Here is a 144,179-nt window from a genome sequence, read left to right on the forward strand (position 1 = left end):
TAACAGGGCGTTCCCACATCATTCTCACTATTTAAAAGAAATCCCCGGCAACCAGGAGAGCTGGAGACTAATACACTGACACAGCCACTTCAGACAAAGAACCTTTCTTTCATCTCTTGTTCTCCGAGTTGACTCTCTTGTCCATAAAGGAAGTATGTGACAGCTGGATGACATTTCCTTCATCCTTCAGTTGTGAGATTTGTCTCTCTTGTTTCGTTTGTCTGCCCTGTGTGGAATGTGTTCTTGTTTGGAAGTGAATGAGATTTCGGTTGCATTAGCAGAAAGACTCTAGACTTCCAAAGTCAAACACCAATTTGACCCCTGCCAGTTTGTGGCGATACTCCTATGAGAGCAAAGTTCAGAGGTCAACGTGTAGGACAGACGAAAATTTGAGTGCGTCAGCCTTAAGCTTCATTCATTAAATGTGACATGAGTCAGCAGGGGAAGTTGAAGTATAGTTCATCCAAAAATGAAAACAAAAATCCTCTCACCCTGATGTCATCCAAACCTGCATGACTTACTTACTTCTGTTGAACATGAAAGAGATCATTTGAAGAGTATTGACATTGCCATTGACTTCCATTTATATTTTTTGTCTATACAATGGAAATCAATGGGAACTAAAACTCTGTAATGATTCAATATTCAAATTCCAACCCATTCTCATCCTAGGGCGTCATATAGTGACACTTTTGAAATTTCATCTAAATCCAACGCACATGGCACCCTTTAGTGTCAATATAACACAACCCGATCTCACGAGAATTTGTACGAATTTTACGAGGTGGCTAATTCGTAACAATTCGTACGACCTCACTCGTACGAATTAGTACGCTTTTGCTAAATCGTACACATTTTACCAATTGGCCAATTCGTATGAATTCGTACGAATGACCTACCCCTGATCCCGCCCCTAAACTTACCCATCACGTGGGTTTGGACAAATCGTACGAATTCGTACGAGTGAGGTCGAATTAGCCACTTTTTAATCACTTGTACGAATTGGTCGTGAGATAGTGTAGTATAATACGCATAGAGCTTTGTTCGGTTATGGTAGGTTTAGTTCTGGGGTTAGACCACTAGGAGGCGCCTTCTGGCCCATATAGATATGTGTCTCATTTTGACGCTAAAGGGTGCCATGTGCATTGGATGTAGACGAAATGTCAAAAGCGTCAGTATATGATGCCTTGGGATGAGAACGGGCACCAAATTCCTATAAGATTGTTCTATAAAAGAATATAGGCTACTTATAGTCATACAGGTTTGGAATGACGTCCCTTGTCAAGGCATGCTTGTCTGTTTTTGTCAATGGAGAGACACCAGATGTCTTCACACATCTGGCTGCCATCTTATCTTGAGTGCTTGACAGTCACTGGTTGCTGTCTACTTTCATTGTACAGAAAAAAATGAGCTTGGACATCCTATCATCTCCTTTTATGTTCCACGGAAAGAAAAAGAAAAGAAAGATGAGTTCAAATTAACATGAGTGTGAGTGAATGAATTTCCATTTTGACCAAAATCTGACCCTAGACTTTTGACCTTAGCAGTTTATTGTTCTGCAGCAAATACAGATTGCTGGACTGAATGTGTGTGTGAATAACTGTGTGTGCGTTTTATGACTAGTCAGAAGGGCGCCTCTTTGCTGGCTGCGTTTCAGGTGGTCAAAATGATGGGCGAAGAAACACCTGCCCCTCTCCGCCCTCTGTCCCCTCTCTCTCGCTTTGTTCTCTGGAGCGCTGCCATTTAATTAAACCTCAGGTTCTGTAGACTGGAAAATGAAAGCCTGACGCTACACGAGGTGTGGAGGAATGTGAACGAGCTCTGGTGGGAAATCTCACCGTGTTGGAGGGTGTAATGCACGGTCTGATGGGTTCCTGCTCGCTGTTGCAAATGTTTCTTTTCTTTTGTGACATTTGATTTGTACTGACTGGAAACATTTTAACCTTCAGAGCAATTGAAATGACGAGCATGTATTGTGTTGCAGTAAAGTAACAACAGATGTGTAAACCATACTTGAGTAAAAGTACAGATACCTTAGAGAATCTGATTTTAATAGTACTTAAAGGAGTAGTTCACTTAAAAAAAAAAAAAAAAAAAAAATTTGCTGATAATTTACTCAACACCCATGTCATCCAAGATGTCCATGTCATTCTTTCTTCAGTCGAAAAGAAATTAAGGTTTTTAATGAAAACATTCCATGATTTTTCAACATATAATGGACTTCAATGGGAACCAAACGGTTCAAGGTCCAAAAGACAGTTTCTGTGCAAACTGTTCAAAGGGCTTTAAACGACACCAAGTGATGAATAAGGGTCTTATATAACGAAACGATCAGTCATTTCAAAAATAAATAAAAACTTTGTTTTATAAGCACAAATGGTCGCCTTGCTCTGTTCTGTGATGTGCATTTGTGACTCTTCTGTTCGAAATCGTTCATCAAAATGAATGAATCTTTTTTCGAGTCATTTGGTTGATTCAATGTACGAAATGACTCGAAAAAAGATTTGTTCATTTTGATGAACGAGTTCAAACAGAAGAGTCACAAACGCGCATCACAGTACAGAGCAAGGCGAACATTTGAGCTTATAAAACTTAAACTTTTTTTATTTATTCTTGAAATGACTGGTCGTTTCACTTGATAAGACCCTTATTCATCGTCTGGTGTCATTTAAAGCTGCACTGAAACTCTTATTTGGACCTTGAACCGTTTGGTTACCAGTAAAGTCCTGGAATGTTTTCATCAAAAACCTTAATTTGATGACCTTTTTGACTGAAGAAAGAAAGACATGGACATCTTGGGTGACATGGGGGTGAGTAAATTATCAGCAAGATATCAGAGTAGGCTAAAGAGGTTAGGGAAACGTTAGAATAACGTTAGAGAAATGTTTTACAAACTAAAAACTATTTCTATTTCCGTACATAAAACGTATAGCCTATCTAAAAAAAATAAATAAAAAAAAAAATAAAAAAAAAACCATTAAAAAAAGAATGTTCTAGGAAACAAAATATTTTTGCTGGGTCATACCTTAATAGCTTAATTTGATAATCTGACCTGAAGGGAGAAGGAATCAGTTTTTTTAATATGCTCAAAAGATTATTCACGAATCCGACATTACTTAAATTTGCTCATGAGCGCTCATTTGAGAGCGAGGATGACGTGAAGATAAGCCTAAGTCTTTTAATCAACTAAAGTTATCTAATATGCTTAAAAGACTTATTTAGCCTAAGCTAATAGTCGGAGCCTAGTCTATAAGCTATTATAGAAGCTACTTTTATATGGTTAGGCCTAAATTACTGCATCATTTTTATTCTCATTGCATGGAGGAGAAGACATTGTTAAATGTCAAAATGTTAAACAGAAGAAAGCAGTCATATTGAACAAAATGAATGAGGCAATGACAGAATTTACATTTTATATTTTCCAGATCGATTTTAACACAAAAATATGCGATCTGATTTGGCAGGAATGAGGTCTTTCCAGCAATAACACATATCACATTCATTAGGGTCTCGCAGCGTGAGAGAGAGACGGGACTACACACGCACTGCACTGCCCTCTCTCTACTCAACAGCGCGCGCGCACACTGCACTGCCCACACAGAGGCAGAGCCCGAGAGAGAGAAGGTGCCCCCTGAACTGCACCTCTGCCAAGTATTATTGTAGGTTATATCACACACAGAAAGAAACCGCGACGACTTTCAGTTTATTCGGTCTCCCCAAATGTCCGTCACCAACACCGCAGCAAGCTCTCAGTGGACATTTTGACCAGTTGTAATAGCCTAGTTGAGCGCGCGGCACAGGTGAATATGGCGAGGGGAACATCGCGCGCACCGGTGTTGGTGTTTCTATCGATGCTGTTCATTGAAACCTTAACTGCGCAGGAATTGCCCACCGGCGGCGTGAACGGATACAGTTTGCACCCACCGTATTTTAATCTGGCGGAGGGAACGAAAATCACGGCCACGGCAACCTGCGGAGTGGACGAGAACGAGCAGCCGATTCAAGACTTGTACTGCAAGCTGGTTGGGGGGCCCGTGTCAGGGGACCCGAGTCAGACTATTCAGGTAAAGATGTGGAAAATGCTCACTTTTCTGCAGTTTACATTACTTAAACAAAGATAAAGTCGTATTTTTATGTTAGTTGTAGTAGTTATTACTATAATGGATTGCATTTGGCTTTGTGAAATGCACTTTTAATCGTTTTTGTACCATACTGAGTAATTCCCATATTAATTTAGACCTACTTGGTATTCAAAGTTGGAACTGTCATGGAAGCCTGCACTTTATATTTTCTAAATTAGACTTATTACCATTAACATGGGTCTTTTTTAGTCTATAAACAAGTCAGTGCTTTTGGTCTCTCTTGAGGAACTGCAAAAATGTAATCTTTTTCTGAGAGCACCTGCTCAAGGTGAAAATGCCAAAGACCCGTATAAAGGTCTATACTGACTCCTAAGAGACCCCCACTGAGGCTTCAAAAGCAGGAGGCTCAGGAGGCACGACTCAGCTTGTTGGCGAGTGATTGAAAAGTTTAAACATTGTAAAGAGTAAAACGCAACCCCCGTGTAGCACTGCTACTGGGATTTTCCCGGAGGAATGTGTGGCATTCCTGTAAGAGACCTTGAGGGAGACATACGCACACATTTGTACCACACTTCAAAGAATATGTTGCGACCTCATCGATTGTCGCAGGGGCGTCCTGTGGCCTTGTTCACATCACACATTTGCATTTAGGGCTTATTCGTTTAGCAGAAATTTTTATCCAAAGTGACTTACAAATGATGGATATAATAAGCTGAAAGAGGCAATAAACACATGTAATTCAGAATAGTAGGCCTACCACCATTATTATTTATCATAACAGCAACTGGTATTTTGGCAGAAACTATGGTTACTGTGCAATTGGCAGCAGGTCGAACCTTTTTATGAAAGATTAATCAAAAGAAAATCTTATCTACTCAATCTCAGTAACCTTCATACATGGGTGGTCTCAACATAATTTGTGAATTTCTGATTGAGTCTTCTCCTGTTTGTGTATTTATACTGTTATGAATTAATATATTTTCATAGCCAACTGCACAAATAGTTCCAAATATTAGGAATTAAAAGAGGTTTGAGTTACCAGAAGTTGGAAAATAATGGGAGTGAATTCCTCAGTTCCTTCCAATGTTTTCACTGAAAAGTCTGCACACTAAACCCCTACAAATCCTCAGTTTTCACAAGCAACAAGTGTCTAAAGATATTCGCTGGTCACGGATCAAGGATTTCTACATCAAAAATGAAGTTACTTTACATCTTTTTCAGTCACAGTTTCTATAACTCAGATTATTATGTAAAATAAGTTTTCACATTAGCCTTTAGTACTATCAGATATAAACAGATAAAATGTGAAGAAAACTGAGGGGAAATTTTCCGAGAAGGTATTGCATCTGCAAAACAGTTGTTTATTTGCACCCACTCTCTATATTGGTTGAAAAAATTATGCAAATCAGGTGTTTTGCAAACCCTCGCAAAAAGTTAATTTCAGTTTGTATGCCACAATTCCTTTCCAGGTCACTTAGCATCTGAATCGGCTCTTTAAATTCTTGAATTTTAGTTCTCTCTTCTTTATCTTTTGATCGACTTTATTGCTTCTGCATATCTTAATTATGCCAGGAACTTCATTTTTAAAGCATTTAGCAGCACAGCTCACAAAAAGTGGAACAACTGTAGTGAATTCACCTCAGACAGAGGAGTTTGTTTGCTCTTTCATCTTTAAACTACAAGTAGATCGCAGTTAGAAACCCAAGACTTCCTTTACCTAGTTTTATCTAGTGGCCGAGGCGTCTCGAGGCCAGGATTAAAGGAGCAGAGTTAAGTTTACAGGTCAACTTGAATGTTTAGCCATTACCCGATCATGTGACTTACTAAAGCGTTGTGCATTCAATCATTATTTATGTGACAGACTGATACATTAAACTGCTCAATCAACAGTTTTGTTTTGCAAAGTACTTAAACGGAAACCTAAAACCTAAACTTTGTGTCTCCCTGTGTTATCAGGGCCAGTACTGTGATGTCTGCACCTCAGAAGACACTAACAGAGCGCATCCCATCAGCAATGCCATAGATGGAACCGAAAGATGGTGGCAAAGCCCTCCCCTCTCCCGCAATACAAAATACAACGAGGTCAACGTCACTCTGGACCTAGGACAGGTATGTTGCCGATGCATTCCTTACAATTTGTCTAACTCTCTATCACACCCACACGCTCATATCGTGTTCAGATTATTCAGCGTACAGTAGAGTCATCCGATACTCGGCTACAGCAGGCGCTTTTGTGGATTGCACATGGGTGTTGAATTTCAAGGGTGGATCCTAAGTTGAATATCATCCATTCATACTCAAGTTTGGAGTATCTAGAGGTGTTTTTTTATTGTTGCTCTGAAATCTCCATGTTTTGGTCCTTTGTATCGAGGGTTATTATTCGTTGTGAATAGCAGAAAAGCCAGGTGGCATTTAAGACAATTACTTTCTAATCTGTAATTGTAAATAAACATTACATACACTCTCCCACACTTATTCTCCTCCTAAAGTCCTCCAGCATTCCCAGGGGCTTCAACATAAACAGTCAGCGCTGCTTCATATAGCTTCAATCAATCAATCAATCTTTATTTATAAAGCACCTTAAAAAAACAACACTGTTGACCAAAGTGTTGAACACAATCTATAAACAATAACATACAACAGAGGCACAACAAAGAAATAATAAAACAATAACAGTAAACAGTAATACAGAACTGAAAAGTCAAACCTCAAACTGTATTAAAAGCCAAAGAAAATAAATGAGTTTTAACCTTTTAACTGTCACCCCCCTTTTTTGAATAGACATGGAAATGCCCATTTCAAACTTAAATGGTTGTAATTCAAGAATGCTTTGGAATATAGACGTAAGATTGGTCTCGTTTTAAAGAAGACATTTGGCAGATTTTTCTTGAAGTGAAATAAATTAAGAAAGTGAAACAGAAAAAAAAGTTGAAATGTACAATGTAAAAAAAAATCATTATTCATATTTTATATAAAATATATATTTTTAAAACCTGGGCTACTCTAAAACTGCAGAAAAATCAAAGCCAAAAATCTGAACAAGTTGTGTTTCAAATTTTAGGTTGATATCTCAAAAAATGAACTTTCAGTGAGATTTAGTTTGGGCGCAGTACCAAACTTTTTCACTAGGGCACAACCAGACTCCATTACAGCCCATATAAGGGCGCCTCCATTTCCATATGTGTTTTGAGTGATCTGAACCATTATTTTCACAAATTTCACACAATTTATAAAGTAGAAATCCTATTCAGAAGTAGTATGGGAAGTTTGGCAGATTTTGATATGAATTCAACCTCTAGGAATCACATACAATGAACACGCATGCGCGTTATAGCTTATTGCCATAACACAAATGATGAGTTTATTATTTTTTGTTGTAATATTTAAAACATTTTCAGACCTTTTTTCTAAAATAATTGAATGGATGCTATCGTTTGAACTCTTGGCATGAAATCAAACTGAGGTTTCGAACTTTTTTTCATGATTTTTCATGTTCATTGCTATTTTAAAATAAAGGTCTGAACAAGCTTTATGAGTATGAAAATATTATTGTTGCAAACTGATAAATTACGGCTCCTGTGTAAATTATTTTGAAAATCAGTCACCAAATATGGAAACTAGAGATTGTAAGCTTTCAAATGATATATAGTTTGTCAATATAACTTAAGGTCTTTTCTAAAATATTATTGTTTTAAAAAATATAATGGCAAGCGTCCCACCTGTGGGACGGTGACAGTTAAGTGGTTTAAAAGGCGAACTAGCTGTAATCGTGCCATAAGTGATTTGCCAAGACCGCTATAAAGTGCAAATTACAATAATCTAGACGAGTGGTGATAAAAGCATGGATTAATATTTCAAAATCATGTTGAGATAAAATCGGTTTTACCTTAGCTGGAAGAAACTGTTCTTCACCACTGGATTAATCTGGGCATCAAGCTTTAAACTACCCTCCAACTTGACTCCCAGATTTGTAACCACAGGGCTACTGTGACGGGTTAGGCAACCCAGATCAACAGGAACTATAGCAGCAACTAGGAGCAAAAATTCATCCATCCATGCTTTCACTTCATTCAGACACTCTAAAATAATTTTTGACTGACTTAGCGGCACATATATTTGGCAGTCATAAAAGCATAAAAATGGAACGAGACATTGTAACTTCTAAGGATTGACCCAAGAGGCAGCATGTAAATTGAAAAAAGTAGCGGCCCAAGGACAGACCCTTGGGGAACTCCGCACAACAAAGGAGCCGAAGAGGACATAGCATCACTAACCTGAACTGAAAAACGTCTGCCTTCCAAACAGGACATAATCCAGGCTAAGGCTGACCCCTTAATGCCCACGTAGTTCTCCAGCCGAGACAATAAAATTCTGTGGTTGACCGTATCAAAGGCAGCCGTAAGGTCCAGTAGCAGCAGAGCAACAGTATCACCAGAGTCTGTCAGTCAGGCCAGAAGAATGTCATTAAAAACCCTCAGCAGAGCTGTCTCAGTGCTGTGGGCTGACCTAAATCGAGACTGGAAAATTTCAGTAATACCATTGTTGTTCAAAAATGTGCTTAACTGCAAATAAACAACTTTCTCCAGAATTTTGGAAAGCAAAGGGAGTTTAGAGATAGGTCGATAATTTTTAGGCCGAGATTCTTTAACAAGGTTTGAACAACCGCATGTTTAAAACTCATAGGTACGACTCCAGTAGTTAAACTGACATTAACAATATCAAGAATACAGTGCGCCACTGTAGGAAAAACCTTTTTAAAAAGATGAGGAGGAATCACATCACTGTGGGAGCCAGTGATCTTCATTTTACCAATAATTTAAGCTTCACGCTTCCCAAATGAGACTTATCGTCAACAAAAGTTTCTCATTGGCCTCCACTGAGTTTCAGACTTTTCAGTTGTGATTGAATGGGAGCCAATCAGTGATCAGGCTGCAGGATGTTATTATGAGAAGCTTGGATCACATCATGTTATGACTGTATTTAAAATGAGATTTTGGTGAGTGACTTATTACCAGGCCCACGCAATCTGCACACACAGCTCTGGCTGTCATTCACAAAAGTTTGATATTTCCAAATTCCCATTCAATAATCAATGAAAACGTTATGCAAATTCTTTCAGCTACCAATGATTATGTACTCTCAGATGCATTTTACATGTTTTCCATTCAAATCAGTGTAGAAATTAGGGAAAAGTCTGGACATTCTATATTGGCCTACTTACTTTTATAAGCAAAAATTTAAATGAGCAACGACCCAAACTCAGATTAAAGGGATACTTCACCTCTGGAAATATGAATGTGTATTTAAAATGGGTCATTTATGTAGAAGAAATATGAAATTACTTTTGAATTTGGAGCTTTCTAGACTGAGAAAAGCCAGAAGATGTATTTTTGACTTATGTGGATGAAAGACAACAACTCCCAGAATGCACTTGCTTCGCTGCCCTAGGAGGCCACGCCTACCGGGCGGTAACAGAGCGCAGGAGTTAAACAACAAGCCTAGGCTACTAGCGAGTCTCCGTAATGAGTCTGCCCGGGATTTCGAGGTCGCCCAAAATGTCCGGGATTCGGCTTTTGGGTTCTACAGTCGCCATTCATTATGTTTACAGTGGCGAGCAAGACGAGTGAGGGCCGGTGGCGTAATTACCGATGAGCGACACCTGTGAGACGCACCGGTTTCATATCTTTCATGGAGGAGCGGGAATTTTCTCAGCACTGATAAAACGCTAAACCGATCACTTTTTTAGCGTTCATGTAAACACTACATTCAGATTCACCAATCAGAATGAATTCAGTTAGATTGAAACAAAAGCTGTACATGTAAACAGTGAATGGCAACTGGAGAAAGCTAAAGCTGAATCCAGGACATTTTGTGCGATCTCAATGGGCGGACATGTTTAGGAAAAAGAGGACGGTAACCCCGCCTTAGCTTTCTCCACAGAACAAGAGCCTGCTAGCTTAGCTTTCAAAAAAAAAGATGGCTGACACTATTTGTTCATTCTGTGAGTGAGATCCCACCCTCTATGGGTGGGTTGAAAACATGCGGGACAGCTCCTTCTACTGGCTGTAGTCTTTAGCCTCTGGCCAAAAAATCCTCCGATGATGCAAAATGAGGATTTTTGCGTCATCTGAGGATTTTTTCCAGACAAAAAATACATAAATCTCTCGTCTCGGGGGGATATGAGGGTGGAAAGCATGGTGATTCAAAAATACTACAGGTTTTCTAATACAAAGCTTAATGCTAAATCCTGAAGTATCCCTTTAAATAAAACACACAAGTTATAGTGTTATAGTCATTTGGTTACTTTGAGAAGTTCTGTGAGATGAAAAAAGTTCGCAAATTGATACGAGAAACTAGCATTTTTTTATATAGGAAATCGGTTGCCTGGAACAAAAAGATCAGTCGCTTTTAGCAGTATTGTGTTTATGTGTGATGTTGCTATCTAGTTTTAGCTGAACATGGCTGTAATATGTGACAGACTAAGCCCTGTGCAGCATACTTTCCTTTCTCTCTCAATCTCTCTCTTTTTCTACCTCCCTCCCCCCTCTCTGTCTGAATGGAGGCAGAGAGCAGTGATTGGCTTTGTATTGAATTCCTTTATGTGGCTGGTATTTTTTCAGTTCCACTTAAACCAGATTGCTAAAGCTATCATACCTACATTGCTAAGCAGAGAGAGTGAGGGAGAGATGTACTATACGGTATATATTAATGCCATCATCACATACATTACACTTAATCAGAGGAAAAGTCACACAGAACTGCCACCACAGGGTTTTTTTAAATGGTTGCCAATGTGTTGCTATACGGTTACCAATGTCCTCTGAGTGGTTTTTAGCATGTTGCTATGTGGTTTATCAATAATTAGTGGATTCTACTTACATACAAAGTAAAAAATGATGTAATATTTACAGTATTAATTTGATTATGTATTTGGTTAGTGCCCGCACGTTCTTCTGATTGTCTGTGATTTTTGATTGATTCTGTCACGTCTTGTGTTGATCTGGTGTGGAATTGCATTGCATCACGTCTGGTTAGGTTTCAGAGCCCTAAACGTAAGAATGAGAAGCACTAATAGTGATGCAGGAGTGAGGTGCATTCTGACCCCTTGGAGCAGATGAATTAGACTGGAATGTTAGTTACTCAATATCTGCCTCAACCTGTTCAGGGACAAAACGACCCTCCCCGTCACAATCAAAGTTCACGGCTCTCTTTTTCTAAACTAAATGCTGACATACATTTATTCATTCTCTAGATGTAATGGATTATTAACCAGTGTTTATGCAGGGTTTTTTTTCCCCAACTCATTTGTCACGTTAACAAGTTAATACTTTAATGACACCAGTAATTCCCAAACAGTTTGGTGCCAATTAATGAAATGATTTGAACAAATACTTTTTTTTTTTCTCATAATGAGCTTTGAATCGATGAGTGAGCTGCTGATATTTGTATGAAAAGATATTTGTTCTACATCTGGCTTTATTGGAACATTAGGGGAATTATGTCCCAGAATGTCGAGTAAAATGTTATGGCGTATGTAAACATTTTTTTTTTTATTAACCAGGATATTCCACTGAACTGTTTGAAAGAATCAAGGTTGTCCTTGAGTCAGATATTAGTAATTACTAACAGTCTTAAGGGCCGTTCACACCAAGAATGATAACTAAAGACAACTACCAGTATATTAGCGTCCTCACCAGCGGATAATATAGTTGTGTTTATTCTAAGCGCTGCAGTTTTGTTGTCTGCCGCGTTACAGCAGGATGGATTCTGATTGGCTGTCAATGTTTTTATCATTCATCAGCTGGACAAAATCTGAAAACTTGGCCAATGAGTAAAATCCCTCTGCCTTTAGCGTATTCAGGTTTGATGACATAGCCAGGGCAAGGTTTGGTGAAAAGGTGTGTGGTTGAATGCATGGCGGCAGTCTAATTCAGTCTAATGGAAAAAAGCAAAAGCTAAGCTAAAAACACCTTTAAGCTGAAAATTGTTTTTCATTTTACTGTCTGACTTCTCTCAGACAAATTCTCACGGTTAATGTAACCTCATTTTTGTGTGTGTGTGTGTGTGTGATCCCCCAGGGCACATTAGTTTAATATCTCTGAGAGTTTAGGATTAGAGACAAAGAAAATCTGTCTTGCTGCTAATAGCACATAAGTGCTAGGGAAATAAAAACGAATGCACTTACCTGAGCTAAAACGAGATGATTCATTACTTAAACTACTTTCTGAAGTATTCAGTCATCAACGTGTAATCTTTGAAGGAAGATCATGGATGGATCCCGTCCCATACGGAAACAGGTCTAAATTATACTCCACACACTGCATCAAAACAATAATCAAGTCTGTCAGGGAGACTTAAATCACTCTGTTAAAGATACACAGTTGTTTATGTCTTAAAGGGATAGTTTTACTTTTTTAGTTTGAGCTTACCTCAAGGGCATCCAAGATGTAGGTGTCTTTGTTTCCGCATTATTTTCAATTTTGACATTTTTCAGTCAAACCGTTGTTGTCTATCAGTCATACACTGGAGGCTAAGGGGGTCCACCAAAGAGCATGCACAGAGAAGTCCAAATTAAACATGATTTAATGACTCGTAAATGTAAGTTCACATTGATGGCCTAAGACACGAAACGGTTTTGTGTTAGAAAACGAACAGTATTTATATCGTTTTTACCTCGCGTAATCACAGTGACGTCCAAGTGATCTGAATCAGTTGTGCAATGTCCAACTGAACCAAACTGAATCAGTTCAATGTTACGCCGGAAGTGATCGCTTGCGTGTGACGTCACTCAATATTTACACAAAGATTTCGGATGTTTTACCTTTTTACTAAACATATTTAGATATACCGAAATCGTCTTCCATTGCGGTTTCCCGTATATCTAAATATGTTTAGTGAAGGGTAAAACTTCCGAAATCTCTGTATAAACAAAGAGTGACGTAGGCGCGCAAGCGATCACTTCCGGCGCATGCGCAGACCGAAGCGCCCGTGCCGTCAGATCATTTTGTCATAGCTATGATTACAAGAAGTAAAAACGATATAAATACTGTTCGTTTTCTCACACAAACCGCTCGTTTCATGTCTTAGGCCATCAATGTGTACTTACATTTACGAGTCATTAAATCATGTTTAATTTAGACTTCTCTGTGCATGCTCTTTGAGGTGGTGACCATAGACCTCCATTCTATGACTGATAGACAACAACGGTTTGACTGAAAATTGTCAAAATTGAAAATAATGTGGAAAAAAAGACATCTACATCTTGGATGCCCTTGAGGTGAGCTAAAACATATCAAAAATTAATTTCAAAGTGAACTATCCCTTTAATTCTCCCTCTAATACTTAAACATGCATTACTCGTCTACAAGTTTGCACTCGTTGGCGCAAAATATTGTGAGTTTTCAGTACCATTTAAATACCTAAAAATACTCTTCTTCCAAACCTGAGCAGAAATCCTGTGCCCTTTTCTGGGGCAGCTTTGTTGTGAAACAATCCTTAAAAATAGACAATGTCTAATCCAGAGTTGCACCAAACGCTGTGTGAGTGTGTTCGAGTGTATTTTGGCGGGGTGGGGTTGAGTAGGACTCAGTGGGGACTAAAGTGCCCCATTGTGTGCCATGCGCAGAGACGGGCATGATGCCAGTCATGAGAGCCGCACAGAACTACAGTTTCCTGGCATTTAGAAAGGACTGAGTTTATCCAATGTCAAGGCAGCTAAACTGGATGTATTGATCTCTCAATCAACTTAAAACAGTCAATTGTTCACCTTATCCTTACATGAGATTAGCTTTCCTGCCATTATGTATAGATCATGTGATCAGGAGCTTGCTTAAAGCAACAGTTCACCAAAAAATAAAAAATAACTCAAGAACACAAAAGAAGATATTTTAATGTTCTTGTCTTGGATGTTTCAAATGTGTTTCAAAATATCTTCTTCTGTGCTTTTGTTCCTCTCTTGGGTGTCGCTTTGGTTCAAAGAAGAAAGAAAATCATACAGATTTGGAATGAGATGAAGATTTTTGTAATACATTTTTTACATACAATGACTTTTTCACAGAGAGTGTGTTATGCCTCAGGTACAAGATCTACCATGTCAAAATCTGTGAATGTGTTTTCCATAATCTCAGGTTTGGGACGTCCCAGTGTGTGTGGCCTGCATACCTTGGCAAACAAAGTTCCCATTGTGCAGTTCTCAGCATCTTACCTTGCTATTCCCTCACTTTTTCCATTGGAAAGGATGGCACTTTTTTTTAATCTGTCAGACCCGTTGATCTGTCTTGCTGATATGCTTAGTAAATGTCTCTTCTGAGATACTCTTGCTCCGTAAACAGCTCATCATCTGCATTCATTTTTAAGACTTCCAATATAAACACGCAAGCGATTTTAAGCCGTTAATGAAATTTAGATGCGTCAATAAATTAGATCTATGCATTAGGTCTTAAAGGTCACATACACACTGTTAAGTTTCAGGTGTGACAACCACATGTAAATACGGAGTAAGTCCCCTAAATTATTGTTCCATGTGTGTACAGAACACAACTCACCTCCAAAACTGCGATGATTGACACTGTGGTAACCCTAGAGATGTTTTGGCTGTCTCGCGTGGTATCTGGTATCTGCTATTCTGAACAGAGTAATATTACAGTGACAAAAGACATGAAGTACTGAACTACATGTGTATAGAACAGGAGTAAGCACTATAATGGTAAATCGACAACCAAAATTATCTGCAGTGTGTATGGCCAAAGTGACAGCAGCCTAAAATACCTGTTGCTGTCTGTGTCCCTAATGTTACTCAAAAAATGGTCCCACTTTATATTAAGTAGCTTTAAGTACTGCTTACATTGAACAATAAGTACAATGCATTATTGTGTTCCTGTTGTATTGTAAAACACTTTTGTTGCTATTGAGGTGTGATACGGGTAAGGTTAGGGACAGGTGTGCTGGTATGAGTCGGTTTAAGGGTAGGTTAAGGTGTGAGGGGAGGGTCAACTGTGTAATTACGAATGTAATTACATAAATTAATTATGGCTGTAATTACATGCTGGAATTTTAAAATATAAGTACAATGTAAAAACATGTATGTACACAATAAGTCCATTGTATCAAATTATTAATTTCAATGTAAGTACATAGTACTTAAAGTCACTTTACATAGGTCCCACTTATAAAAGTGGGACCCAAAAACTTGACTGAATAACTTATATAGCTTTAATAAGGATTAATTTGATTATTGAATTTCTGTATTACTTCTTACCTGAATAGACCTTTCTGAACATCTTAAAGTTCTATTGAATTTATTTGTGCTATCGCTTGTTATTTGTTCGTATTTTATGACTGACTGTTTACTTGTCTTTACTAATGTTTGAAGTTTATATTAGTTAGATTACACTGTAAAAAATAATATTGGTTTAACTTAAAAAAGTAAGTAACCTGGTTGCCTTAAAATTTTAAGTTCATTGAACTGGAAAAAGTGAGTTAATACAATGAAGGAGAATGATTTAATCACCAGAAACTCAAAATTATATGTTATCTGAACTAATTTAAGTTGATTTGACAAAAGAAAAAATGTTGTGATAACAAATCTTAAAAATATTTGTTTTTACAGTGTGTGGTATCAAAACTGGAATCGAGAATTGTATAATATCCCAAAATGTTGTTGTCGTAACAATCTTAGTTATTAGAATACAAAGTTACATGGGTCAAAAACTGTGAAAACAAACTATTTTTTACTGGTGGGCCACTGAAAATTTTGGTAGGGCAAGTAAAAATCTGAAGCACCATGCCCAGTTGGCATTTCTTGGCATTGAGCACTGTAAGTCTTATGATTCACTTTTGTCTCTTTTACATAGGCCTGTCTGTCCAGTAATACACACACTAACAGAAGCCCAAGCTCTCTGGCTTGTGCGCACACACACACACACACACACTTTTTTTCATGGTGTTTACCGAGCATGAAAATGGGCCTGTTAATGGGAGAGAGAGAAAAAACACTGTCGCGCAATCCTTAATAGGATGGGACCATGGAGACAAGGCGGGCAAAGAAAAACTTTATATGATCCAATCTTTCCTGCATGACAGAGCACTGAGTCTTTCCGTTTAATATGAGCAGGCTTGTACATAATGGACATTCATGAGAGTGTCTCGTGCATGAGTGTGAACCATCATTCCAGCTTGAGATGGCTGTTAATGGGGTGATTCAGAAACAGCAGGGATCTGAACTCCTGGCCTCTACCTCGACTTTAGCCATCGATCATGTCTGCTGCTTTCCCCCAGCATCCCTGGTGGCAACAGCCCCATTTAAACCCCAGATCCATATATCTTCAGTGACACAGAACACTGCTTCCTATTATTTATTAAAGGGGCCATTTTCTACACTTTTGCATCATTCAAGGGTTCAGGTGGCAAAAACTTAATTTTGACCTGGATGTAAACCCTCTTGCTGAACCACAGAATTCAGCAAGACTGCTTTTGGTACTGTTACCAAAAATCCTGTAAGTAAAATTATTTACTGTATACAGTATATATGAAGAGTTCAGATGCAAAAGCCTCTAAATGCCATTTGAAATTTTCTTCTTTAATGATGATTTTTATCAAACTTGTATATTTAAGTTCAGTAATTTCACTTAAATGGCAATAAGTGAAATTACTGAACTTAAATATACAACTTTGATAAAAATCATCATTAAAAAAGAAAATTTCAAATGGCATTTAGAGGCTTTTGCATCTGAACTCTTCATATGTAAATGAACTCTGTTATGCTGCTGAATACTGAATAGGCAGTGTTGGGTAAGTTACTCTAAAAAAGTAATTAATTACTAGTTACTAATTACCTCTAACACTTTAATTAGATTACTGTACTAATTACTCTCTCTAAAAGTATTTAATTCATTTTAATTACTAATTACTTTCAAAATCCCATATCAATCTAAACCAGCTGATTAATACAAGGATAGACATGAATCTTTCAAATAAATACTATAAAATTGCATGAATTATCCTTAAACTGAATTATCCTGTTAAACCCACTATTGTTTTATGTCTGATCTCATGACATTTCACACTTTTTTCATACATATTTTACAAGAATTCATCCTCATAAAATGCATACGAATCGCTGTGAGATCGGATTGATCTATTCACAGTATTTACCTCAATTACATCAGAAGTAACTGTAATTAAATTACAGATAAATGAAGAGTAATCCCTTACTTTACATTTTCAAGGGAAAAGTAATTAAATTACAGTAACTAATTACTTAGTAATTAGTTACACCCAACACTGCATCTATAAACCATATCTCATATGTTAATGTGCATATGGTTGTAAAGACAGATCTCACAGGCCCCAAATTAAAATAAATAAATAAATAAAATAATGACATTAATAATTTCTTTAAAAATAAACACTTATCTGACAGGCTTATCTGTTCATCTGAACATTTTGGAGAACATTGCACATCTCCCTGTGTGGCAGACATGTTTGATTTTAAGGCTGTCTTCACTTAATTTCTCCTGAATAAGGGCTTTCTGTAAAGTACATAAACAAGATCAACAGATTAGACACTTCCAGACTAACTGTTGTTTACGTATCCTCTTTAGGCTTAATCTCCATTGCATTGGGTGGCGAGCATGTGCACAAGTGTGTGTGTGCAGAGTCTTATAGTGTTTAGATGCCGTTTTACTGCCTGTTTTGAGGTATTTAAACATATTATACAGTTATTTCCTTCTGAAATCACAAATAATCCAGTATCAACTTTAGTATTCTTCCTTTAAAATCCCCCAAATTGCTGGTTTTGCTCTTCTTGGGATGGATGTTGCTTGAAAAGACTCTTGAGAGATCTGGAAGAGCATTCCTGCTGGAAGGATCAGCTACAAACTCCGTAAACATTCCTGCTTTGAAGATAATTGACCATTTTGAGTTTCTTATTGACATCTTCCGGTCATTCCTTCAGTTCAGTTCACTTTCTTCAGTCATGTGTTCCGGTTTGGCTCGCAGTGGATCTACAGGTCACTACGGTCGACACAGCCTTCATCTCACCATGCACCATGCAACTAGCAGCTTTGATTTGACCCACCTATCTCTTCGCTTCCTGACTTCAGTATTAAACATGCTGCTCTTATCTCTTTTATTGGCTGTAAGCGTCATAGGCCAGTTTAGAGTTTCCTCCACTCCCTTCTCAAATATTATCAGAGCATTTCAACAGCATTTTTGAGACATTGAGGGAGAACGTTAGGATAAGGAGTAGATTGTGATGAAGCAGTAAACTTTGAGTTCAAGGAGAGGATTTTGAGAAATAATTGAGGTTAATGTGAAATAGTGCAACTGAAGATATTGGCTGATTTTTCAATGAATTTCATGATTGAGTTTCTTTCATTTTCATTTATCTAAAAAAATCACAAGCATTGGTATACATTTTACTAGATGTTGTTATTGCTTAAAGCTACACTGTGTAACTCTTTTAGTTTATTCTTAACTAAAAACACTTAGTTCTTTCAAAAATATATGTGCTCATTAATGTATATTTACTTCGTTCAAGTAATAAAGTATTCTTGTGAGTGTATAATATGCATTGAAAATACATACGGGTAAGGGGTTCTAATGTCGGTCGCCATGTTGCTCCTCCATCTTGAAAGTACATTAGCCAAAGAGAGACATACCCGTTAATTCGCGTTTACGTTTGAGTTAACACTCATGGACGAGGTCGAACTGGAAGCCATGTTAATCTTGGACTACATTGGCCACCGTAGGAGTTAAAACGAAATCGTAATTGAGAGGAACAGAAACTAATATACACTGGATGGTTATATACCTTTTCACCACTAGATGGGGGCAAAAATCACACAGTGTAGCTTTAATGCTACAACTGTAAATTGATAAAAAAAAAAATTAATCAGAAATTAATCACAATTAAACGCATATACAATATATACTATAAAAATTCCCAAAATGAAGACATTTCAAGGACTTGATTCTAGCAAAGGAAAAAAAAACAACTTATTTTTTATATCATTGTTTTTATTATTTAAACATATTAAATCAACAAGTTAATTTTACAGAATACAATTCGACTGGTCGTAGATCTGCTGGACATAAAAGCTCAGGGATCCTCATGTTCCCCAAAACTTATGGCCAGAAGGTAGCCTTCAAGAAAATATTTCAAACCCAAATGAACAATTGACCCCCCAAAATGAGGCGGGAGAATTTGAGATGGTGTGTGGGGGCTGTCTTGTGCTTTTTAAGCAGAAATGTGGCAGAGTTCAGCAACGCCCCCCGATTCGTGTCGAAACCTGTTCCGTTATGCATTAGAGAAAGAAACCCACCTCCATGTCTCCAAGGCCTCTCTCACGGCTCAGTCTGGGAGCTGAAACAATAGGGTGATCCTGGTATATCTACACGACCCTGCAGTGTGACCTTGCTTATCTGAGCCCTGCATGCAAGATAGGTGTCTTTCACAGGCGACATGTCTACATATTAGGTGTTAAGACCTATCGCTGATTCACTAGTCTGCTGATTAACTATCAGTGACAAACCAAAATTGGCTGAAGGAACTGAAAGGTCAATCAAAGGTGAAATAATATGTAGATCTAAAATGTGCCTGGGCTTCTTCAGATTTGATTTCCTAGAAATGCAGGACAAGCTTATGAATGAATGGACTGTAGATATGTATGTAGCTGTGGCCGCTCACCCTTATTCTGTAAATAAGTGTGACCCAATAAACTCTTAAATATAAATATAAATATGTCTAAATTTTATTTCATTAGATAGAAAATATATGTTGTTTGACTTTGGAAAGACTTTTGCGAGATCTGGAGTAGCTTTTCTGTTGGAAGGAGGATCAGCTGATATAAACTCCATATACATTCTTGAAGATAATCGACCCACTAAACATTTAAAACACTTAAATATGTCTAATTTTATTTCATTTGATAGAAAATATAAAGTGGCATCATCAGACAACTTATGCTAGAGCTTTTTCCAGTTTTTTTTCAATTATTTTTAATTAAAAAATAATTAAAGTCAGTTCCCCTCAGGTTCACACAGATGTCCCAGCGGAATAACCACTGATGCAGTTCATTATATTAATGTACCACAAATACATTTTGTCTTCATTTTGAACTATATTTGTGTCATATTAAGCCTAACACTCTTCAATTTGCGAAATGTTTTGGTTGAAAAGTGTGATATTTTGATATGAAAATTCATTTTTACATTTTTAAATGTGTCCAAATTGTTTTTGGGGCCGCTGTAGTTTTTTTTTTTTTAATGGCCAGTGCCGATATTGAGCAAGCAGGGTTGCAGATATTCAGCTTGTTTTAAACATCATTTAAGGCCTGTTTACAACAAGGCCAATAACAATAATAACAATAACTATAATAGTTTTAATAATTCTAATTTTATGAGAATAGTCTAGACTCTAAACCAAAACTACAATGATAACGACACAGAGCCAACCAGAATCCACCCAACTTTATATTGTTATCGATATCTTTATATGTTTCTTGGTTTGTTACTGACCAAAAATGATGTAAATCCACCTGTCATGGTTTTCCAGTAAAATAAGATAGAATGAGTAGAATATATATATATATTTTGTTAGTAAAACTGGATAACTAAGGGCGTAAACAAAACTCGTTCCCTTTTAGACTTTATATCACCAGCATTGCACTTGATCGGAATTTTATCCGAATTTTCCATATTTCATTTCTCAGCAGCTCTGAGTCATTTGAATGAACTGACATTATGAAGTCAGACTATTAATAGTCCAATGCTAATGTGATCGGTCCACACACAAAAGTTTCTTTCTACATTTTGGGCACATTGGTGTAAAGTTCAGACTGTGGTTTAGGCCCCGATGTCTCATAATCTTTTCTCTAACGTGCTCTGATGAACAGATGCGAATTCACACTCAGCTGAACTGGCAGATTTACCCATCGCTGATGGCAGCAACAAGTACACAGTGATTCCTTACATAGAAATAGAATTATTCCGTACTCGCCTGAATGCGCTAAATACTTAGTTCCTCGTGAGAGATCTTTCCCTTTCATCTCTCTCTCTCTCATTCTTTCCCTTTTGTTCTTTAATCCTCCTTCGGCACACTGTTAGATGATAGGTTTTTTTTTGGGAGTTTAAAGTACTTGCTACTAAAAAGATGGGAAGGGATGGAGTGAATGTGAGGCCTTGTTAATGAGATGGTAAATGTTTGTTTTTGCCGGGTCAACAAGAGCTGTTGTTGGAGTCTTTCATCCATTCAATGGCTCATTGGTTGGGTTGGGCCTGAGAGGGGAGGGGAAGTGCGTTTGTTGCGGAGACGGAGAGGGAGTCACTTTGGTTAAGGGGGCAAATAGAGGGATATAAATACCTTTCCCCCCTCCCTTTGCCCTGAAGGGGGCTGTTTTCACTGGCCTTTCCCCTCCTCTAGGCCCCACTTTTAATCAAGACACAGAGAAGGGCATTCAGGAAAATAGAAAAGGATGCACTTTAAAAGTGGATTCTAGCCTGCCATTGCTTGTGGAAGTGAAAATATTCTGTATGTATTCTGCACAGTAGATGCATTAAACGTGGTGCTACGGTTCTGATATACAGTTCCAAAGTGTCCTTTTGGGAGATTTCTAAACTTTGCCCCCAAGCATGAGAACCCAGGAGAGGAATGACAAAAAGAGTGATAAATCCATCCCTCCTCTCCATCTGAGATAAACAGGGCAGATAAACAAGCCTAAAAAGACCTCCATTTGAAAGGCCATAAACGTTTCAATGAGTGAGGAGGGCTCCGAATACAGATGCCGTGAGGTAACTATTCCTGAATTTGACTTGGGGGTACATGCTTGTGAAATCCCATCACTCGTCAAACACTGCATTTTGAGTATTTTTACTTTAGTTTCCACTAAAGTTCCCCTTTAGTGCTTTTTTGAAGATAGCTAATTTCGTACTCTTAACTAAGCTGTTCCTGTCCTATTCTAAGAGTTTAATTTCTCATCAGGCTATGCATTCACATCATACTGTATCATAAAGTTTTCCATAAATATGTAGTGATGATCAGTGTGGTGTCTAGAAAAGTCTATTAGATGATGCAAAACTCGTGAGACAATTTTTTTTGTTTTCTATTTTTCATTTGTAACTTTATTCTGTTGTATTTATTTGTGCTACTGCTTTTAATTCATTTGTTCTTATTTTCCTGGCTGTTAGTCAATTCAATTCAAAATACCCATTGTAAATGCACAAATCCATAGAGTGATGCTGTAGAGAAAACAAATAGCAAGAAACAAATAGCATTTAAAGTCATTCATTTTATTTAAGATAAAAATAAAATATAAAGGTAAATTTAAGTAAAAAGTTAAGAAAAAGATCAATTTAAGATTTTTATTCTTATTTTACATGTATACATTGTTTTCCATGGAGCATTAGGTCATGAATATTTGCCTCAAAAGTCTTTTTATTCACACATACGATGACCTAAATGCTTTGCTATGATGGTCATTTTTTAATATCAAAAGTTTGGCATAATATTCTATTATAATCAATTATGTATATTATGTTATTATTTATTAGGTGATAATAATACAAATTGCTACAAAAATGTGGCCACACACACAAAATAACTTACTGGATAACCCCAATCATTTTTTTAGAGCATTGACAGCTGTAAAGAATTTGTTGTTTTTTAAACGGATTCCTTTTTCTGGTTCCACTGATGACATCACAGTAGCATTCTAAGCAAAAGCTTCACTATAACTGAAGCACTTCAGAGGCTCATTACAGCAGTAGTTGAGAAAGATTATCAGTGTTTCCTGGGTACTACTGATCAAATACCAGTTTGTAGCTCAGCAGATAACTGAACAGTTGAGATGGCTCGACGTGAAGATTTTGATGGCAACTACATCGGTGAAGAGGTCGTTCAGCTTGACGATGCCGATCAGTTACGTTTTATCGAAGTGAGGCCTGACTATGTGATTCGAGTTATAGTCGTAGAAGATGATGTCCGGAGGACTCTTCCAGAGATACACATACCACGTCGTTTGATTGCTACCATGCCACGTTTCTATATTGAGTTGGTTCGAAGGTCTGTGAGGGAACTTGTTCAGTATTTCTTGAGACCTAGTACTGAATACAACCCATTGCTCTCCATGCTGGCCTGGAATGCAGATTACTGGTCTGCCACTTTCCACGCATCAGGTGATTCCTTGACAGCTGCATTTTATCCAGTGTATATTAATCCCCGACCGGCAGAACGTGTAGAGACACCAAGGAGGGAGTCCAGCACTGATGATGAAGAGCCTGGACCATCTCACCAGGTCAACAGCAGCTCTGGAGGATCACATATGGATGAGTCCAGCTCTGATGATGAAGAGCCTGGACCATCTCACCAGGCCAACAACAGCTCTGGAGGAGTACATATGGATGAGTCCAGCTCTGATGATGAACAGCCTGGACCGTCTCGCCGGGCCAACAGCAGTGAGATCAGATCTGGAGGCTCCAGAACACCTGCTGACCAAAGCCTTGGCAGTCATGATGAGATGAGACAGGGCGTTAAAAGAAAAAGAGAGGCGTCTGGCAGTTCAAGGAGTAGAGAGTGGAAAAGGAAGAGATCAGACCACAGCTCCGATTCTGATTCTTCAAGTGACTGACATGCAGAAACACCCTAGATGATGACCTGCCTGGACCTTCTCACCGAGGCAACAACATTGAGCTCAGAGCATCTTCTGACCCGAGCAGCCAAGATGAGTCGAGACTGGGAAGAAAAAGAAAAACAAAAGCAGGAGATCTGACCATTAGTCTGATTCTTCAAATGATTCTTTCATATCTGGATTTTATTCTCCTGCATTGCTTGTAGAGACCTCTGTTTGACCATCTAGAGCCTCCAAGATGAGTCGAGACAGGGAGGGAAAAAATAAAAAAACTTATTTTACGACTTATCTTGCGTCATGTTTCACATTACTCATAATCTACAGTACACGCGGTTAATAATTAATCCTGGGTATTCATAATGAATCACACTGTACATTCCTTTGGGTTATCATCCTTATTTGCATATCTCTGGTGGTATTGGTTGGACAGACTCAGCATGTAACCTGTTAAAGGCTCTAGCATTGTGCATCCACATATTATATACTGGCTACTGCACTATCAAGTTTAGAATGGACGTTTCGGATTTCTTCTCTCCAGTTGTCGCATTTTCTGTCACCATTTGAAAATTTTCCCCTCAAAAGCTGATGTTAGTGGCTGACTGTAATTCTAGCATTTAGCCATAGTAGTGGTCACGGTACCAACATTTCAGTATTCGGTACCAATACCAGTAAAAATTCATGGTTCTCGGTACCAATTTCCGTTTCCGTGTTTATCACGGTTACAAATATGGATCTGTATTATGACCTAACAATAAACAATAGTAGTATGTACAAACACATTTTTAAAATCAAAAGTTGTAATTCGTTAACATTTATTTAATGCACAATGAATGAAGTGAACAAACATAAACAATCAAGTGTTTGTAGTTAATAACATTCACAAACATGAACTAATGTTGTAAAAATATATTTTTCGCTCAATGTGTTGATGTTAGATAATGCATTAAGTAATGTTAATGAATGGTATCTATCTTATTGTAGTGTTACCAAACTATACAGGAGATAAAACATGTTTTATTTGACTTGACTGTACTTTTATTTCATCCAAAACTGCATTCATATTTAATTTTAAAAGGGTTTTTTAAACCTGCTAAGAGTTATCCAGGCAAGAATAAGCCTAGTACTGGGACTGATATTAATGACATAAATAGGGATGCACTGATACTAATACCAGTACTCTGGTGTCGGTTGGATACCATGGTCATGTACTCGTAAAACTACCCCGAAACCACTTTAGAGGCCGTTATGGCCACTTATGGCAACGTGACATTAGCCTAATCCAAGATATTTCCATATCTGGCTCTTTACTCATTTCATGTCAACAAGTGGATTCAGAGCCATTTCAGCGTTTTAAAGAGGACGCAACTGTGCACCTTTCAGACAGCGCGTCAAGAACCGGATTAACCCGGTACCTCGAAAAGCTGGTACCGTAACAGTTTAATTTTTTTAGTAACGACTTGGTACCAAAGTACTGAGTTTTTTGACAACACGACGCCATAGCATTCTAACACTTTGTTTCATGCTGTACATGTTTGGCACCGCAATGTGGGGTTAACAGTGCAAAATCAGGGAAAATCCTGGAGCAGGGTTTCATAATCCAGGGTAAAATGCAGTACTAACCCACTTCTAAATTACATGTCTGAAACGTTCCTTTATCCGGGGTTAAAAGTAGGGTTTTTTGAATGACGAAACACATGAATGAATCTGGGGTTAAGTGTGAAAAGCTAAAGGAGCAAAAGGAAATCAGACCAGTAGTCGGATTATTCAAGAATTTACAAAATAATCATTTGAATTCCAAAAATAAACAGATTTATTGGTTCTTCTTTGTTTGTAATCGTAGTTTTTTCTCAAATAAAGAAACTTTTTTTTAGAAGTTATGCTGTAACTTAGTCACCACACATTTTTTTTTAAATTTTCCTTTTGATAACTCACCTCTGATTGGCAATTGCGTTCACGTGCTCATGCTCGTACAATGCTCAACACTTTGAAATCATATTGTAAATAGAAACATCTTCATAAAACATGCACACAAATACACACCGGAACTCTTGAAAGCAGCGTTTATCAGCTGAACTGACCTGGTATTCGGTACTTCATTTAAATATTCAATTGGTACTTATTGAACTAATGATGAATTGACATGGAACTTGCAGTTCATTTAACGAGTCATGTCTTGATTCAGTAAGTTCACTCAGTGAAGGATTTGTCAAACCAGGAATAGGAACCAGGAGTCTTAAAGAATTCATTAAAAAAGACTCATAAGAGTGATTGATTTGTTTGTAAATCAGACTGTTCTGGTGGCAATAATGTAGAGTATTATCTTGTGTTTGAATTAAATAAATATGTATGTAAATTCATATGAAATATGAATATGGAAATAGGCTATATACAACATAATAATCACTCGTATATAAGATATACCGCTCCATGACAGTCATATATAAAAGTAACAGTTGCAATAACGTACTTTGTAATAATAAAAAACAAAAAAACTTCAGAGATCAAAGTTAAATGAAATACTCATATGAATATCCCCATAATGATGTCCACCCAAAAATTAAAACTCTATCATGATTCACTTCCCTTCATGAACACAGGATAGTATGAGGAATGGTTTTCCCCCATCTATACAATGGAAGTATGTGCTCTCCGATGTTGTGTGGTTCTCGTACAAAAGTCGTACAAATTGTGAACATAAGCGTGAGAACATTTTGATAGATATTTCCTTTTTGCGTGGACTATAACTTTAAACAGGGGACACAGGATGTGCCATACAAATCCACAACATGCCAAGAAGATGCTTCTCAAATCTTCGCTCAAGATCTTCTCTTTATCGTTTCACTGGCCATTTAAAACTGGTCGCAGTTGAGAGAGTGAACCATGTCTAATGAAGCGCTAGTGGTAATTCATGGTGCTGAATAAGAGGGCACCTGCCTTCACCACATCTAACCTCTCAGCGAGTTCCCAGAGGAGCACAAAAGGATTTCCGACTGTGCTGGGCAGGATTGTTTCCTGCTTCCTCTTTCAGGACTTTTCAATGGCAGAGGAGATGGGGGTTCACCAATGATTCAAGACTCAATGCTTGATCAAGGCTATACACAGAGCCCATACATTCACTTTTATTTAAACACTTCACTTAGCAGGGCGGAGAGGGAGACTTGAGTTACATTCATCAATCTTGGCTTTACGTTTTTGGTCTATTTCTGTGTGTAATTAGGTTGCACTTAAGTATAACAGGCTCTTCGTGGAGACATTGACACAATTCTTGAAGTCGACTGCTTAGTATATTGCAGAGAAGATCATTATAAAATATGTTTTGGTATGTTTCAGTCCTTGGGTTGGTTTGGCTGATTGTCGTTGTAAGAGCGTTGATGGACAGTCCAATGATGGTGCTGGGGTTTGTATCGCCTGTCTGTGTTTGCACGTTCCAGAAAGATTCAGTCAGTGTATTAGTAGAATTAGAGGATTTTTTCTTTCTGCAGGTTACATCAATACGCCAGTATGTGGCATCATGGGCCTGTCTTTGAATGATTAATTTTACTGATTTGTTCAAAAACACTGATTCATTCTGGAACGAGACAAGCAACACATTTGAGTGAGTCATTGAATCATTCATTCTACTGATTTGTAAAAAAAAAGAAAGATTAATTCTAGAATGAAACAAGTGACTGTCTCTGAGTGGGTCATAGAATCATTTGTTCAGAAAACAATTATTCATTCTGGAACGAGACAAGCAACACATTTGAGTGAGTCATTGAATCATTCATTCAATGGATTTGTAAAAAAAAAGAAAGATTAATTCTAGAATGAAACAAGTGACTGTCTCTGAGTGGGTCATAGAATCATTTGTTCAGAAAACACTGAATCAGTGAGTCATTGAATCATTAATTCATCTGGTTTGTTCAAAAACAGGTTAATTCTGGAACAAATCAAGTGAATTGTCTTTGAATGAATCATTGAATCATTCATTCTACTTATTTGTTAAAAATACTGATCCATTCAGAAACAATCAGTCTCTCAGAATGTTTAGCATTCCATCTCCTTTTTCTTTGTGATCTTCAAATACTAAACCTATTGTAAGTGAAAAGCCACACATGAAGTCCCTAAAAGATGAAGCATGTTTGACTTTGTTTCATTTATTCTGGAGAGCCATGGGAACTCCCCTGGAGTCGTGTGTGTGTGTGTGTGTGTGTGTGTGTGTGTGCGTGTGTGTGGGTGTGTGTGTGTGCGTGTGTGTGTGTGTGTTCTAGAGCAGATGGGAGAAACACAGATAGGACACTCTGACTATACTCTGGGATATCTAATTAGAGTCTGGAAAGCATCTGGGAGACAGAAATCACCCATCACTCTTTCCCAAAGACTCACAGGACTAGCCAAGATCAGAACCAGAAGGTTAAACACTGAACTACCAACAATTAGCCACTTGACCTCCCAGTTCAGGAAAGAAAAGCACAGAGAGCCCACTCCCTCTGATCTTCCCATGTCGTTCCAAAGGGGCTATAATTATAAAAATGCCTGGTCAGGATAATGATGCTGATGATGGAAGCAAGATAATTACTGAAGCAATTAAGTTAAATAGACACATGGAACATGGAAAAGTCAGATTAAGTCCAAAGGAAAGCTAAGACGTAACATTTAATTACGCTTGGAATTCACAAATCCCACCACTTCTACTACCCTACCTCACACCCTGCAGCAAGCATTCCCAAATCCAGTCACGGTCCTCAGAGGAAATCATACAGTATATTCCTGTAATGCTCAAATTATCTCAGACTGATAGTAGTGCTTTTGCAGGAGGGGAGGATGGGATTATAGGCATGCAGAGCAGGTGTGAACAGATGACCACCCTTCAAACTCAGCGAACCCCCTCTCTCTTATGCCTTAGGGCTGGTAACACACACACACACACACTCATATCTTAGCTGCCCATCCAGCATTCCCAGGAAATGAACTGTGATTATACATGTCATCGGTGACATCCCTCTGTTTCGAAGCTGAGAACTGATGAACAGCGTGTCTTTCTCAATACATTACTGAAGTCTACAGGAATGAGGTTAGCTCACATGAGCCCAAGAGCTCTCTGGTCTGCGAGGGCTTATGGCAGCATATAGATGCCTTTCAGTGGCGTTGTGCTTTCTGAACATTCCCGCACTGGGTCGGTGAAGCACACCTGTTTGTGAATGTTGCCTTTTTTATGGGGTGTTTTCACCTCTGGACACATTTATAGCATGTGGTTTAACACTTTAAATGTAGTATTTAGGAGCAGACTGTTACATTTGGCTAAGTGTGCTTATGGTAAATTCAGTCATGGGTACGTTTAGGTGCTCATTGCTTGGCACTTGCCTCTTACTCTGTATTTTCATGTATAAAGAGCCATTTACACTACAGCATATATTTGAAATAAAAATGTTTTGCAAGTATTTCCTTTTTAAAAAGTGTTAATAACAGTATTTATTTGTAGAAAAAATCCACTTGCCCCAAACTTTAGAAAGGAAGTGTATACTGTGTGCAGTTGTAAGTGATATTTTGAACACACTTTTTGTAATAAAAATGTATTATGGGAATATTATGTGGAAAATATTTTCGATGTATGCCCAACATTAGAAAATAAGTGAAACATTTTTAGTTCAGTTCAGATATATTTTTATGGCACATTTTATTGATTACTTTTCTTTAGTTTTTTTTTTCTTGTGACCCCCCGAGGGACCCAGTTTGAAAATATTTGGCCTACAGGATGAATAGTTTATCCTAAAATAAAATTTTGACATAAGGGTTTGTATAAAAATGACATAATTAAAAATTTTTGTTTAAATTGACTGATTTGATCTAATTTGCCATGTTTTATTTATTTATTTATTTGTATTATTGTTATTATTTTTCTCTTTTATGTTAATAAAATGTTAAAATCAATTAAAAGACAATTGAAAAAAAATTTGGTTTAACTATACCTTTAATCTCCTGCAGTTCTAAAAGATTCAGGGCTAACACACTTTCCTCTTGTCCTTTTTTTCGGGCTGTCTGCAGAGTTCCCTATTAGCGTGGCGGAAAGCTATGCAGGTTTTTTCTTCAGTGCTGGATGTTTTGTCCTACTGTGGGATTTTGAGTGCAGATTACCGGTCTCTGCTCATGTTCACACTTGCTCAGATGCTAACAGTAGCCAGATTTCAGCTATGAATATGAGTGTTCAACAGAAAAGTGTGTCAGGACACACATTTATGCAGTGAATCTTCAATTTTGCCTTGGCTTGGACACATATTTATCTTTCTTTATTCTTTCTCCGTTGCCTCTATCTGCTCTGCATTACTTGTCCTTTCAGGCTCTTATCCTAACTTAGTATTTTGTCTTCTCTTACTGACATCATTGCCTTGAGGAGCCAAAATTGAGTTTTAAAATACCTTATCTGTACCCACGAGCTTCTTGACTTCAAGTCTTTACTTGTTTTGTTGGGGTCTTCCATAGACAGAAATGCACTGTATGTTCTTTCTTAAAGCTGTTTTTCCTGTGCATAATAAGTGGTGTTTGCTGAGTATCTTCATTACAATTGCTCATACTTGAAAGTAAACAGATTTGCAATTTTTTTGCCTGTGTTGGTCCAAGCAATAAATAAATAAATAAAATATCCCATAGATGGCTGTATCTAAAGATTGGAATATTATAGTAACTTGAGAGCGGGTTCTTTTGACTTGAGCCAGTAAGCAACTCAACTCAGAATACCAAACAAGAAATGCTCTTGTGGTTCATTTTCATGTTTGGAAAGAGATTAAGTATCCAGTGACTCATGTCCTGAGGTTACATGTACTGGTGTTGTAGTGTGTATATGCTTTGAGAGGTGATAAGAAGATTCTTTATGTCTGTGCTGATTTCTGTGACTCTGTAGCTGTGAATTGATTGCAGTCAACACAGCTTTCACAGGCATGTCTGGAATGGACTGTAAGGGTTTGCCCTGATCAGATTCTGTCTCTAGGGGGCAACAGCTGTGTTTGATCTTTGAACTCTGGAATGACCCATCATAGTTTCATTTTACTAAACCATGGCACATACCAGTTAACGATGTAACAGGATTTATGACATGCGCCGGGACTCCAGGTGTGAAGGGATGCGTGCAGCTGTTACGGCATCCCCCGTTGCCGTGGTAATCCCTCCTCCTCCGGCTCTCCTCATAAGCATGCCATTATTCTCAAGCCTGTCTGGCGTTCCCAAGTCGGACCGACTGAGGTTGTGATACGTTCCATTCCTGCAGACTGAGCAACACTGGTGTCTTTACACAGACAGCCGCTTGCATCATGACAGGATGTGGGATGAAGATAAAAAATATGAAGGAAGGAAGAAGAGGATAGGAGGAGGGAGAGAGGGAACAAGTGAAGCTTGAGTTTCTTGCACATATATATAGTCCAACATACAGTTTTTAAAATAAAATAGTTTCTCTCTATTAACTGTAAAATGATGATTTATTGGGTCACACTTTATAGTAGGTGTCTTTAACTTAAAAAATACTTAAAAAATAACTACATTGTATGGATTGTGTTCATGATGTATTGTAAAACACTTTTGCTGCTATCGAGGTGGGATACGGGTAAGGTTAGGGACAGGTTTTATGGTATAGGTAGATTTAAAGGGATAGTTCACTTTGAAATAAATTTTTTATATGTTTTAGCTTACCTCAAGGGCATCCAAGATGTAGGTGTCTTTGTTTCCACAGTATTTTCAATTTTGACATTTTTTACGGTCCAACCGTTCTTGTCTATCAGTCATATAATTCAGGTCTATGGGGTCCACGTCAAAGAGCATGCACAGAGAAGTCCAAATTAAACATGATTTAATTACTCGTAAATGTAAGTACAAACTGATGGCCTAAGACACGAAACGAGCGTTTTGTGTTAGAAAACGAACAGTATTTATATCGTTTTACCTCGCGTAATCACATTCACGTCCAAGTGATTTGAATCAGTTGTGCAATGTCCACCTGAACCGAACTGAATCATGTTCAACATTCCGCCGGAAGTGATCGCTTGCGTGTGACGTCACTCAATATTTGCACAAAGATTTCGGAAGTTTTACCTTTTACTAAACATATTTAGATATACCGAAATCGTCTTCCATTGCGGTTTCCTGTATATCTAAATATGTTTAGTGAAACTTAAAACTTCCGAAATCTCTGTATAAACAAAGAGTGACGCACACACGCAAGCGATCATTTCTGGCGCATGAGCAGACCGAAGCGCCCGTGCCGTCAGATCAGTTTGACATCGTTGTGATAGCACGAGGTAAAAACGATATAAATACTGTTCGTTTTCTCACACAAACCGCTCGTTTCGTGTCTTAGCGAATCAGTGTGTACTTACATTGACGAGTCATTCAATCATGTTTAATTTGGACTTCTCTGTGCATGCTCTTTGAGGTGGACCCCCTAAACCTCCATTATACGACTGTCAGACAACAACGGTTTGACCGAAAAATATCAAAATTGAAAATACTGTGGAAACACCTACATCTTGGATGCCCTTGAGGTGAGCTAAAACATATCAAAAATTAATTTCAAAGTGAACTATCCCTTTAAGAGTGAGTTAAGCACCAAGGGAAGGGTTAGCAGTTCTGACTATAGATGTCCAGAATCCAGAATCCAGAATCGGTCTGTCTTCACCGGCCAAAGGTGGTCAGCGCAGACCACAACGATCTGCCCAGGTCTGTCGGTCCTGGGCGAGTCCCATCCAATTGTGTCCCAGATCTTGTCGTAGCGAGTCGCGCCATCATGTTGCAGGGCGCCTGCGTGGCCGCTTGATGTCGATCGGCAACCAGACGGTGACTTTGCGCGTCCATCTTTCGTCCATCCGGCGCATCAGGTGCCCGGCCCAGCACTTCTTGGCCTTGTTGGCCAGGTCCACCGCCACCCTGGTCATGGCCCGCAGCTGCTCGTTGCAGATGTGGTCGATCCTTTTAACCCCGCTCATGCGGCGCTCGATTGCGCGTTCAGTCGCGGCCAGATTTTGCCGGTCAGGCGCCGTCGTTGCCCAGTTCTCGGCCCCGTAGAGCATGGCCAGCAGGACGGTGCTATTGAATTGGGCGGCCCTGATGTCCGGGTCGATGGCTCTGTTGGTGGCCGTCTCGGCAATTGAGCCAAAGCTGACCCAGGCGGCTCGGCATCGTCGTGCCAGTTCTCAACCAATCTTGTGGTCGGTGGTCAGCTCCTGGCCCAAGTAGATGTAGCTATCGACTTGCTGGTGCTGGCCGACATGAAGGGTAGTGTCGGCCACCTGGTCGTTGTGCATCCACTTGGTTTTGGCCAGATTGATTTTGAGGCCGAAACGAGCGCCAGCCTATATACTACAGATGCCTACTATAGATGTAATTACATAAATTATAATAGTATTATAATAAGTACATTATATATAAAGACTTTAAGTATAGTGTTACCGAAACAATATGTAGGTATAGGTAGGGAAAAGCGTGTACTAGATGAGGGTGTGGGAGAGGAAATGAACACACTTTATCCGGACATACATTCACTTTGAAGCATGTTCAGACATGCACAGAACAGCTCACCATCACCGATGCTGTTCACTTATTCCTTCAACAGGCTTCTATACGGTCAAAACGACTTTAAATCAATTTTGCTCAATATGCCCCACATAACACATGAGCACTTATTCCAGAATGAAACAACTGAATCAGGTAACAACCCTTTGGAAATATCAACCCAAGTTCAGTTTTGTCTTTAGTTCAACAACGTTTCATTTCCATCTCCTTTTTCCCTGTTGACGAAGGTGTTGCTGGTTTCTCGGGTGCTTAATCATTGGCCAAGGATTCACAGTCCCCAATCCTGTTTCCAAACTAATCACTGTGGCAACACAAAGAGGAATTTGTGCAATCATTAAACACAACTGGACTTTTATTGTACATGTCATACACACTTACCTCACTCTGCAGCAAACACAGCCCAACCCAACCAAATAAAGAGCTTTTTCCTGTAAGTAGCCACCTAGAAACTACTCACAACACCCTAGCACAGAGTAGCAAGCACTTAAAACCACTCAGAGCACCATTGCTTCAAGCCAGAGAGATTTTTACTTTTTTTTTTTCCTGTGGCAACCACTATTTTGTTCATCAGAAAGAATAAAAATGTGCATCTAAATCTTTATTGTTCCTACATTTTAATTATCTCTCTAGTTTTTGTTGCTTTTTTATAAAAAAAAATATATATCATTTGAAATGTGGTGACCTCAGAGCTCTGTTTAGTTAACTCTAAAGGCATTACAGCCCATAAGACATTGAAATGGGTCCAAATGGTTAGATATAATCTCATCCTCATATAAAGCTTCCTGCCTCTTGACAGAAGCATGTTGCATCTCTCATCATGGTCCTAGTAAATGTCAAATGCAGGCACACACACACACACACAGTCTAAAGTTCAGGTTCATTCACACCCTTGTGACCAGCGGGCCGTCTGGCAGATGGAAGAAAGAGCATCTGATCCCCATTTCAAAGCGCCCACCTTTCCACCTCGCTAGTCCCGTCAGATATTTCCACAGATGTGTTTTTGTTCTGCGTATCTGTGAGGAGGCTTGCGTTGACAAAGCCCCTGATGTGGCTGAAGTGCTTCTTTGTAGCAGTGGGGCTTTTCGGTTGCATTGCATTGCATTGAGGGCTTGTGGAAGTTAGTGTAGATGGTGGGGGATGGCTGTGTGTGTGTGTGTGTGTGTTGAAGGGGATTCTGTGTTGTCAGAGCTGAGGGGCTTAGAGAGGAAGTAGATGGGTGTTTAAGCATTAAGCCTTTGGCTTTCCTAAGGAAGACACTTTTCCAGTAAGATTGAATGAAGAATGTCTGATATTTATAATAGGATGCCTCATTATGAATTATTCTTATTGTTTAATATTTATTAAACTTATACAGAACAGCCGTTCCCATGAGAATGCGCATGGTGTTTTGGGAATGGTAGAGATAGCAAAAAGAAGACAAATGAATGTCTTGTGGTTATCACATAACACTAAAATGGGCCAAGGAGATTAGAGCTGATCATCTGCGTTTGGGCTTTCATCAGAAATGTTATCTCCCTGTAAACAAATTTGAAAGAAATATTGGTAACACTTTATTTTGATGGTCCCTTTTGAACATTCTGTTGACTATAAGTAACTTTACAACTACATGTCAATTTTTTCTATACCTAACCCTACCAGTCTACTAATACTCTACTAACACTCTGGTGAGAGTTAGAGATGTAGGTGCAACGTTACTTATAGTCAACTGAATGTGTTGGGGACCATCCAAATTAAGTGAAACTGAAATATTTTTATCTTATTATTTTTATTCCATGATCCATGGAAATAATGATTTCCATGGATCATGATCCATTAATATTTTTATTCCATGATCCATGTTTTTCCATGATTCAATGTTCTTTAGACAAGAATGATACAGTTCTTATAAATCTATAATGTATCTGGTATTGCATTCAGAAATTACACCTCGTTTGTCATTTCTGAATTAAAATGTATTTTTAAATACCTTTTTTCTAGTTTGACATGATTTTTAGTTTTAGTATTCATTTTAGTGATGTATACACCAAATGTAAGTCAGCAGTGTAAAAACAACAAGCACAAAATATTTTGTTATGTGACAACCATAAAACCGGAAAATATTTCACAGACGGTGACTAAATGCCCAGATAAGTTGGCCTATGTAAACAAAGAAAAATTATAATAATGATTTGATTTATTTAACACATTTCTTTGTTATGCAAGGCTGTATTTAAAAAAAAAAATGCTTAAATGACTTACAGCCAAATTGGTTATACTTGCAAATGTAGTATATATTAATCTCCACATTACCCCTTAGCATGGCATCATTTAAAAGTCATGAGATCATTTACTTCCTCTCTTTCTTTCTCTCTGGGGCAGAAATACTGTTGATTGAGTCTTATGGAGTGAGTTCAGGGAAAACAGTCCAATTATGTCCATGTCTTTGATCAAGTCTGTGGGAGAACATCTGTGAACCTCAAACACTTTATCAATCTATCAGTCATATAAAAGACAGAAACAGGATTGAAATTGATATTTGATGACTTTATGTGAAAAGGAAGTTTAAGGTGGTGGTGATGTCATTGGCTCCATTAAGGTATAGAAAGAGCTTCAATCTTCATCTCCAGTGGATGCATGTACTGTATAACCAAGGTTAAACTAAAGTATTATACAGTGTTAGGGGTGGTTTATTGTCTCTAAATTTATTGTCACCAATTTGTTTAGTTTTTTGGCCATTGCTGGTACTAATAAAGCAAGATGGCTGATGGCTAATATTCAGTAATGCAGATATAAATTATAGAGTTTATGCAAATAAGACATTATTCATATTGTGAACTTATATTGAATTCTTTTCCTTCTTCACAGCTTTTTCATGTTGCATACGTGCTCATCAAGTTTGCCAACTCGCCCCGGCCGGACCTGTGGGTTCTGGAGCGCTCCGTTGACTTTGGGAAAACATACCAGCCATGGAAGTTCTTCGCCTGTGAGTAACCGAAATTAGCTTTTTTTTCCACTGTTCTTGTGTGTTATGTTCACCTCTGGTTTTCAAGATACCGTAAAACTTCAAATAATAGCCCGGGCTTTTATTTTCCCAAATTGTCGAACTGGAGCGGCTTGTATTTGAGACAGGCATCTATATGAGACCGGCCTTTGTAATTTAGTGTTGAGATGTTGTTCATTGAGTCTATAATCTCTAAAAATCTCCAAATGCTCTACGTGAAACTGCGGTCTTCCAACTTTTTTGTATTGTGTCAATTGATTTGATTAATATGCGTGAAGTTTTACGGTAGTAATGAAAACAGCTTCATGAACATTGTGTGGCCTTCAGTGATTGAAAGGAATGCATTATAGGAATGAAAGTGTGGGTTAAGTGAGAAAGGTCAGGTTTTGGAAAGGTCTTTCTGTTCTCTGGCTCTAGGCTCTGCAAACACACATATTGTGTTCATATTGTGTCCATCAGTAGTGTAGGTGTACAATCCTAGCAACAATAACTACACCCCTTGGCTGGCATTTGGAGGCATTCTGACATTATCAGCATAATCAAATGTAATTTTCAGTTGTTTTGTTAAACTCACAGTCCATCAACCCAATATTTCCTCCATGACTTCGTACAAAACAATGACACTAGAGAAAGATGGAGTGAACATTTGGTGACAGATTGCTGTGTGTCGTATATTTCATAAGTAGCTTATTTTATAGATACTCTAATATTCAGTCTAGAGTCTGCCTTGCATTCAGCAATTGTTTATTTTGTTAGGGAAAATAGCCACATAACTTAAGATGATGTGCTATATTATGAGTAATATCCAGATTTAAATTTAATATTGGTGTAACAAAGGAAACATTAAGCAATATACTTACCTGCTAATACTAGTTGGAAAACTCAATGTTAGTTTAACATTGAACAGCTATACATTGGGACAATTTTAACAAGTACTTCTAGTTAAGTTCAGATTTACGAATGTTACAAAAAATGTTGTGAATAAATAGTGAATATATATAACAATTTATGTAATGTTTCTACCAATGTACTAATTTATATTAAATTTAGTTTTATATATATATACTGTTAATTTATGTTAATTTAAATAATATTAATATTATTATATTGTTTATATTTATTTGTTCATATTAGTTTTAAATGTATTTATATAATGTTTTGATATTAAAATAATTTTTTTTTAGGTAACATTTTGTTAAAAAAGTATAGGTATCATAATATTATTAAAGCACTCGTTTTTTTTTATTTCACTGTGACATTCCTAAATGGAATTAGTTAAAGATACTAATAATCTTAATAAAACTTGATTTTAATAATAAAACTTAAAGAAATCAAGAATCAAACCAAAGTCAACTAATGATCAAAGTTCACAAATTTAAATACTATTTCGGCAAATTGCGTGAGTCTGAAGGCACATTCATTAAAAAAAATGATGTGAATGGATAAATCATTTATAATAAATACTGCAATATTCTATGAACAAATCAAGAATTGTACATTGTTATTTCATGGTGACTTAAAATATTTTTTCAACTGATTTGCACAATGTCTCTGTTTTTGCTCCAGCCTCTAAGAGAGACTGTATTGAGCGGTTTGGCAAGAGGACGATCGAGCGCATCAACCATGATGACGATATCATCTGCACAACAGAGTACTCGCGGATTGTCCCTTTGGAGAATGGAGAGGTACGAACACAGACAAACTCTGTCTCAACACTGCAGATGCACTTAGCACTTTTATAGACACTTCATTGTGAAATCGGACTTTTGCCATTGTTAAATCACTCTCGTTCAGATTGTAGTGTCTCTGGTGAACGGACGACCGGGCGCCATGAACTTCTCCTACTCTCCTGTTCTGAGGGAGTTCACCAAAGCCACCAACATCCGCCTGCGCTTCCTCCGCACCAACACACTGCTGGGTCACCTGATGGGCAAAGCCCTGAGAGACCCCACAGTCACTCGAAGAGTAAGACAGACCCCTCTTCATTGTTTTGAATAGACAAAAATTGCAAACAAACCTCCATTACAAAACCATACATTTTCTGCATTTATTCTTCAGTATTACTACAGTATTAAAGACATCAGTATTGGAGGAAGGTGCGTGTGTAATGGCCACGCCGAGGCCTGTAATGCTCAAGACCCCAATGACCCGTACAAGTAAGTGACCTTTAAGAATATTTTAATTTGCTTTATTTATAGGATTTAAAAGTCACAAGTCAGATTCAAATCAGCATATTAGAATGATTTCTGAAGGATCATGTGACACTGAAGACTGGAATAATGATGCTGAAAATTCAACTTTGATCACAGGAATAAATGAACTTCAAAGTATATGAAAAATAGAAAATAGCTATTTTAAGTTTTAATAGTATTTCATAATATTTCAGACTTATTTCAATAAATCTCCCAAAATCTGTATTTTGTCCTGTTTTTGCCAACTCTATTCAGGATGTGTTTTCCTGCCTTATCCATCAATTTTAATGACATCATCAATAGGCAAATGTTGTTGCTACACTGTTGCAAATATGCAAATATTTCACTGATTTGTCGACACACATTCTTCACATGAGCTGAGAGGTACTTATGTCTGTAAATGTGCACTTTAAACATGCTTGTTCATAATCGTGTCTTTCCTGTGCCTGGAGTGGGTTAAAATTACCTTTAGCTTCCACCTGCACTGGAGACCACTAGCACAGGCACATACATGCTGCCCTGACGCTTTGCTCGGAGGAGTCTTCACTTGCCTGATTCTAAGCTTTCTGTACATATTTTCTCCTCAGAATATTATTTATCCTCAAGCACAATCTTTTAGACCTTTAACGTAATCCAGAGTTTTAGAAAACAGCTGCACTCATATCACAAAACAACCAACGCTGGATCTGCGATATTCGCATAAGGGTTTTTAGCTAGAAAGCTCATAGTCAGAGGATCTTGTCGCGTGTCTCAGGACAGTGAGTGATGGTGGCCGGGGAGGGACATTCTTGAGTTGTGAGGCCCTGCAGGCGTCTGGATTTACTAGCTTGTCAGAAGATCACTCTGTGCTTAGCCTCCCTACTAATTGACCAATGACCAAGGATCCGTTCAGCGTTGGCTCACTTAAGGGTTTCAGTCACTCAGGTCATTGTAGAAGTTTGTGTTGAATGTATCCAGTGGCTTCATTTGTTTTGCTACTTTAATCATGTTCCAAGAGTAATGAAAACATTTAAGCGAAATCCTCAAAAAGCTGGTCCTTTAGTGTAGAAGACCGTTGGACATTAAGCAGATCATGCGGTTTAACCGACAGCGGTTTGTGTAATATTTCAGGAATCTTGAGAGATTTATCCCGACTCTTTGTATGTCGCAATCGAGACGTATCCGCCGGTCATAGTTTTTGTCCCTACTGATAAATAGTCTATTACTCTATTCGCTCATTCCACAGATTCCTGCAGCGTTCAGTGCAAGCAAACATGAATATGAACCACCTGGAAGGTGTCACATATATCAGTTGGAAAAAAAATATATCCTGTGTGGGGATTATCAAAACCCAGAGGGTTAATACGGATCATAGCAACAAGAAACATATGCTAACATTGCGTTTGGAGAGGAAGGAGCGTTCCCATAACCTTCATCGATCACTGTTAAATCTGCTGTTCTTTTTGATTTCCTCTTTATATGATTTTGTGTGTGTGTGTGTGTTACTGATATTGTAGAGATCTTCTGATATACATGTGATATGGATGTAGGAGACCTGAGTCTGTCACACCTGTATATTTAATATATGAACCACACATCTTTTGATCCAAAAACTGCAGCATTTGTGAGGATAATCGAATCTTACCGAACCCAAACTTTTTAATGATGGTGTGTGTGTATGAATATATGCAGAAATGTATGAGGATTATTAATTTAATACTATTCTGAATGAATGAATGCTTACTGAATGAAAACAGACAGTTAGTGAAGGGTGGAGGGCTTTGATTGACAGAGCTATATGAGGATAACCCAGAGAATGAGTCAGACACTGCGGGTCACAGGTTAATCGCTAAAGCGTGCTCCATCTATAAGCTTCCCAGATCCACCTGTTTGCCCCACAGGTACCAGGAGTTAAACAGATGTCAGTGTGCAGTTGATTCATGGGGGAATTTGGGTAGATAGGTAACTTCTTCCATGCTGTAAGCTGAACCCGAAGCGTTAGAGGTTCAGGCATGTGTATTAAAGTCTTAGAGGAGATCTAGAGGGCAGCTGAGGGTTAATAGACTCTGGATGGGGTTGGTTAGTATGGTTGGCTGTAGCTCATTTGAAGTAAGGCTCTGGAACAATTGCTCCCACTGTGGGTGGATGCTAATGAAGGATTAAACCGCTGCTCAAGCTGAACCATCCAAACAGATTCAGGGAAAGTGTGCATCCATATGTGTGTACTTTGTAGTACTTAGCAATGGGTTGTGGGCAATATTGGAAAAAGTAGACCAATCATGTTTCTTTGGAATACTCATTTCAACATACAACGATTTGGGAAACACTTATTCTTATTTCAAATATTATTTAAGACGGATTTTATGCAAATTGGGACGCAGCATAATTATTGCTAAAAACAAACATTGTAGAAACTATACTGCAGTATTGAATTAAGATTCTATTGATTGACCTTGTTAGAAGGTTTTTTTATAAATGTGTAAATTTTGATGTATCTTACATAAGCAATAAGGTACGAGAGAGGCTGTGTTGTATTGTGAATAAGTAATGACTGAAGGGCGTTGTTAGGCACGACGTGAAGCGGAGTGACCCATACTTATTCACGATACAGCACTTGCCTCAAGTACCTTATTGCTTTTATAAAATGGTTACCACACGATAAAAATATTAAAGTAAAAATATATATATATATTAGTGCAACTTTCATGAAGTAAAATCACTAAAAGCCTTCCTTCCGCTAGAAAATAAATAGTCCCTGACCGTGAACAGCAACAACGTTACAATGTGTAATATGCATGAAAGCTAAAAAAAAAAAAACAGGAACTGCAGTGTTGCGCAGTGATACATAGAACCGTTGGGTGAAGCGGTCATAGCCGTGTTTTATCATGAATAAAACACAGCTATTGACCAATCAGAATCAAGGATTGGAACTAACCGTTTTATAGAGTCCATTTAAGGCGTGTTCACGCTTCACACTAAGAGGTATGTTTCGTGTGAAAATTCGGTGTGATAATTCTTTTAATTTGATTGACAAATGTTAATGAGTGTGATCAATCCGACATGAATATTCATGGGACGTCAATGTGACCCTTTTGTTTTTTACTGAGGTGCTCTAATCTGTTTTCCATCACACGGCAAAGAAAACTGGCCAACCAATACGATTTGTGCTTTTGGTCACATGCCCAGAGCCGTCTCTCTGTACTCTTGCATTTGGTGTTGTTTGATAAAGACTTTAAGTCTGTATGGCTTTTGAAATCATGGAAATACTGTATTACGTCCTATTTGCAGTGCTTTCATATGAATTTATACAATTGTTTTGAAATATGGCATATGTGTAGCAGTTTCTTGCTGTCTGCTGTGTAACTTTCTAATGATACGTGTGTAAATGCAGCCACCCGTGAGCAGTCTCGGTTAATTCGATCAGCTTTTCAGATGTCGTAGGAAAATTAAGCAAGCGTGAAGAACTTAACCATTTCAGACTCTCAGGTTTTAAAGGCTCTCTCGCTTTCCCTCTATCTCCCGAATTCACTCTTTTCATTGAAGCACAAGGTCAGTGAGAAGTTTAGACACTTGAATTAAAACACTGTAAGCTCTTGTGTGGCTCATTTGATGCCCGAAGTGCTTTAGTATTTGCATATACTGGCCCCTCGAGATTGAGACAGAAAGAGGATAAGAGTGATTCTCATGAGACTAACCTTCAAACATGGCAGTGAGAATTTACTTAATTATACAGTCGTTATATAGCCTAAATAATATATAGTCTGTAAAATGATTCAGTATTTATTTTGTTTTTATTGCAAAGTACCTAAAAGACATGTAAAGTGCCTAATGAAATCAGTTTTTTATGGAAAAGCATGTGCATGATAGAACGATGGATGGTTTTAAAGGATAACCTGTTTTTTGTCTTTTATGTCTGTGTACCCCAGGCTTCTGTGTGACTGCCAGCACAACACTTGCGGCCCGTCATGTGATCGCTGTTGCCCCGGCTTCAACCAGTTTCCATGGAAACCAGCCACGACTTACAGTGCCAATGAATGTGAACGTGAGTTCTCCACTCTGCGTCCAGCCAGCCCACGATACAAAGATTTAGTACCTGCCGGCACCTCCTTGACACATTGTTCACAAAACATGATTTCTCTCTTTTGGGAGATTTTTTTTCTTCTTTCCTTTCTTAATGGCAGAACAGCATTTCCTTTATTCGTTCCAACAGTGCTCTTCTTTATGTATGAACGGACATGACATCTAAAAGTACGAGTGTGACTTCTACAGAAAGTTCCAAAACTTAATATCTTCACTTCATTTCTGCCGTTTTGTGATCTGTTTCTTTCGTCATTCAGTCAATCACACAACCCTAGTGAAAAATAAATGTAATGTATTTGAAATGCTAAGTATACTACAAATACATTTTCATATTTATGTACTGTAACGTTTTAGGCAGTGTTGGGAAAGTTCACTTTCTACATGAACTAGTTCAAAGTTCAGTTCACACATTTTAAAAATGAACCAGTTCAGTTCATAGTTCATACTTAATAAATAAAATTTATTACTAGTTCATTTATAGTTATTTTTTTCTCTTTGTTGCGAGCTTTTTTTATTATTATTATTGCCACAGCCCATATACAACCACAGACAACAATTATTTTATCAACGGTTTTCACAGAAATGTAAGATTTTTCCCATCCTCACCGACCTCGTCATAAAATCCATTTAAATGATCATACGACGGCTCCTCGCTTGCTGTTTTGTCGACGGCGGCCGTGGTGCGATACTGGTGTCTGGTGTTGCCAGATTGGGTGTTTTTTCACTACATATTAAGGCCTGTTTACGTGTGTTTTAGCCGGGTTTTCGCCTGGAAGGCTCTATAGAAATCTGGCACCCTATTATACAAAGTTAAACTGAGAGCGCGTGCGTTCACAGACACCACCCAGATAGCAAACTGACATTGAATCAACGTGGAAATATGACATCGAAACAACGTTGATCTGACATAGTTTTGCTCATCGAATTAACGTTGAACCAACGTCAGACGCGTCATTCTTTCAAAACTAACGGAAAATCAACTTGAAAACAACGCGTTGTTTCAACGTTATGAAAGCAAACCAATTTTCGATTTTCATTTAGCTTTGAAGAATGCCGCGTCTGACGTTGGTTCAACGTTAATTCGATGAGCAAAATCAACGTTGTTTCAATGTCATGAGAGACGTCGTTTCCACGTTGATTCAATGTCAGTTTGCTGTCTGGGCAGAATGAATGCGTTCACTGTAACGTTCATCAGGCAGTAATACAGTACATTCAGTTCACGTTCGCCCAAAATATGAACGCGTTCAGGCACAACACTGGTTTTAGGTTTCAGTAAAGATGAAGAGGACCCCAAAATCAAAATAAAAGTTACATTTATTAACCTAAATACACTCCAGCACAAACAAAAGCGAGAGTCTATAAAACAGTAAGTCATACAAAACCACTGAATGAACCAAAATGAGGGACTCAAATACACAGTGATAATAAACAGAATTCAAACAGGTGTGATCGTTAAATCAATAATCATGGTGACAAACTATTGGCGGGAAAATGAGAACAAAGAAAAACCATAAGCAAACTTAAGGTACATTTACATGACAAGGATGTGCTAAAAACAGAAAAGATTGTGATGACAACATTATCAAAATGATCACCGTTCACATGGATCTGTGAAAACGACTAATAAAGCTGTATTATTTATGCCAAAAAAGTAGTTGGCGATGTCATTTTGTAAAAAAAGACCATTCTCCTGTGCACATACGCATTCTTTTACTACAGTATTACTTTGTCTTCTAGGTAAAAATGGCCCTCTGATACCTCTATTAATGTGAATACATATCAGCCTTTCAGATCTGGCTTAGTTGTGCGAGGATTTTTAAAGGTTCACTTTAGAATCAGCTTTAGTAAGACATCAGAGACAGTGTGAATAAGAGCGGCTGGCAGTCTATGTGAACAGCCCCAGCCTTCTGTGAGCTCATACAGACGCTAATCCAGTCTGACTTCTCTCACACACTGTAAAAATAGTCCCACAATGCTTTTAAGAGGATCTCAATCTCACTCTTTGGGTGTCTATCTGTGTATTGGGAGCTGTTTCAGTCTGGAAAACATTTCCTCTGAGTATGTTGTTGGATATCCGCTGTTTCCCACCTAATCTAATCTCTGAGTTCCCAAATATTTAACTGTCCCTTTGTGTGTAGAGACCTTGTGAGGTTTTATAGCACATCTGTGAGCAGAGCTGGCTTGAGTTAAGCCAGAGAGACTGTCCCATCTGACAGAACTGTTTCATCTCGCGCCGGGTCACCGTGTCCTCACCCCGTCGTCTGCGGACTGGACCCTTAACAAAACACAGCCATTCCACACCGCACGTCCTGTCAAAGACTCCACTGTGGGGCAGAAAAAACACACATTCTGTAGTTTTGAGAGCTATGCCTGCTGGTGCATATTTAAAACTGATCCTGACAGTGTGAGATTTTTCTCATCACAGCTGATTCAAGTGTTAACAATTGTCATGTCAAGTGTTCTTAGCTGCAACCACTAATTCTGAACCTACAGGCCTGAAATAGGAATTTCATGTCAGAGCGAAAGATTTCCCCACGATTTTGCATCTGGATCATGTTGGTAAAGTTGGTTGATTTCGCCACGTTGACTAGCTTTGGTTAATTGTTTGGTTTGAAAATTCTGTGTGAGCTTTTGGAGCATTTTAACTGGTAAAATATACAGAACATTTAATAAACACTTCATAGTTTTCACTGCATGAATTATAATTTGATTATATATGAATCCTTATTAGAGATACAAACGTTAATCAGTTAAGAGCAGTGAATGATTAACATTAATGACAGACGTCACAGCAGCGAGTTTAATAGGCTGCTGTCACTTTAGGAGCTGATGCACATCCTTTTTTCTCATAACTTTTTAAGTTCATTTAAGACTCTTTAACTCATTTAAGACTCATTGTGTGTTTTTATCTTTTCAAGTGTGGAAAATAACTCAATGTGGCGCTGCCTTGCTGTCTGAAGCAGCTTTTTGTGCGCCTATATCAGGTGTTTGTTTACAGAGAGCTGCTTCACAGACAGCGCACCAGTACAGATTTAAGTTTTTTTTTAATATATCTTATTGCGCTTGAATGGTTTAATAGCACTTGAATGAATTATAGAAAAAATGGATGCTGCGTTAATTGAGTTAAATATTTTAATGCGTTAAATTAAGAAAAAAAAAACATTGCAAAATGAATGCATTATTTTTTTTACAGCCCTAGTATCCAATGTGATTCCATTATTTGAATATGTCACACATAGAGAGCCTAAGTCCCTCCCCTTCCGGTCGACCACCATGGGACCTTATTTCGGAAAAATATTGTATGGTAGTCAATGGCGAGAGACAACAAATATTTTGATCTCGTTTGAATTGTGCCCTGAATTACACATATGATGTTTGTCGATTTAAAAGATACATTTTAAAGTACAGAAGGTCGCAGTTTGATGTAAAACCGTTGAGGTATAAGACTGTGAAAATACGTAATTACAAAGACTACAAACCCCAAAGGCGCACATTTTCTCTCAATAAATGAAGCTAACTTTACTGAGGCTAATGTCTGTCACTGTTTCTACAGTCTTACGTTATAATCGTAACGTTACGCCGTCCTACCTGAGTGTTTTGTACCAGACTGCACACACACGGAGCAGCGGATCTCACTCGTTGTTTCGCTTCCCGGGAGATGTAGTTCATTGAGCGATTTTCACATAAAACTAAATGTTACTCTTCTGTTTTATGACAAACTGCAACGTTTTTGACTTTCAGAATTATCTTTTAAATTGACAAACATCATATGTGTAATTCAGGGCACAGTTCAGACGGACTTAGGCTCTCTACTGTGTTGAATACTTTGTAATTTAATCTTATTGTAAAAAAAAAAGAATGTCAATTTATTTGACCACAAGATGTCATGATGACACATCATACAAACACAACAAAACAATTGCAATCTTTGTTAGTATTGTGAAATCCCTTACTGCCAGGATTCCCTAACGTTTTTTTTTCCCCCTAATTTTCTCCTTGCTAACTTCACTCCTAGCTAATGGCTGTTGTCTTTTCTCTTTCCTTTTCCCTTCTTTGCTGTCATTCATCTTTGGACAGTCTGAACTCTTCAGGTGGACACTGATGTGTATGTCTCTATATGTCCTTCCCTGCTTGTGTATTGTTCACTCTGCACTGGCGGATGAGTTATTAATCTGTGTGTTTCATCTTCAGACTGACTATATGGTGACGTAAGTGTGTTGTGTGTGTGTTTTCAGCATGTAACTGCCACAGACACTCATCAGAGTGCTACTATGATCCAAAAATCGAGCAGCGGAGAGCCAGTCTCAACATGCAGGGAGAATACAGCGGCGGTGGAGTGTGTATCGAATGCCAGGTGGGCTCAGGTGTACAAACACACAATTATAACGCAAAAACAGTACAGCGGCATTTGCTGTGGCTCAAAACTGGGCAACATAGGTGCATATAACATTTGTGGGCATCAAATACATGCTCACTGGGTTTGCAAACACAGCTTTTGATATTTTTGCAAGTACATCCTATGATTTTTATTCTCTTACAGCACCACACAACAGGCATCAACTGTGAGCACTGCATTCCTGGCTACTACAGATCACCTGACCATCCACTGGAGTCCCCAGACGCCTGTTCAAGTGAGTCTTCAATCATACACAGTGTTATTTTAGAATTACTTATATAATATTATAATATTCATTTATATCTTTAAATCACTTTTATTTTCATATGTTATATTTTCGTATTTAAAAGAAAATGAAACTAGAAATAGTCAAAGCATGTTCTTTTCTTTTCTGATACTCACATGTGGTTTTGCAGAGTGTCAGTGTGAGTCTGAGTTTACTGACGGCACATGTGAGGACCTGACCGGACACTGCTACTGTAAACCCAACTACACCGGCGAGAACTGTGACGCATGTGCTGAGGGATACGAACGCTTCCCTGAATGCTACCGTAAGTTTTGTGTGTGTCTTTGAAGCTTTCATGAAGGTTTTAGGAATTCTATTTCAGCTGAATTCATCCAGTTCGGCTAATCTCTAAACAATTGTGTTTATTCTCGTCAGAGGTTTACATCAGCGGAGAGGTCAAACCTGCAGGCGAAATCATCAGTAAGACACTGATTTGTTTCAATTTGACTCTAATTTGATTTGATGAAACTCTAATTCACCTGTTTTATTGAATTCTTGTGTTTGCAGACTGTGAGTGCAGTGCTGCAGGCACAGAAGGGAACTCCTGTAGGACAGACCCTCGCACCAATACATGTGTGTGTAAACCTCAATTCACTGGAGAGTACTGCGACACCTGTGCTTATGGACACTTCGGCCTCAACTGCCAACGTAAGGACACAAACACACACACACTCTGCCCCTTTAATATGTTAATGCTGCTGCTGTGTGGTGACATCACATGGTTATAAGTATTAAAAAATAATAAAGATACATAAAAAGGTGCATATGAGATATAGTTAATTAACAAACATTCATGCCAATTGAAATGTTTAATATGTTAAAGTATATGAATCTAACTATATCTGAATTTACATTCAAATTATTAAATTAAAGCATTTGTTAAATGCTTTTTATGAGTTTTATAATTGTCACTGAGTCAATCTCAGTGATGTTTTAATGTAAGTATATTACTTGTCGTATCTGTGTGTATGTCCATTGCTTATGCTGCGTTCATGTGCTATGGTAATTATGGTAAATACCAAAAGCCGACGTGGAAAATGCACATGAACACCCCCTCATGTGGTATTTACCACTGGGCAACTCGTAGAATATTTTGATGGACGAGTTGCCGAGATGAGGTAACCTTTGAACTTTTCAAAATGGCGGAGAGCACCGCATGAGTCGTGAATGGTAAAAATATATACTATTCATGATCTAGAAAATATATAGCATATTATTTACCTTTTGAGTTTTGATGAATCATTTGCTTGCTGTTGCAGATGACTTAAGCAATCTAAAATAGTTTTCGCTAAATAACAGGTCTGGATCTCCATCTTTTTACCACATTACGACAACGCAACACACTGGTAAATTCCAGTTCACAAGTGGAAAATATCCTATTTTCCATAGCACGTGAACGCAGCATAAGTCTCAGAGCAAATCAGCTGTCCCGTTCTGCCCATTTTTGTCTCTGTAAGCTACAGGAGCAGATGACATCTGAGCAAACACATGCAGATTGTCGCACCAATGTTGTCTGTGTGTTAAACCGCTGTTGTTCTTGTGCATAGTCGGAGTGTTTGCGAGCACAATATACCACCCAAAGACAAAGGCAATGCAAACATGCCCACATTCTCGCTTCCTTCCCCCCAGGCTGTCAGTGTTCAGGCCAGGGATGCCTGGATGGGTCCTGTGACGCGGTAACGGGGCAGTGTGTTTGTCGGAGCGGGTTTCAGGGGTATTCATGCGAGCAGTGTGCGCCCGGCTACTTCAACTACCCACTGTGCCAATGTGAGTCTTGCCACATTGCAACTCACTAATCTCACTGAATTTCAACATTCCCCATGAGCATTGCCAAACCATGAACTTCACAATGCAGCCACAAAGAAACTGTTTCCTGTGCATTCTTTCACTGCTTAGAAGTCTGTTTAAGATTAATTTAAATGTTTACCCTATTTGCTTAACACACATTGTTGGTCTTATTGTGCATGATTCATCAGTGCGCATTTTAAAATATACAATAACTTTCTCCACCTGTGCTTTTTGGCTGATTTTTGAGTGCTGAAATAACAATTTTGTTCTTGCACATTCACAGAAGTGAGTTTGTTTGTCTGTGTATTGGTGGTGGAGTTTTTTAGTGACTTTCTGCAGTTTATATCATTATTCCAGTAGGTGGTGATGAGCGACTGCCTTTATGAATCTGTCATTTGAATCTTTCAGTCAACCGATTCATTCAACAAACTGATTCATTCTGAAACTAAACTGTCTTGATAAGGGAGTCATTGAATCATTCACTCAACCAGACTGATTTGTTCAAAAACATTGATTCACTTAGGTACAAAACAAGTGTGTCTTTATGAATAACTGAATCTTTTATTCAAATGATTTGTTTAAAACACTGAATCATTCAGGCAAATTTGTGTCTACAATGTAAGTTATTCAATCTAGACTGTGTAACTCACACAAACTGACACTCGGTTCTTGCTACATTCTTGTATATAATGCCTACTCATGATCCAGTCAATTCAATTCAAGTCACTTTTCACTCTGATATGTCACAATACAGAAGTAAAATGGGTTGCCAATTCATTTCATGTTGACTTTGATATTATTAACATTCATGTTTTAATTTCTCTCTCTCTCTCTCTCTGTCTGTCTGTCTGTCTGTAGATTGTGGTTGCAGTCGTGTGGGCTCTATGCCTGAGATGTGTGACGTGGCCGGTCAGTGTTTATGCCGGCCGGAGTTCACTGGTCCTCGCTGTGAGCAGTGTCGCTCAGGGTTTCACTCATATCCAAACTGCCAGGGTGAGACACACACTGAGAATATCCATAAAGAAAGTCTCTGATTTACACAAATACACTGTCCGTCTCTATTATCTTTTTCATCCTGTTTCCCAGATTGCACTTGTGACCCTCGCACATCTTTGGACTCCAGCTGTAGTGTGTCTGGTCAGTGTATTTGCAGACCCAACTACAGTGGCCCCAAATGTGACCAGTGTGCACCCGGATCCTTCTCTTATCCCAGCTGCACACGTACGTCACATGACTCTTATCACGGTGGAAACATTACCAAGAAAAGGATTGTCTGCTGTAACACGTGATTTTCTCTGTTTCAGCATGTCGCTGTTCAGTGGAAGGCTCTCGCTTCAGTTCATGTGATCCAGTGTCTGGTCAGTGTGTGTGTCTGCCAAACATTGAGGGTCAGAGGTGTGATAGCTGCATGCCTGGGTCATATGGCTTCCCCCTCTGCCAAGGTGATCTTGCATAGACGTTTGCTCAAACAGAATCCTGGTTATAAAGTAATTTACAGTAGTTCTGATGGTTATCTTTCTCTTTTTATGCTGTAGTTGGGACGTGTAACCCAGCAGGCTCTGTTCATAACGATATCCTGCCCGCTGTGGTGAGCTTTATTGATCTTTTTCTATAATAAGTACTATGATACTGCATATATGTATACTGCATGATATTTTAAATATCACGTATATGTAATAAAATAGTATGTGAAGTATGCAGCAATATTTCAGTAGTAGTATGGCACATTGTTGTCACAACGTGTGACAAAAAAAAAGAAAGATATTCATACTTTTTTCGGCTAGTATGAATTAAATTGTTAAAAATGTATAATGTTAAGACCTTTTTAAAATAAATGCTGTTCTTTTAAACTTTCTATTCATCAAATAATCCAGAAAAAATGTATCACCGTTTTCACAAAAATGTCAAGCGGCACAACTGTTTTCAACATTAATAATAAGTGAATTGAGCATCAAATCATCATATTAGAATGATTTCTGAAGGATCATGTGACACCGAAGACTGGAGTAATGATGCTGAAAATCTAGCTTTGGCATCACAGGAATAAATTACATTTGTAAATGTATTCAAATAGAAAACAGTTATTGTAAATTGTAATAATACTTATGATTTTTTTAAAATATAAAAATCATATTTTACATGGTTACTTTTTAATCAATGCTGTAATTGAGGGTCTTGGACAAACATTTATTCTTAGTCCTGACTCTCAGTGCTTTTTTTTATATCCCAGGGCTCCTGCGAGTGTCGGCCGAATGTAGAAGGGGTGGCGTGCGATCGCTGTAAGCCTCTCTTCTGGAATCTTTCTCCCGATACAGACTATGGATGCTCAAGTAAGAGAAAAGTTTGGACACACAGCACAAAATGCCATTCTGAGGGATTGGGGAGTCTAGAAAACTAGAATGACTGCCATTTGGTTAACTTTGGTGACCAAACAGACTCTGGTGATGGTGTATTATTTGAATCTGTAGCTTGTTAGTTAAAATGTATATAGATTATATATTTCTGCTAATATATATTCTGATTGATTTTGCAGCCTGTGACTGTAATACAGTAGGAACAATGAGCGAGGTTGCAGAGTGCACTCAGGTATGGATTTATTTCCAAAATTACTCCATCATAAAAATGCAATTCCAAGAGAAAAGTTGGTAAACCTCCATCTGTGTGTGTATCAGAGCACCGGCCAGTGCTATTGTAAACCCAATGTGTGCAGTGGCACATGTAGCGGGTGCAAGGATGGGTACTTCAACCTTCAGAAGAACAACTACTTTGGGTGCCAAGGTAAACTATCAATTCCAAGCAGAAATTGTCAATATTTCGATGAAGAGATGGGTTGAACTCTCGCCCCTGTGTGCATGCAGGCTGCCAGTGTGACATTGGAGGCTCCGTTAGGCAGGCATGTGATGAGAGACACGGGCGGTGTCAATGCAGACCCAATGTGGAGGGACCCAAATGCAAGCAGTAAGTGAAAAGCACACACAGATGCGGCTGTGTGCACCAATCACTTTTATGTGTGGCCGGATGTCATCACTCTGTTGTTTGTGTTTAGGCCACGGCCGGATCATTACTTCCCAGACCTGCACCATATGAAGTTTGAGGTGGAGGACGGAACCACAATGGATGGACGTCCGGTGAGGTTTGGTTACAATCCTCTGGAGTTTGAAAGCTTCAGCTGGAGGGGGTACGCCCAGATGTCCCTCATACAGGTGAGACACACACACACACACTTACGGGACTTAATGTTTGTACCTTGAAATCATGTTTTTTTATTATTAATGTTTTAATTTAATTTGAGTTATTATGATGAATTGATAATAATGATAGTATAAAAATATAACTACATTAGTGAATGATAAATAATAACAAATTCCTGTAATAATAATAAAAGCTGTAATATTAGTATTAAAAATTACAATAGCCACAATAATAATAATATTAAAATATATTATTGTTAAATATTGTGTATTATAGCGATTTGTTATAATTATGCATTGATAATAATGATAGTATAAATAAATAACTATATTACTGAATGATAAATAATAACAAATTGCTGTAATAATAATAATAAAAGCTGTAATATTAATATTAAAAATTACAATAGCCACAATAATAATAATATTAAAATATATTGTTATTAAATATTGTGTATTATAGCGATTTGTTGTAATTATGAATTGATAATAATGATAGTATAAATAAATAACTACATTACTGAATGATAAATAATAACAAATTCCTGTAATAATAATTATAAAAGCTGTGAAATTAATATTAAAAATTACAATAGCCACAATAATAATAATATTAAAATATATTGTTATTATAGATTGTGTATTATAGCGATTTGTTATATTTATGACTTGATAATAATGATAGTATAAATAAATAACTACATTACTGAATGATAAATAATAACAAATTGCTGTAATAATAATTATAAAAGCTGTAATATTAATATTAAAAATTACAATAGCCACAATAAAAATAATATTAAAATATATTGTTATTATATATTGTGTATTATAGCGATTTGTTATAATTATGAATTGATAATAATGATAATATAAATAAATAACTACATTACTGAATGATAAATAATAACAAATTGCTGTATTAATATTTATAAAAGCTGTAATATTAATATTAAAAATTACAATAGCCACAATAATAATAATATTGAAATGTATTATTATTAAATATTGTGTATTATAGTGATTTGTGTATTCATTTAACTGTTTGTATAGCACTTAATGTCAACATTAAATTAACTTTTTTTAGTACATTTGTAAATGTCTTTGTAGTCTAAATGTAATCATCAAAATATAACAACCTTCCTCTTTTTGGTGTTGTCACCGAGACAACATAGAGACAACTTTTTGTACAATTTTAATGTGTACAACATCAAATCTAGAGCCCCTTTCACACAGAGATTCCGGAAAATGTTGTACGCATCGAACGATCTCAGCTTCAGCGCGGATAGTAATAAACTCCCTTTTTTTTAAAAGAAAATTTTTCCGTTCTTTCTTTGTTGATGACGAACACAAACTTTCTTCTAAGCGCAACAGATAACAAAGTCATTGCGATGGCAGCTGCGTCATCACTACGACACACCCCTTACGGCATCGGTCCTGGCGTTTGATCACACAGGGCACGTTCCGGGACTGATCCCTGCAATGTTACTAGGTCCCCATCCCGGCATCAATCCCGGGACGTGTTTGCGTTCATACTCTCGTTTTCGTTAATTTCCCGGGATCAAAGCGCCTGTGTGAAAGGGGCTTAAAAAGTATATCACATAACAGATGTAAAATATGTTATGAATGCTTTTCCATTTAGACTTTAAAGATATTGTTAAAGTAATAATATTAAATATAATGTCAATAAATATAAATTGTTGTAAATTTTAAATAAATATTATAATGTCATTATTATGTAAAGACGAATGAGATGTTCATGCATGTGTGTGTAAACTTATAGAATATCAGAATGCAGAATATCACTGTGATGTGTCATTGAACTGTGCTGTGTCTTTGGCTTGGCGGAGGGCTTTGATCAAGGGTTTTGATTGGTGCTGCTTGCGTATATTGGCTGCTGTGTTGGGCTGTAGTGCTGGTTGGTGGTGGCTTTAAGGAACAGCTTTGCAATTGTCTCTGTTGTGGGCCGTTCTTTCTCGCTCTCTAGCCTCGGGTTCTGGTTGAGGTGGTGGTTGGCTCTCCTGACCTGTTTCATGTGGTCTTGCACTATGTGAACCGCGGGGCCGTGGAAGTGAGGGGGCGGGTCTCTGTGATCGAGGATGGCAGACACTTCCTGTGTGGAAATTGTAAGTCTTTGAGCACCTCTCTGTGTTAATAATGTCTTTTCTCCATCTTTCTACCTTCCTTACTACTTGGTGACTTCTTTCGGCCCTCCATCTCCCCATCCTTCATCTCCCCATATTCAAGACACACTCACAGTAAAACCTGCATCTCAGCTCTATCACATGATCACCCCCAGCTTGATCAGGAAGCCACAGATCAGGTCTTTAACTCAGGCCTTGTTATGTGCTGTACACCCTCCCCTCCTCTTTCCCTCTCTCTCCCCTTCTCCTTGTCTTCCTTGTCCTCCATCTCAGAATACGGTTAAAATGATGGTGCACGTACGTGAAGCAGACGTGTATCTCACGCGCTTCATCCTCAGATATGTAAACACGCGGTCGGCCGTGTCGAACGGTAAAATCACAGCCTTTCAGAGCAGCAGAAGAGGTACGTCTGACGGTTCAGTGTCGTAGTTCTGAACTGCCATAGCTTTCTTTCTGTTAACTGAGGTACCGGATAAGAAATATTTGGACTTTTGACTATTATTATTATTATTATTATTGTTATTAAAGGGATAGTTCACTTTGAAATTAATTTTTGATATGTAGCTCACCTCAAGGGCATCCAAGATGTAGGTGTCTTTGTTTCCACAGTATTTTCAATTTTGACATTTTTCAGTCAAACCTTTATTGTCTATCAGTCATACACTGGAGGCAAAGGGGGTCCACCAAAGAGCATGCACAGAGAAGTCCAAATTAAACATGATTTAAGGACTCGTACATGTAAGTACACATTGATGGCCTAAGACACGAAACGAGCGGTTTGTGTGAGAAAACGAACAGTATTTATATCGTTTTTACCTCTTGTAATCATAGCCATGACAAAATGATCTGACGGCACGGGCGCTTCGGTCTGCGCATGCGCCGGAAGTGATCGCTTGTGCGCCTACGTCACTTTTTGTTTATACAGAGATTTCGGAAGTTTTACCCTTCACTAAACATATTTAGATATACGGGAAACCGCAATGGAAGACGATTTCGGTATATCTAAATATGTTAAAAGGTAAAACTTCTGAAATCTCTGTGTAAATATTGAGTGACGTCACACGCAAGCGATCACTTCCGGCGTAACATTGAACTGATTCAGTTCGGTTCAGTTGGACATTGCACAACTGATTCAGATCACTTGGACGTCACTGTGATTACACGAGGTAAAACGATATAAATACTGTTCGTTTTCTCACAAAAAACGCTCGTTTCGTGTCTTAGGCCATCAATGTGTACTTACATTTACGAGTCATTAAATCATGTTTAATTTGGACTTCTCTGTGCATGCTCTTTGGTGGACCCCCTTAGCCTCCAGTGTATGACTGATAGACAACAACGATTTGACTGAAAAATGTCAAAATTGAAAATACTGCGGAAACAAATACACCTACATCTTGGATGCCCTTGAGGTGAGCTAAAACATATAAAATATTCATTTCAAAGTGAACTATCCCTTTAATTACGGTGTTTCCTCTATTTTATTTAAGTAACAAGGTTCACCTGAAAATGAATCTGTAATCATTTACTCATGACGTTCAGAATCATGCAAAATTGCACGACTTTCTTCTATTGATCCCGAAAGGAGAGTTTTAGCATGTCCGAGCTGCTCGTTTCCATACAATGAAAACTATGACAAAAAGGCATTGTAATATTACTATAAAAGGGGTCTATATGAAGCATAATACAAGGTCATCAGTGATGCCACATGTCATTGGTTCTTGCACTTTTCTTGCACTTCTTACACAATTTACTTGAATCATTTTTGTCTTTTAAGCTAATGCATGCTTAACATTTTTAGAAGGCTTGTAAAGCTTGATGTATATTAACTATTTTATTATGTTATTTTATTTTTTAATAAATGATGCAGTATAACTAGATGCTGCTCAATTTAGAGCTCTCTCTCTCTCTATATATATATATATATATATATATATATATATATATATATATGATTCTAGTAAATAGCTTATTTGCAGCAAGTGTCTCTACTTTTACTAAGAACCGAAGTAATCTAAGAACGCTGGCAGCAGAACACAGCGTTTATAGTCGTTTTCTTGGATCCGTGTGAAAAGGGATCATTTTGACAACGTTGACGTCTGTACGAGGAAAAACGCAAAGGAAAAACCTTTCCATTTTTAGTACATCGTTGTCGCGTAAACGTACCCGTTCACCATTTCAAATGTTTTAATTTTGATTTTCCCCTTCCCCTTTTACTCTTTATGTATGGAAAAGAGCAGCTGGGACATTCTGCTAAACTTCTGCGAAACTAAAAAAAAGTCTACATAAGTAAAATTTAAGAGCAGCTTTTTCATTTTACATGAACTATTTTTGGTACAACAATTAATATCTTGATATTAATAATGAATAAACAATATGTAACTTTTTAAACAAATTTTAGAGACATGTAATGTTTTAGTAATTCAATAAATACTGTGACTCCATACCCATAAATTAGATCTCGTTCCATCTCTTTGCAGGCTCTGAGCAGTCGAAACAGATCGTCTTTGCACCCAGTTCAGAACCCACGTTTGTGAACGTGCCTCAGAACAGTTTTGTGGAGCCATTCGTCTTGAACCCGGGAACCTGGACTGTGATCATTGAGGCGGAGGGCATTCTGCTGGTAGGACCACCTCTTAAACATTCCCTCTACATTATATTGAGCAAATGCCGGACACACATTCTGTGTCTCTTTCTCTCTGCAGGACTACCTGGTGCTTTTGCCCAGTGCCTATTATGAGGCTCCTATCCTGCAACTTCAAGTGACTGAACCCTGTTCATACAGCAACACACAGAGCGCAAGCCAGAAGTCAGTAGTACAGTTACTTTTTGTGTGTATATGTCATGTCTATACCTGTTTATGTGCAATGTGACTGAAGTAATTTGTTTTTTGGTGCGTTTAGCTGTCTGCAGTACATGTATCTGTCTCTGGATGAGTTCCCGTCCATCTCCAGTAATGATGCCAGCTGCAGGTTTGATAATCACCTGCCTAGACCCTGTCAAACTGAAAAGATCACACCTCGCCATCCCAGCATGGCCATCTGCAGTGGCAATGATGTAAGCACATAGGTTGAAACAATAGGTGTTTACATCCAAAGCAAATAAAACATAAGCATAAAAATATTTGAATGCTTGAACATTATGAATAAAATCCCATCTGTGTGTTCAGATGAACGTTCAGCTGCGTGGTCGCGTTCCCGTCCCTGGAGAGTACGTGTTGGTGGTCGAGTACGCCAGTGAAGATCAAGCCCCTCAAACACTCACTGTGTCTGTCAGCTCACCGGGTGATCCCAATCACCAAGAGCAAATCACACTGCTCCACTGCAGATACAGGTGTGACGTTGCAACGATTGCCTTTTCTGTTCGACCTGCTCTTTTGTGCTTCAGGTTCACTCTCAACTTGAATGGGTCATATACTATAATTTTGTAGTATTTTAGGATTTTACCCTGAGGTCTATATTTTACACTCTCTCTATGACCCATTGCATTAAACATGCTGTTTTTGATATCACTTCTATATGACCTCTTTTATGATTGAATGGCCATTTTGCATGTGAAATGAGTCATATTTATTGTTTTAATGTAAAATCACTGCCACAACAATTTTTTACGTCCCATTTAATTGTTCAGTAGGTCTTTTTTTCATATTTATTTTCTACATTTGCTGATTGAATTCTGTGTGTCTCTTATTATGTATGTGTGTGTGTGTAGTTTCCTGTGCCGTGCAGTGTCTGTAGATGACATGAAGCGTGTGGCGGTCTTCACTCTGTCCACAGAGGCTGATATCCAGCTTATCGCCACCGATAGAAGAAGCAGTTTCTTCCTTGTGAGAGAGCATGTCTGCTTGAATTCAGCCATAAAAGCTATTTTTGTCCACTGTAATAATGGCATTTACAAGTGTGTGTTGTATCCCCCCCCTCCCCCCAGCACAAAGTGTTCCTCGTCCCTCGTGCTCAGTTCACCATGGAGTACTTGAAGCCCAAAGTTCACTGCATCAGCACACACGGTCTCTTCTCTCCGGACAGGTGACTAACACATACATCTGAATCGTGAAGAGCTTCAATCAAACATTTTGATTGTTTAATTGAAACCATTTTTGACTTTCGATTGATTTTTGATTGTTGCATCACGTGATTTTTAATTTTTATTTGATCATAATTTTTTTTTTTGCACAACCTTTCTAACTCTTGTAGATAATTTCATTTTGGAATTTATTTTATTTTATTATTTTTATTTAAGTTTTTATTTAGGTATAACTTACTAGGCTACTCTATTTTTTTTTTTGATTATTTAATTTAGGATTTATTATTATTTTATCTTAAATGTTCGGGTGTAAACTAAACAATTTCTAACTTTTCTACAATCACACACTTGTTTTATAGATTTATTTGATTTAATTTCTTATCTTATTTTATTTTTATTTTGGTGTTTAAACTTTTTTACACTCAAATTAGTTGTGCAACAAATCACAAAACTCACGGTTTAAGATGAGTGAATAGTTAGTAATAAAATAAGAGCAACTGCACAAATTACAAACAGAAATGTATACAATATAACAAAATTACGAATAAAGTAAGGTCTATCAGTTTTAACAGCTTTCCTGTAGCTAAAACAGTAGAGCGTTGGCAAGGTCATGGGAACTGATAAGAATGTAAATGTGTACCTTGAAATGAAATTTTAGTCGCTTTGGATAAAAGCATCTGCCAAATGCATAAATGTGAATGTAAATGACATTAATGTCATAGACAGCAGCATGTATATTAGGCTGCTGTCACTTTAAGACATAATGCTCGGATCCAATATAATGATACACATTCAATTTCTTTCAACTGTTTATGTTCAATTTAGACATAATTGACTGTGTTTATGAGAATACTTAAATATTTTAAGATATTTTTATGTTTCTTTGTCTGTTAAAACTCACCAAGGAGATGTGAAAGAGCTCGATTTAGTGTTCGCGTCCTGTCTGAGCGTCCTGTGCACACAGATATAGCAGTGTGCAAACACCGAATTGAGTTCTCTTTCACGTCTCCTTGCGTTTGAATGGTTTAAAATCAACTAAATGTTTAAATTGGCAAAACTTAGAAATAAATGCAAATGATAAACTTTCACTCTGTGATGGTTAAACTTCGCAATTAATCTGCGAATCACATGCGTTTCGAACCATGGGACCTGTTTTTTTTATTTTTTTTATTTAATTTTTTGTTTAATTTAATTCAATTTATTTTATTTTAAAAACATAATTTTTTTCACTGCCTTAGCACTGACCTGTCATTAAATACTGCCAGTTTTTGACACATGACATATGAATATGCTACAGTTATAAGTACTAATAATCGTCAAATTTTATATTCTATTTTTCCAGCGGCTCCTGCATCCCGTCTCGTTTCCAGAATCCTCCTCAGTCTCTGGTCCTAAAAGAGGGTCAGGCTTCTTCTGCGCCGGAGCAAGTTCTGGCTTCAGCCCCCGATCCCTCCCTTTATGCAGACAGACCCATGACCTCTAGGCCGCCAACCGCAGCTGATAACAGTGAACACGTGCTTCTGGACCCTAATCAGGTACATCAAGCCCTCTCACATTGCTGTCCAAAATCTGTTCCCGTTTATTGCTTTAAATGAACCTCCATTTATCCATCCTGTGCCTCCTGTCTTCTAGGTCGTCTCTTTCTGATCCTTGAATGTTGACACTAATGTTCATTTGTCTGCATGATTTCCCAGAACGCTGTGGTGTATTCAACACGTGTACATGCACTGGGCCGTTACGTGTTCATCCTGCATTACCATCAGCCCTTGCACCCAACTTACAATGTCCAGGTCTACATCAACGGAGGACGCATATGGCAGGGTGAGCTTTAAACAGATGCACACTATTGAGGTTGTGTTTTAGCAATAGAAATATTTGTTTTAATGGTCACTCTCTGTTTTCCAGGCCACGTCAACGCATCCTTTTGTCCCCATGGTTATGGTTGCCGTAGTGTTGTTATGTCTGAGAACCAGATTATCCTGGATGTGACGGACCACGAGGTCATCCTGACCCTGCGTGTTCCAGACAGGAAGACACTGTGGCTGGTGAGTGTCATTATGAAATTGTATTAAAAGTCCATTCGAATTTTGTTCAAGAATGGTAATAAATAAAATAAATTCTTCAAGAATGGTAAATCTCTTGTGTTTGTGTTTTAGGACTATGTGCTAGTGGTGCCAGAGAGCACTTACAGCTCCAGCTTTTTGTTTGAGGAGCCTCTGGACAAATCCTACGACTTCATCAGCAACTGTGGACAAAACAGCTTTTACATCAAGTATGTGACACTTCTGAATTTGGAAATATAGTATGTATGGATGCACCGATATAAAAGTTTAGGCTAGTAATCATTTTCATGCTATGGACTAAAATAGACAAAAATTAATGACAAATATTTCAATTATAGGCTATTTTTATATATGGATGAAACATATATACATTAAATATAATATGAACATTAAAATAATATGAATTGTTTATTAAAATATTAATTAAAATTGAAACTACTAAGAATTGTATTTGGTGATTACATCTGAAATAGCAAAAATGCACTCGGTTAAAAACTTAAACATAAAAACATTAATGAAAATGAGAATGTTTACTTGGAAACTAACTGAAATAAATATGTTTAAGTACTGAAATTACTAAACATTATAATGTACAGTAGGGCTGTCAAACGATTAATCGTGATTAATCCCATCCAAAATAAAAGTTTGTGTTTACATAATATATATGGGTGCACTGTGTATAATTATTTTATATATTTATAAATACATGCTTGTATATATTTAAGAAATATTTTCATGTATATACTGTATATAGATTTATATATAATTTATATTATATATAAATATCAATATTATATATATATAAATAATATTTTTTTTTCTTAAAATATACATGCATGTGTGTGTATTTATCTATATATATACCGTACAAAAAAATATTATACACAGTGCACCCACATATATTATGTAAACACAAACTTTTATTTTGGATGCGATTAATCGCGATGGATGTATACAAATGGATATATATTTATTTTGAGATTTGTTAAAGGTTATAATTAAAATATAATAGTTAAAATATTAGTGTTTTTAGAGTTTTTAAATTTAGACAATTAAATAATTTAAAAGGAAAAACAGAGAAAATGACACAATTAATTATGCAAAAACAACTGATGCCAATACCTTAAAATAATATCGACCAACATGGTGTGGCTATTTATCGCTCATGCACATTGTCTGCTATTATAACACTATTAGAGTACCCTCATTCCCAACCTTCCCTCTCTCTTCTCAGCCCTTCCACAGCCACTGCATTCTGCCGTAGCTCTGCCGTGTCTCTGTCTGCGTTCTTTAATAATGGCGCTGTGCCCTGCGGATGTCACGAAGTGGGTGCGGAGAGCGACACCTGCGAGACCTTTGGTGGACAGTGCAAGTGCAAACCCAACGTGATTGGCCGAGACTGTTCCCAGTGTGCCACGGGATACTACGGCTTCCCCAACTGCAGACGTGAGTAACACCAGCCACATGGTGGGACAATGCATTGATTGATTGATCCATAGATGATGTTTTTCTTTTCTTTCTAGCATGTAACTGCGGTACACGACTGTGCGAGCCTGTCACGGGTGAGTGCATCTGTCCTCCACGAACCATTCTGCCGGAATGTGTCACCTGTGAACCCCAGACGTTTGGCTGCCATCCTCTGGTGGGGTGTGAGGTGTGCAACTGCTCCAGGCCTGGAGTGACTTCACTGGACATCAGCTGTGACGCACAAAACGGCCAGTGCAGGTACTGCACAGCATGACACACGCACATATACTACGTTATGGTCATGCTACACACGAGGATGACTTTGAGGAACTGATTTGATTTATTTTCAAATGGTTTCATTTGATTTGAATCTCACAAAAATGTTTCCACCTCAAAATCAATTGGATGAAAAATAAGAAATTGTGTTTTGTGTGAACCAGTCTATTTTAAGACCATCAAGACTTTTTGTTTTGTGAGATTATTTTCATCAGAGTTAAGTCAGTAAACCTTTTCCTTATACCTATATTATATGTTAATTACTCATGGTTATTATAGTAATATTTATATACTATTACAGTATTTATAATTTGAATGTTCTTAATTTTAATCTTTTTTTTATTTAAGCTTTAGTTTTAGTACATTTTGTACTTTTACTTAAACTCATTTTATTTCAATTAGAGACCAAGGCAACATTTTTATTTAAGTTTAAGTTTTACCTCTAATATTTATATTTTATTTTATTTCATTTTCTTTCCAGTTGAATGGGAACACTTTTTAATGGTTTTCATTTTTCAGTTTTAGTTCTAGTTCCAGTTTTAGTTATCCAGGACGCATTCAACTTAAGCTTAGATCTTAAGTCGAAAACCGTACTCAATCTCTTCATTTATTGGCAGCTAACCGTTTCATCTCTATGAACTACTGAATGAGTAAAATGAAAATTTGTGCAAATGTGCTTCATTTTATAAATTAAAAATTGTAAAACGAAAAAAGAAGAATTGAAAATAGGACCATTATTGTAATTTGTTCTTTTGATTTCGGGGTGAGATATGCCATGGACAAGTTCATAATATTTGTGAGACTAAGTGTGTCTGGTGTTTGAAGTCGAGTCATTTGGATTGGAATGGAGTCAATGGATTGTTTACAACTGAGCTTTTACGCCTGAGCCAAACTTTTTTTCTGTGAAGCACTGCCTGAAGGACTGATATAATTAACCACTGTCTCTAGTTATAACAATACTGTCTAAATAAGGCTTAAGTGCAGGAATTCCAGAGGTATTTATTTTTAGGAGTTTTTTTTTTCAGTCTATTGGCCGCACCATCTCCTCATTAGGCAGTGTTTAAAATAGGATTTGGGATTTGAGCTCCAGTGACTGTGAGCTTCAGAATTTCACCAGTCATCCCTGTACTTTGAGAGAATGTCATAAACTGTTCATGCGTCATCCATTTAGGTCATGTTCATTAACTATAACTGGATAAATGGAAAATTACTTTGGCCGTTCTCTTTCATCATCTCGTGTTCGAGATCCACCCATGGGAAGGGCATCCACACCTGACCTCTGCAGAAGCATCCAATTTCACCAATTATGGTGCAATTGGATGCTTGGGTGGTGCGAACAAGGTTTTTACTTCCGTTATTTCCTGATTCCAAAGAAGAACTGTTCATTTCGTCCTATTCTGGATCTCAAAGTGTTGGAAACACATTTTCAGAAAGTTAACCCACAACATTCTTTCTCGTACACCACAAAACCTAGCCAAACAGATGCTCACCGATGCCCCAACATTGGCTGATGGCTTAACATCAGTTTGGTGTGTCACGTCCCTTAAGGCAAAGCCAAGATCTTGTTATGTGGACTGGGTCTGGTTGAGTACAATGCCCATATTTTGGGTCTTCACATGCTCACAATAAGTTTGGCAATTAGTTTTGTGGAATTCCACAGGACATTGTCACATTTCATTCAGACGTGAACCAGAGAGTAGGAACTACAGGCCATCCTAGAGAGTCAGCTGGCACTGAAGACACATACCTACATACTTCATGCTATTTGCACCATGCCAAAGCACATTACTCTCTCCACAGGTGCAAGAACAACATTGTTGGCCGTCAGTGTGACAGATGTAGCCCAGGTTTCTATGGATACCCCAACTGCAGACCATGTGACTGCAACGAGGCAGGAACTGAGATAGATGTGTGTGACTCCTTCACCGGACGCTGTTTATGCAAGGTTGACCTTCTCTCCTTCTGCACCTACAGTATATCATTTGTGAATTAATTTATATATCCATTATCAGTGAGCTCGCTCCTCATCTCTGTTATATCAATGATGTGTCATCCCTCTCAGGAAAATGTGGAAGGCGCTCGCTGTGACCAATGCAAACTGGGAACGTTTCATTTGGACCCCACTAACGCTAAAGGCTGCACCAAGTGCTTCTGCTTTGGAGCCACTGACCGCTGCCGCAGCTCTGACAAGCGGAGGAGTGAGGTACTCTCCTAAAGATAAAGACCTAATGAATCCAGTCACCTTTATACATGAACATATACACTACCGTTGAATCTCCAGCCACACTACAGTATCTGTCTGTTGAGTTGTCGTCACCGGCACATGCAAAAACAAACATACAGCGCAACCAGTGTAGTCTGATTTACTTACAGATGACCCTTACAAGCTGGTTCTTTTAATGATTTGTTCAAAAAAGACTCGCATATTCCAAATTTCTCACTGAATGAACTCATTGTATCAGTTATATGAGATGTGATTAGCTTGAACTGCTTGTTAAAACTCCCTTTCAGTAATTCTTTGTGTAATGGAGGTTTGTAAAAAAATAAATCAATGTAATTACTGTGTGGTGTACAATTTCAGTGATCCTTTTGTTTTGATCTACAGATCATGGACATGGCTGGCTGGGTACTATTGAGGAGTGACAGACAGGAAGTGCCTGTGTCCTCGCATCTCGAGCAAGATCTGGTGGAGGCGGATCTGAGTGATGTACCTGACGTCTCTCAGGACCTGCACTGGCACGCTCCTCGCACTTACCTCGGCGATAAAGTGAGTCCACAACAATTCGTGATGTTCTAAGAGCAGGACAAATGCGGTCATGCATTCCTGTGCTCTAATCTTCTATACCTAGATTTTAAAGGTGCTCTCATCCCTATATTGTGGCGTCATGGCAGCTGCAGTAACATATGTTTCAACCAAGCTTATGGGTTAGCTGGCGGTCAGACTGTAAGGGGCCAGAGAGACAGCTGAATCTCCATCAGATAGCTCACATTAAAGCTGCAGGAAACATAAGGGTCAGATAAACAATATAATCTGATAACTCGCGCACACCTTGTTTGGTCTGGTGCTAAATGTTGATGCCGAGATGAAATGCAGGCTGCAGATTTAGGAATTATTGTCTTAAAGAGGCCATATTATGCCATTTTTCAAAGTCTTGATTTAGTTTTCGGGGTCTGTTAGAATAGGTCTTCATGCTTGAATGTTCAAAAAAAACATTATTTTTTTTTACAATTTTACATTATTACAAGCACCTTTCTTCCTAGTGTGTCAGTAATGCTCTGTTTAGTTCCTCCTTCTGAAAAGCACAGTTTGCTCTGATTGGTTGGATGGACCATTGTGTTGTGATTGGATTGAATGTCTCACTAGAGCTTTATTTGTTTGTTCGGTACATTTCACTGTGGATTCTTTGGTAAATCAGGCGCAGTTTCGGCGCAGGCTTTGCAAACACACTTTTACTGTAAGAAATGGACCCGACATTAATACAACAGCCAGTGACTAAATGATCAAATTGACATTGTTTCTCTTAGTACCATGAAATAATCCGTCATTTAAATTGTGATTAAAATATTTACAGATCGCTGCCTTAATAATCGCTTGAGCTGTCGGTCAATCAGCGCGAGTTAATCAGTGACTCAGTTCTGGACTTTTACCAAAACTCCCGTTATAGTCAATGATACTATCTCTTATTTACATCGTGTTTGCACTGTTAGTTATGATAAATGAGAGTGCAGAAATCAAGTTATGACGGGGGTATAATGCTCTACACTTTTCACGATTAGTTACAGTGATGTGAATAAGTTTGGACACCCATGCTAAAGTTGCCTAAAAAGAGGAATAAAAAATCATCTTTTGGATATTGATCTTAATGCCTTAATTAGAAAAATGAGGAAAACTCCAACCTTTAAGGACACAAATTTTCTTTGTGAATGAATAATGTATCATGAATAAATAAATGTTTTCCTTAATATACAGGGTGCATAAGCCAGGACACCCCTATGTTAAATTCCCATAGAGTCAGGCAGATTTTTATTTTTAAAAGCCAGTTATTTCATGGATCCAGGATAATATGCATCCTGATAAAGTTCCCTTGGCCTTTGAAATTAAAATATCCCCACATCATCACACACCTTCCACCACACCTAGAGATTGGCACGGTTTTACTTCAGTTAGCCTAATAGCTGGTTTGATTTGCATTGAAAGATGATCTTATGGAAAGTACCCCATGCCAATCTCTAGGTGTGGTGGAAGGTGTGTGATTATGTGTCTATTTTATACTGATGTGGGTCCATTTTATACTCTATTTTATACATATTATCCTGGATCCATGAAATAACTGGCTTTTAAAAATAAAAATCATTAAAAAATCAAAATCAAAAATCAATAAAAATCAAAGGAATCAAAAGGACACCAAAAGGAATCTTTTGGTGTCCTTAAAGATTGGAGTTTTCCTCATTTTTCTAATTAAGGCATTAAGATCAATATCCAAAAGATGATTTTTTTTGTATTCCTCTTTTTAGGCAACTTTAGCATGGGTGTCCAAACCTATTCAAATCACTGTAATCTCAACAGCTGTAATAGTACAAAAGCAGTAAAAGATTTCAAGAGAGTTACACATGTAATATGTATTCCATATGCAAAGATGTTAGCCAATCACAGCAGTGGGCATTTACAATGCAGTCTCACAGCAGATACGCCCCTCAAAACAGAGAGTTCAAATCAGAGGGCTAAAACTAGTGTAGAAAATGACCTTTTATTTCTAAACTATGACTATTTTTAATGTAAAAATCATACTGGCATTTTAACTGCACCCCAGAAAATACTATAAAATAATACAAAAATGCAGTTCATGACCCCTTTTAAATGATGAATATTGTGACGTGTTTGTTAATGGAAGAAAACTACAATCAATGCGTTTTTGGGAGTGCTTACTGATATGGAGAAGTCTCTTTGGAGTGACTTTGTGCTTGTAAATTTGCTTTCTTAAAAAGCAACATTACACAAAGAAAGTTGAAAGCATAATAGGTCCTCTTTAACCTGATGTTGTGTTCTCTTTGCCATGTGTATGTGTAGGTGTCGTCCTACGGAGGCTATCTGCGCTACAGCTTGCACACCCAGACGATGCGAGGTGATGCTTTTCTGATGGTTGAGACCTCACGGCCAGACATTATCCTCAAGGTACCAGAGCAGCTGAGACTCTCCCTCTGTCAAGTTTATTTAGAATCGTTACATAAAGTTGAAGTTGAGTGTAACTGAACATATGTGTGTGTGCAGGGGAATCAGATGACTCTTGTGTACATGGAAAGAGAGTATTCCTCTCCTGAATACCCTCATAATGGGATCGTCCACCTGGTGGAGGTGAGGAAACAAACACTACAAAAAAGAATATGGTTTTCAGACATGACCAAACTGAGTTTGTTTGTATGCGTGTGTACAAAATAATTCCACAAATGCGTAGTTGTTGTAACTCGAGTTTCCTCTTTCTCATTTAAAGGAGAGTTTCAGGCACGCTCAGACTGGGAACTCTGTGTCCCGTGAGGAGTTGATGATGGTGTTGGTGGCGCTGGAGTCCCTGCAGATCAGAGCGCTGCACTCTCAGTCGGCCCAGTCCGTGTCGCTGCGCGCTGCTGTGCTGGAGGCGGCAGAGAACCTGCCCTCTGGTCGACATGCCAACAACGTTGAAATTTGTCTGTGCCCAGGACACTATCTAGGAGACTCCTGTCAGGTAGTGAGCTTTAACAAAAACAAGGATTTTATACAATACTTCTATACTATGATTTAATGCTTATTAGAGGTTAAAGTAATATTGGCGGAACAGTTCTGTATTGATGCATTATTTAAACTAGTAGTTCACTTTTGTTTTATTATCACTTTTACTGATAATTTACTCACCCCCATGTCATCCAAGATATCCAAGTCATTCTTTCTTCAGTCGAAAAGAAATTAAGGTTTTTGATGAAAACATTCCAGCATCTTTCTCCATATAATGGACTTCAATGGGAACTAAAACGGTTCAAGGTCCAAAAAACAGTTTCAGTGCAAACTGTTCAAAGGGCTTTAAATGATTTCAGACAATGAATAAGGGTCTTATCAAGCAGAAAGATCGCTAATTTAAAAAGAAAAAAAGTTTAAGTTTTATAAGCTCAAATGGTCGCTTTGCTCTGTTCTGTTGTGACTCTCCTATTCAAACTCGTTTTTTTTCAAAATGAACGAATCTTTTCCCGAGTCAACTTGTTAATTTAGTTCGTTGAATGAACCAAATGACACGAAAAAAGATTCGTTCATTTTGAAAAACGAGTTTGAACAGGAGAGTCACGAACGCGCATCACAGAACAGAGCAAGGTCAACATTTGAGCTTATAAAACTTAAACTTCGTTTTTTTTTTTTTAAATGAGCGATCGTTTCACTTGATAAGACCCTTATTCATCGTCTGGAATCGTTTAAATCCCTTTGAACAGTTTGCAGTTTGTGCTGAAACTGTCTTTTGGACCTTGAACCGTTTGGTTCCCATTGAAGTCCATTATATGCAGAAAAATCCTGGAATGTTTTCATCAAAAACCTTAATTTCTTTTCGCCTGAAGAAAGAATGACATGGACATCTTGGATGACATGGGGGTGAGTAAATTATCAGCAAAAGTTTTTTTTTTTAAGTGAACTACTACTTTAAGAGTGTTTCCACACTTCTTTCTTTTGTTAAACACAAAAGAAGATATGTTCAAGAATGTTGGTAACCAGACAGTAGCCATTGACTTCCATACTAGGGAAAAAATGATATGAAAGTCAATGGTTACCATTAACAACATTCTGTGAAATCTTCTTTTGTGTTCATCAAAAGAAAGAAACATACAGTATGAGGATGAGTAAATGATAACAAATTGTTGGTCAAACTATCCCTTTAACATGTTCATTTCTTCATCTCCTTCTCTCAGCAATGTGCTCCAGGCTACTACAGAGACACTAAAGGGCTGTTCCTCGGGAAGTGTGTCCCCTGCAACTGTAACGGTCACTCTGATCAGTGTCTGGATGGCTCTGGGATATGTGTGGTGAGTTCAACTCACTAAGTCGTATATAAATCACGTGAGACATCAACATGGGCAATATATTGCTATTGCAAATTCCACTGGGTATAGTAAAATGTCAAACTTCCTGGAAAACAAAGTTGTAAAACCATAAATGGATGTCGGAGCTGACTCAGACCTTCAATTAGCCTTCCGATGAAAGTTTAACTCTTCGTACACAGAACTGCCGCCACAATACTGCTGGAAACCATTGTGAGAAGTGTCAGGGCGGTTTTCACGGTAACAACACAGTTGATGGCCATGCCGTGTCCTGCTCCAGCTGCCCCTGCCCGCTGCAAGTGGCTTCAAACAAGTCAGTGCCCGTTTTTCATCATCTGGAAAACTCATTTACCTTTTTCTGTTTTTATTTTTTATTTTATTTTATTCTGTTGATTTGCTTGTGCCAGTTTCTTCCTGGTCTTTAATCCCCCAAAATGGCTGATTTTAGCATCCGTCATTCTCAGAGTAAAGGATGTTTGTCTGTTTTATCTTGTTATCAGTTTTGCCATCCGCTGTGTGGAGAAGCCCAAGCATATGCAGTGTCTGTGTATGCCTGGCTATGCTGGATCCAAGTGTGAAAGGTACAGTTATGAAACATCCACTATCCACAAATATGAAACAAACAGCCAAATTTGATTTGAGATTAATTTGTGATTAACTAGATTAATTGATCAGTACATCATATAATTAATTACATAACAACAAAATGTACTCACTTGACAGCCCTAAAATAAAAATACAGTTTAAATAAAATGATTTAAAATATATAAATTATACATGAGTTCTATTAACCCTCTAGGGTTGTTCGGCCTAAATGGACCCGAAATTTTTTAAAAATCACAGCTTCCTCGGAATGGTCCGAAATTTGGTGACTTTGTTGGTATTTGGTATTTGAACTCCCCAAAAATTGGGGACAGGATGTAAATAGTCTAAGTGGTTGTAAAAAAAAATAGTCACACTTGGGGTGTTCGGGTCCAAATGGACCTGCATGGAAAATGAATGGGAAATTGGCAAAAATGTGAAAATACTGAGTTGTTTTGTGTGTACAATCTACAAATCAGCCACGATCTTGAAAAAAAGTACACAACAGTGAAGGGATGAATCTATAAATCATCAAGAGTGCAAAACAGACACATCCAGATACACACACACACAAACAAACACACTTTTATACACAAACACACCAAAAAATTCAGATTATACATGTGTTTTGCATTTTTAAAATGCTCAGTTTGTCCACCAGATGGCATCAATCTCATTTCAAAAATTGCTTTTATGAGGCCTAGGCTTGACTCTAAAATGAAACACAGCTTTAAAAAAAAAAAAATTAATATTTTTTCTATTATGTTCAATGGGCGGAAATTTTGTCATAATTATTGCCTTAATACTAATTATAATTTTTTTTTATATTTGAAATTTTCTCAAAACACCAAAAAAGAAAAGAAAAAATATTGTAATATTATAATATTTTTTTTTTTTTTAAATATGAATCCCGCCCTTTGGGTCCATTTGGACCCGAACACCCCGAGTGTGACTCTGAAACGAACAACCCCAGAGGGTTAAATAAAGTATCATTTATAAATTTAAAAATAATACATTATTATTACTATTATTGTTATTAAATAATGAATTACAGTGGACTTAAAAATCATAAATGAAAATCGCTAATTGCTAATTTTATTCATAATGCAGGTGTGCACCTGGTTACTATGGAAACCCAATGGTGATTGGCAGCACATGCCAGCTGTGCAACTGCAATGGAAACTCAGACCCCAACATGTTGTTCAGCGACTGCCACCCTTTGACAGGCGTGTGTCAGAGCTGCATGCACAACTCCGCCGGGCCGCACTGCGAAATCTGCGCCCCTGGTTTCTACGGTGATGCCATCACAGCCAAGAACTGCACCCGTAAGGCAAATTTATATATTCTCTAATGCACATCTGTCATCTGGAAGGTGTTTAAAGTGTTCTTTATTGTGTTTTTCCCCCCAACTGCACTACCCAGGATGCAACTGTTCTCCTTGTGGCACTGCACATTGTGACCCTCACACCGGGCAGTGCCACTGTAAGCCTGGCGTGCTGGGATCCCACTGTGACAGATGTGAGGTATGTCTGCTTATCTTTTTTGCCTATTTATTGTTTTGTCTCAGCGGTTGGTGGTTATAATGTTTGTTTTTTTAGGATGGGGCATTTGGCTTTGACTCCTGCACTGGCTGCCGTAAGTGTGATTGTGACGCAGCGGCGGCGTTGGTTCAGCCATGTGACCCTGCTAATGGCTCGTGTGCCTGTCAGCCTGGGGTCAATGGGCCGAACTGCCGCCAGTGTGCTCCAGGTTACTGGGACTACAGCCCCAATGGCTGCAAGAGTGAGTCTAAAGCACACATACACGCAACAGGAGGAAATATTACACATGATCTGTTGATTTTAATGAGGGATGTTTGTGTGTGTGTGGTCTGTAGAGTGTGAGTGTAGGGGAGGTCGCTGTGACCCTCGCACAGGAGAGTGCCGCTGCACCACAGGTCTGACAGGGAAGCAGTGTGACACATGTCTCAATCAACACAGTGTTGTAGTGCAACATGGAGTAGATGTGCACTGTCAGCGTGAGTCCTGCTTCACTGGACAACACACACTTCACTCATTTACATATGCATTCATTCATTTTGCTCACTCATTTTTTACAGTACTGTTCAAAAGTTTGAGGTCAGTAAGAAATTTTTTAAAGAAAGTAATAGTTTTATTCAGCAAGGATGCACTAAACTGCTCAGACGGTTAAGGCATTTATAACATTAAAAAGATATCTATTTCCAATAAATGAGAGAATATTGAGAAAAATGTATCATGGTTTTAAGAAAAATATGCAACATCACACTGTTTTCAACATTGATAATAAAAATTGAAAATAAAAACAGAATTGCGAGATATAAAGTCGCAATTGCGAGATATAAAGTCAGAATTACATGACATAAAGTCAGAATTGCGAGGATAAAGTCAGAATTGCGAGATATAAAGTCAGAATTGCGAGATATAAAGTCAGAATTGCGAGATATAAAGTCAGAATTGCGAGGATAAAGTCAGAATTGCGAGGATAAAGTCAGAATTGCGAGTTATAAAGTCAGAATTGCGAGATATAAAGTCAGAATTGCGAGATATAAAGTCAGAATTGCGAGTTATAAAGTCAGAATTGCGAGATATAAAGTCAGAATTGCGAGTATAAAGTCAGAATTGCGAGTTATAAAGTCAGAATTGCGAGTTATAAAGTCGCAATTGCGAGATATAAAGTCAGAATTACATGACATAAAGTCAGAATTGCGAGTATAAAGTCAGAATTGTTAGTTATAAAGTCAGAATTGCGAGTTATAAAGTCAGAATTGCTAGATATAGAGTCGCAATTGCGTGTTATAAAGTCAGAAATGCATGATATAAAGTCAGAATTGTGAGATATAAAGTCAGAATTGTGAGATTTAAACTATTCTGAGGGGAAAAAAGTTTTTTTCTCTTAGAATTAGCCTGATAAGTCGCAATTGCGAGTTTATATCTCACAATTCTGAGAAAAGATGTCAGAATTTCTACATATAAATTAGCAATTATGTGATATAAAGTCAGAATTGCGAGATATAAACTCGCAATTGTGAGAAAAAAGTCAGTATTGTGAGATAAAAAGTCGCACTTCTGTCTTTTTTTCTCAGAATTGCGACTTTACATCACCCAATTCTGACTTTATATCTCGCAATTCTGACTTTATATCTCGCAATTCTTACTTTATATCACGCAATTCTGACTTTATATCTCGCAATTCTGACTTTATATCTCGCAATTGCGACTTTATATTACGCAATTCTGACTTTATATCTCGCAATTCTGAGATATAAAGTCAGAATTGCGAGTTATAAAGTCAGAATTGCGAGTTATAAAGTCAGAATTGCGAGATATAAAGTCAGAATTGCGAGATATAAAGTCAGAATTGCGAGTTATAAAGTCAGAATTGCGAGATATAAAGTCAGAATTGCGAGATATAAAGTCAGAATTGCGAGTTATAAAGTCAGAATTGCGAGATATAAAGTCAGAATTGCGAGTATAAAGTCAGAATTGCGAGTTATAAAGTCAGAATTGCGAGTTATAAAGTCAGAATTGCGAGTTATAAAGTCAGAATTACATGACATAAAGTCAGAATTGCGAGTATAAAGTCAGAATTGCGAGTTATAAAGTCAGAATTGCGAGTTATAAAGTCAGAATTGCTAGATATAGAGTCGCAATTGCGTGTTATAAAGTCAGAAATGCATGATATAAAGTCAGAATTGTGAGATATAAAGTCAGAATTGTGAGATTTAAACTATTCTGAGGGGAAAAAAGTTTTTTTCTCTTAGAATTAGCCTGATAAGTCGCAATTGCGAGTTTATATCTCACAATTCTGAGAAAAGATGTCAGAATTTCTACATATAAATTAGCAATTATGTGATATAAAGTCAGAATTGCGAGATATAAACTCGCAATTGTGAGAAAAAAGTCAGTATTGTGAGATAAAAAGTCGCACTTCTGTCTTTTTTTCTCAGAATTGCGACTTTATATCACCCAATTCTGACTTTATATCTCGCAATTCTGACTTTATATCTCGCAATTCTGACTTTATATCTCGCAATTCTGACTTTATATCTCGCAATTCTTACTTTATATCACGCAATTCTGACTTTATATCTCGCAATTCTGACTTTATATCTCGCAATTGCGACTTTATATTACGCAATTCTGACTTTATATCTCGCAATTCTGAGAAATAAAGTCAGAATTGTGAGATAAAAAGTCAGAATTTATTTTATTTTTATATTCAGTGGCGGAAACAAGCTTCCATACTCACTCAATAACTGAATAATTTAGTAAATTTATTTGATTAGGATAAACCCCTTGAGATGCAACATCTCGTTTTTGAGGGGGTCCTAATTCATTGAGTCATTAATTAATTCACTCTTTCAATACAAAGGCAAAGTAAACAATGTTTTTTGTAGGTTGCTCAGAGTTTATTTCACTCATTAGATGTGATTGAATGATGATCAAATGATTGTTGTGCATTATGTATAGCCTGTGACAGCTGTGTGATGGTTCTGCTGGAGGATCTGGACAAGATAAACCAGCTTTATCAGTCCGTCGCCAATCAGCTGACCAACCTCAATGCCAGCTCAATGGCCTGGACTCAACTAAACCGCCTCAGTGAATCTATGGAGGACATTGCCGTGAGTCTCGCTTTCTTTCAGACACAAACACTCTCTCAGCTTTTACATTTTAGGATTTCCCCCACTTTAAATTTTAGTTGTGTGATATTATAATTATAACCAACTATAATTTTATGCTACAGAATGCCATAAGAAACTACAACAGCACTCTGGATGAGAGCAGGAAACGGGCCGATTTACTGGAGGGGGAGCTGCAAATCATTGATTCGGATATTAAAGAGTTAGATGAGAAGGTATGACATGCCACCAGATCAACTCATTGTTTTCAAACCAAAGGGACTTGACTGTGTCTCTGTGTATTAGGCATCGGTCACGCAAAAGAAAGGAGATGCTTTAGAGGACAACACTAACTCCACACACACTAGAGCACAAGACCTGCTTGGATTCATCAAAGGCATCATGAGAGATGTGCAAGGTGGGAATGTGACAAAGTAGAGCAGATACTTGGAAAAAAATCCCAGTCTTATTACATTTACCCTTTATAGTTAAATATATTACAGCTACATTCAACTGACAATTTTTCTGCATCTACCCAGACATTATACTGCAAGTCAACCAGACTGCACGGAATGAGACCAAGGCGATCGATGAGAAGGATTTCGCTGGAAAGATAGCAGAGGTGCTGTCTATGCTCAGAGACATGCGCTTCAGGGGCTTTGACTTCCAGATGAGACAAGCAGGAAATGAGCTGGAGCAAGCCAACAAGTGTGAGTCACAGGAGTCTATAAGAAATGTTCAGCAATTTCAGCCTCTTTCATTTTATTGATCGTTTTACAACCTTTCGAGGCATATAATCCTTTGTGAGTACTTGATGTTGGATTGGAAAAATGGGAAACACTTTACTTAAAGCCTTTATATATAATGCATAATAATAAAAGTATTTTTAATGCATTAAGTATGCCATGTAATGCATCTCACCACAGTTATAATACATTTTAATACTTATCTATTCAAGGTTACACTTTTAGAAATTATAATGCAATCACAAACAACTATATTCAGATAACAAGGAATCTGCTAATATCATAAAGCCTTTTAAGTTTGGTTACAATTATTTGTAAAAAAAAAAAAGTAACATTAGGAATACTTTTATAATCCATTATACATAAAGTCTTCAAAAAAAGTTTTACTGAAAAAAATAAATCTAGACTACTTAATAATAAAAAAAAAAGATTACCATTTTGTGTTCACATTTATATGTGCTATGTGTTTTTACTGTGTTTAAAGGGGATAGACCTTGTTCTTTATAGTTGCTGTCTCTCTGTAGTGGTAGATCGTGTGAAAAATGAGTTTGCAAAACGGACGTTACATAATGAAGCTGTGGCAGAGAACATCAAAAACAAACTGAACCAGTTCAACCAGCAGCTGATGGACCTGAGAGATGCCCTGAATCAGGCCGTCAACAACACCGCACACACCGTAGAAGCCAACAACATTAACCAGAAAAGCTTGGAGGAGCTCCAGGTAATCATTCAAACACACGGACGGACACGCACCCAGGATTTGGAAAAATTCTGGAATTGTTTTTGAATTGGCCACACATTATATTCATGGGAATCTGTATATACGTTTTTGATGGATTTGCTGGAAGAACTATTTACTGCTTTTCAATTCAAAATAACATTATTGTTTTTTTCTAGAAAATACTAAATAACCTTCGTGAGAAGCAGAAGGAGGTGGAGAACCTGAAGCAGATGGCCGAGGATGATGTGACCCAGGTCAACGATCTGCTCTCCATGCTCCAGGACTCCAAAGAGGTTTGTAGAATCATGACATTTCTGTTGTTACCATCAAAGAGCATCACTGAGCACATGCATGTTGTGTTCATGCTATCAGGATTATGAGCGTCTGGCCGCTCAGTTGGACGGAGCGAGACAGCCCTTAGCTGAGAAGGTGCAGAAGTACGCTCCAGCCGCCAAAAAAATTCCCCTGGTGGAGGCTGCAGAGGAACACGCTGAAATGCTGGACCAGCTCGCCAAGAATATCTCCAGGTGTGTGATCCATATGTGGTCAACTTGAGGGCCGTACACACCGGGACCAATATCAGCGCACATTATTCGCCAGTGTTTTTCAACGCGTTTTTTGTGTTCACACCCAAGCGATTTTCGCTGACGATGAGCCGAGTGAACATGCAAAATTTTTGTAGTCGCTGTCGCGTTTGTCATAGTTCTTTACGTTCTAACACCAACGAGACCAGCGGCTTTACATTCATCTTGCCTTGCATCTTCCTTGTCTTATTTCTTCCTGGCAGGGTAGATGGCGACGCTACTTGGCGTAGATCTTCTTTGCTTTTACGAATGAGTGCTCGGCAAGACCGTTTTGTTTTTGAGGGCGCCCAAGTTGTGTTTTACTCTAACTTCGGAAGCTCCAAACACGTGAGCAAAAGCGGCAATCTCATCGGTCGGGTAGTTTTTGACGTGGTGCGTCAAACTAAAAACACGAACCTGCACTTTGCGCGTGGCGTTTTCCGTATCGTGTGCACACTCACAATGGCGCCCTTTGTTTAGTCACGAGGTGTTAAACGTCGGCAAATATCGCGTGCGATATGACTTAATAACGAATGACTTAAAGCGCTGAATTCTACTGTAATTCGGCCAGTAGTTGGCGATGTCACTTTGTAAGGAAACACTATGCGCCTATAGACTGAACACATAATACGTATGCGCATGAAATCACCGTTTTCAAAAATTCACGTTTTTGTGGTTTACACTTTGACAATAATTTTAATCATTTTCAAAAACCTGCAATTTGAAACCGTTGAAACGCTTTCATAAGTTTGCATTTTCAGGCCCCCAAACCGCCAATGTCATGTAAATCAATGGCCAAAACACATAAAAAAAAGTTTTCCATTTTTTGTTGAAAACTAAAGGATTCTGGGGCTTGTATCAGTCTGATAGTAGCACTCTGATGCCCAATGCAATGCCTGTATACTTAATAGTAGCAAAGGCGACAACCACAAAGTTGCTGAAGTGAACAATTATTTTACACAAAACAAGTTTATTCATAAAACACATTTCATACACATTGAAAAAGTGCTTTACACAGACATTAAAAACTAGGGCTGTCAAACGATTAATCGTGATTAATCGCATCCAAAATAAAAGTTTGTGTTTACATAATATATGTAGGTGCACTGTGTATAATTATTTTATATATATAAAGACACACACATGCTTGTATATATATATAAGAAATATTTTCATGTTTATACGGTATATAGATTAATATATAATTTATATTATTTGTAAATATAAATATTTAATATATAAAAAATATTTTTCCCTAAAAATATTCATGCATGTCACAGGATGAGGTGGTGGAGTGCAAGAGTGCAGGCAGAAGTAGCGGGAGGAATCCAGATTAACAAAGAAGCGTATTTATTTTAAACATACAGGCAGGAGGACGGGGTTTCACAGAGGTAACATTCAACATCGACCGACAACCATAGGTAAAACAGAGGGAACTAAATACACAGAATAATCAAACATAATGGGGTGAGAACAGGTGAAACAGATGATGATGACGAGGAACAGGTGGCTGATGAGGGAGTGAACACGGGATAGGGTGACGAGAGGATCCTGGGAAGTGTAGTGCTGAAGACAAGACAGACTGGTGCAGACGGAGGACTGTGACAATGCATGTGTATATATATATATATATATATATATATACACAAAATAATTATACACAGTGCACCCACATATATTATGTAAGCACAAACTTTTATTTTGGATGCGATTAATCGCGAATAATTGTTTGACAGCCCTAATTAAAACAGAAAACAAAAGTAAAGATAATTTTTTAAAAATAATTAAAGTAACAAAAATGGCCATTATTATTTAAAAAAAAAGTGCATTAAAGGACAAAAACTGAAATAAAATTATGCAGTGCATTGATTAAAAATTCAGCACAGTGCTAATCAATAACACAATTGCCATAATTGCCAAAGCATTCATTGTGCCATACTGAACGTTGCACTTTCTCTTATTCATAGTAATATGAGTGCACTTTGTATATCTAAAGTCTTTGGGATTAGTCAATATGGGCATGGCCATATATTGTGCACATACTTGTATTCTCTGATGTAACCTCTTCTAACATGTTGAATGTTTTTTTAATATGTAATATTGCCCTATGGTCATGTGTTTGTTGTTGTGCAGTCTGATATCCGGCTCCAATCAAGGCGGTTTCATACAGCGTGCTCTGAACGCATCTCGCGCGTACACTAACATTATAAACACTATACTGGAATCTGAGACTGCTACTAAGAAAGCCAATGAAGCTTCTACTGAGGCTCTGGAGGTACAGTCAACATGAATACATACACTTAGAGTTTATTCACCTTTGTAAGTCACACACATTTAGATTTGTATTGTATTTTTATATGATCTAGAACATAAAGGACAAAGACCTGCCTCTACAAGCTGCTGCACTGAAGAATAAGAGTATTGAGCTTGTGAAGGCAGCAGAGGAACTGAATAACAGCAGTCAAAGTAAGAACAGCAAACTCTACTCTGGATCTGGATCTAACTGCCACTTTGCACACTTCTATTAAGGTACATCTTTGTTGTTGTGAACCTCTGTCTAATGTTGGCCTATACTATATATTTGTCAGGTTTAAAGCCACGTGTGGACTCCATACAGAAAGGTTTGCAAGATGCTGAAAAGAAGAAAGAGAAGATGCTGCAAGACCTCAAGAACATTCAGGATAATCTTAACGTCAGCAGAGGTCAGGGGTCAAAGTCCTTAGTCTTCCAAGGTCCATTGTGACCTAACTAATAACAAGCTAAATAGACTACCATTCAAAATGGGGGGGGGGGGGGTTGGTAAAATGTTTTTGGAAGATGTGTCTTCTTCTCACCAAGACTGCATTTACTTGCTCAAAAATACAGTTAAACTAGTAAGATTGTGAAATATTTATTACAGTTTTAAATATCTTTTTTCTATTTGAATATATTTTAAAATAAAATTAATTCCTGTGATGCCAAAGCTAGATTTTCAGTTTAATTAACCCAGTCTTCAATGTCACATGATCATTCAGAAATCATTTTAATATGATGATTTGCTGCTCAATAAACATTTCTGATTATTATCAATGTTAAAAAAGTTGTGCTGCTTAATATTTTAGTGGAAATGTGACACTTTTTTCAGGATTCTTGAATGACTAGAAAGTTCAAAATAACGGGATTTATTTGAAATCTTTTGTAACATTATTAATGTCTAAAGTACTGAAACAATTAGTAAATTAATTATCAATGTCACTTTTGATCAATTGAATGCCTCCTTGCTGGCTAAAAGTATTATTTCTTCTTACTGACCCCACACTTTTGAACGCTAGTGTATATATTAGAGTCTTTCGAGATAAGTTTAGCTGTATTAAATCAAAACCATGACCTAAACATTATTGCTGAAATGTGTTTGAAATGTTTCAGAAGACATAGCGAACGACATCACAGCGGCTAAGAGTGCAGTCGAGCAGGCTAACAACACGGTGGCTAATGTTAGCGATGCGCTGGCTCCGATTCAGAAGCAGCTGGAGGAATGGCAGAAGCAGTACGGAGACTCCAATGCCACCAGCGACGATATCAACAAAGCCCTCAGTGACGCCAATAAGTCAGGTGTGTGTGATAGTGAGCGTTCGTGAGTGAGCATGTGTGACCTTGACCTGCCTTTCACACAGAGTCCAATGTGTTTCCATGTTCCTGCAGTGGTGGCACTGAGCGACACTCTTCCTCAGCTGATAAAGAAGCTGGATCGTCTGCAGAACACCTCATTTCAGCCGTCCAACATCTCCGACAGCATCCAGAGGATCCGTCAGCTCATTGAGAAGGCTCGCAACGCCGCCAACAAGGTACAGCTCTTTGAAAAAAGTGGATTCTGGATGAATTGAGAATCACAATTGTTTAAAACAGAGATCACATTTCTGATTGGACAACTGAACAAAATAACGTCACTAGAGGTTCTGACAAAATGCTTAATGCTTATTAATTTGAATGATTCAGTGACTCACTTATAAAGACTTCCCTTGTTTCATTACTGGATGAATCAGTGTTTTTGAACGAATCTCTTGAATGATTCAACGGCTGATACATTAACTGTCATCAGCCACCTACTGGTGTAATGATGCAATTGATCTTTATTTGAAGCGTCAATTTACTTTACAAGGTGATTTACTCTATTTTGATCTCTACTGTAGACATCAGTGTTTATATCTGAACTATAAACTTTTATCCCAGTACTTCTGTGATCATTTGAATTGCTGTAACACAGAAATATTGATACTGTGTGGTTGAAAAGACTTGTTGACATGACAACTGCTCTCTCTGGATCACAAGCAGATCGGATTGTTCGCTGTGATCGTACTTGTCGTAGTCAGAGACGAATCGCTGTTGTTTTGAAATAAGATCACGAGGGTGTTTGAATTGAGATCCCGAACTTTTAATGATTATACTAAAGTTTTCTCCGTATTCCATAAAGTGATGCTACAGGCAATGACTCGACTGTCCTTGCTTCAGGTGACCGTGTCAATGCAGTTTAATGGGAAGTCAGGAGTACAAGTGAGGAGGCCCAGTAACGTGGCCGACCTGGCAGCTTATTCATCACTGCAAATGTACATCAAGCTACCACGTGCCGCTCGTAGACGACGGCAAACCCAAACCACCAAACCCCAGTTCGTCTTCTACCTTGGAAACAAAGACGTAAGCCAAATTCCTCAGCCTGACAGTGATTTTTACTTTTTGTATGTTATGCAAATTGAGCTTTATGATATTTTGCAAGTATTATTCTATTGTTATTTTAAAGTCACACGTGTATAATTGAATTTAAACACAAGCGTCTGTGCTGTATATGTGTTTATAGTCAAGTAAGGACTATATGGCAATGATGCTGGAAGGAACAAAGCTGCGCTGGTACTTTAATGTGGGAGGAGATACAGCACAGGTGCTGATGACTGAGGGCGTGAATAGTGAATACTTCAACAAACTCGTCCTGGAGAGGTGGGAAACATGCACAGCATCATACCGACACACATCTGTTGGGCTTAAGCTTCATTGATATTATTTTCTAGCTGTATTTCCTTTACACTTCTACTGTGTTTGTGTATTGTGTGTGTTCAGGACTTTACAGTATGGTCAGATGGCAATGTCTACAGATTCAGAAGGCACAAATACAGTTAAACAAATCACGGAGGCAGGAGGAGAGAATGGCCTGCTCAACCTGCCAGCTGAGGAGACCGTGTTTTATGTCGGAGGTTATCCCAGGACTTTCAGTGTGAGTAATGCTGAACACTTGTCTATGGAGCGGAATAGAATAGAGACTCGGGATTGGGCACTTTTGACTTGGGCCAATAAGAAAACACCACCTAGAACTCCCTAGCAATAATGCAATAAAGGTTGTAAATTATAACCTTTAAATGATGCACTATATATGCTACTGTTTCAGTCGTGGATCAAGGATTCATTAATTTGATCAAAATTGATAGTAAAGACATTTAAAATGTTATATTTCAAATCAAATCAATCTTTTTGAACTTTTTTATTTATAATAGATTCCTGAAATAAGAATTATCATGAGCATCAAATCATCATATTAGAGTGATTTCTGATGGATCATGTGACACTGAAGACTGGAGTAATGGTGCTGAAAATTGTGCTTTGATCACAGGAATAAAGTACTTTTCATAATATCTATTCTATTATATTCTAATAGGAAACAGTTTTTTGAAAATGTAATAATATTTCAGAGTTTTACTTTTGATCAAATAAATGCAGCCTTGGTGAGCATAAGAGACAATCTTACAAAAGCATTATAAAATCTTACCAAGCTCAGACGTAGCGAATATAATGGTACCATAACATTTATTGGCCGATTTTCATTTATTGTTTTCAGGTCAGTATTGGATATTTAATAATTTGCCCTGTTTTTAAATTACATATGCCATCATCTAACTCTCACTTAAAGTTCATCCTTAAAAATACTTAATAATTTAATGTCGTCACATTTATTATATAGCGCCTTTGCTATAATGAACAGGAAAATTAATATCTTAATATTGCATAATTCAGCTGTAAAGCATTTCTACAGGAGACACTAGTGTCATCCTCCAGCTCAATTCAGTTCAAGTTTTGTTCTCAAATGATAGTGTCAGTGCAGTCAAATGAATAAAATTACTGCTGAATATTAACTTAAGCAAGTCAAAGGTTTCAATGGCAAGGAAAAATTATCTTACAGTAATGGAGTAAAAAAAAACCTGTTAAATCTTTAGCAAATCTAAAAATGGATATCCATTTGTTCATACTGTACATTATATTTTTTCAAGATACCTAAATTCACTTGTTTTTTTGTGTTTTTTCATTTTGTATTTAACCAGAGAAAATATAGAATTTTAAAATCGGACGTTGTTTATTGTTCATCTGCAATACAATGAATCTAAATATCAGTTTATACGTGTCATAAAGAATTTTAATATTAGTGCATCTCAAGCAAGAATTATCTGAAATCTCACAATCTCAATGTTTGTCTCTCTCAAACACTCACAGCCTCCTGTGGATCTGAACATAACATCTTCAAACTTCTTCAAGGGCTGCCTGGAGTTGCTAAGTCTAAACGAAGAACTAATTAGCCTCTACAACTTTGAGGAAACCTTCCAAATGAACACCAACACCGACCTCCCTTGTTCACGGTCAGAGGGGTTTTTATTTGACTCTTTGTGAGAGTGTGTTATTCATGTGTTATATCATCACTTCATGTGTTAAAACAGGAAGAGGCCATCCAATACGCCCGAATGGACAGTTGATGGAGTGTATTTTGATGGATCAGGCTATGTTGAGGTTTTGTTCGAAACTATGAAGGACGACCGTGTGTTTGAGCAGAATGTCAAACTCATCTCGCAAAACGGCATTCTGCTGTCGTTCCAAAGAGACGTGAGACTTCTTGTCTTTTGTATGATTGGTGAATTTTAGGCACGTTATCTTGAGTTATTGTCATTTTTCTGTCGATTGTCCCTTCTCAGAATAAGTATGTGACTGTGGCTGTGCATGGTGGCCTTCTGAAAGTCTTCTATAACGTTGAGGGGACGTTGTCCGAGCTTACCGACTCACAACAGTCAAAAATCAAAATCGGCAATGCTCAGGCCAAATTTGTGAGTGAAACCCTCTATTTATTCCTACCAAATGCCTAGATTGTATTTTTTACGTTTTATTCATTTAAATGTTTCCTTTGTTTTTTTGTTTTCAGTTGGATGTTATCTTTCAACTTTCTAAAGGGGAAATGCTAGTGAGGTTAGATCGGCAGAAGGTCTACTCGCTTTCCAGTAAAGAGCTCAACTTTACAGGAAGATACTTCCTGGGTGGAGTGCCAGAGGACCAGATGCCCGAGAGGTGACCACGCAGATATTTCCATTGAGAAGTCATATTTAGATCCATTTTGGCGTAGGCTGTGTAATTAACTACTGTATCTGTTCATATCATTGCAGTTTAAAGAGCGTGTTTCATAAGCGTGGCTCCATAAAGGGCTGCCTTAGGACCATAAAGGCCTTGAGAAGCTTTGTTCAAATGAAGACCATGAAGAGTGTGGGGATCAGCTATGGCTGTCCAGAAGACCTGCTGGTGAGAGCCTCATCATACATGCCTCTTTAGGGTTGGGAATTCACATTCAGTTCTGCTCGTAGTGTTGTAATAACTGCGTTCTTCTGCAATGAGGGAACATACTTGTATTCGCTCAGTTATTTGTGAAAAAAGAGGCCTCCAAAACCTGGGATATGAAGTAACGAATGCTGCTATGGAAAAGTCTTAAAGTCTTAAATCTTTCTTTTTTCCTTAAAACTCACCTTTGATCACCAACATGCCATATTTGTCTTAATATAGCTTGAATGTAACTCTACACCCTTGCTTCATTTAGTATACATGGTTCTATGAATATGCAAATCAGCCCCGTCTCCACTCACTCACACCAGCTAATAAAAATGTGTTGCTAAACTCAAACAAACCATGTTCCCATTCGCCAACTCGGAGTCAGACAGCTGCCTCCTTACAAACACTTTAAAGGTGCATTATGCAACATTTCATGTTAAAAATAGCCGTTTTCTAACCCATACATGCTTAAACAATTGCCTTATGGTCTGAATGAGCCCTTCTCTGATCACTGAGATTGCCAGTAAAATAAATAAGAGGGATTCGGGCTCGAATTTGAGACTGGGCGTGACGTCATGCGCGTTCCCGCTCGCCTGGCTATGTCTGGCAGGTTTGTGTATTCGCCGCCTTTCTCCGTATCAGCGAAGACAGCTCGAGCGACACAACTTTAGTCAACTTTCCACAAAAGTAGAAGATGGATTCAAAGAGACCGGCTTGTAGTTCATTCCAAACTCCATGTAAGACAAAGAAAATGCAACTTCTGTCTAGTGCCAGGCGTCGGAATAAGACGAGAGTCGACATCGGGAAGCTTTCAACAAATGGAGAGATCCAAAATGGAGAGTCTGCTCTTGGGCTCAAACGGGATCCTATACAAAGTAATAACTTATATTGTTCATGAACGTGTTTCCATAATGATACAATCAGAAGTGGATACAGTAAGCACATAAAACAGTTCAACATGGAGATAGATGGAAACAAAAACCAAAGTTTTCTACCACCCCCGTTTCCCCCTCACACACACATAAGTGTGTAATTTACTCAAATGACTTGTAGATTTATTACTTTATTACTACATTATGACTGTAATAAAAGATGTGTGCGGCTGATGCTCCTTTGGTTATGAACAGCTCGCGCAAACGTGCGTGTGATCCTTTTTACAGTCTATTGTGTGATCCATGAGCGCTCACACATCTGGTTGCAGTTTCGCTTGTCACCAGAGGGGGGCGTAGTTTTGCAAAAACTCAGAGACTTGCGTTTTGCACCTTTAAACAACTTAGATAGAATGTCTGACGCCAGACCACGTATCATTGAGAACGAAACGTGGTCTGGAAACCACATGTAAATTTTCTCGTATTTGAGGCGTGGTTTACGAATGCCCAGAACCGTATTATTGGGTGCTACGAACTTCTGTCAAATGCGCCTGTGCTCCCTCCCCGTTCTGTGATTGGTTCCCTATTTCAGGGGAAAATTTGGTTCATGGTATCCACACTGCCTAGCAGCGTGAATAAAATCGCGCTGCGGCAAGGCAGAGTGGGGAAACCCAGGCTATAGAATGTCAGTGCCAGTGGAGAAAGGCATATAGTTCATCATAACATCATATACATAATAAGTGAGAATAAAATAATAATAATAAAAAGAGGCTAAAATCGCTCTGCAGAATCAGAATTAGAACCAAAATCTGGAAAGATGTTATGATTCCCAACCCTGCTGTTTTCACTGCACATGACCTCTACTGTACCGAGTTAAGACGTGTGTTTATGTGTGTTTGTTTTTTAGTTTACTCGTGAGGCTCACTTCACTGGTGATGGTTACCTAGGCTTAAAGATGGAGAATGTACTGGATCTTCCAGAAAACTTGTATGCTGGCATCGGCTTCAGAACAGATCAGCAAAATGGACTCATGTTTTACCATCAAGGCGGGGTACAAATCACTCGGATCACAGTTTTGCTTATCATATTTGAAGCACATAAAACAATATAATGTTTGTGTCTCTTCAGAGTGATGTGTGTCAGGTGGTCTTAAACAGCGGCCATGTAGTAGTAAGTGCTGGCAACGAAGGAGTCAAGTCTCAGAAGACATACAACGACGACAACAGTCACTATGTTGCATTTTACCGCAACGCAAATGGGTACGCCACTATGTTTGTTATAGATATATTTTTAGATTGTGTTTGTGTACAGGGTTAAGACTATTTCTGTCTTTTGTTTAGGTTGCGCATTTATATAGATGATGTCCTTGAGAGTGGAGGAGAAGCTGTCAGTGCGGGCACCAGCAGGGTGGCGCTGCTGCCTGACATTACCTATGTGGGCGGCACACCCGTGTCAAACGGCCTCACCAACCTCACTGGCTGCCTCAGCAACTTCTTCTTGAAGAGGTGTGTGTGTGTGTGTGTGTGTGTGTGTGATGCTGAGAGTGAGCAATGATGAATCATGCTAAATGAATCATCCAATTGAATCTCATGTATGAATGTATAGGCTGTATGAAAGGTTACAGTTAGATCTGCTGTTTTAATTTCTGCATTGTGTTCTTAGAACTGATGAAACCAAGGTCGTAGATCTGAAATTAGCTCGAGAGGGACACAAATACACCTTTGTTTGCCCCGCCGCTTCAGTCCCACTGGAGATCCTGGATTCACCACGACGAAAGAATCCAAAGGTACTGATTTAAAGACTGAAGAATGTTTTATTTTATATATATATATATTAGGGCTGTCAAACGATTAGTCGCGATGAATCACATCCAAAATAAAAGTTTGTGTTTACATAATATATGTGGGTGCACTGTGTATAATTATTTTGTATATATATATAAATACACACACATGCATGTATATTTAGTAAAAATATTATTTATATATAAATTATTTATATATAATATAAATTATACATAAATCTATATACAGTAAATACATGAAAATATTTCTTAAATATATACAAGCATGTGTGTTTATTTATATATATAAAATAATTATACACAGTGTACCCACAAATATTATGTAAACACAAACTTTTATTTTGAATGCGATTAATCACGATTAATCGTTTGACAGCCCTAATATATTTCTATATATATATATATATATATATATATATATATATATATAATCATATTTTAATAAGAACACATAAATATTTTATTTTGAATATTATATTGTTTAACATTGTAGAATCATTATTTTAATAAGAACACATAGTTTATTTTATAAATATTATTGTTTTTATGAATGTTAAGTAATGAAATAATCACTTTATTTTATTAAGAAAATGTTTATATACATTTTAATGCAGAAGGAAGAGTTCATTTTTGTTCATATTAATTAGTTCTTGATTATATTAGTTTATTATATGATTATTACTATTAAATATTCTAATTATTTTAAAAGAGCATATGAAATATGTGTGTTTGTAAAAATACAGAACAAGCCTCAAGGAAGTTCGAGAACTCGATTGCTGCTCAAGTCCTGCCAGGGAGAGATGTCCGTGCAGGAGGTCGACGCCCACCATTTCAGTGGCTCCTCCCACAGCCACCTGAGATTTGATTCACTGCCTCAGGCGTTTAGCAAGGCGTGAGTGTTTCAAAAAACTGCTTTAAACTAGCCTAGAAATCTAGACGCACCCTAGCGGCAGCAAAAAAGCCAGTGGGGTCTAGCAACTCTCCATAGACGTTTTAGCTGGAAAAAACAAACTCTGGTCAGGCCAATCACACCGTGTATAGAGTCGACGGGCTTAACATAACAACGACGGAGTTGCGACGGTTCACTGCTACTTGAAAATAAAGTATGGCTGCTGCTGACGAACAGCTGTCTTTCGATTCGTCTTTGACCGCTACTCTGGATAATTCGAACTTAAGCTTTTCTTTGAAACCAGAACAAAGAACGGCATTTGAGTCATTTTAAAGTCAGTTCGGAGTTTTGCCGACTGGATACAGTAAATGTTTAATATATCAAATTGCTCCACTGGTGGGAAAACGCATGGGACTCAGCCGTCACCTTCTTCGTTGCTCTGATTGGTTGTAGGGCTATCCAATTGCGTGCAGCGAGAATTTGAAAGACAACTGTTGATCCCGCCCCTCGGATTGAGCCCTGTCAATGATGAGTTCCCAGAGCTACTTTTGATAGGTCTGGCATGCCAGGCTAGCTTTAAACCATATGTAGTTGATAAACTCTTGTTATGACTGATGGCTAAATCAATGGCTGATATTAAAGTTGTGTACTTTGTATGTTTTGTCATTAAAACACACTAAAAATAAAGTCAGTACTTTTGATATTACATGTCAAAACTAGATGATTACTGATTAACTTTAAGTGATCATTAGATTACAGAAAATGTAATCTAAATGTAAAGATATGGTAAATGAGCATGCACTGTTAAAAATCTGTAAAATATAAATAATATTAATCAAAAAAGTAACTAATATCAAAGATCAAAAATCTACGGTAACGTATAATGCATTGTAAACTTCATTTGCAGGCCACACATCTCTCTGGGTGTGCGCATGAACTCTTCGAGTGGACTGGTTTTCCACGCAGGAGAGAAGGGCCAGAGAACCATGACGCTCTCTGTGTCTGATGGCCATCTGACGCTGAAGGTCAATGGCGGGCGGAGGAAGACTACAATGCGCAGCACAAATAAATACAACGACGGCCTGTGGCACACGGTTAGTATGTGGACGGCATGTTTTTTGACATAAATGTGTAATTATTTCAAAATCTCTCATTTTTTACAATGCACTCACGCAGGTGATTGTGAAAGTGGAGGGTGACAGGGCCTATCTGATAGCGGACGGCATCGACACCCAGAACAAGAAGGTGACGGGTGGAGGGAGGAGTCAGTTTGGTGCTCCTTTCTACATCGGTGGACTTCCCTCAGACCACAGCGCAGCTGAGGTAAACGCACACTATAGCTCTCTTCAGAGCCACTGAACCAGAGCTGCCAACCTTTGACTTTAGGCGTGAGACTTCTCCAACGGGAGGGGGGGTCTGCACACGCAAAGTCTCTCGCTCACTTACCTCTCTGCCGTCGTGTGCGGTTAGGGGCTCAACATCTGTCTCGCGTGCACGCTCGCTCTAGATCAGGGCATTTTAACTAATTTGCGGTAAAACTAGTCGATCACGAGTGGCTCAACAGGTAGATCTATAGATAAACGTATCTTTCAGGCATTTGATGGACCAGGTTGACACTTCAGCGTGAGAAATCAATCGGGGGTGTGGCGTCAGAGAACCTGACTGAACCTACAGTCACACTGCACCAAAACACTCAACATTGGCGGAAACTCAACCCGTCACAAATATTGCAAAGCAAATGACTCAAAATTGATTTCAACAAAGTTGCACGCACAAATGTTGGATAAGAAATGTTCGTTTTAATTCGATTGAACTATTTTTATTTCTATTTTAATAGTAATATTTTATTTAGATAATAATGTAAAAATATAAATATATTTGTTTGTTCTATTGTTTTAATATTGTATTATTTTGTTGGTAATAAATCATTATTAAAGGAGTAGTTCACTTTTGAAAAAACTTTTGCTGATAATCTACTCACCCCCATGTCATCCAAGATGTCCATGTCTTTCTTTCTTCAGTCGAAAAGAAATTAAGGTTTTTGATGAAAACATGCCAGGATTTTTCAATGAATAAGGGTCTTATCAAACGAAACGATCACTCATTTAAAAAAAAAAAATGAAACTAATCATCAAAATGAACTAATCTTTTTTCCGAGTCAATTCGTTCGTTTTGATGATTAGTTTCATTTTGTTTTGTTTTTTAAATGAGTGATCGTTTCGCTTGATAAGACCCTTATTCATCGTCTGGAATCATTTAAAGCCCTTTGAACAGTTTAAAGTTTGCACTGAAACTCTCTTTTGGACCTTGAACCGTTTGGTTCCCATTGAAGTCCATTATATGGAGACAAATCCTGGAATGTTTTCATCAAAAACCTTCATTTCTTTTCGACTGAAGAAAGAAAGACATGGATATCTTGGATGACATGGGGGTGAGTAAATTATCTGCAAAAGTTTTTTCAAAAGTGAAGTTCTCCTTTAACTATGCAGCACTCTTCAGGTTTAGGATTAGAGATTGTACCTATCTGAATATATTGTTCTGAGAGCAAATTGGTACCAAACTCCTTTTGTGATGTTGACTTTTCTTTCTTTCTGTTTCTCTCTGTCAGGCTGGTTTCGTTGGATGTGTTCAGGATCTGAAACTGAACGAGCTGCCGCCACAGAGCCCGTCTCACAGTGTGGGAGTGACACCCTGCTACCAGCAGCCCCTCCAGGCCGGGGTCCACTTCTCCAGTCAGGGCGGATATCTGACCATTGGTGAGCCTCTCACTTCACATCAGTCCCCTTGATCAGTCAGTCAAACACACTTCAGATTTCATTCTCTCCGTCTCTGCATGTTAGATGAATCGCTGGTGTTGGGTCGGGACCTCGAGATCCAGCTGGAGGTCCGTGTGCTTTCAGACTCCGGGCTCCTGCTGCACGCTGGAGCCAAGAAAACCCAACAGCTGAGTCTCTATCTGAACCAGGGCCAGGTGACACACACACACACACACACACACACACAACCTATTAAAGGACCTGTGACTCTTACTTGGTTAAATGAGATGTATGTTTTTATTCTTTAAGGTCAATTGGACCCCATTTTGCCAGTATCTGCATTTACATGGACCTAATAATCCATTTGTAATCGGACTTGTAGCATGTCAAACAGAATGAATTGGCCAAATCAATTTTTTGAATTTCATTTGGATTGTAAGAGGTGGTTCGGTGAAATCTTGGCGGATTTACAAACGGTTTGGTTATTAGCGTGGCTATAATTATGGATGATTATTTATTTATACACTTATTGTTCATAAGTATGCAGTGTCATAGCTACATCTCTTACGTTTATAACAAACCAAACCGTTTAAAAATCGGTAGAAAATTGAGCAAGTTATGGTTATTTAAAAAGTACATAAACCATTAAAACACATTGTTACGGGTGAGCGAGCTGACTGTGACAAGATGGCCGCCAGGTGCAGACGTTGATCTCCATTGGCCAGCAGCGCAGATGAAACATCTAGCCTTTATTATGGATATCTATGGGTTAAACCTTTTCTAATCCATTCGATAGGACATGTAAATACTCGATTGAAAACCGAAACTGGAATGTTCTGTGCGTGTGGGATATCTTAGAAATAGTGTAATGATGTAACGCCTTGTTTTGGGCACAGGAGGCCTTTTTACTGGTTGGAAAGAGGCTTTTTTAGGACCTGAAATAGATAAATGTTAAGTCTGCTTTTTAAAACAAAGAACAGAAGTGATGGCAGCATGACGGTTAGTATGCGTCAACGGAGGGAAATTCATGTAAACACAATGTTCAGAGTTCTTTTTAAACAGAAGGTGTCCATATAAACGTAGTTATGAAGTCATTTAGGCTTGGTCTGATGGTCATTGGGACGGGTTTGAAGTGTCTGTTGGTTCTGTGCAGGTGACTGTGTTGGTGAACAGTGGCAGTGGAGAGTTTTCAGTCAGTCTCACACCAGAGGAGTCTCTCTGTGACGGAGGTTGGCACACTGTTACAAGTGAGTCATACCATTGAAAAACATTCATACTGCATTTAACTCCTGTGGTGCATTTTAAATAAAAAATACATACGTTATGCCTTTTGAAAATGGGCATATGCTTATCTAGATGTGAAAATGGGTATGCTTATGTAGACGTATTTTACCTGGCTATGTGTTAGTCGGTGGTGGTAGAAACAAATGCCTGTATTGTATATAATATGACCATTATTTATGAAATCAAATTAGTTTGTATTAATTTTATTATGAAAATAGAGGGCATTTCACAAGAAATTAAGATTAGATCTATTTTTTCCAAAGGTGGGTGAAGAACACAAATCAAGCACTTGAGTAAAACTAAAAGTACAGATACCGTAATACAATTTAATTAGGGACCATGTTTTTGTGGAATGTTGTTCCAGCCCTTAATCTAGTTCAGCTCGTTTCAAATTCTCCAATAGACAAAGGACCGAACATATTAGAAATCACAGACGATTGGGGTAGCGTTTCTGGTGTTGACACACCATAGTTTTAACAAGAGAGGCCTTGAGAGATGAGCAAACAATAAATCATAAATTAATCAAAATAAGTAACACAGGTAGAGCCGGTAAAGGAAAAACAGATACCCTGACTAACCCTATACTTCATCCCGGAGAGATCTTACCTGGCTCCCGAAAAGAAATAAAACGGGTGAATCTTCCGGGCAGCTGCTTCCCTTCACTATACTAAATAAATAATAAAAAGTGTACAAAGAAAATAAAGCCACTACCTGGTTTAAACAAATAAACTAGAACCAAAAGAAAACAATCATTCTCGTATGGCGAGACGACAAACACAGGTGATCACGCCGTAAGGCGAGAAAACCCCAGCTGGTAATCAGGCGGCCGTAGGCGGAGAGAAGAGGAGAGCAGAGGAGATGTGAGAGAGAGTGACATCAGAGCCGGCACCGCTTAAATAGCAGGAACTCCCATGACGTCACTTTGCTTCCGCTGTACAACCTCTACATCGCCATCTGTAAACTCAAAAAAAAAATAGCACACACACTAATGGCTCAGTACACACACATAACAAATGTAGTAGAGTAAAAATTACAAAATGATGCTTTGGAATCTAGTGAAGTAAAGGAACAGGGCCATGGGACTTAGACCTTAGTGCAAAAATGGAGGCTCTAGACCTTTCCAGAGCTGAGATATTGAGATCCCACGTAGCATTTATGCCATTATAAATATCTCAATATCCCAGCTCTGGAAGGGTCTAGAGCCTCCATTTTTGTACTCAGGTCTAAGTCCCATGGCCCTCTATCAGAATCCAGAGTTTCAAGAAGATTGGAGAAACTTATTTTTTCGCACCAAAAAAAAAAAAACGAAAGGGGTACCACTGTCGTTTTTTTCGGGTCGAAATTTTGAGTTGCTCTGATCTTCTCGAAACTCTGGATTCTGATAGAGGGCCATGGGACTTAGAGCTGAGTACAAAAATGGAGGCTCTAGTAAAGGAAAAGTTTCCCAAAATAAAAATACTAAAAGTACAGATACTTGAAAAATATACTTAAGCACAGCAACCATTATTCCTCCAAGCAGAATACAAGGGTTAACATACATAGAGACTCCAAGAGTATCTGTTCTAATCCGTTTGCCATATAATTCCACATGTTAATATTTGTGATTTTAGTTGTGAAGAAGAGCAATGTCATCCAGCTACACGTGGATTCGGCGAGTGAGCATGGAGTGGGTCCCAAACAGAGAGGATCAAACGGGGGCAAAGAGTCCGTTTATCTGGGCAGCAAACCGGGTATGACACCTGAACGCTTTTACAATTCCTATCTGGTTTCAAATCAAGAATCTTGCATTGATATAATGAGGTAAGATGCTCAATGTAATTAAGCCTTTTGTCCTCTCGTGTGCAGATACCATAGCTGTACCAGGTCTCCCATCCGCCGTCCTCCCTTTCCATGGGTGCGTGAGGAAAGCCGTACTGAACCACAGGACTGTCATGCTGTCAAAACCCTCATTTGTGTCTGGATCTGTGGGGACTCAGGGCTGCCCTGCCTTATAGACCACACCTGCATTAACCCCTAAATACTCCGCGTACACTGACACTATCAAATCAACAGGTGGTGGGTTTGCTTAGCCTTTAATTTAAACCGATATTTATGGTTACTTTCATGACACCCATGTATGTAGTTAAATGAAAAGCACTGTAAGTGGCAAGACACCACTGATCAATGACAGGACCAGAGGAAAGGCACTGGATTTATTTTGTTTCAGCTTTAATTAGTACATGTCACTGATACAATCCTGACCAAACACCATTAAATGGGTTTTATGGGAATATTTAGATGTTTAAAAACACTGTGAGGGAGGGCGATTTACTGTGGCTGTTCCTAAGCAGACTCGTGTGCCATTGGGATTCATTGTATATTATCATCTAAAACCACTGGAGTTGAAAACTCAAGAAATATTGTCACTTTTGATATTTTTTGTCATATTCCCTAAAAGAACTATTTTTATTGGCAATAAAGATTTCCTTTACGTTTCTTGTCTCTTTGATTAACTTCACACACACCCAAACTGGCATTACATAGTCAATTGTTTAATAGTGTAGCTTTGCGCCATTATAAATATCTCAATATCTCAGCTCTGAAAGGGTCTAGAGCCTCCCTTTTTGCACTCAGGTCTAAGTCTCATGGCCCTCTATCAGAATCCAGAGTTTCAAGAAGATTGGAGGAACTTATTTTTTCGCACCAAAAAAGGGGTACCACTGTCGTTTTTTTCCGGACCAAATTTTGAGTTGTTCCAATCTTCTTGAAACTCTGGATTCTGATAGAGGGCCATGGGACTTAGACCTGCGTGGAAAAATTGGAGGCTCTAAACCCTTCCAGAGCTGAGATATCGAAACTCAAAAATTCGGCATGAAAAAAAAACGACAGTGGTACCCCTTACGTTTTTTTTTTTCGGGCGAAAAATTAAGTTTCTCCAATCTTCCCAAAACTCTGGATTCGGATAGAGGGCCATGAGACTTAGACCTGAGTGCAAAAATCGAGGCTCTAGCCCTTTCCAAAGCTGAGATATCGAAACTCAAAAATTCGGCACGAAAAAAAAACCGATATTTTTTTTTCCCTTACGTTTTTTTTTTTTCGGGCGAAAAATTAAGTTTCTCCAATCTTCCCAAAACTCTGGATTCTGATAGAGGGCCATGAGACTTAGACCTGAGTGCAAAAATGGAGGCTCTAGCCCCTTCCAGAGCTGAGATATCGAAACTCAAAAATTCGGCCCGAAAAAACAACAACAGTGATACCCCTTACGTTTTTTTTTTCGGGCGAAAAATTAAATTTCTCCACTCTTCCCAAAACTCTGGATTATGATAGAGGGCCATGAGACTTAGACCTGAGTGCAAAAATGGAGGCTCTAGCCCCTTCCAGAGCTGAGATATCGAAACTCAAAAATTCGGCCCGAAAAAAAAACGACAGTGGTACCCCTTACGTTTTTTTTTTCGGGCGAAAAATTAAATTTCTCCAATCTTCCCAAAACTCTGGATTCTGATAGAGGGCCATGAGACTTAGACTTGAGTGCAAAAATGGAGGCTCTAGTCCCTTCCAGAGCTGAGATATCAAAACTCAAAAATTCGGCCCGAAAAAAAACGACAGTGGTACCCCTTACGTTTTTTGTTTTTTTTCGGGCGAAAAATTAAGTTTCTCCAATCTTCCCAAAACTCTGGATTCTGATAGAGGGCCATGAGACTTAGACCTGAGTGCAAAATGGAGGCTCTAGCCCCTTCCAGAGCTGAGATATCGAAACTCAAAAATTCGGCCCGAAAAAAAAACGACAGTGGTACCCCTTACGTTTTTTTTTTCGGGTGAAAAATTAAGTTTCTCCAATCTTTCCAAAACTCTGGATTCTGATAGAGGGCCATGAGACTTAGACCTCAGTGCAAAAATGGAGGCTCTAGCCCCTTCCAGAGCTGAGATATCGAAACTCAAAAATTCGGCCCGAAAAAAAACCCACAGTGGTACCCCTTACGTTTTTTTTTTTTCGGGCGAAAAATTAAGTTTCTCCAATCTTCTCAAAACTCTAGATTCTGATAGAGGGCCATGAGACTTCGACCTGAGTGCAAAAATGGAGGCTCTAGCCCCTTCCAGAGCTGAGATATCGAAACTCAAAAATTCGTCCCGAAAAAAAAACGACAATGGTACCCCTTACGTTTTTTTTTTTCGGGCGAAAAATTAAGTTTCTCCAATCTTCCCAAAACTCTGGATTCTGATAGAGGGCCATGAGACTTAGACCTGAGTGCAAAAATGAAGGCTCTAGCCCCTTCCAGAGCTGAGATATCGAAACTCAAAAATTCGTCCCGAAAAAAAAACGACAGTGGTACCCCTTACGTTTTTTTTTTTCGGGCGAAAAATTAAGTTTCTCCAATCTTCCCAAAACTCTGGATTCTGATAGGGGGCCATGAGACTTAGACCTGAGTGCAAAAATGGAGGCTCTAGCCCCTTCCAGAGCTGAGATATCGAAACTAAAAATTCGGCCCGAAAAAAAAACGACAGTGGTACCCCTTACGTTTTTTTTTTTTTCGGGCGAAAAATTAAGTTTCTCCAATCTTCCCAAAACTCTGGATTCTGATAGAGGGCCATGAGACATAGACCTGAGTGCAAAATGGAGGCTCTAGCCCCTTCCAGAGCTGAGATATCGAAACTAAAAAATTCGGCATGAAAAAAGAACGACAGTGGTACCCCTTACGTTTTTTTTTTTCGGGTGAAAAATTAAGTTTCTCCAATCTTTCCAAAACTCTGGATTCTGATAGAGGGCCATGAGACTTAGACCTCAGTGCAAAAATGGAGGCTCTAGCCCCTTCCAGAGCTGAGATATCGAAACTCAAAAATTCGGCCCGAAAAAAAACCCACAGTGGTACCCCTTACGTTTTGTTTTTTTCGGGCGAAAAATTAAGTTTCTCCAATCTTCCCAAAACTCTGGATTCTGATAGGGGGCCATGAGACTTAGACCTGAGTGCAAAAATGGAGGCTCTAGCCCCTTCCAGAGCTGAGATATCGAAACTAAAAATTCGGCCCGAAAAAAAAACGACAGTGGTACCCCTTACGTTTTTTTTTTTTCGGGCTAAAAATTAAGTTTCTCCAATCTTCCCAAAACTCTGGATTCTGATAGAGGGCCATGAGACTTAGACCTGAGTGCAAAAATGGAGGCTCTAGCCCATTCCAGAGCTGAGATATCGAAACTCAAAAATTCGGCCCGAAAAAAAAAACGACAGTGGTACCCCTTACGTTTTTTTTTTTCGGGCGAAAAATTAAGTTTCTCCAATCTTCCCAAAACTCTGGATTCTGATAGAGGGCCATGAGACTTAGACCTGAGTGCAAAAATGGAGGCTCTAGCCCCTTCCAGAGCTGAGACATCGAAACTCAAAAATTCGTCCCGAAAAAAAAAACGACAGTGGTACCCCTTACGTTTTTTTTTTCGGGCGAAAAATTAAGTTTCTCCAATCTTCCCAAAACTCTGGATTCTGATAGAGGGCCATGAGATTTAGACCTGAGTGCAAAAATGGAGGCTCTAGCCCCTTCCAGAGCTGAGATATCGAAACTCAAAAATTCGGCCCGAAAAAAAAAAACGACAGTGGTACCCCTTACGTTTTTGTTTTTTTTTTCGGGCGAAAAATTAAGTTTCTCCAATCTTCCCAAAACTCTGGATTCTGATAGAGGGCCATGAGACTTAGACCTGAGTGCAAAATGGAGGCTCTAGCCCCTTCCAGAGCTGAGATATCGAAACTCAAAAATTCGGCATGAAAAAAAAACGACAGTGGTACCCCTTACGTTTTTTTTTTCGGGTGAAAAATTAAGTTTCTCCAATCTTTCCAAAACTCTGGATTCTGATAGAGGGCCATGAGACTTAGACCTCAGTGCAAAAATGGAGGCTCTAGCCCCTTCCAGAGCTGAGATATCGAAACTCAAAAATTCGGCCCGAAAAAAACCCACAGTGGTACCCCTTACGTTTTTTTTTTTCGGGCGAAAAATTAAGTTTCTCCAATCTTCCCAAAACTCTGGATTCTGATAGAGGGCCATGAGACTTCGACCTGAGTGCAAAAATGGAGGCTCTAGCCCCTTCCAGAGCTGAGATATCGAAACTCAAAAATTCGTCCCGAAAAAAAAACGACAGTGGTACCCCTTACGTTTTTTTTTTTCGGGCGAAAAATTAAGTTTCTCCAATCTTCCCAAAACTCTGGATTCTGATAGAGGGCCATGAGACTTAGACCTGAGTGCAAAAATGAAGGCTCTAGCCCTTTCCAGAGCTGAGATATCGAAACTCAAAAATTCGTCCCGAAAAAAAAACGACAGTGGTACCCCTTACGTTTTTTTTTTTCGGGCGAAAAATTAAGTTTCTCCAATCTTCCCAAAACTCTGGATTCTGATAGAGGGCCATGAGACTTAGACCTGAGTGCAAAAATGGAGGCTCTAGCCCCTTCTAGAGCTGAGATATCGAAACTCAAAAATTGGGCCCGAAAAAAAAACGACAGTGGTACCCCTTACGTTTTTTTTTTTGGGGTGAAAAATTAAGTTTCTCCAATCTTCCCAAAACTCTGGATTCTGATAGAGGGCCATGAGACTTAGACCTGAGTGCAAAAATGGAGGCTCTAGCCCCTTCTAGAGCTGAGATATCGAAACTCAAAAATTGGGCCCGAAAAAAAAACGACAGTGGTACCCCTTACGTTTTTTTTTTTGGGCGAAAAATTAAGTTTCTCCAATCTTCCCAAAACTCTGGATTCTGATAGAGGGCCATGAGACTTAGACCTGAGTGCAAAAATGGAGGCTCTAGCCCCTTCTAGAGCTGAGATATCGAAACTCAAAAATTGGGCCCGAAAAAAAAACGACAGTGGTACCCCTTACGTTTTTTTTGGGGGGGTGAAAAATTAAGTTTCTCCAATCTTCCCAAAACTCTGGATTCTGATAGAGGGCCATGAGACTTAGACCTGAGTGCAAAAATGGAGGCTCTAGCCCCTTCTAGAGCTGAGATATCGAAACTCAAAAATTGGGCCCGAAAAAAAAACGACAGTGGTACCCCTTACGTTTTTTTTTTTTGGGCGAAAAATTAAGTTTCTCCAATCTTCCCAAAACTCTGGATTCTGATAGAGGGCCATGAGACTTAGACCTGAGTGCAAAAATGGAGGCTCTAGCCCCTTCTAGAGCTGAGATATCGAAACTAAAAAATTGGGCCCGAAAAAAAAAACGACAGTGGTACCCCTTACGTTTTTTTTTTGGGGCGAAAAATTAAGTTTCTCCAATCTTCTCAAAACTCTGGATTCTGATAGAGGGCCATGAGACTTAGACCTGAGTGCAAAAATGGAGGCTCTAGCCCCTTCCAGAGCTGAGATATCGAAACTCAAAAATTGGGCCCGAAAAAAAAAACGACAGTGGTACCCCTTACGTTTTATTTTTTTGGGCGAAAAATTAAGTTTCTCCAATCTTCCCAAAACTCTGGATTCTGATAGAGGGCCATGAGACTTAGACCTGAGTGCAAAAATGGAGGCTCTAGCCCCTTCCAGAGCTGAGATATCGAAACTCAAAAATTGGGCCCGAAAAAAAACCGACAGTGATACCCCTTACGTTTTTTTTTGGGGGCGAAAAATTAAGTTTCTTTAATCTTCCCAAAACTCTGGATTCTGATAGAGGGCCATGAGACTTAGACCTGAGTGCAAAAATGGAGGCTCTAGCCCCTTCCAGAGCTGAGATATCGAAACTCAAAAATTGGGCCCGAAAAAAAAAACGACAGTGGTACCCCTTACGTTTTTTTTTTTTGGGGCGAAAAATTAAGTTTCTCCAATCTTCCCAAAACTCTGGATTCTGATAGAGGGCCACGAGACTTAGACCTGAGTGCAAAAATGGAGGCTCTAGCCCCTTCCAGAGCTGAGATATCGAAACTCAAAAATTGGGCCCGAAAAAAAAACGACAGTGGTACCCCTTACGTTTTTTTTTTTTGGGCGAAAAATTAAGTTTCTCCAATCTTCCCAAAACTCTGGATTCTGATAGAGGGCCATGAGACTTAGACCTGAGTGCAAAAATGGAGGCTCTAGCCCCTTCCAGAGCTGAGATATCGAAACTCAAAAATTGGGCCCGAAAAAAAAACGACAGTGGTACCCCTTACGTGTTTTTTTTTGGGCGAAAAATTAAGTTTCTCCAATCTTCCCAAAACTCTGGATTCTGATAGAGGGCCATGAGACTTAGACCTGAGTGCAAAAATGGAGGCTCTAGCCCCTTCCAGAGCTGAGATATCGAAACTCAAAAATTGGGCCCGAAAAAAAAACGACAGTGGTACCCCTTACGTTTTTTTTTTTTGGGCGAAAAATTAAGTTTCTCCAATCTTCCCAAAACTCTGGATTCTGATAGAGGGCCATGAGACTTAGACCTGAGTGCAAAAATGGAGGCTCTAGCCCCTTCCAGAGCTGAGATATCGAAACTCAAAAATTGGGCCCGAAAAAAAAACGACAATGGTACCCCTTACGTTTTTTTTGGGGGGGCGAAAAATTAAGTTTCTCCAATCTTCCCAAAACTCTGGATTCTGATAGAGGGCCATGAGACTTAGACCTGAGTGCAAAAATGGAGGCTCTAGCCCCTTCCAGAGCTGAGATATCGAAACTCAAAAATTGGGCCCAAAAAAAAACCCGACAGTGGTACCCCTTACGGTTTTTTTTTTGGGCGAAAAATTAAGTTTCTCCAATCTTCCCAAAACTCTGGATTCTGATAGAGGGCCATGAGACTTAGACCTGAGTGCAAAAATGGAGGCTCTAGCCCCTTCTAGAGCTGAGATATCGAAACTCAAAAATTGGGCCCGAAAAAAAAACGACAGTGGTACCCCTTACGTTTTTTTTTTTTGGGCGAAAAATTAAGTTTCTCCAATCTTCCCAAAACTCTGGATTCTGATAGAGGGCCATGAGACTTAGACCTGAGTGCAAAAATGGAGGCTCTAGCCCCTTCCAGAGATGAGATATCGAAACTCAAAAATTGGGCCCGAAAAAAAAAAGACAGTGGTACCCCTTACGTTGTTTTTTTTGGGCGAAAAATTAAGTTTCTCCAATCTTCCCAAAACTCTGGATTCTGATAGAGGGCCATGAGACTTAGACCTGAGTCAAAAAATGGAGGCTCTAGCCCCTTCTAGAGCTGAGATATCGAAACTCAAAAATTGGGCCCGAAAAAAAAAACGACAGTGGTACCCCTTACGTTTTTTTTTTTGGGGGGTGAAAAATTAAGTTTCTCCAATCTTCCCAAAACTCTGGATTCTGATAGAGGGCCATGAGACTTAGACCTGAGTGCAAAAATGGAGGCTCTAGCCCCTTCCAGAGCTGAGATATCGAAACTCAAAATTTCAACCTGAAAAAAAAACGACAGTGGTACCCCTTTCGTCTTTTTTTTTTGGGCGAAAAAATAAGTTTCTCCAATCTTCTTGAAACTCTGGATTCTGATAGAGGGCCATAAGACTTAGACTTGAGTGCAAAAATGGAGGCTCTAGACCCTTCCAGAGCTGAGATATCGAAACTCAAAAATTGGGCCCGAAAAAAAAACGACAGTGGTACCCCTTACGTTTTTTTTTTTTGGGCGAAAAATTAAGTTTCTCCAATCTTCCCAAAACTCTGGATTCTGATAGAGGGCCATGAGACTTAGACCTGAGTGCAAAAATGGAGGCTCTAGCCCCTTCCAGAGCTGAATTATCGAAATTAAAAAATTGGGCCCGAAAAAAAAAACGACAGTGGTACTCCTTACGTTTTTTTTTTTTTTGGGCGAAAAATTAAGTTTCTCCAATCTTCCCAAAACTCTGGATTCTGATAGAGGGCCATGAGACTTAGACCTGAGTGCAAAAATGGAGGCTCTAGACCCTTCCAGAGCTGAGATATCGAAACTCAAAAATTGGGCCCGAAAAAAAAACGACAGTGGTACCCCTTACGTTTTTTTTTTTGGGCGAAAAATTAAGTTTCTCCAATCTTCCCAAAACTCCGGATTCTGATAGAGGGCCATGAGACTTAGACCTGAGTGCAAAAATGGAGGCTCTAGCACCTTCCAGAGCTGAGATATCGAAATTAAAAAATTGGGCCCGAAAAAAAAAACGACAGTGGTACCCCTTACGTTTTTTTTTTTTGGGCGAAAAATTAAGTTTCTCCAATCTTCCCAAAACTCTGGATTCTGATAGAGGGCCATGAGACTTAGACCTGAGTGCAAAAATGGAGGCTCTAGCCCCTTCCAGAGCTGAGATATCGAAACTCAAAAATTGGGCCCGAAAAAAAAACGACAATGGTACCCCTTACGTTTTTTTTTTGGGGGGCGAAAAATTAAGTTTCTCCAATCTTCCCAAAACTCTGGATTCTGATAGAGGGCCATGAGACTTAGACCTGAGTGCAAAAATGGAGGCTCTAGCCCCTTCCAGAGCTGAGATATCGAAACTCAAAAATTGGGCCTGAAAAAAAAACCGACAGTGGTACCCCTTACGTTTTTTTTTTTGGAGCGAAAAATTAAGTTTCTCCAATCTTCCCAAAACTCTGGATTCTGATAGAGGGCCATGAGACTTAGACCTGAGTGCAAAAATGGAGGCTCTAGCCCCTTCCAGAGCTGAGATATCGAAACTCAAAAATTGGGCCCGAAAAAAAAAACGACAGTGGTACCCCTTACGTTTTTTTTTTTTGGGCGAAAAATTAAGTTTCTCCAATCTTCCCAAAACTCTGGATTCTGATAGAGGGCCATGAGACTTAGACCTGAGTGCAAAAATGGAGGCTCTAGCCCCTTCCAGAGCTGAGATATCGAAACTCAAAAATTGGGCCCGAAAAAAAAAACGACAGTGGTACCCCTTAGGTTTTTTTTTTGGGGCGAAAAATTAAGTTTCTACAATCTTCCCAAAACTCTGGATTCTGATAGAGGGCCATGAGACTTAGACTTGAGTGCAAAAATGGAGGCTCTAGACCCTTCCAGAGCTGAGATATCGAAACTCAAAAATTGGGCCCGAAAAAAAAACGACAGTGGTACCCCTTACGTTTTTTTTTTTTGGGCGAAAAATTAAGTTTCTCCAATCTTCCCAAAACTCTGGATTCTGATAGAGGGCCATGAGACTTAGACCTGAGTGCAAAAATGGAGGCTCTAGCCCCTTCCAGAGATGAGATATCGAAACTCAAAAATTGGGCCCGAAAAAAAAACGACAGTGGTACCCCTTACGTTGTTTTTTTGGGGCGAAAAATTAAGTTTCTCCAATCTTCCCAAAACTCTGGATTCTGATAGAGGGCCATGAGACTTAGACCTGAGTGCAAAAATGGAGGCTCTAGCCCCTTCCAGAGCTGAGATATCGAAACTCAAAAATTGGGCCTGAAAAAAAAACCGACAGTGGTACCCCTTACGTTTTTTTTTTTTGGAGCGAAAAATTAAGTTTCTCCAATCTTCCCAAAACTCTGGATTCTGATAGAGGGCCATGAGACTTAGACCTGAGTGCAAAAATGGAGGCTCTAGCCCCTTCCAGAGCTGAGATATCGAAACTCAAAAATTGGGCCCGAAAAAAAAAACGACAGTGGTACCCCTTACGTTTTTTTTTTTTGGGCGAAAAATTAAGTTTCTCCAATCTTCCCAAAACTCTGGATTCGGATAGAGGGCCATGAGACTTAGACCTGAGTGCAAAAATGGAGGCTCTAGCCCCTTCCAGAGCTGAGATATCGAAACTCAAAAATTGGGCCCGAAAAAAAAAACGACAGTGGTACCCCTTAGGTTTTTTTTTTGGGGCGAAAAATTAAGTTTCTACAATCTTCCCAAAACTCTGGATTCTGATAGAGGGCCATGAGACTTAGACCTGAGTGCAAAAATGGAGGCTCTAGCCCCTTCCAGAGCTGAGATATCGAAACTCAAAAATTGGGCCTGAAAAAAAAAACGACAGTGGTACCCCTTACGTTTTTTTTTTTGGGCGAAAAATTAAGTTTCTCCAATCTTCCCAAAACTCTGGATTCTGATAGAGGGCCATGAGACTTAGACCTGAGTGCAAAAATGGAGGCTCTAGCCCCTTCTAGAGCTGAGATATCGAAACTCAAAAATTGGGCCCGAAAAAAAAACGACAGTGGTACCCCTTACGTTTTTTTTTTTGGGCAAAAAATTAAGTTTCTCCAATCTTCCCAAAACTCTGGATTCTGATAGAGGGCCATGAGACTTAGACCTGAGTGCAAAAATGGAGGCTCTAGCCCCTTCCAGAGCTGAGATATCGAAACTCAAAAATTGGGCCTGAAAAAAAAACGACAGTGGTACCCCTTACGTTTTTTTTTTTGGGCGAAAAATTAAGTTTCTCCAATCTTCCCAAAACTCTGGATTCGGATAGAGGGCCATGAGACTTAGACCTGAGTGCAAAAATGGAGGCTCTAGCCCCTTCCAGAGCTGAGATATCGAAACTCAAAAATTGGGCCCGAAAAAAAAAACGACAGTGGTACCCCTTAGGTTTTTTTTTTGGGGCGAAAAATTAAGTTTCTACAATCTTCCCAAAACTCTGGATTCTGATAGAGGGCCATGAGACTTAGACCTGAGTGCAAAAATGGAGGCTCTAGCCCCTTCCAGAGCTGAGATATCGAAACTCAAAAATTGGGCCTGAAAAAAAAAACGACAGTGGTACCCCTTACGTTTTTTTTTTTGGGCGAAAAATTAAGTTTCTCCAATCTTCCCAAAACTCTGGATTCTGATAGAGGGCCATGAGACTTAGACCTGAGTGCAAAAATGGAGGCTCTAGCCCCTTCTAGAGCTGAGATATCGAAACTCAAAAATTGGGCCCGAAAAAAAAACGACAGTGGTACCCCTTACGTTTTTTTTTTTGGGCAAAAAATTAAGTTTCTCCAATCTTCCCAAAACTCTGGATTCTGATAGAGGGCCATGAGACTTAGACCTGAGTGCAAAAATGGAGGCTCTAGCCCCTTCCAGAGCTGAGATATCGAAACTCAAAAATTGGGCCTGAAAAAAAAACGACAGTGGTACCCCTTACGTTTTTTTTTTTGGGCGAAAAATTAAGTTTCTCCAATCTTCCCAAAACTCTGGATTCTGATAGAGGGCCATGAGACTTAGACCTGAGTGCAAAAATGGAGGCTCTAGCCCCTTCTAGAGCTGAGATATCGAAACTCAAAAATTGGGCCCGAAAAAAAAACGACAGTGGTACCCCTTACGTTTTTTTTTTTTGGGCGAAAAATTAAGTTTCTCCAATCTTCCCAAAACTCTGGATTCTGATAGAGGGCCATGAGACTTAGACCTGAGTGCAAAAATGGAGGCTCTAGCCCCTTCTAGAGCTGAGATATCGAAACTCAAAAATTGGGCCCGAAAAAAAAACGACAGTGGTACCCCTTACGTTTTTTTTTTTGGAGCGAAAAATTAAGTTTCTCCAATCTTCCCAAAACTCTGGATTCTGATAGAGGGCCATGAGACTTAGACCTGAGTGCAAAAATGGACGCTCTAGCCCCTTCCAGAGCTGAGATATCGAAACTCAAAAATTGGGCCCGAAAAAAAAAACGACAGTGGTACCCCTTACGTTTTTTTTTTTGGGCGAAAAATTAAGTTTCTCCAATCTTCCCAAAACTCTGGATTCGGATAGAGGGCCATGAGACTTAGACCTGAGTGCAAAAATGGAGGCTCTAGCCCCTTCCAGAGCTGAGATATCGAAACTCAAAAATTGGGCCCGAAAAAAAAACGACAGTGGTACCCCTTAGGTTTTTTTTTTGGGGCGAAAAATTAAGTTTCTACAATCTTCCCAAAACTCTGGATTCTGATAGAGGGCCATGAGACTTAGACCTGAGTGCAAAAATGGAGGCTCTAGCCCCTTCCAGAGCTGAGATATCGAAACTCAAAAATTGGGCCTGAAAAAAAAACGACAGTGGTACCCCTTACGTTTTTTTTTTTGGGCGAAAAATTAAGTTTCTCCAATCTTCCCAAAACTCTGGATTCTGATAGAGGGCCATGAGACTTAGACCTGAGTGCAAAAATGGAGGCTCTAGCCCCTTCTAGAGCTGAGATATCGAAACTCAAAAATTGGGCCCGAAAAAAAAACGACAGTGGTACCCCTTACGTTTTTTTTTTTTGGGGTGAAAAATTACGTTTCTCCAATCTTCCCAAAACTCTGGATTCTGATAGAGGGCCATGAGACTTAGACCTGAGTGCAAAAATGGAGGCTCTAGCCCCTTCCAGAGCTGAGATATCGAAACTCAAAAATTGGGCCTGAAAAAAAAACGACAGTGGTACCCCTTACGTTTTTTTTTTTGGGCGAAAAATTAAGTTTCTCCAATCTTCCCAAAACTCTGGATTCTGATAGAGGGCCATGAGACTTAGACCTGAGTGCAAAAATGGAGGCTCTAGCCCCTTCTAGAGCTGAGATATCGAAACTCAAAAATTGGGCCCGAAAAAAAAACGACAGTGGTACCCCTTACGTTTTTTTTTTTGGGCAAAAAATTAAGTTTCTCCAATCTTCCCAAAACTCTGGATTCTGATAGAGGGCCATGAGACTTAGACCTGAGTGCAAAAATGGAGGCTCTAGCCCCTTCCAGAGCTGAGATATCGAAACTCAAAAATTGGGCCTGAAAAAAAAACCGACAGTGGTACCCCTTACGTTTTTTTTTTTGGAGCGAAAAATTAAGTTTCTCCAATCTTCCCAAAACTCTGGATTCTGATAGAGGGCCATGAGACTTAGACCTGAGTGCAAAAATGGACGCTCTAGCCCCTTCCAGAGCTGAGATATCGAAACTCAAAAATTGGGCCCGAAAAAAAAAACGACAGTGGTACCCCTTACGTTTTTTTTTTTGGGCGAAAAATTAAGTTTCTCCAATCTTCCCAAAACTCTGGATTCGGATAGAGGGCCATGAGACTTAGACCTGAGTGCAAAAATGGAGGCTCTAGCCCCTTCCAGAGCTGAGATATCGAAACTCAAAAATTGGGCCCGAAAAAAAAACGACAGTGGTACCCCTTAGGTTTTTTTTTTGGGGCGAAAAATTAAGTTTCTACAATCTTCCCAAAACTCTGGATTCTGATAGAGGGCCATGAGACTTAGACCTGAGTGCAAAAATGGAGGCTCTAGCCCCTTCCAGAGCTGAGATATCGAAACTCAAAAATTGGGCCTGAAAAAAAAACGACAGTGGTACCCCTTACGTTTTTTTTTTTGGGCGAAAAATTAAGTTTCTCCAATCTTCCCAAAACTCTGGATTCTGATAGAGGGCCATGAGACTTAGACCTGAGTGCAAAAATGGAGGCTCTAGCCCCTTCTAGAGCTGAGATATCGAAACTCAAAAATTGGGCCCGAAAAAAAAACGACAGTGGTACCCCTTACGTTTTTTTTTTGGGGCAAAAAATTAAGTTTCTCCAATCTTCCCAAAACTCTGGATTCTGATAGAGGGCCATGAGACTTAGACCTGAGTGCAAAAATGGAGGCTCTAGCCCCTTCCAGAGCTGAGATATCGAAACTCAAAAATTGGGCCTGAAAAAAAAACGACGGTGGTACCCCTTACGTTTTTTTTTTTGGGCGAAAAATTAAGTTTCTCCAATCTTCCCAAAACTCTGGATTCTGATAGAGGGCCATGAGACTTAGACCTGAGTGCAAAAATGGAGGCTCTAGCCCCTTCTAGAGCTGAGATATCGAAACTCAAAAATTGGGCCCGAAAAAAAAACGACAGTGGTACCCCTTTACGTTTTTTTTTTTTTGGGTGAAAAATTAAGTTTCTCCAATCTTCCCAAAACTCTGGATTCTGATAGAGGGCCATGAGACTTAGACCTGAGTGCAAAAATGGAGGCTCTAGCCCCTTCCAGAGCTGAGATATCGAAACTCAAAAATTGGGCCTGAAAAAAAAACGACAGTGGTACCCCTTACGTTTTTTTTTTGGGCGAAAAATTAAGTTTCTCCAATCTTCCCAAAACTCTGGATTCTGATAGAGGGCCATGAGACTTAGACCTGAGTGCAAAAATGGAGGCTCTAGCCCCTTCTAGAGCTGAGATATCGAAACTCAAAAATTGGGCCCGAAAAAAAAACGACAGTGGTACCCCTTACGTTTTTTTTTTTTGGGTGAAAAATTAAGTTTCTCCAATCTTCCCAAAACTCTGGATTCTGATAGAGGGCCATGAGACTTAGACCTGAGTGCAAAAATGGAGGCTCTAGCCCCTTCTAGAGCTGAGATATCGAAACTCAAAAATTGGGCCCGAAAAAAAAACGACAGTGGTACCCCTTACGTTTTTTTTTTGGGGCAAAAAATTAAGTTTCTCCAATCTTCCCAAAACTCTGGATTCTGATAGAGGGCCATGAGACTTAGACCTGAGTGCAAAAATGGAGGCTCTAGCCCCTTCCAGAGCTGAGATATCGAAACTCAAAAATTGGGCCTGAAAAAAAAACGACAGTGGTACCCCTTACGTTTTTTTTTTTGGGCGAAAAATTAAGTTTCTCCAATCTTCCCAAAACTCTGGATTCTGATAGAGGGCCATGAGACTTAGACCTGAGTGCAAAAATGGAGGCTCTAGCCCCTTCTAGAGCTGAGATATCGAAACTCAAAAATTGGGCCCGAAAAAAAAACGACAGTGGTACCCCTTACGTTGTTTTTTTTTGGGGTGAAAAATTAAGTTTCTCCAATCTTCCCAAAACTCTGGATTCTGATAGAGGGCCATGAGACTTAGACCTGAGTGCAAAAATGGAGGCTCTAGCCCCTTCCAGAGCTGAGATATCGAAACTCAAAATTTCGACCTGAAAAAAAAAACGACAGTGGTACCCCTTTCGTCTTTTTTTTTTTGGGCGAAAAAATAAGTTTCTCCAATCTTCTTGAAACTCTGGATTCTGATAGAGGGCCATAAGACTTAGACTTGAGTGCAAAAATGGAGGCTCTAGACCCTTCCAGAGCTGAGATATCGAAACTCAAAAATTGGGCCCGAAAAAAAAACGACAGTGGTACCCCTTACGTTTTTTTTTTTGGGCGAAAAATTAAGTTTCTCCAATCTTCCCAAAAGTCTGGATTCTGATAGAGGGCCATGAGACTTAGACCTGAGTGCAAAAATGGAGGCTCTAGCCCCTTCCAGAGCTGAGATATCGAAATTAAAAAATTGGGCCCGAAAAAAAAAACGACAGTGGTACCCCTTACGTTTTTTTTTTTTTGGGCGAAAAATTAAGTTTCTCCAATCTTCCCAAAACTCTGGATTCTGATAGAGGGCCATGAGACTTAGACTTGAGTGCAAAAATGGAGGCTCTAGCCCCTTCCAGAGCTGAGATATCGAAACTCAAAAATTGGGCCCGAAAAAAAAACGACAGTGGTACCCCTTACGTTTTTTTTTTTGGGCGAAAAATTAAGTTTCTCCAATCTTCCCAAAACTCTGGATTCTGATAGAGGGCCATGAGACTTAGACCTGAGTGCAAAAATGGAGGCTCTAGCCCCTTCCAGAGCTGAGATATCGAAACTCAAAAATTGGGCCTGAAAAAAAAACCGACAGTGGTACCCCTTACGTTTTTTTTTTTTGGAGCGAAAAATTAAGTTTCTCCAATCTTCCCAAAACTCTGGATTCTGATAGAGGGCCATGAGACTTAGACCTGAGTGCAAAAATGGAGGCTCTAGCCCCTTCCAGAGCTGAGATATCGAAACTCAAAAATTGGGCCCGAAAAAAAAAAACGACAGTGGTACCCCTTACGTTTTTTTTTTTTGGGCGAAAAATTAAGTTTCTCCAATCTTCCCAAAACTCTGGATTCGGATAGAGGGCCATGAGACTTAGACCTGAGTGCAAAAATGGAGGCTCTAGCCCCTTCCAGAGCTGAGATATCGAAACTCAAAAATTGGGCCCGAAAAAAAAAACGACAGTGGTACCCCTTACGTTTTTTTTTTTGGGCAAAAAATTAAGTTTCTCCAATCTTCCCAAAACTCTGGATTCTGATAGAGGGCCATGAGACTTAGACCTGAGTGCAAAAATGGAGGCTCTAGCCCCTTCCAGAGCTGAGATATCGAAACTCAAAAATTGGGCCTGAAAAAAAAACGACAGTGGTACCCCTTACGTTTTTTTTTTGGGCGAAAAATTAAGTTTCTCCAATCTTCCCAAAACTCTGGATTCTGATAGAGGGCCATGAGACTTAGACCTGAGTGCAAAAATGGAGGCTCTAGCCCCTTCTAGAGCTGAGATATCGAAACTCAAAAATTGGGCCCGAAAAAAAAACGACAGTGGTACCCCTTACGTTTTTTTTTTTTGGGCGAAAAATTAAGTTTCTCCAATCTTCCCAAAACTCTGGATTCTGATAGAGGGCCATGAGACTTAGACCTGAGTGCAAAAATGGAGGCTCTAGCCCCTTCTAGAGCTGAGATATCGAAACTCAAAAATTGGGCCCGAAAAAAAAACGACAGTGGTACCCCTTACGTTTTTTTTTTGGGGCAAAAAATTAAGTTTCTCCAATCTTCCCAAAACTCTGGATTCTGATAGAGGGCCATGAGACTTAGACCTGAGTGCAAAAATGGAGGCTCTAGCCCCTTCCAGAGCTGAGATATCGAAACTCAAAAATTGGGCCTGAAAAAAAAACGACAGTGGTACCCCTTACGTTTTTTTTTTTGGGCGAAAAATTAAGTTTCTCCAATCTTCCCAAAACTCTGGATTCTGATAGAGGGCCATGAGACTTAGACCTGAGTGCAAAAATGGAGGCTCTAGCCCCTTCTAGAGCTGAGATATCGAAACTCAAAAATTGGGCCCGAAAAAAAAACGACAGTGGTACCCCTTACGTTTTTTTTTTTTGGGGTGAAAAATTAAGTTTCTCCAATCTTCCCAAAACTCTGGATTCTGATAGAGGGCCATGAGACTTAGACCTGAGTGCAAAAATGGAGGCTCTAGCCCCTTCCAGAGCTGAGATATCGAAACTCAAAAATTGGGCCTGAAAAAAAAACGACAGTGGTACCCCTTACGTTTTTTTTTTTGGGCGAAAAATTAAGTTTCTCCAATCTTCCCAAAACTCTGGATTCTGATAGAGGGCCATGAGACTTAGACCTGAGTGCAAAAATGGAGGCTCTAGCCCCTTCTAGAGCTGAGATATCGAAACTCAAAAATTGGGCCCGAAAAAAAAACGACAGTGGTACCCCTTACGTTTTTTTTTTTGGGCAAAAAATTAAGTTTCTCCAATCTTCCCAAAACTCTGGATTCTGATAGAGGGCCATGAGACTTAGACCTGAGTGCAAAAATGGAGGCTCTAGCCCCTTCCAGAGCTGAGATATCGAAACTCAAAAATTGGGCCTGAAAAAAAAACCGACAGTGGTACCCCTTACGTTTTTTTTTTTGGAGCGAAAAATTAAGTTTCTCCAATCTTCCCAAAACTCTGGATTCTGATAGAGGGCCATGAGACTTAGACCTGAGTGCAAAAATGGACGCTCTAGCCCCTTCCAGAGCTGAGATATCGAAACTCAAAAATTGGGCCCGAAAAAAAAAACGACAGTGGTACCCCTTACGTTTTTTTTTTTGGGCGAAAAATTAAGTTTCTCCAATCTTCCCAAAACTCTGGATTCGGATAGAGGGCCATGAGACTTAGACCTGAGTGCAAAAATGGAGGCTCTAGCCCCTTCCAGAGCTGAGATATCGAAACTCAAAAATTGGGCCCGAAAAAAAAACGACAGTGGTACCCCTTAGGTTTTTTTTTTGGGGCGAAAAATTAAGTTTCTACAATCTTCCCAAAACTCTGGATTCTGATAGAGGGCCATGAGACTTAGACCTGAGTGCAAAAATGGAGGCTCTAGCCCCTTCCAGAGCTGAGATATCGAAACTCAAAAATTGGGCCTGAAAAAAAAACGACAGTGGTACCCCTTACGTTTTTTTTTTTGGGCGAAAAATTAAGTTTCTCCAATCTTCCCAAAACTCTGGATTCTGATAGAGGGCCATGAGACTTAGACCTGAGTGCAAAAATGGAGGCTCTAGCCCCTTCTAGAGCTGAGATATCGAAACTCAAAAATTGGGCCCGAAAAAAAAACGACAGTGGTACCCCTTACGTTTTTTTTTTTGGGGCAAAAAATTAAGTTTCTCCAATCTTCCCAAAACTCTGGATTCTGATAGAGGGCCATGAGACTTAGACCTGAGTGCAAAAATGGAGGCTCTAGCCCCTTCCAGAGCTGAGATATCGAAACTCAAAAATTGGGCCTGAAAAAAAAACGACAGTGGTACCCCTTACGTTTTTTTTTTTTGGGCGAAAAATTAAGTTTCTCCAATCTTCCCAAAACTCTGGATTCTGATAGAGGGCCATGAGACTTAGACCTGAGTGCAAAAATGGAGGCTCTAGCCCCTTCTAGAGCTGAGATATCGAAACTCAAAAATTGGGCCCGAAAAAAAAAACGACAGTGGTACCCCTTACGTTTTTTTTTTTTGGGGTGAAAAATTAAGTTTCTCCAATCTTCCCAAAACTCTGGATTCTGATAGAGGGCCATGAGACTTAGACCTGAGTGCAAAAATGGAGGCTCTAGCCCCTTCCAGAGCTGAGATATCGAAACTCAAAAATTGGGCCTGAAAAAAAAACGACAGTGGTACCCCTTACGTTTTTTTTTTTTGGGCGAAAAATTAAGTTTCTCCAATCTTCCCAAAACTCTGGATTCTGATAGAGGGCCATGAGACTTAGACCTGAGTGCAAAAATGGAGGCTCTAGCCCCTTCTAGAGCTGAGATATCGAAACTCAAAAATTGGGCCCGAAAAAAAAACGACAGTGGTACCCCTTACGTTTTTTTTTTTGGGCAAAAAATTAAGTTTCTCCAATCTTCCCAAAACTCTGGATTCTGATAGAGGGCCATGAGACTTAGACCTGAGTGCAAAAATGGAGGCTCTAGCCCCTTCCAGAGCTGAGATATCGAAACTCAAAAATTGGGCCTGAAAAAAAAACGACAGTGGTACCCCTTACGTTTTTTTTTTTGGGCGAAAAATTAAGTTTCTCCAATCTTCCCAAAACTCTGGATTCTGATAGAGGGCCATGAGACTTAGACCTGAGTGCAAAAATGGAGGCTCTAGCCCCTTCTAGAGCTGAGATATCGAAACTCAAAAATTGGGCCCGAAAAAAAAACGACAGTGGTACCCCTTACGTTTTTTTTTTTTGGGCGAAAAATTAAGTTTCTCCAATCTTCCCAAAACTCTGGATTCTGATAGAGGGCCATGAGACTTAGACCTGAGTGCAAAAATGGAGGCTCTAGCCCCTTCTAGAGCTGAGATATCGAAACTCAAAAATTGGGCCCGAAAAAAAAACGACAGTGGTACCCCTTACGTTTTTTTTTTGAGGCAAAAAATTAAGTTTCTCCAATCTTCCCAAAACTCTGGATTCTGATAGAGGGCCATGAGACTTAGACCTGAGTGCAAAAATGGAGGCTCTAGCCCCTTCCAGAGCTGAGATATCGAAACTCAAAAATTGGGCCTGAAAAAAAAACGACAGTGGTACCCCTTACGTTTTTTTTTTTGGGCGAAAAATTAAGTTTCTCCAATCTTCCCAAAACTCTGGATTCTGATAGAGGGCCATGAGACTTAGACCTGAGTGCAAAAATGGAGGCTCTAGCCCCTTCTAGAGCTGAGATATCGAAACTCAAAAATTGGGCCCGAAAAAAAAACGACAGTGGTACCCCTTACGTTTTTTTTTTTTGGGGTGAAAAATTAAGTTTCTCCAATCTTCCCAAAACTCTGGATTCTGATAGAGGGCCATGAGACTTAGACCTGAGTGCAAAAATGGAGGCTCTAGCCCCTTCCAGAGCTGAGATATCGAAACTCAAAATTTCGACCTGAAAAAAAAAACGACAGTGGTACCCCTTTCGTCTTTTTTTTTTTGGGCGAAAAAATAAGTTTCTCCAATCTTCTTGAAACTCTGGATTCTGATAGAGGGCCATAAGACTTAGACTTGAGTGCAAAAATGGAGGCTCTAGACCCTTCCAGAGCTGAGATATCGAAACTCAAAAATTGGGCCCGAAAAAAAAACGACAGTGGTACCCCTTACGTTTTTTTTTTTGGGCGAAAAATTAAGTTTCTCCAATCTTCCCAAAAGTCTGGATTCTGATAGAGGGCCATGAGACTTAGACCTGAGTGCAAAAATGGAGGCTCTAGCCCCTTCCAGAGCTGAGATATCGAAATTAAAAAATTGGGCCCGAAAAAAAAAACGACAGTGGTACCCCTTACGTTTTTTTTTTTTGGGCGAAAAATTAAGTTTCTCCAATCTTCCCAAAACTCTGGATTCTGATAGAGGGCCATGAGACTTAGACTTGAGTGCAAAAATGGAGGCTCTAGCCCCTTCCAGAGCTGAGATATCGAAACTCAAAAATTGGGCCCGAAAAAAAAACGACAGTGGTACCCCTTACGTTTTTTTTTTTGGGCGAAAAATTAAGTTTCTCCAATCTTCCCAAAACTCTGGATTCTGATAGAGGGCCATGAGACTTAGACCTGAGTGCAAAAATGGAGGCTCTAGCCCCTTCCAGAGCTGAGATATCGAAATTAAAAAATTGGGCCCGAAAAAAAAAACGACAGTGGTACCCCTTTACGTTTTTTTTTTGGGGGGGAAAAATTAAGTTTCTCCAATCTTCCCAAAACTCTGGATTCTGATAGAGGGCCATGAGACTTAGACCTGAGTGCAAAAATGGAGGCTCTAGCCCCTTCTAGAGCTGAGATATCGAAACTCAAAAATTGGGCCCGAAAAAAAAACGACAATGGTACCCCTTACGTTTTTTTTTTGGGGGGCGAAAAATTAAGTTTCTCCAATCTTCCCAAAACTCTGGATTCTGATAGAGGGCCATGAGACTTAGACCTGAGTGCAAAAATGGAGGCTCTAGCCCCTTCCAGAGCTGAGATATCGAAACTCAAAAATTGGGCCCGAAAAAAAAAACGACAGTGGTACCCCTTACGTTTTTTTTTTTTGGGCGAAAAATTAAGTTTCTCCAATCTTCCCAAAACTCTGGATTCGGATAGAGGGCCATGAGACTTAGACCTGAGTGCAAAAATGGAGGCTCTAGCCCCTTCCAGAGCTGAGATATCGAAACTCAAAAATTGGGCCCGAAAAAAAAACGACAGTGGTACCCCTTAGGTTTTTTTTTTGGGGCGAAAAATTAAGTTTCTACAATCTTCCCAAAACTCTGGATTCTGATAGAGGGCCATGAGACTTAGACCTGAGTGCAAAAATGGAGGCTCTAGCCCCTTCCAGAGCTGAGATATCGAAACTCAAAAATTGGGCCCGAAAAAAAAAACGACAGTGGTACCCCTTACGTTTTTTTTTTGGGCGAGAAATTAAGTTTCTCCAATCTTCCCAAAACTCTGGATTCTGATAGAGGGCCATGAGACTTAGACCTGAGTGCAAAAATGGAGGCTCTAGCCCCTTCCAGAGCTGAGATATCGAAACTCAAAAATTGGGCCCGAAAAAAAAAACGACAGTGGTACCCCTTACGTTTTTTTTTTTGGGCGAAAAATTAAGTTTCTCCAATCTTCCCAAAACTCTGGATTCTGATAGAGGGCCATGAGACTTAGACCTGAGTGCAAAAATGGAGGCTCTAGCCCCTTCCAGAGCTGAGATATCGAAACTCAAAAATTGGGCCTGAAAAAAAAACGACAGTGGTACCCCTTACGTTTTTTTTTTTGGGCGAAAAATTAAGTTTCTCCAATCTTCCCAAAACTCTGGATTCTGATAGAGGGCCATGAGACTTAGACCTGAGTGCAAAAATGGAGGCTCTAGCCCCTTCTAGAGCTGAGATATCGAAACTCAAAAATTGGGCCCGAAAAAAAAACGACAGTGGTACCCCTTACGTTTTTTTTTTTGGGCAAAAAATTAAGTTTCTCCAATCTTCCCAAAACTCTGGATTCTGATAGAGGGCCATGAGACTTAGACCTGAGTGCAAAAATGGAGGCTCTAGCCCCTTCCAGAGCTGAGATATCGAAACTCAAAAATTGGGCCTGAAAAAAAAACGACAGTGGTACCCCTTATGTTTTTTTTTTTGGGCGAAAAATTAAGTTTCTCCAATCTTCCCAAAACTCTGGATTCTGATAGAGGGCCATGAGACTTAGACCTGAGTGCAAAAATGGAGGCTCTAGCCCCTTCTAGAGCTGAGATATCGAAACTCAAAAATTGGGCCCGAAAAAAAAACGACAGTGGTACCCCTTACGTTTTTTTTTTTTGGGCGAAAAATTAAGTTTCTCCAATCTTCCCAAAACTCTGGATTCTGATAGAGGGCCATGAGACTTAGACCTGAGTGCAAAAATGGAGGCTCTAGCCCCTTCCAGAGCTGAGATATCGAAACTCAAAAATTGGGCCCGAAAAAAAAACGACAGTGGTACCCCTTACGTTTTTTTTTTTGGGCGAAAAATTAAGTTTCTCCAATCTTCCCAAAACTCTGGATTCTGATAGAGGGCCATGAGACTTAGACCTGAGTGCAAAAATGGAGGCTCTAGCCCCTTCCAGAGCTGAGATATCGAAATTAAAAAATTGGGCCCGAAAAAAAAAACGACAGTGGTACCCCTTTACGTTTTTTTTTTGGGGGGAAAAATTAAGTTTCTCCAATCTTCCCAAAACTCTGGATTCTGATAGAGGGCCATGAGACTTAGACCTGAGTGCAAAAATGGAGGCTCTAGCCCCTTCTAGAGCTGAGATATCGAAACTCAAAAATTGGGCCCGAAAAAAAAACGACAATGGTACCCCTTACGTTTTTTTTTTGGGGGGCGAAAAATTAAGTTTCTCCAATCTTCCCAAAACTCTGGATTCTGATAGAGGGCCATGAGACTTAGACCTGAGTGCAAAAATGGAGGCTCTAGCCCCTTCCAGAGCTGAGATATCGAAACTCAAAAATTGGGCCCGAAAAAAAAAACGACAGTGGTACCCCTTACGTTTTTTTTTTTTGGGCGAAAAATTAAGTTTCTCCAATCTTCCCAAAACTCTGGATTCGGATAGAGGGCCATGAGACTTAGACCTGAGTGCAAAAATGGAGGCTCTAGCCCCTTCCAGAGCTGAGATATCGAAACTCAAAAATTGGGCCCGAAAAAAAAACGACAGTGGTACCCCTTAGGTTTTTTTTTTGGGGCGAAAAATTAAGTTTCTACAATCTTCCCAAAACTCTGGATTCTGATAGAGGGCCATGAGACTTAGACCTGAGTGCAAAAATGGAGGCTCTAGCCCCTTCCAGAGCTGAGATATCGAAACTCAAAAATTGGGCCCGAAAAAAAAAACGACAGTGGTACCCCTTACGTTTTTTTTTTGGGCGAAAAATTAAGTTTCTCCAATCTTCCCAAAACTCTGGATTCTGATAGAGGGCCATGAGACTTAGACCTGAGTGCAAAAATGGAGGCTCTAGCCCCTTCCAGAGCTGAGATATCGAAACTCAAAAATTGGGCCCGAAAAAAAAAACGACAGTGGTACCCCTTACGTTTTTTTTTTTGGGCGAAAAATTAAGTTTCTCCAATCTTCCCAAAACTCTGGATTCTGATAGAGGGCCATGAGACTTAGACCTGAGTGCAAAAATGGAGGCTCTAGCCCCTTCCAGAGCTGAGATATCGAAACTCAAAAATTGGGCCTGAAAAAAAAACGACAGTGGTACCCCTTACGTTTTTTTTTTTGGGCGAAAAATTAAGTTTCTCCAATCTTCCCAAAACTCTGGATTCTGATAGAGGGCCATGAGACTTAGACCTGAGTGCAAAAATGGAGGCTCTAGCCCCTTCTAGAGCTGAGATATCGAAACTCAAAAATTGGGCCCGAAAAAAAAACGACAGTGGTACCCCTTACGTTTTTTTTTTTGGGCAAAAAATTAAGTTTCTCCAATCTTCCCAAAACTCTGGATTCTGATAGAGGGCCATGAGACTTAGACCTGAGTGCAAAAATGGAGGCTCTAGCCCCTTCCAGAGCTGAGATATCGAAACTCAAAAATTGGGCCTGAAAAAAAAACGACAGTGGTACCCCTTACGTTTTTTTTTTTGGGCGAAAAATTAAGTTTCTCCAATCTTCCCAAAACTCTGGATTCTGATAGAGGGCCATGAGACTTAGACCTGAGTGCAAAAATGGAGGCTCTAGCCCCTTCTAGAGCTGAGATATCGAAACTCAAAAATTGGGCCCGAAAAAAAAACGACAGTGGTACCCCTTACGTTTTTTTTTTGGGGTGAAAAATTAAGTTTCTCCAATCTTCCCAAAACTCTGGATTCTGATAGAGGGCCATGAGACTTAGACCTGAGTGCAAAAATGGAGGCTCTAGCCCCTTCCAGAGCTGAGATATCGAAACTCAAAAATTGGGCCTGAAAAAAAAACGACAGTGGTACCCCTTACGTTTTTTTTTTTGGGCGAAAAATTAAGTTTCTCCAATCTTCCCAAAACTCTGGATTCTGATAGAGGGCCATGAGACTTAGACCTGAGTGCAAAAATGGAGGCTCTAGCCCCTTCTAGAGCTGAGATATCGAAACTCAAAAATTGGGCCCGAAAAAAAAACGACAGTGGTACCCCTTACGTTTTTTTTTTTTGGGGTGAAAAATTAAGTTTCTCCAATCTTCCCAAAACTCTGGATTCTGATAGAGGGCCATGAGACTTAGACTTGAGTGCAAAAATGGAGGCTCTAGCCCCTTCCAGAGCTGAGATATCGAAACTCAAAAATTGGGCCCGAAAAAAAAACGACAGTGGTACCCCTTACGTTTTTTTTTTTTGGGCGAAAAATTAAGTTTCTCCAATCTTCCCAAAACTCTGGATTCTGATAGAGGGCCACGAGACTTAGACCTGAGTGCAAAAATGGAGGCTCTAGCCCCTTCCAGAGCTGAGATATCGAAACTCAAAAATTGGGCCCGAAAAAAAAAACGACAGTGGTACCCCTTACGTTTTTTTTTTTTTTTGGGCGAAAAATTAAGTTTCTCCAATCTTCCCAAAACTCTGGGTTTCTTCCAGAGCTGAGATATTGAGATCCCATGTAGCATTTATGCCATTATAAATATCTCAATATCTCAGCTCTGGAAAGGTCTAGAGTCTCCATTTTTGCACTCAGGTCTAAGTCTCATGGCCCTCTAGAATCCAGATTTAGGAGTAATGAAAACAAGGTGGAGGTCAACTCTCTTCCGGGCACTGGAAGTCAAACCTACCTTTGCACCTCAGATTATCGCTTCATGTGCATTCTTACACAATGTGTGCTTGGACAATGGGGACACACTGGATCCTGACGAAGATATTGCCAGGGACGATCTTGACCCCCATCCTCCCCATGAATCAATGGCATTCAACGAAGCCTCAGGGAATGCTGTACGAGATGCACTGGCTGCCCAAGTTTCCGGGGATGTGCAGGCCACATGAAGAGACATGTTGAACTGTTGATTTTCATGAGAATTGTATATATGTAATATATTTAAGAATTTCATTGTAGTTTAATATTGTTCTTCTATTGTTCTTCTACTGTCTTGCCCCAATTTATAAACCGTTGGCATTTTTGTATAAATGTTATTGTTACATTTTTTTTATTGCACTTTTTTTTAAAACAATAGCCTGAGAACTAAGAAAGGACGTTTTTAGGCATGTTCTAACCTTGGTAAAAATGTTTGTTCCTGGAGTGGGGTGTAGTGGGATTTCTACAATTGTTTGCAATAAATCTTTTAAAACACACTACATATGGTGACTATGCTTCATATTACTGTAAAATAAATACACATCTAGAAAAGAACCACATTTATTACTCAACAGCAGTAAATATTACAACATGTAAATATAGCAATAATACATATTCAAATATAAATTATATAAACTCTTATAACATTAATATATGAAATGAATCGGGCCTATGTAAACAATTGAACAGGTCATTTTAAAAACAATATTACATACTCAAATGTAAACTCTAAAAACAAATATATTTAATATGTAAACAGTTGTGCAATTGAACAGGTCATTTTTAGAACAATAATACATATTCAAATGTAAACCATATAAACTCTAAAAACAAATATATTTAATTAACATGTAAACAGTTGTGCAATTTAACAGGTAATTGTTTTCACATCTTATCAATCATTCTTTCAAAGAGGTCTCAAAACCGCTGTGTCGTCGCCTCACTCTCTTCATGGCGACTTTGCTCCTGAAAGGCCTCCTCGATCAGGAACTCCATAATAGGATTGGACCTCCTCCTAGATGTGATGGCACTCACTGCTGCTGGGGTACTGGTTATCGTTCTACTGGTTCCTGTGTAAGGTGTCCAGGATGACTCTGAGGTGGAGGGCTCCACAATACCCTAAAAAAAACAAGGCAAATGTTACTTTTTAGAAACTTTCAGCAAATATCTCCTCAAGAAATTTAAAAAGAAGGTTTACGAATCTGATGTTAGTGGAATTCATGAAAGTGCTGAATTACGTAAATGATTAGCCTCACCATGAGGATTGTCATGGGATCCTCTGCTTCTGGTTGGAATGATGCCACCACCACAGGGGGGGTCCATCGCAGGCCGGGTACCCAAAACCTCGTGCATGTCTCCATAGTACTGCCATGTAGCAACACTGACCTCACCCTGGTCTGTCCCTGAGCCAGTTTTTGGAGTCCTCAATTCCTGACACACACAAACACACACAGAAAAACGACCGGCTAGTTGATACATTCATTAGGCAATTGGAAATTAGTTTAAAATTTACATCATATACCTTGTATTTTTGTTTTAAATTCTCCCATTTTTTGGAAGCCTGCTGTTCTGCCACTTTTCCCTCAATGCCAATCTCACAATGTCCTTCATCAAACCCAACTGCTCAAACATTCAGTATTTTAAACACAACATAGAAATTAAATTTCAGAAAAACAGATGCAAGAATATGATTGAACGATGAATTACTCACTCCCATTGTTGTTTGGCCATTGTTTTGGACTTCATGAACTCTTTTTCATTATCAGCCCTGAAGTGGATGAGTTGACGAGTCTCTGATCTTCTGATACTGAGATCCCATGAGGCATTTATGCCATTATAAATATCTCAATATCTCAGCTCTGGAAGGGTCTAGAGCCTCCATTTTTGCACTCAGGTCAAAGTCACATGGCCCTCTATCAGAATCCAGAGTTTCGAGAAGATCAGAGCAACTCAAAATTTCGACCCCCCCCCAAAAAAATCGACAGTGGTACCCCTTTCGTCTTTTTTTTTTGGGCGAAAAAATAAGTTTCTCCAATCTTCTTGAAACTCTGGATTCTGATAGAGGGCCATAAGACTTAGACTTGAGTGCAAAAATGGAGGCTCTAGACCCTTCCAGAGCTGAGATATGGAAACTCAAAATTTCGACCCGAAAAAAAAAAACGACAGTGGTACCCCTTACGTTTTTTTTTTTTGGGCGAAAAATTACGTTTCTCCAATCTTCCCAAAACTCTGGATTCTGATAGAAGGCCATGAGACTTAGACCTGAGTGCAAAAATGGAGGCTCTAGCCCCTTCTAGAGCTGAGATATCGAAACTCAAAAATTGGGCCCGAAAAAAAAACGACAGTGGTACCCCTTACGTTTTTTTTTTTGGGGTGAAAAATTAAGTTTCTCCAATCTTCCCAAAACTCTGGATTCTGATAGAGGGCCATGAGACTTAGACCTGAGTGCAAAAATGGAGGCTCTAGCCCCTTCCAGAGCTGAGATATCGAAACTCAAAAATTGGGCCCGAAAAAAAACCGACAGTGGTACCCCTTACGTTTTTTTTTGGGGGCGAAAAATTAAGTTTCTTCAATCTTCCCAAAACTCTGGATTCTGATAGAGGGCCATGAGACTTAGACCTGAGTGCAAAAATGGAGGCTCTAGACCCTTCCAGAGCTGAGATATCGAAACTCAAAAATTGGGCCCGAAAAAAAAACGACAGTGGTACCCCTTACGTTTTTTTTTTTGGGCGAAAAATTAAGTTTCTCCAATCTTCCCAAAACTCTGGATTCTGATAGAGGGCCATGAGACTTAGACCTGAGTGCAAAAATGGAGGCTCTAGCCCCTTCCAGAGCTGAGATATCGAAACTCAAAAATTGGGCCCGAAAAAAAAAAACGACAGTGGTACCCCTTACGTGTTTTTTTTTGGGGGGCGAAAAATTAAGTTTCTCCAATCTTCCCAAAACTCTGGATTCTGATAGAGGGCCATGAGACTTAGACCTGAGTGCAAAAATGGAGGCTCTAGCCCCTTCCAGAGCTGAGATATCGAAACTCAAAAATTGGGCCCGAAAAAAAAACGACAATGGTACCCCTTACGTTTTTTTTTTGGGGGGCGAAAAATTAAGTTTCTCCAATCTTCCCAAAACTCTGGATTCTGATAGAGGGCCATGAGACTTAGACCTGAGTGCAAAAATGGAGGCTCTAGCCCCTTCCAGAGCTGAGATATCGAAACTCAAAAATTGGGCCCGAAAAAAAACCCGACAGTGGTACCCCTTACGTTTTTGTTTTTTTTTGGGCGAAAAATTAAGTTTCTCCAATCTTCCCAAAACTCTGGATTCTGATAGAGGGCCATGAGACTTAGACCTGAGTGCAAAAATGGAGGCTCTAGCCCCTTCTAGAGCTGAGATATCGAAACTCAAAAATTGGGCCCGAAAAAAAAACGACAGTGGTACCCCTTACGTTTTTTTTTTGGGGTGAAAAATTAAGTTTCTCCAATCTTCCCAAAACTCTGGATTCTGATAGAGGGCCATGAGACTTAGACCTGAGTGCAAAAATGGAGGCTCTAGCCCCTTCCAGAGCTGAGATATCGAAATTAAAAAATTGGGCCCGAAAAAAAAAACGACAGTGGTACCCCTTACGTTTTATTTTTTTGGGCGAAAAATTAAGTTTCTCCAATCTTCCCAAAACTCTGGATTCTGATAGAGGGCCATGAGACTTAGACCTGAGTGCAAAAATGGAGGCTCTAGCCCCTTCCAGAGCTGAGATATCGAAACTCAAAAATTGGGCCCGAAAAAAAACCGACAGTGATACCCCTTACGTTTTTTTTTGGGGGCGAAAAATTAAGTTTCTTTAATCTTCCCAAAACTCTGGATTCTGATAGAGGGCCATGAGACTTAGACCTGAGTGCAAAAATTGAGGCTCTAGCCCCTTCCAGAGCTGAGATATCTAAACTCAAAAATTGGGCCCGAAAAAAAAAAACGACAGTGGTACCCCTTACGTTTTTTTTTTTTGGGGCGAAAAATTAAGTTTCTCCAATCTTCCCAAAACTCTGGATTCTGATAGAGGGCCACGAGACTTAGACCTGAGTGCAAAAATGGAGGCTCTAGCCCCTTCCAGAGCTGAGATATCGAAACTCAAAAATTGGGCCCGAAAAAAAAACGACAGTGGTACCCCTTACGTTTTTTTTTTTGGGCGAAAAATTAAGTTTCTCCAATCTTCCCAAAACTCTGGATTCTGATAGAGGGCCATGAGACTTAGACCTGAGTGCAAAAATGGAGGCTCTAGCCCCTTCCAGAGCTGAGATATCGAAACTCAAAAATTGGGCCCGAAAAAAAAACGACAGTGGTACCCCTTACGTTTTTTTTTTTGGGGTGAAAAATTAAGTTTCTCCAATGTTCCCAAAACTCTGGATTCTGATAGAGGGCCATAAGACTTAGACTTGAGTGCAAAAATGGAGGCTCTAGACCCTTCCAGAGCTGAGATATTGAAACTCAAAAATTGGGCCCGAAAAAAAAACGACAGTGGTACCCCTTACGTGTTTTTTTTTGGGCGAAAAATTAAGTTTCTCCAATCTTCCCAAAACTCTGGATTCTGATAGAGGGCCATGAGACTTAGACCTGAGTGCAAAAATGGAGGCTCTAGCCCCTTCCAGAGCTGAGATATCGAAACTCAAAAATTGGGCCCGAAAAAAAAACGACAGTGGTACCCCTTACGTTTTTTTTTTTGGGCGAAAAATTAAGTTTCTCCAATCTTCCCAAAACTCTGGATTCTGATAGAGGGCCATGAGACTTAGACCTGAGTGCAAAAATGGAGGCTCTAGCCCCTTCCAGAGCTGAGATATCGAAACTCAAAAATTGGGCCCGAAAAAAAAACGACAATGGTACCCCTTACGTTTTTTTTTGGGGGGCGAAAAATTAAGTTTCTCCAATCTTCCCAAAACTCTGGATTCTGATAGAGGGCCATGAGACTTAGACCTGAGTGCAAAAATGGAGGCTCTAGCCCCTTCCAGAGCTGAGATATCGAAACTCAAAAATTGGGCCCAAAAAAAAACCCGACAGTGGTACCCCTTACGGTTTTTTTTTTGGGCGAAAAATTAAGTTTCTCCAATCTTCCCAAAACTCTGGATTCTGATAGAGGGCCATGAGACTTAGACCTGAGTGCAAAAATGGAGGCTCTAGCCCCTTCTAGAGCTGAGATATCGAAACTCAAAAACTGGGCCCGAAAAAAAAACGACAGTGGTACCCCTTACGTTTTTTTTTTTTGGGCGAAAAATTAAGTTTCTCCAATCTTCCCAAAACTCTGGATTCTGATAGAGGGCCATGAGACTTAGACCTGAGTGCAAAAATGGAGGCTCTAGCCCCTTCCAGAGATGAGATATCGAAACTCAAAAATTGGGCCCGAAAAAAAAACGACAGTGGTACCCCTTACGTTGTTTTTTTTGGGCGAAAAATTAAGTTTCTCCAATCTTCCCAAAACTCTGGATTCTGATAGAGGGCCATGAGACTTAGACCTGAGTCAAAAAATGGAGGCTCTAGCCCCTTCTAGAGCTGAGATATCGAAACTCAAAAATTGGGCCCGAAAAAAAAAACGACAGTGGTACCCCTTACGTTTTTTTTTTTTGGGGGTGAAAAATTAAGTTTCTCCAATCTTCCCAAAACTCTGGATTCTGATAGAGGGCCATGAGACTTAGACCTGAGTGCAAAAATGGAGGCTCTAGCCCCTTCCAGAGCTGAGATATCGAAACTCAAAATTTCGACCTGAAAAAAAAACGACAGTGGTACCCCTTTCGTCTTTTTTTTTTGGGCGAAAAAATAAGTTTCTCCAATCTTCTTGAAACTCTGGATTCTGATAGAGGGCCATAAGACTTAGACTTCAGTGCAAAAATGGAGGCTCTAGACCCTTCCAGAGCTGAGATATCGAAACTCAAAAATTGGGCCCGAAAAAAAAACGACAGTGGTACCCCTTACGTTTTTTTTTTTTGGGCGAAAAATTAAGTTTCTCCAATCTTCCCAAAACTCTGGATTCTGATAGAGGGCCATGAGACTTAGACCTGAGTGCAAAAATGGAGGCTCTAGCCCCTTCCAGAGCTGAGATATCGAAATTAAAAAATTGGGCCCGAAAAAAAAAAACGACAGTGGTACTCCTTACGTTTTTTTTTTTTTTGGGCGAAAAATTAAGTTTCTCCAATCTTCCCAAAACTCTGGATTCTGATAGAGGGCCATGAGACTTAGACCTGAGTGCAAAAATGGAGGCTCTAGACCCTTCCAGAGCTGAGATATCGAAATTAAAAAATTGGGCCCGAAAAAAAAAACGACAGTGGTACCCCTTACGTTTTTTTTTTTTGGGCGAAAAATTAAGTTTCTCCAATCTTCCCAAAACTCTGGATTCTGATAGAGGGCCATGAGACTTAGACCTGAGTGCAAAAATGGAGGCTCTAGCCCCTTCCAGAGCTGAGATATCGAAACTCAAAAATTGGGCCCGAAAAAAAAACGACAGTGGTACCCCTTAGGTTTTTTTTTTGGGGCGAAAAATTAAGTTTCTACAATCTTCCCAAAACTCTGGATTCTGATAGAGGGCCATGAGACTTAGACCTGAGTGCAAAAATGGAGGCTCTAGCCCCTTCCAGAGCTGAGATATCGAAACTCAAAAATTGGGCCTGAAAAAAAAAACGACAGTGGTACCCCTTACGTTTTTTTTTTTGGGCGAAAAATTAAGTTTCTCCAATCTTCCCAAAACTCTGGATTCTGATAGAGGGCCATGAGACTTAGACCTGAGTGCAAAAATGGAGGCTCTAGCCCCTTCCAGAGCTGAGATATCGAAACTCAAAAATTGGGCCCGAAAAAAAAACCGACAGTGGTACCCCTTACGGTTTTTTTTTTTGGGCGAAAAATTAAGTTTCTCCAATCTTCCCAAAACTCTGGATTCTGATAGAGGGCCATGAGACTTAGACCTGAGTGCAAAAATGGAGGCTCTAGCCCCTTCCAGAGCTGAGATATCGAAACTCAAAAATTGGGCCTGAAAAAAAAACGACAGTGGTACCCCTTACGTTTTTTTTTTGGGCGAAAAATTAAGTTTCTCCAATCTTCCCAAAACTCTGGATTCTGATAGAGGGCCATGAGACTTAGACCTGAGTGCAAAAATGGAGGCTCTAGCCCCTTCCAGAGCTGAGATATCGAAACTCAAAAATTGGGCCTGAAAAAAAAACGACAGTGGTACCCCTTACGTTTTTTTTTTTGGGCGAAAAATTAAGTTTCTCCAATCTTCCCAAAACTCTGGATTCTGATAGAGGGCCATGAGACTTAGACCTGAGTGCAAAAATGGAGGCTCTAGCCCCTTCTAGAGCTGAGATATCGAAACTCAAAAATTGGGCCCGAAAAAAAAACGACAGTGGTACCCCTTACGTTTTTTTTTTTTGGGGTGAAAAATTAAGTTTCTCCAATCACCCCAAAACTCTGGATTCTGATAGAGGGCCATGAGACTTAGACCTGAGTGCAAAAATGGAGGCTCTAGCCCCTTCCAGAGCTGAGATATCGAAACTCAAAATTTCGACCTGAAAAAAAAAACGACAGTGGTACCCCTTTCGTCTTTTTTTTTTTGGGCGAAAAAATAAGTTTCTCCAATCTTCTTGAAACTCTGGATTCTGATAGAGGGCCATAAGACTTAGACTTGAGTGCAAAAATGGAGGCTCTAGACCCTTCCAGAGCTGAGATATCGAAACTCAAAAATTGGGCCCGAAAAAAAAACGACAGTGGTACCCCTTACGTTTTTTTTTTTGGGCGAAAAATTAAGTTTCTCCAATCTTCCCAAAAGTCTGGATTCTGATAGAGGGCCATGAGACTTAGACCTGAGTGCAAAAATGGAGGCTCTAGCCCCTTCCAGAGCTGAGATATCGAAATTAAAAAATTGGGCCCGAAAAAAAAAACGACAGTGGTACCCCTTACGTTTTTTTTTTTTTGGGCGAAAAATTAAGTTTCTCCAATCTTCCCAAAACTCTGGATTCTGATAGAGGGCCATGAGACTTAGACTTGAGTGCAAAAATGGAGGCTCTAGCCCCTTCCAGAGCTGAGATATCGAAACTCAAAAATTGGGCCCGAAAAAAACGACAGTGGTACCCCTTACATTTTTTTTTTTGGGCGAAAAATTAAGTTTCTCCAATCTTCCCAAAACTCTGGATTCTGATAGAGGGCCATGAGACTTAGACCTGAGTGCAAAAATGGAGGCTCTAGCCCCTTCCAGAGCTGAGATATCGAAATTAAAAAATTGGGCCCGAAAAAAAAAACGACAGTGGTACCCCTTTACGTTTTTTTTTTTGGGGGGAAAAATTAAGTTTCTCCAATCTTCCCAAAACTCTGGATTCTGATAGAGGGCCATGAGACTTAGACCTGAGTGCAAAAATGGAGGCTCTAGCCCCTTCCAGAGCTGAGATATCGAAACTCAAAAATTGGGCCCGAAAAAAAAAACGACAGTGGTACCCCTTACGTTTTTTTTTTTTGGGCGAAAAATTAAGTTTCTCCAATCTTCCCAAAACTCTGGATTCTGATAGAGGGCCATGAGACTTAGACCTGAGTGCAAAAATGGAGGCTCTAGCCCCTTCCAGAGCTGAGATATCGAAACTCAAAAATTGGGCCTGAAAAAAAAACGACAGTGGTACCCCTTACGTTTTTTTTTTGGGGCGAAAAATTAAGTTTCTCCAATCTTCCCAAAACTCTGGATTCTGATAGAGGGCCATGAGACTTAGACCTGAGTGCAAAAATGGAGGCTCTAGCCCCTTCTAGAGCTGAGATATCGAAACTCAAAAATTGGGCCCGAAAAAAAAACGACAGTGGTACCCCTTACGTTTTTTTTTTTGGGCAAAAAATTAAGTTTCTCCAATCTTCCCAAAACTCTGGATTCTGATAGAGGGCCATGAGACTTAGACCTGAGTGCAAAAATGGAGGCTCTAGCCCCTTCCAGAGCTGAGATATCGAAACTCAAAAATTGGGCCTGAAAAAAAAACGACAGTGGTACCCCTTATGTTTTTTTTTTTGGGCGAAAAATTAAGTTTCTCCAATCTTCCCAAAACTCTGGATTCTGATAGAGGGCCATGAGACTTAGACCTGAGTGCAAAAATGGAGGCTCTAGCCCCTTCTAGAGCTGAGATATCGAAACTCAAAAATTGGGCCCGAAAAAAAAACGACAGTGGTACCCCTTACGTTTTTTTTTTTTGGGCGAAAAATTTAGTTTCTCCAATCTTCCCAAAACTCTGGATTCTGATAGAGGGCCATGAGACTTAGACCTGAGTGCAAAAATGGAGGCTCTAGCCCCTTCTAGAGCTGAGATATCGAAACTCAAAAATTGGGCCCGAAAAAAAAACGACAGTGGTACCCCTTACGTTTTTTTTTTGGGGCAAAAAATTAAGTTTCTCCAATCTTCCCAAAACTCTGGATTCTGATAGAGGGCCATGAGACTTAGACCTGAGTGCAAAAATGGAGGCTCTAGCCCCTTCCAGAGCTGAGATATCGAAACTCAAAAATTGGGCCTGAAAAAAAAACGACAGTGGTACCCCTTACGTTTTTTTTTTTGGGCGAAAAATTAAGTTTCTCCAATCTTCCCAAAACTCTGGATTCTGATAGAGGGCCATGAGACTTAGACCTGAGTGCAAAAATGGAGGCTCTAGCCCCTTCTAGAGCTGAGATATCGAAACTCAAAAATTGGGCCCGAAAAAAAAACGACAGTGGTACCCCTTTCGTCTTTTTTTTTTTGGGCGAAAAAATAAGTTTCTCCAATCTTCTTGAAACTCTGGATTCTGATAGAGGGCCATAAGACTTAGACTTGAGTGCAAAAATGGAGGCTCTAGACCCTTCCAGAGCTGAGATATCGAAACTCAAAAATTGGGCCCGAAAAAAAAACGACAGTGGTACCCCTTACGTTTTTTTTTTTGGGCGAAAAATTAAGTTTCTCCAATCTTCCCAAAAGTCTGGATTCTGATAGAGGGCCATGAGACTTAGACCTGAGTGCAAAAATGGAGGCTCTAGCCCCTTCCAGAGCTGAGATATCGAAATTAAAAAATTGGGCCCGAAAAAAAAAACGACAGTGGTACCCCTTACGTTTTTTTTTTTTGGGCGAAAAATTAAGTTTCTCCAATCTTCCCAAAACTCTGGATTCTGATAGAGGGCCATGAGACTTAGACTTGAGTGCAAAAATGGAGGCTCTAGCCCCTTCCAGAGCTGAGATATCGAAACTCAAAAATTGGGCCCGAAAAAAACGACAGTGGTACCCCTTACATTTTTTTTTTTGGGCGAAAAATTAAGTTTCTCCAATCTTCCCAAAACTCTGGATTCTGATAGAGGGCCATGAGACTTAGACCTGAGTGCAAAAATGGAGGCTCTAGCCCCTTCCAGAGCTGAGATATCGAAATTAAAAAATTGGGCCCGAAAAAAAAAACGACAGTGGTACCCCTTTACGTTTTTTTTTTTGGGGGGAAAAATTAAGTTTCTCCAATCTTCCCAAAACTCTGGATTCTGATAGAGGGCCATGAGACTTAGACCTGAGTGCAAAAATGGAGGCTCTAGCCCCTTCTAGAGCTGAGATATCGAAACTCAAAAATTGGGCCCGAAAAAAAAACGACAATGGTACCCCTTACGTTTTTTTTTTGGGGGGCGAAAAATTAAGTTTCTCCAATCTTCCCAAAACTCTGGATTCTGATAGAGGGCCATGAGACTTAGACCTGAGTGCAAAAATGGAGGCTCTAGCCCCTTCCAGAGCTGAGATATCGAAACTCAAAAATTGGGCCTGAAAAAAAAACCGACAGTGGTACCCCTTACGTTTTTTTTTTTGGAGCGAAAAATTAAGTTTCTCCAATCTTCCCAAAACTCTGGATTCTGATAGAGGGCCATGAGACTTAGACCTGAGTGCAAAAATGGAGGCTCTAGCCCCTTCCAGAGCTGAGATATCGAAACTCAAAAATTGGGCCCGAAAAAAAAAACGACAGTGGTACCCCTTACGTTTTTTTTTTTTGGGCGAAAAATTAAGTTTCTCCAATCTTCCCAAAACTCTGGATTCGGATAGAGGGCCATGAGACTTAGACCTGAGTGCAAAAATGGAGGCTCTAGCCCCTTCTAGAGCTGAGATATCGAAACTCAAAAATTGGGCCCGAAAAAAAAACGACAGTGGTACCCCTTAGGTTTTTTTTTTGGGGCGAAAAATTAAGTTTCTACAATCTTCCCAAAACTCTGGATTCTGATAGAGGGCCATGAGACTTAGACCTGAGTGCAAAAATGGAGGCTCTAGCCCCTTCCAGAGCTGAGATATCGAAACTCAAAAATTGGGCCCGAAAAAAAAAACGACAGTGGTACCCCTTACGTTTTTTTTTTGGGCGAAAAATTAAGTTTCTCCAATCTTCCCAAAACTCTGGATTCTGATAGAGGGCCATGAGACTTAGACCTGAGTGCAAAAATGGAGGCTCTAGCCCCTTCCAGAGCTGAGATATCGAAACTCAAAAATTGGGCCCGAAAAAAAAAACGACAGTGGTACCCCTTACGTTTTTTTTTTTGGGCGAAAAATTAAGTTTCTCCAATCTTCCCAAAACTCTGGATTCTGATAGAGGGCCATGAGACTTAGACCTGAGTGCAAAAATGGAGGCTCTAGCCCCTTCCAGAGCTGAGATATCGAAACTCAAAAATTGGGCCTGAAAAAAAAACGACAGTGGTACCCCTTACGTTTTTTTTTTGGGGCGAAAAATTAAGTTTCTCCAATCTTCCCAAAACTCTGGATTCTGATAGAGGGCCATGAGACTTAGACCTGAGTGCAAAAATGGAGGCTCTAGCCCCTTCTAGAGCTGAGATATCGAAACTCAAAAATTGGGCCCGAAAAAAAAACGACAGTGGTACCCCTTACGTTTTTTTTTTTGGGCAAAAAATTAAGTTTCTCCAATCTTCCCAAAACTCTGGATTCTGATAGAGGGCCATGAGACTTAGACCTGAGTGCAAAAATGGAGGCTCTAGCCCCTTCCAGAGCTGAGATATCGAAACTCAAAAATTGGGCCTGAAAAAAAAAACGACAGTGGTACCCCTTATGTTTTTTTTTTGGGCGAAAAATTAAGTTTCTCCAATCTTCCCCAAAACTCTGGATTCTGATAGAGGGCCATGAGACTTAGACCTGAGTGCAAAAATGGAGGCTCTAGCCCCTTCTAGAGCTGAGATATCGAAACTCAAAAATTGGGCCCGAAAAAAAAACGACAGTGGTACCCCTTACGTTTTTTTTTTTTGGGCGAAAAATTAAGTTTCTCCAATCTTCCCAAAACTCTGGATTCTGATAGAGGGCCATGAGACTTAGACCTGAGTGCAAAAATGGAGGCTCTAGCCCCTTCTAGAGCTGAGATATCGAAACTCAAAAATTGGGCCCGAAAAAAAAACGACAGTGGTACCCCTTACGTTTTTTTTTTGGGGCAAAAAATTAAGTTTCTCCAATCTTCCCAAAACTCTGGATTCTGATAGAGGGCCATGAGACTTAGACCTGAGTGCAAAAATGGAGGCTCTAGCCCCTTCCAGAGCTGAGATATCGAAACTCAAAAATTGGGCCTGAAAAAAAAACGACAGTGGTACCCCTTACGTTTTTTTTTTTGGGCGAAAAATTAAGTTTCTCCAATCTTCCCAAAACTCTGGATTCTGATAGAGGGCCATGAGACTTAGACCTGAGTGCAAAAATGGAGGCTCTAGCCCCTTCTAGAGCTGAGATATCGAAACTCAAAAATTGGGCCCGAAAAAAAAAACGACAGTGGTACCCCTTACGTTTTTTTTTTTTGGGGTGAAAAATTAAGTTTCTCCAATCTTCCCAAAACTCTGGATTCTGATAGAGGGCCATGAGACTTAGACCTGAGTGCAAAAATGGAGGCTCTAGCCCCTTCCAGAGCTGAGATATCGAAACTCAAAATTTCGACCTGAAAAAAAAAACGACAGTGGTACCCCTTTCGTCTTTTTTTTTTTGGGCGAAAAAATAAGTTTCTCCAATCTTCTTGAAACTCTGGATTCTGATAGAGGGCCATAAGACTTAGACTTGAGTGCAAAAATGGAGGCTCTAGACCCTTCCAGAGCTGAGATATCGAAACTCAAAATTTCGACCCGAAAAAAAAAACGACAGTGGTACCCCTTACGTTTTTTTTTTTTTGGGCGAAAAATTACGTTTCTCCAATCTTCCCAAAACTCTGGATTCTGATAGAAGGCCATGAGACTTAGACCTGAGTGCAAAAATGGAGGCTCTAGCCCCTTCTAGAGCTGAGATATCGAAACTCAAAAATTGGGCCCGAAAAAAAAACGACAGTGGTACCCCTTACGTTTTTTTTTTGGGGTGAAAAATTAAGTTTCTCCAATCTTCCCAAAACCCTGGATTCTGATAGAGGGCCATGAGACTTAGACCTGAGTGCAAAAATGGAGGCTCTAGCCCCTTCCAGAGCTGAGATATCGAAACTCAAAAATTGGGCCCGAAAAAAAACCGACAGTGGTACCCCTTACGTTTTTTTTTGGGGGCGAAAAATTAAGTTTCTTCAATCTTCCCAAAACTCTGGATTCTGATAGAGGGCCATGAGACTTAGACCTGAGTGCAAAAATGGAGGCTCTAGACCCTTCCAGAGCTGAGATATCGAAACTCAAAAATTGGGCCCGAAAAAAAAACGACAGTGGTACCCCTTACGTTTTTTTTTTTGGGCGAAAAATTAAGTTTCTCCAATCTTCCCAAAACTCTGGATTCTGATAGAGGGCCATGAGACTTAGACCTGAGTGCAAAAATGGAGGCTCTAGCCCCTTCCAGAGCTGAGATATCGAAACTCAAAAATTGGGCCCGAAAAAAAAAAACGACAGTGGTACCCCTTACGTGTTTTTTTTTGGGCGAAAAATTAAGTTTCTCCAATCTTCCCAAAACTCTGGATTCTGATAGAGGGCCATGAGACTTAGACCTGAGTGCAAAAATGGAGGCTCTAGCCCCTTCCAGAGCTGAGATATCGAAACTCAAAAATTGGGCCCGAAAAAAAAACGACAGTGGTACCCCTTACGTTTTTTTTTTGGGCGAAAAATTAAGTTTCTCCAATCTTCCCAAAACTCTGGATTCTGATAGAGGGCCATGAGACTTAGACCTGAGTGCAAAAATGGAGGCTCTAGCCCCTTCCAGAGCTGAGATATCGAAACTCAAAAATTGGGCCCGAAAAAAAAACGACAATGGTACCCCTTACGTTTTTTTTTGGGGGGGCGAAAAATTAAGTTTCTCCAATCTTCCCAAAACTCTGGATTCTGATAGAGGGCCATGAGACTTAGACCTGAGTGCAAAAATGGAGGCTCTAGCCCCTTCCAGAGCTGAGATATCGAAACTCAAAAATTGGGCCCGAAAAAAAACCCGACAGTGGTACCCCTTACGTTTTTGTTTTTTTTTGGGCGAAAAATTAAGTTTCTCCAATCTTCCCAAAACTCTGGATTCTGATAGAGGGCCATGAGACTTAGACCTGAGTGCAAAAATGGAGGCTCTAGCCCCTTCTAGAGCTGAGATATCGAAACTCAAAAATTGGGCCCGAAAAAAAAACGACAGTGGTACCCCTTACGTTTTTTTTTTGGGGTGAAAAATTAAGTTTCTCCAATCTTCCCAAAACTCTGGATTCTGATAGAGGGCCATGAGACTTAGACCTGAGTGCAAAAATGGAGGCTCTAGCCCCTTCCAGAGCTGAGATATCGAAATTAAAAAATTGGGCCCGAAAAAAAAAACGACAGTGGTACCCCTTACGTTTTATTTTTTTGGGCGAAAAATTAAGTTTCTCCAATCTTCCCAAAACTCTGGATTCTGATAGAGGGCCATGAGACTTAGACCTGAGTGCAAAAATGGAGGCTCTAGCCCCTTCCAGAGCTGAGATATCGAAACTCAAAAATTGGGCCCGAAAAAAAACCGACAGTGATACCCCTTACGTTTTTTTTTGGGGGCGAAAAATTAAGTTTCTTTAATCTTCCCAAAACTCTGGATTCTGATAGAGGGCCATGAGACTTAGACCTGAGTGCAAAAATGGAGGCTCTAGCCCCTTCCAGAGCTGAGATATCGAAACTCAAAAATTGGGCCCGAAAAAAAAAACGACAGTGGTACCCCTTACGTTTTTTTTTTTTGGGGCGAAAAATTAAGTTTCTCCAATCTTCCCAAAACTCTGGATTCTGATAGAGGGCCACGAGACTTAGACCTGAGTGCAAAAATGGAGGCTCTAGCCCCTTCCAGAGCTGAGATATCGAAACTCAAAAATTGGGCCCGAAAAAAAAAACGACAGTGGTACCCCTTACGTTTTTTTTTTTGGGCGAAAAATTAAGTTTCTCCAATCTTCCCAAAACTCTGGATTCTGATAGAGGGCCATGAGACTTAGACCTGAGTGCAAAAATGGAGGCTCTAGCCCCTTCCAGAGCTGAGATATCGAAACTCAAAAATTGGGCCCGAAAAAAAAACGACAGTGGTACCCCTTACGTTTTTTTTTTTGGGGTGAAAAATTAAGTTTCTCCAATGTTCCCAAAACTCTGGATTCTGATAGAGGGCCATAAGACTTAGACTTGAGTGCAAAAATGGAGGCTCTAGACCCTTCCAGAGCTGAGATATTGAAACTCAAAAATTGGGCCCGAAAAAAAAACGACAGTGGTACCCCTTACGTGTTTTTTTTTGGGCGAAAAATTAAGTTTCTCCAATCTTCCCAAAACTCTGGATTCTGATAGAGGGCCATGAGACTTAGACCTGAGTGCAAAAATGGAGGCTCTAGCCCCTTCCAGAGCTGAGATATCGAAACTCAAAAATTGGGCCCGAAAAAAAAACGACAATGGTACCCCTTACGTTTTTTTTTGGGGGGCGAAAAATTAAGTTTCTCCAATCTTCCCAAAACTCTGGATTCTGATAGAGGGCCATGAGACTTAGACCTGAGTGCAAAAATGGAGGCTCTAGCCCCTTCCAGAGCTGAGATATCGAAACTCAAAAATTGGGCCCAAAAAAAAACCCGACAGTGGTACCCCTTACGGTTTTTTTTTTGGGCGAAAAATTAAGTTTCTCCAATCTTCCCAAAACTCTGGATTCTGATAGAGGGCCATGAGACTTAGACCTGAGTGCAAAAATGGAGGCTCTAGCCCCTTCTAGAGCTGAGATATCGAAACTCAAAAATTGGGCCCGAAAAAAAAACGACAGTGGTACCCCTTACGTTTTTTTTTTTTGGGCGAAAAATTAAGTTTCTCTAATCTTCCCAAAACTCTGGATTCTGATAGAGGGCCATGAGACTTAGACCTGAGTGCAAAAATGGAGGCTCTAGCCCCTTCCAGAGATGAGATATCGAAACTCAAAAATTGGGCCCGAAAAAAAAACGACAGTGGTACCCCTTACGTTTTTTTTTTTGGGGGGTGAAAAATTAAGTTTCTCCAATCTTCCCAAAACTCTGGATTCTGATAGAGGGCCATGAGACTTAGACCTGAGTCAAAAAATGGAGGCTCTAGCCCCTTCTAGAGCTGAGATATCGAAACTCAAAAATTGGGCCCGAAAAAAAAACGACAATGGTACCCCTTACGTTTTTTTTTTGGGGGGCGAAAAATTAAGTTTCTCCAATCTTCCCAAAACTCTGGATTCTGATAGAGGGCCATGAGACTTAGACCTGAGTGCAAAAATGGAGGCTCTAGCCCCTTCCAGAGCTGAGATATCGAAACTCAAAAATTGGGCCTGAAAAAAAAACCGACAGTGGTACCCCTTACGTTTTTTTTTTTGGAGCGAAAAATTAAGTTTCTCCAATCTTCCCAAAACTCTGGATTCGGATAGAGGGCCATGAGACTTAGACCTGAGTGCAAAAATGGAGGCTCTAGCCCCTTCCAGAGCTGAGATATCGAAACTCAAAAATTGGGCCCGAAAAAAAAACGACAGTGGTACCCCTTAGGTTTTTTTTTTGGGGCGAAAAATTAAGTTTCTACAATCTTCCCAAAACTCTGGATTCTGATAGAGGGCCATGAGACTTAGACCTGAGTGCAAAAATGGAGGCTCTAGCCCCTTCCAGAGCTGAGATATCGAAACTCAAAAATTGGGCCTGAAAAAAAAAACGACAGTGGTACCCCTTACGTTTTTTTTTTTGGGCGAAAAATTAAGTTTCTCCAATCTTCCCAAAACTCTGGATTCTGATAGAGGGCCATGAGACTTAGACCTGAGTGCAAAAATGGAGGCTCTAGCCCCTTCCAGAGCTGAGATATCGAAACTCAAAAATTGGGCCCGAAAAAAAAAACGACAGTGGTACCCCTTACGTTTTTTTTTTTTGGGCGAAAAATTAAGTTTCTCCAATCTTCCCAAAACTCTGGATTCTGATAGAGGGCCATGAGACTTAGACCTGAGTGCAAAAATGGAGGCTCTAGCCCCTTCCAGAGCTGAGATATCGAAACTCAAAAATTGGGCCTGAAAAAAAAACGACAGTGGTACCCCTTACGTTTTTTTTTTTGGGCGAAAAATTAAGTTTCTCCAATCTTCCCAAAACTCTGGATTCTGATAGAGGGCCATGAGACTTAGACCTGAGTGCAAAAATGGAGGCTCTAGCCCCTTCTAGAGCTGAGATATCGAAACTCAAAAATTGGGCCCGAAAAAAAAACGACAGTGGTACCCCTTACGTTTTTTTTTTTGGGCAAAAAATTAAGTTTCTCCAATCTTCCCAAAACTCTGGATTCTGATAGAGGGCCATGAGACTTAGACCTGAGTGCAAAAATGGAGGCTCTAGCCCCTTCCAGAGCTGAGATATCGAAACTCAAAAATTGGGCCTGAAAAAAAAACGACAGTGGTACCCCTTACGTTTTTTTTTTTTGGGCGAAAAATTAAGTTTCTCCAATCTTCCCAAAACTCTGGATTCTGATAGAGGGCCATGAGACTTAGACCTGAGTGCAAAAATGGAGGCTCTAGCCCCTTCTAGAGCTGAGATATCGAAACTAAAAAATTGGGCCCGAAAAAAAAACGACAGTGGTACCCCTTACGTTTTTTTTTTTTTGGGCGAAAAATTAAGTTTCTCCAATCTTCCCAAAACTCTGGATTCTGATAGAGGGCCATGAGACTTAGACCTGAGTGCAAAAATGGAGGCTCTAGCCCCTTCTAGAGCTGAGATATCGAAACTCAAAAATTGGGCCCGAAAAAAAAAACGACAGTGGTACCCCTTACGTTTTTTTTTTTTGGGGTGAAAAATTAAGTTTCTCCAATCTTCCCAAAACTCTGGATTCTGATAGAGGGCCATGAGACTTAGACCTGAGTGCAAAAATGGAGGCTCTAGCCCCTTCTAGAGCTGAGATATCGAAACTCAAAAATTGGGCCCGAAAAAAAAACGACAGTGGTACCCCTTTCGTCTTTTTTTTTTTGGGCGAAAAAATAAGTTTCTCCAATCTTCTTGAAACTCTGGATTCTGATAGAGGGCCATAAGACTTAGACTTGAGTGCAAAAATGGAGGCTCTAGACCCTTCCAGAGCTGAGATATCGAAACTCAAAAATTGGGCCCGAAAAAAAAACGACAGTGGTACCCCTTACGTTTTTTTTTTGGGCGAAAAATTAAGTTTCTCCAATCTTCCCAAAAGTCTGGATTCTGATAGAGGGCCATGAGACTTAGACCTGAGTGCAAAAATGGAGGCTCTAACCCCTTCCAGAGCTGAGATATCGAAATTAAAAAATTGGGCCCGAAAAAAAAAAACGACAGTGGTACCCCTTACGTTTTTTTTTTTTGGGCGAAAAATTAAGTTTCTCCAATCTTCCCAAAACTCTGGATTCTGATAGAGGGCCATGAGACTTAGACTTGAGTGCAAAAATGGAGGCTCTAGCCCCTTCCAGAGCTGAGATATCGAAACTCAAAAATTGGGCCCGAAAAAAAAACGACAGTGGTACCCCTTACGTTTTTTTTTTTGGGCGAAAAATTAAGTTTCTCCAATCTTCCCAAAACTCTGGATTCTGATAGAGGGCCATGAGACTTAGACCTGAGTGCAAAAATGGAGGCTCTAGCCCCTTCCAGAGCTGAGATATCGAAATTAAAAAATTGGGCCCGAAAAAAAAAACGACAGTGGTACCCCTTTACGTTTTTTTTTTGGGGGGGAAAAATTAAGTTTCTCCAATCTTCCCAAAACTCTGGATTCTGATAGAGGGCCATGAGACTTAGACCTGAGTGCAAAAATGGAGGCTCTAGCCCCTTCTAGAGCTGAGATATCGAAACTCAAAAATTGGGCCCGAAAAAAAAACGACAATGGTACCCCTTACGTTTTTTTTTTGGGGGGCGAAAAATTAAGTTTCTCCAATCTTCCCAAAACTCTGGATTCTGATAGAGGGCCATGAGAATTAGACCTGAGTGCAAAAATGGAGGCTCTAGCCCCTTCCAGAGCTGAGATATCGAAACTCAAAAATTGGGCCTGAAAAAAAAACCGACAGTGGTACCCCTTACGTTTTTTTTTTTGGAGCGAAAAATTAAGTTTCTCCAATCTTCCCAAAACTCTGGATTCTGATAGAGGGCCATGAGACTTAGACCTGAGTGCAAAAATGGAGGCTCTAGCCCCTTCCAGAGCTGAGATATCGAAACTCAAAAATTGGGCCCGAAAAAAAAAACGACAGTGGTACCCCTTACGTTTTTTTTTTTTGGGCGAAAAATTAAGTTTCTCCAATCTTCCCAAAACTCTGGATTCGGATAGAGGGCCATGAGACTTAGACCTGAGTGCAAAAATGGAGGCTCTAGCCCCTTCCAGAGCTGAGATATCGAAACTCAAAAATTGGGCCCGAAAAAAAAACGACAGTGGTACCCCTTAGGTTTTTTTTTTGGGGCGAAAAATTAAGTTTCTACAATCTTCCCAAAACTCTGGATTCTGATAGAGGGCCATGAGACTTAGACCTGAGTGCAAAAATGGAGGCTCTAGCCCCTTCCAGAGCTGAGATATCGAAACTCAAAAATTGGGCCCGAAAAAAAAAACGACAGTGGTACCCCTTACGTTTTTTTTTTTGGGCGAAAAATTAAGTTTCTCCAATCTTCCCAAAACTCTGGATTCTGATAGAGGGCCATGAGACTTAGACCTGAGTGCAAAAATGGAGGCTCTAGCCCCTTCCAGAGCTGAGATATCGAAACTCAAAAATTGGGCCCGAAAAAAAAAACGACAGTGGTACCCCTTACGTTTTTTTTTTTTGGGCGAAAAATTAAGTTTCTCCAATCTTCCCAAAACTCTGGATTCTGATAGAGGGCCATGAGACTTAGACCTGAGTGCAAAAATGGAGGCTCTAGCCCCTTCCAGAGCTGAGATATCGAAACTCAAAAATTGGGCCTGAAAAAAAAACGACAGTGGTACCCCTTACGTTTTTTTTTTTGGGCGAAAAATTAAGTTTCTCCAATCTTCCCAAAACTCTGGATTCTGATAGAGGGCCATGAGACTTAGACCTGAGTGCAAAAATGGAGGCTCTAGCCCCTTCTAGAGCTGAGATATCGAAACTCAAAAATTGGGCCCGAAAAAAAAACGACAGTGGTACCCCTTACGTTTTTTTTTTTGGGCAAAAAATTAAGTTTCTCCAATCTTCCCAAAACTCTGGATTCTGATAGAGGGCCATGAGACTTAGACCTGAGTGCAAAAATGGAGGCTCTAGCCCCTTCCAGAGCTGAGATATCGAAACTCAAAAATTGGGCCTGAAAAAAAAACGACAGTGGTACCCCTTACGTTTTTTTTTTTTGGCGAAAAATTAAGTTTCTCCAATCTTCCCAAAACTCTGGATTCTGATAGAGGGCCATGAGACTTAGACCTGAGTGCAAAAATGGAGGCTCTAGCCCCTTCTAGAGCTGAGATATCGAAACTCAAAAATTGGGCCCGAAAAAAAAACGACAGTGGTACCCCTTACGTTTTTTTTTTTTGGGCGAAAAATTAAGTTTCTCCAATCTTCCCAAAACTCTGGATTCTGATAGAGGGCCATGAGACTTAGACCTGAGTGCAAAAATGGAGGCTCTAGCCCCTTCTAGAGCTGAGATATCGAAACTCAAAAATTGGGCCCGAAAAAAAAACGACAGTGGTACCCCTTACGTTTTTTTTTTGGGGCAAAAAATTAAGTTTCTCCAATCTTCCCAAAACTCTGGATTCTGATAGAGGGCCATGAGACTTAGACCTGAGTGCAAAAATGGAGGCTCTAGCCCCTTCCAGAGCTGAGATATCGAAACTCAAAAATTCGGCCCGAAAAAAAAACGACAGTGGTACCCCTTACGTTTTTTTTTTTTGGGCGAAAAATTAAGTTTCTCCAATCTTCCCAAATTCTGATAGAGGGCCATGAGACTTAGACCTGAGTGCAAAAATGGAGGCTCTAGCCCCTTCCAGAGCTGAGATATCGAAACTCAAAAATTCGGCCCGGAAAAAAAACGACAGTGGTACCCCTTACGTTTTTTTTTTGGGCAAAGAATTAAGTTTCTCCAATCTTCCCAAATTCTGATAGAGGGCCATGAGACTTAGACCTGAGTGCAAAAATGGAGGCTCTAGCCCCTTCCAGAGCTGAGATATCGAAACTCAAAAATTCGGCCCGAAAAAAAAACGACAGTGGTACCCCTTACGTTTTTTTTTGTGCGAAAAATTAAGTTTCTCCAATCTCCCCAAATTCTGATAGAGGGCCATGAGACTTAGACCTGAGTGCAAAAATGGAGGCTCTAGCCCCTTCCAGAGCTGAGATATCGAAACTCAAAAATTCGGCCCGAAAAAAAAAACGACAGTGGTACCCCTTACGTTTTTTTTTTGGGGCGAAAAATTAAGTTTCTCCAATCTTCCCAAATTCTGATAGAGGGCCATGAGACTTAGACCTGAGTGCAAAAATGGAGGCTCTAGCCCCTTCCAGAGAAGAGATATCGAAACTCAAAAATTCGGCCCGAAAAAAAAACGACAGTGGTACCCCTTACGTTTTTTTTTTTTGGGCGAAAAATTAAGTTTCTCCAATCTTCCCAAATTCTGATAGAGGGCCATGAGACTTAGACCTGAGTGCAAAAATGGAGGCTCTAGCCCCTTCCAGAGCTGAGATATCGAAACTCAAAAATTCGGCCCGAAAAAAAAACGACAGCGGTACCCCTTACGTTTTTTTTTTGGGCGAAAAATTAAGTTTCTCCAATCTTCCCAAATTCTGATAGAGGGCCATGAGACTTAGACCTGAGTGCAAAAATGGAGGCTCTAGCCCCTTCCAGAGCTGAGATATCGAAACTCAAAAATTCGGCCCGAAAAAAAAAAACGACAGTGGTACCCCTTACGTTTTTTTTTTTGGGCGAAAAATTAAGTTTCTCCAATCTCCCCAAATTCTGATAGAGGGCCATGAGACTTAGACCTGAGTGCAAAAATGGAGGCTCTAGCCCCTTCCAGAGCTGAGATATCGAAACTCAAAAATTCGGCCCGAAAAAAAAAAACGACAGTGGTACCCCTTACGTTTTTTTTTTGGGGGCGAAAAATTAAGTTTCTCCAATCTTCCCAAATTCTGATAGAGGGCCATGAGACTTAGACCTGAGTGCAAAAATGGAGGCTCTAGCCCCTTCCAGAGATGAGATATCGAAACTCAAAAATTCGGCCCGAAAAAAAAACGACAGTGGTACCCCTTACGTTTTTTTTTTTGGGCGAAAAATTAAGTTTCTCCAATCTTCCCAAATTCTGATAGAGGGCCATGAGACTTAGACCTGAGTGCAAAAATGGAGGCTCTAGCCCCTTCCAGAGCTGAGATATCGAAACTCAAAAATTCGGCCCGAAAAAAAAACGACAGTGGTACCCCTTACGTTTTTTTTTTGGGCGAAAAATTAAGTTTCTCCAATCTTCCCAAATTCTGATAGAGGGCCATGAGACTTAGACCTGAGTGCAAAAATGAAGGCTCTAGCCCCTTCCAGAGCTGAGATATCGAAACTCAAAAATTCGGCCCGAAAAAAAAAAACGACAGTGGTACCCCTTACGGTTTTTTTTTTGGGCGAAAAATTAAGTTTCTCCAATCTTCCCAAATTCTGATAGAGGGCCATGAGACTTAGACCTGAGTGCAAAAATGGAGGCTCTAGCCCCTTCTAGAGCTGAGATATCGAAACTCAAAAATTGGGCCCGAAAAAAAAACGACAGTGGTACCCCTTACGTTTTTTTTTTTTGGGGTGAAAAATTAAGTTTCTCCAATCTTCCCAAAACTCTGGATTCTGATAGAGGGCCATGAGACTTAGACCTGAGTGCAAAAATGGAGGCTCTAGCCCCTTCCAGAGCTGAGATATCGAAACTCAAAATTTCGACCTGAAAAAAAAAACGACAGTGGTACCCCTTTCGTCTTTTTTTTTTTGGGCGAAAAAATAAGTTTCTCCAATCTTCTTGAAACTCTGGATTCTGATAGAGGGCCATAAGACTTAGACTTGAGTGCAAAAATGGAGGCTCTAGACCCTTCCAGAGCTGAGATATCGAAACTCAAAAATTGGGCCCGAAAAAAAAACGACAGTGGTACCCCTTACGTTTTTTTTTTGGGCGAAAAATTAAGTTTCTCCAATCTTCCCAAAAGTCTGGATTCTGATAGAGGGCCATGAGACTTAGACCTGAGTGCAAAAATGGAGGCTCTAACCCCTTCCAGAGCTGAGATATCGAAATTAAAAAATTGGGCCCGAAAAAAAAAACGACAGTGGTACCCCTTACGTTTTTTTTTTTTGGGCGAAAAATTAAGTTTCTCCAATCTTCCCAAAACTCTGGATTCTGATAGAGGGCCATGAGACTTAGACTTGAGTGCAAAAATGGAGGCTCTAGCCCCTTCCAGAGCTGAGATATCGAAACTCAAAAATTGGGCCCGAAAAAAAAACGACAGTGGTACCCCTTACGTTTTTTTTTTTTGGGCGAAAAATTAAGTTTCTCCAATCTTCCCAAAACTCTGGATTCTGATAGAGGGCCATGAGACTTAGACCTGAGTGCAAAAATGGAGGCTCTAGCCCCTTCCAGAGCTGAGATATCGAAATTAAAAAATTGGGCCCGAAAAAAAAAACGACAGTGGTACCCCTTTACGTTTTTTTTTTGGGGGGGAAAAATTAAGTTTCTCCAATCTTCCCAAAACTCTGGATTCTGATAGAGGGCCATGAGACTTAGACCTGAGTGCAAAAATGGAGGCTCTAGCCCCTTCTAGAGCTGAGATATCGAAACTCAAAAATTGGGCCCGAAAAAAAAACGACAATGGTACCCCTTACGTTTTTTTTTTGGGGGGCGAAAAATTAAGTTTCTCCAATCTTCCCAAAACTCTGGATTCTGATAGAGGGCCATGAGAATTAGACCTGAGTGCAAAAATGGAGGCTCTAGCCCCTTCCAGAGCTGAGATATCGAAACTCAAAAATTGGGCCTGAAAAAAAAACCGACAGTGGTACCCCTTACGTTTTTTTTTTTGGAGCGAAAAATTAAGTTTCTCCAATCTTCCCAAAACTCTGGATTCTGATAGAGGGCCATGAGACTTAGACCTGAGTGCAAAAATGGAGGCTCTAGCCCCTTCCAGAGCTGAGATATCGAAACTCAAAAATTGGGCCCGAAAAAAAAAACGACAGTGGTACCCCTTACGTTTTTTTTTTTTGGGCGAAAAATTAAGTTTCTCCAATCTTCCCAAAACTCTGGATTCGGATAGAGGGCCATGAGACTTAGACCTGAGTGCAAAAATGGAGGCTCTAGCCCCTTCCAGAGCTGAGATATCGAAACTCAAAAATTGGGCCCGAAAAAAAAACGACAGTGGTACCCCTTAGGTTTTTTTTTTGGGGCGAAAAATTAAGTTTCTACAATCTTCTCAAAACTCTGGATTCTGATAGAGGGCCATGAGACTTAGACCTGAGTGCAAAAATGGAGGCTCTAGCCCCTTCCAGAGCTGAGATATCGAAACTCAAAAATTGGGCCCGAAAAAAAAAACGACAGTGGTACCCCTTACGTTTTTTTTTTTGGGCGAAAAATTAAGTTTCTCCAATCTTCCCAAAACTCTGGATTCTGATAGAGGGCCATGAGACTTAGACCTGAGTGCAAAAATGGAGGCTCTAGCCCCTTCCAGAGCTGAGATATCGAAACTCAAAAATTGGGCCCGAAAAAAAAAACGACAGTGGTACCCCTTACGTTTTTTTTTTTTGGGCGAAAAATTAAGTTTCTCCAATCTTCCCAAAACTCTGGATTCTGATAGAGGGCCATGAGACTTAGACCTGAGTGCAAAAATGGAGGCTCTAGCCCCTTCCAGAGCTGAGATATCGAAACTCAAAAATTGGGCCTGAAAAAAAAACGACAGTGGTACCCCTTACGTTTTTTTTTTTGGGCGAAAAATTAAGTTTCTCCAATCTTCCCAAAACTCTGGATTCTGATAGAGGGCCATGAGACTTAGACCTGAGTGCAAAAATGGAGGCTCTAGCCCCTTCTAGAGCTGAGATATCGAAACTCAAAAATTGGGCCCGAAAAAAAAACGACAGTGGTACCCCTTACGTTTTTTTTTTTGGGCAAAAAATTAAGTTTCTCCAATCTTCCCAAAACTCTGGATTCTGATAGAGGGCCATGAGACTTAGACCTGAGTGCAAAAATGGAGGCTCTAGCCCCTTCCAGAGCTGAGATATCGAAACTCAAAAATTGGGCCTGAAAAAAAAACGACAGTGGTACCCCTTACGTTTTTTTTTTTTGGCGAAAAATTAAGTTTCTCCAATC

At 39.3% G+C, this 144,179-nt stretch overlaps 2 protein-coding genes and 1 long non-coding RNA gene across 8 annotated transcripts; 2 read left to right on the forward strand and 1 right to left on the reverse strand.

The window, feature by feature from the left end:
* The first annotated feature begins 3,592 nt into the window (after positions 1-3,592).
* On the forward strand, positions 3,593-94,088 carry lama5 (laminin, alpha 5). 3 transcript variants are annotated; one of them, XM_089124167.1, is made up of 80 exons: positions 3,593-4,064; positions 6,039-6,191; positions 36,086-36,203; positions 37,788-37,906; positions 38,016-38,186; positions 38,280-38,377; positions 42,319-42,434; positions 46,708-46,826; positions 47,013-47,103; positions 47,285-47,419; positions 47,530-47,574; positions 47,662-47,802; positions 48,784-48,921; positions 49,801-49,935; positions 50,029-50,163; positions 50,247-50,384; positions 50,478-50,530; positions 51,173-51,272; positions 51,476-51,528; positions 51,615-51,720; positions 51,801-51,900; positions 51,989-52,145; positions 54,121-54,259; positions 56,758-56,900; positions 56,983-57,086; positions 57,181-57,334; positions 57,447-57,610; positions 57,989-58,103; positions 58,205-58,302; positions 59,643-59,835; positions 59,995-60,121; positions 60,206-60,345; positions 60,457-60,572; positions 61,598-61,809; positions 61,887-62,088; positions 63,907-64,051; positions 64,169-64,309; positions 64,712-64,873; positions 67,175-67,279; positions 67,376-67,459; positions 67,596-67,826; positions 69,031-69,144; positions 69,342-69,472; positions 69,660-69,740; positions 70,852-71,066; positions 71,164-71,264; positions 71,340-71,523; positions 71,618-71,758; positions 74,232-74,383; positions 74,506-74,616; positions 74,687-74,798; positions 74,920-75,090; positions 75,651-75,847; positions 76,024-76,140; positions 76,220-76,374; positions 78,544-78,685; positions 78,777-78,876; positions 78,999-79,112; positions 79,816-80,001; positions 80,092-80,234; positions 80,899-81,081; positions 81,242-81,378; positions 81,499-81,652; positions 82,921-83,063; positions 83,142-83,304; positions 83,394-83,522; positions 83,618-83,760; positions 83,856-83,988; positions 85,789-85,932; positions 86,010-86,140; positions 86,222-86,386; positions 86,544-86,667; positions 87,429-87,577; positions 88,482-88,668; positions 88,751-88,897; positions 90,183-90,330; positions 90,415-90,545; positions 91,484-91,577; positions 93,225-93,344; positions 93,460-94,088. In XM_089124167.1, exons 1-80 carry the CDS (start codon positions 3,807-3,809, stop codon positions 93,606-93,608), a joined length of 10,995 nt encoding a protein of 3,664 aa, XP_088980293.1. In that variant the 5' UTR covers positions 3,593-3,806; the 3' UTR covers positions 93,609-94,088. The 3 variants fall into 3 exon arrangements, with proteins under 3 accessions (XP_088980293.1, XP_088980294.1, XP_088980295.1); XM_089124168.1 differs by lacking the exon at positions 54,121-54,259 and adding an exon at positions 54,551-54,680; XM_089124169.1 differs by lacking the exons at positions 3,593-4,064; positions 6,039-6,191; positions 36,086-36,203; positions 37,788-37,906 and adding an exon at positions 46,550-46,577 and having other exon boundaries at positions 38,052-38,186.
* Positions 22,657-23,896, forward strand: LOC148970557 (uncharacterized). The gene has a single exon (XM_089124543.1). The coding sequence runs from the start codon at positions 22,928-22,930 to the stop codon at positions 23,705-23,707; it is 780 nt and encodes a 259-aa protein (XP_088980669.1). The 5' UTR covers positions 22,657-22,927; the 3' UTR covers positions 23,708-23,896.
* Positions 94,089-119,128: 25,040 nt separating the features above from the next.
* Positions 119,129-120,879, reverse strand: LOC148970558 (uncharacterized). 4 transcript variants are annotated; one of them, XR_016148218.1, is made up of 4 exons: positions 120,295-120,863; positions 120,106-120,203; positions 119,840-120,014; positions 119,129-119,702 (listed from the first exon to the last, which is right to left on the reverse strand). It is a non-coding gene; the product is annotated as an uncharacterized LOC148970558 (long non-coding RNA). The 4 variants fall into 4 exon arrangements; XR_016148217.1 differs by having other exon boundaries at positions 119,840-120,203; positions 120,295-120,866; XR_016148216.1 differs by having other exon boundaries at positions 120,106-120,861.
* Positions 120,880-144,179: the final 23,300 nt, after the last annotated feature.

The sequence above is a fragment of the Pimephales promelas genome, chromosome 20 (genome assembly GCF_988280905.1).
Source record: "Pimephales promelas chromosome 20, fPimPro1.hap1.1, whole genome shotgun sequence".
NCBI lineage: Eukaryota > Metazoa > Chordata > Actinopteri > Cypriniformes > Leuciscidae > Pimephales > Pimephales promelas.

Excerpts from the sequence above, each read along its gene's own strand:
- lama5 (XM_089124167.1), top strand. The coding sequence starts at position 3,807 with ATGGCGAGGGGAACATCGCGCGCACCGGTGTTGGTGTTTCTATCGATG. Across the intron at positions 36,204-37,787 it reads GCCATGGAAGTTCTTCGCCT|CCTCTAAGAGAGACTGTATT; the intron begins GTGAGTAACCGA and ends TTTTTGCTCCAG. Across the intron at positions 64,310-64,711 it reads CTGACAAGCGGAGGAGTGAG|ATCATGGACATGGCTGGCTG; the intron begins GTACTCTCCTAA and ends TTTGATCTACAG.
- LOC148970557 (XM_089124543.1), top strand. The coding sequence starts at position 22,928 with ATGGCTCGACGTGAAGATTTTGATGGCAACTACATCGGTGAAGAGGTC.